This window comes from Rana temporaria, chromosome 7 (assembly GCF_905171775.1).
Source record: "Rana temporaria chromosome 7, aRanTem1.1, whole genome shotgun sequence".
Lineage (NCBI taxonomy): Eukaryota > Metazoa > Chordata > Amphibia > Anura > Ranidae > Rana > Rana temporaria.
The window spans coordinates 181,171,823-181,314,187 of record NC_053495.1 but is presented as its reverse complement, the minus strand read 5'-3'; the positions used below and the strand labels follow the sequence as shown (position 1 = coordinate 181,314,187).

The following is a 142,365-nucleotide window of genomic DNA, read 5'->3' as shown; positions in this document are numbered from 1 at the left end:
AACAAAAAAAGTCAGATGGAGGCTACACACGGCCGGACTTTCCGAAAAGGTGATCAAATACCACCAAAAGAAAGCTCTATTTATGTGAAAAAAGGACATACATTTTATTTGGGTACAGCGTCACACGACTGCGCAATTGTCAGTTAAAGTGACTTTGTGCCGTATTGCAAAAAAGGTCCTGGTCATGAAGGAGGGTAAATCTTCCAGAGGTCAAGTGGTTAAGGGCTTGACTTCAATGAGTGCGTCAGTAGCTAGTAACGGTTCTCTTATTGACTTACTTGGCTTTTGCGCCAAGCTCCACCAGAGATGAGTAGAGCTTTGCTCTAAGGTCAGGGAAGTCAAGACAAAAATAAAACAGAAAAATTCCCTAAATGCATCAGAGATCATCACATAAATTGTAATACTTGTCTACTTACTAATAAATAAGGTCTTCATCAAACATTTATTATTTTATATACAACAGGGCTGTGGACATGGGTATAAGTACATCATTTAGTATGTTAAGACTGTGGATGTCTTGAACCAGAACCAAAAAAGAAAAAAAAAATAGTATATTTACATTTTACAATTTTACAATTTATATTCATAAAAAGTACATCACAGGTCTATATACAGTTATATGTCATCCAGTCAATACGTTCCTTACATTGACATAAATAAAATGTATGTATCATTTTTTATCTTCCTCTAATGCCGCGTACACACGATCGTAAATTTCTGACAACAAATGTTTGAGAGCTGGTTCTCTATTTTTCCGACGGCAAAAGTTTCTGTCTGAAATTCTGATCGTCTGTATGCAATTCAAACTCACAAAAAAACACGCATGCTCTGAATCAATTTGACGCATCCTCGGAATCATTGAACTTGGCTCGTCGTAGTGTTTTACGTCACCGCGTTCTTGACGTTTGGAACTTCAGACAACATTTGTGTGACCGTGTGTATGCAACACAAGTTTAAGCCAACATTCCGTCGCTCCAAAAATGCCCAACAAGACTAAGACCTCGTACACCCGACCGTTTTCCTCGACAGAATCCACCAAGAAACTTGGTGGCAGAGCTTTTTTTGCCGAGGAAAGCAGTCGTGTGTATGTTTTTCATCGAGAAAACTGTTAAGGAACTCGACGAGAAAAAAAGAGAACAAGTTCTCTTCTTCTTCTTCGACGGGAGTCTCAATTTCCTCGTCGTGTTCCTCGTCGGGCTGGTTTTCGACGAGAAACACGTTCATGTGTATGCTTAGAAACCCGCGCATGCTCAGAATAAAGTATGAGACGGGAGCGCACCTTCGGTAAAAGTAGCGTTTGTAATGGAGATAGCACATTTGTCACGCTGTAACAGACTGAAAAGTGCAAACCGTCTCCTCCAAACTTTTACTAACACGCAGTAACATGAGATTAGCAAAAGCAGCCCCCAGGGTTGTGCCAGTGTAATCGAACTTCCCCTCCCGTCGTATGTGTTGTACGTCACCGCGTTTGAGAACGACGAGATTTGGTCTTGACAGTGTGTACGCAAAGAAAGCTTGTCAAGTTTCTCCACAAGCCTAACAAGGAACTCGTCGAGGAAAACAATGTTTATTTTACGACGAGTTCCTCGGTCGTGTGTACAAGGCCTAATCCTATTCATTTCAATGGCCCCTGTTCACATATGAGTGTTCTGTCGCCAAAAGCAAAATTCCCGTCGCTCGAAAAAGTACAGAGCTTATTTTTTTGGCAGATTACAGGCATTGTAATTCTTTTAGCTTGGTGATCTTTTGAACTTCAAAACGCCTGTACAATAACGCTGCAAAAACGCCCCAAAAAAATGTCTGTAAAATAGCAACGCCTAGATGTGAACAGAGCCTTAGTCAGTGTGCATCATTGCATTCATTCTCTTTCGGTCACTTGGCATTTACTGTCGGTGACTGGCTGCCAATTTCCTCCAGGTAATGGCTGGTAGTGGTGTCGTTACTCCGCGTGCTGTTCACCGTAGATGGAAACCGCGAGCTGCGCCGGTTTCCCCAGTAAAAGCTGCAACGCATTATTCCTTTAAATGTCCTCCACATCTCCTCGTCCTTGTATGAGTAGATAATGGGGTTTATGACAGAGTTCGTCAGGGCGAGCAGAAGAAACCACCTTTTCACCTGCTGAAGTCCACATTGGGTGCAGTTGAGGCCATCCAACAACAGGACCACCATCCCTGGAGTCCAGCAAATTACAAATGCACCTGCAAATACAAAGTCAGAGGTTTCACGGTCAATGAAAGCAAAGCACTATTACAAATCTTTGTAAAAGAAAGCAAAGCACTATTACATACTACAAACTGTCAGTTAACTTCAACAAAACCAAACTCAAGAAAAATGTTTACTTTTGGATAAAATGGACAAGGGATAGAACCAGGTTGGAAGTCAGCCTGGAGACCCATCATTTCTCCACTGAAGTCAAAGTTTAAGTTAGCTATGGCAATTTTTACATGACTACAGTGGTCCAGCTTGGACCAATGAGAGTATGTATGTGCCATACCAGTGGGATACCTATGGAACCTGGAAATCACTGTAGTAATCACTGCTACTACAGTGATCTCCACTAGCTTCCTGGTCCCATGCTGAACAACTGTGCTGCTGCATTGTGAACACAGGAGGTTTCCTGCTCAGCACTGGAACCATTCAGGGAACACTTTGCATGACTGCTGAGAAGCTTAGGCTTATCTTAACTTCTACGGGCCAGATTCACGTAGATCTGCGGTGGCGTAACGTATCTCATTTACGTTACGCCGCCGCAAGTTTTACGGGCAAGTGCTTGATTCACAAAGCACTTGCCTGTAAAGTTGCGGCGGCGTAGCGTAAATCCCCCGGCGCAAGCCCGCGTAATTCAAATCAGTCGGGTAGGGGGCGTAGAGCATTTAAATTAGGCGCGTTCCCGCACCGAACCTAATGCGCATGCGCCATCCCTAAAATTTCCCGACGTGCATTGCGCTAAATGACGTCGACCTGAACGTAATTGACGTCCAGCCCTATTCACGGACGAGTTACCCAAACGACGTTAAATTTCAAAATTTCGACGCAGGAACGGCGGCCATACTTAACATAGGATACGCCACCTAGGGGGCATGTTTATCTTTACGCCGCGTATCTCTTACGGAAACGACGTATCTTTACTGCGACGGGCAAGCGTACGTTCGTGAATCGGCGTAACTACTCATTAGCATATTCTACGCCGACCTCAATGGACGTGCCACCTAGCGGCCAGCGTAAATATTGCACCCTAAGATACGACGGCGCAGGCCGGCGCATCTTAGGCATGTTTAAGTGTATCTCAGTTTGAGAATACATTTAGACATACGACGGGCTTAGATTCGGAGTTACGTCGGCGTATCTACTGATACGCCGGCGTAACTCTTTGTGAATCTGTCCCCATGTTTTTAAACCATAACAAAACCTTGCCCCTTAAAAAATTACACATAGACCATTTTAAGTTGGAAGTAGGGTGTCACATGACACCGGGGAGGGAAAATGGCTAATTGGGCCTAATTTGGACATTTTCATGTTCTCACTTTTGTTGCCAGCGGTTTAGGCATACAAGCTGTACACTCACTACTTTACATTGTAGCAAAGTGTAATTTCTTCAGTGTTGTCATATGAAAAGATATAATAAAATAGTGACAAAATGTGAGGGTCGTACTCACTTTTGTGAGATACTGTACATAATTATAGTAGGTTGGTCCAAGCTGTAAGACATTCCATGATTAAACTTCAGCTTTAGGTAACTAACTAAACTAAGGCAGGTCAATCATGATGTAACCTCAGGTTGCAGAAAAGAAAATCGCTAGATTGTCCCATCAACACAGTCAGTCAGCAGGGGGAGCTGTTCCCGCTAGGAGAATAGGGATTATACTATACAGTGGAACCTTGGATTACGAGCATAATCCATTCCAGGAGAATGCTTGTAATCCAAAGCACTCGCATATCAAAGCAAGCTTCCCCATAGGAGTCAATGGAAACAAAGATAATTCGATCCGCATTGACTTCTATTGCATGCAATACCACATGTGGCCAGAGGTGAGGGGGCACTGGAGAGCCTCGGAAATACTTGGGGACAGCTCGGTTGAACTCGGAAAGGCTGACTATTCATCATTGCTTCTACAAAATCTACATGGGGACAGAAGTGGAATCGCTGAATAATCTTGGCTCAGATTCTACGTGGCATACAACCCTCAATCTTTGATAATGACATTGCTAACAACTGACTGAAATTCAAAAGAGAATGGGACGTGTACAGCAATGCAGGACCCTCAGACAAGTCAAAAAAGATACAAGCTTACACGCTTCTCAATTTTTCTGGTTCGGATGCACTAGATAAATATGAGTCATTCCATTTTCAAGATAATGAGGACAGAGAGGACCCTGATGTCGTTGCCTCCCTGGCGGTATGATTATGTCTGATTTTTTAATCTCAAAGGAGTACAATTGTTTTGCATAAAAATGTGGTGTTTTATATTGTAGGCCTGTAATTCGTAAGAATAACTCACTTAAATCTGTCCAAACAAGAGTCTAGTAGACATCCTGGGTATGATAAAGTTTGAAATACAAAATCATGTATGATAATGTAATAAATAAGTATAAATAATTCTAAAACATAATAATAATAATAATAATAATAATAATAATAATAATAAAATTCCCCACGAATCCCTATTGCTCAGTTCTAATTTACTATCGTTGTTTTCTAGCTGGTCTAAAACCACTTTTGACGTAAAGGGACACTTTTTGGTTGCCATGAACAATCTACAGTTTTCAGGCAGAAAGAACAGTATGGGCCAGATCCACAAAGAACTGCCTATCTTTAGGCAGGCGTCGCGTAGCGTATCTCAGATACACTACACCGCCGTAACTTAGAGCGGAGGTTCCTTATCCAGAAAGAACTTGCTCCGTAAGTTACGGCGGCGTAGTGTAAATGTTTCGGCTTAAAGGGCGTGAAATTCAAATGACTAAGATGTGGGCGTTTTTTATGTTAATTCATCTTGACCCCACGTAAATTACGTTTTTTTTTAACGGCACATGCGCCGTCCGTGGGGGTATCCCAGTGCGCATGCTCGAAATCACGGCGTAAATAGTCAATGCTTCAACGTGAACGTAATTTACGCAAAGCCCTTTTCGCGAACGTTTTACGCAAACGACGGAAAATTCAACGCTGTCCCGACGTCCATACCTAACATTGCGTACACCTCATAGAGGCAGGGGTAACGTTACACAGAAAAAAAGAAAAACCACGTAAAAAAATGCGCCGGGCGGACGTACGTTTGAGAATCGGCGTATCTAGCTAATTTGCATACTCTACGCGGAAATCAACGGAAGCGCCACCTAGCGGCCAGCGTAAATATGCACCTAAGATCCGACGGCGTACTAAGACGTACGTCAGTCGGATCTAGCCCACATTCAGGCGTATCTTGTTTTGTGGATACAAAACAAAGATACGACGGCGCATCGTAGAACTTACGCGGCGTATCAATAGATACGCCGCCGTAAGTTCTTTATGGATCTGGCCCTATATATTTAACATAAAACTGCATGCTGGGCACTGGACAAAGCACTAGGGACAAAAGGGAGGTGAAATGATTTGATACAGTAATGTAATTTGTAAGAGTACAGTGTACTGCAGTGGTCATCAACCCTCGGGGCCCGCTAACAGGGCAGGTTTTATGTATTACCTTGGGGAGATGCAGACTAGAATGCTGCAATCACTGAGCAGCAAATTATATCACCTGTGATGTATTTCAGTTATCTTGCAAACCTGGCCTGTTAGTGGGCCCTGAAGACAGGGTTGATAACCACTGGTGTACTGTATGTGTTATGTATTTCTTACTTTTTGAATTTGATGCCAGGCTCCGCCCCATTCGTTGTGATGCTCGCAGGGAACAAAGCCTGGCACACAGAGCATCGGGTGGAGGAACCGGCAAGGGGACATCATAGGATCCTGGTGACGAGGTAAGTAACCTGGACCAGGATTTTGCAATGCAATCCCGAGTGTGGCTCAGGGTTACCACTAATGGTGCTGAAATGTAACCCCGAGCCACACCCGGGATTACCGCCAGGAGGGTTAATCAAGAAATTTGATGAGATATGCTTACCACAAAGTAATGTGACAGACATGCATTTAACATGATGGCTCAGAACCCTGATGAAGGAATACAATCCTATGGAGCCACACTGAGACTGCTGGCTAAAAAAAAATGATTTTGATGCACTAACAGTAACAGATGAACCGATAAGTGACAGGATTGTATGTGGGATCTACAATGATGCAGTTTGTGTTTAGTTGTTCATGGAGAAAGATTTAACACTCCAAACAGCCATCAGAATATGTATGTTTTTTGAACATTCTGAAAGGGCCACTAAGGAACTAAAAAGAGAGGCAGAACTGTTTGTGGTGCAAGAGAACAAAGGGCAATGCAGCAACTGTGGTAGTGAACACGCTACTGAGCCAATGATGTATCTTGGCCTAGGCCAACAAGGTCCAGGCCTAGGGCAGCACTTTGCAGGGGGCAGCACGAAAAGAGTCCCCGCCGGCTTGCACTACACTTTTAGCGCAGCGCGAGTCTTATGAGGTGGACTGGGCTACAAGACACATTGGTCTGGTGCCCCCATAGAGTAAGGGGTGGTTATAGCCCCTGTTATTACATTTTTTTGCCATCCGTTAATTTCCCTTCATTTCCTGCCCCATAGCCAAACTGCAGATGAAGGGAATCCCCCCCCCCCCCCGCAAGGCCCTCAGAACTAGTATCCCCACTGGAAAATTTCAGGGCAGGTCTTAAACAGGAAGGGGTGTGACCTTGACAGGAAGGGGTGGATCATATTTATATTAGGGGTTGCATGAGTTTAGTCAGGTCTAGGGCAGCACAAAACCTAAATACACCACTGTACTGAGCGCAACAAGTGTCCGATGTGTAATGCCTCGTACACACGGTCAGACTTTTGACTGTCTATCTAAGGTCCATCAGACATCCGACAAAAAAAGTCCAATGGAGGCTACACACGGCCGGACTTTCCAAAAAAACAAAACCCGTTGGACTTTTTTTCTTGGAAAGTCCTTCCATGTGTACGAGGCATTACTCTTGCAACAAGTCGAATAATTTTGCAAAATTTTGTAGGTCCAAGCCTCAAAATAGAGGTGCGTGGATGACACTATCTAGTCATACTAAACAACAAAATGTGCACAGAATTAATGAAGTGGAAAGTGATGATCACCATAATTCTATTCATTGTGAAAGTGTGGACCTAATTGGAAATAAGGGATAAATATTCACCACCCTTTCAACAGCATGCAACAAACATGTCAAGTTAAAAAATTGACACTGGTGCCAAATACAATTTCATGTCCTTATCCACATTGCACAACATGCAATTCCCAACCCCAAAGAACCCCAAAGAAAATTAATCAGTCAAATAACGTAAACCTGATTATGGCGGTCAAACAATTTAGACACTGGGCACTTCTACCTTGAATCTATCAGGGGACAAGCTGCTATTCCACATTGTGGATAGAACTATTAAGAGCCTGCTAGGCTTACCAGACAGCGTGCGTTTAAATCTAATACAACACAGTCCAGAAGTACATGCAGTAAAATAACAGGCTCCTGAGATGACCGCTTATAAAGACTTATTTCGAACTGACACTGTTGGAAAGCTTCCAGTCAATAGTCATGTATCACATGTGCTTAGGTGAAACGGTACAGCCTACCATGTGTGCCCCTTGAAGGATCCCACTGGCTATAAAAGACAAAGTCTTGCAAGAGTTGGAAAGGATGACTAGACTGGGCGTCATTGAACCAGTGCAGGAGGCTACCCCCTGGGTGTCTGCCATGGCAGCAGTAGTCAATAAAGATGGCACTGTCCACATATGCATTGATCCTGTTCACCTCAATAAGGCTCTCCTGAGGCCCTATCACCCATTAAAAATTGTAGAGCAAGTGATCGCTGACCTGCCATAGGCAAAGGCCTTCAGCATTCTAGATGTGGATTCTGGCAAATCCCTCTGGATGAGCAATCATCACAACATTTATGACCCCATATGGGAGATACAAATGCTTACCAATGCCATATAGAATTTCAACTGGAAGCAAAGTCTTTCAGAAATGTATGGAACTGCTCTTTGCTGAACAGCCATGTGAAATAGTCGTGGATGAGATCTTGATTTGGGGATCCTCCATTAAAGAACTTGACAAATGACTTAAATGCGTACTAGACCGTGTCAGAACCATCGATATGCAGCTCAAACCTACCAAATTTCTCTTCAGGGTCTCAGAGGTGCCATATGTTCTACACCTTCTCACAGATAATGGTGTCAAGCCTGACCCAGAAAAAAACCAAAGCCATCCATCAAATGCCTGCTCCAGAGGACAAACATGGATTTCAAAGGTTTCTTGGCATGACCAATTATCTCTCAAAGTTCATTCATCACCTAAGTGAGATAACATCTCCTCTCAGTTAGCTTCTGCGCCAAGATGCCAACTGGTGTTCGACTGAACACCATGCTGTTGCTGTGGACACATTGAAAGCACAATTAACTAGTCCACCTGTCATACAGTTGTAGCACAGGTCTACTACCAAAGTTATCATTTAAGAAATGTATTGTTCTTTAGAAAGGGTTTGGCTCCCTCTAGTGGCCATTGAAATGTTATCAGGATATTTCCTTCTGGTTAAGAAAAACAGCTATGCATTGTGGGATATTTAGGACAATGAGAAAGTACTCATGTTGTTAAATCAGCCTGGGAACTACAAACCCACAATGCCAAGCTACAAACCCACAATTCCAAGTCACAGCACAACCTCTCTCTCTCTCTCTCTCTCTGGACGCCATTCAACAACCAGCAAGAGGCCTGTGTGTGTGTGCCCAGGGCTGGGAGAGCCTGTGGCCTATAGCAGAGAGCGGATCGCCTTCCCCAGAAGGATCCTTGTGAGCAGCCCTTCTGATCGAGCAGGAGAACCAGCCAGTGCTTCAGAGCTTTTGAAGCCACCTGCCTTCCAGCACACCGGGAGGAGCAGCACAGCGCGGAGGTGCCATCTACACAGACGGAGTCCACAGCCAGCTGGGATCCAGAGTGGTGAGAAGGCATTTGCCTATCCATGTAATGACTGTACTATTGCTAAGTGATTGCCTGCTATACAGACTGCAACTGAGACCTGTAGTTCTACGGCTGTGGATCTATTGCACCTGAGTATTCTATAGCTGGATCCTGGGGTTGAGGAATTACAAGTGGGGATAGTTTGCAGCTAAGTAATCAATCTCACCATATTCTACAGTTACTGTTTCCCTTGCTATTTTGGATTACAAATACATGCACCACCTCACACTGCAGTACAATTAAGCTAGCTGAAGACAAGAAAACTGGAACTGGAGGAACTTTTCATACTTTATTCTTTCACAAGGCTTTACTAATATAAAATTATGTATCACTCTGAACTGCACTCTAGGGGGAGCAATTTAGCAACATACAGTTAGAACTTGTACTTTTATTACTGTGTTCACTGTTGTGTATTCTGCGTGCAGTGGTCTGTGTGCTGAGGCCTCAGTGGGGAGGTGCTTCAATACAGGTATTAAAGTATTGAGGATCTATTCCACTGTGCACCTGTTTACATATACCCTTATCAGGCTACTATTGGATACAGCGGTGTGACGTTATTGCTTTGAACAAATATCTCTGCCAATCAATACTTATATTATTCATCTGTTATTCACACCATTTCTTTATGTTATTCTTCACCATTTTTCATCATACTGTAGTAAACTTTTACAAGTTGTTCATTGATATCTTGTGTGAGTCTCTTTTTGCTAGACATGTGCACTGCCAAAAAAAAATAGTTTTTGTCGGAAATTTCTTATTTTCGAACTTTAGATTTTCGAACTTTAGATTTTTATTTTCAAATTTCTTAAATTCCGAATTTAAAAAATTTAGAATTTTCAAAATTTGTCACGCTCCATGACTGTGCCCGCGGGATCTGCAGACTCGATGTTCGTTGGTGTTCTGCGATCGTGTCATGGAGCGGCAGAACGGGGGGGATGTCGTTGTAAACAAGGCATCTCCCTGTTCTGCCTAGTGACAGGACACTGATCATCTGCTCCCTGTCATCAGGAGCAGCAATCAGTGTCGTGTCACAGGTAGCCCAGCCCCCGAACAGTTAGAATCACTCCCTAGGACACACTTAACCCCTCCCTTGCCCAAAAAGGACGTAAATTTTGTTTCTGAGCCACGTTACTTGACCGCGCAATTGTCAGTTAAAGCGACACTGTATATATTTTTGCACATGTTCACAAAATTGTGGCAACACAAATTTTCATATATTAAATATTTTTTTTGATGACACAAAGTATTTGATATTAAAGCGGTGGTTCATCCACACTAACAACATTTTAACATTAAATTAGGCATAGTAGCGCGGAGCTACAGTATGCCTGTATAGATTTTTTTAGCCCGGTACTCACTGTGCAATCCTATATAGAAGATTCCGACTCCCCGCGGGGAATGGGCGTTCCTATCAAGAGGGAGGATGATTGACGGCCGGCTATGGCACGTCACGCTCCCCGAAGATAGCCGGAACAGGTCTCGGCTCTTCACGGCGCTATACGGCGCCTGCGCACAGACTATGCGCAGGCGCCGTAAAGCGCCAAGTCCTATTTCGGCTATTTCCGGAGAAGCGTGACGCGCCATAGCCGGCCGTCAATCATCCTCCCTCTTGATAGGAACGCCCATTCCCCGCGGGGAGTCGGAATCTTCTATATACAGTTGTGTTCAAAATTATTCAACCCCCCAATGCTGTAAAGGGTTTTAGGGAATTTAGTGTACATTTGTAATTGTATTCAGAATGAAATCCTACAAGGACTTCTTAAAGAACCATATGCAACTAAAATGACATCAATTGGTTTTGTAATACAGTAGTAAATGTTTATTTTGTGAATTCTTTATTTACACAATTACTCAACCCCTTAAAGACTACCACTCTGAAGAACAGAGGTTCATTGAAGTGTTTTCAATCAGGTATTGAAAACACATGTGGATGTCAGGGAGCAGCAATAAAGCCTAATAAGCACCAATCAGGCAGGTTTAAAATGACTGTGATACTCAGCTCCTTCTAGACATTTACTGGTGTGGTTACAAACATGGTGAAGTCAAGAGAATGGTCCAGGAAGACAAGAGAAGAGGTGATTACTCTTCACAGGAAGGGCAATGGCTATAAGAAGATTGCAAAGATGTTAAACATACCCATAGGAAGACACCATAGGAAGCATTATTCGCAAATTCAAGGCAAAGGGCACTGTTGAAACGCTACCTGGTCGTGGCAGAAAGAAGATGCTGACTTTGACTGCTGAGCGCTACCTGAAGCGTAGAGTGGAGAAAAGTCCCCTTGTGACTGCTGAGGAACTGAGAAAAGATTTGTCAGATGTGGGTACTGAAGTTTCTGCTCAGACAATACGGCGCACACTGCGTAATGAAGGCCTCCATGCCAGAACTCCCAGGCGCACCCCCTTGCTGTCTCCAAAGAATAAGAAGAGTCGACTGCAGTATGCCAAAAGTCATGTGGACAAACCACAGAAGTTTTGGGATTGTGTTCTGTGAACTGATGAAACAAAATTAGAAGTGTTTGGGCCCATGGATCAACGCTATGTTTGGAGGAGGAAGAACAAGGCCTATGATGAAAAGAACACCTTGCCTACTGTGAAGCATGGCGGGGGGTCAATCATGCTTTGGGGCTGTTTTGCTTCTGCAGGTACAGGGAAGCTTCAGCGTGTGCAAGGTACCATGAATTCTCTTCAGTACCAGGAGATAGTGGATGACAATGTGATGCAGTCCGTCACAAACCTGAGGCTTGGGAGACGTTGGACCTTTCAACAGGACAATGATCCCAAGCATACCTCCAAGTCCACTAGAGCATGGTTGCAGATTAAAGGCTGGAACATTTTGGAGTGGCCATCGCAGTCACCAGACTTAAATCCGATTAAGAACCTCTGGTGGGACTTAAAGAAAACAGTTGCAGTGCGCAACCCTAAGAATGTGACTGAACTGGAGGCTTTTGCCCATGACGAATGGGCGAAGATACCCGTAGATTGCCGCAAGACACTTGTGTCAAGCTATGCTTCAAGTTTAAAAGCTGTTATAACTGTAAAAGGATGTTGTACTAAGTACTAAGATTGAATGTCAATTGGGGGTTGAATAAAACTGATAATGGTGTGAGCACAGAAAATACATTTGTGGTTATTTCATTATAAATGTTATGTTATATTTGTCTGACCTACACGTGCCTCTTTGATTTAATTGTAAGCAGGATGACTCAATGATCAAAATCAATGTCAAACTGGGCAAAACAATCAATTTCAGTGGGAGTTGAATAATTTTGAATACAACTGTAGGATTGCACAGTGAGTACGGGGCTAAAAAAATCAATACAGGCATACTGTAGCTCGTGCTACTATGCCTAATTTAATGCTATAAAAAAAAAAATGTTTTATTAGGGTGAACCACAGCTTTAAGTGTATGTATAGTTTATAACAGAAAGACTTGTAGAGAAATAGCACCAACCTTGAGGCTCGGTTCACACCTATGTGCATTGAACGCGTGTTTCCCCGAATGTGACAGTCTCTTTATGGAGCCGCTTCACATATCTCCGCAGCGGGTCCGGTGCGCAGTGCAGGAAAAATGCATGCCTTTTTTGGTGCGTTTCAGGTTCGATTTCAGACCACAATTTGGGCTAAAATCGGACCTGAACTGGTGAACCAGCACACACCAGACCCCTGCTGTGCGACGGATGTGAACCGAGCCTGAATGTTTGCTTGTTACTTTATAGTGATTATTGCTAGTGGCTTTAGCAGCCACTAGCAATAATCGCAAGATAATTCATCAGGCTGGTCGATTTAACCTGATTAGGTCAGCCATACATGGGTTCGAATCTATACCAGTTAAGCATAGGCCGAGATTCGAATCGTTAATGGGCAGGCTGAATGTACCACGTTGATCAATATTAGTTCATTCAGCCTGCCCATTAACGGTTCGAATCACAGCCAGTTCCTGCTTAACCACTTAAGGACCCCTTCACGCCGATATACGTCGGAAGAATGGCACCGCTGGGCACAATCACGTACCTGTACGTGTCTCTTTAAGCCCAGCCATGGGGTCGCGAGCGTGCCAACCGGTCCTAAGATCCTTGACTGCGCCCGCGGGACCCGCGGACCCGATCGGTCACCGGAGCTGAAGAACAGGGAGAGGTGTGTGTAAACACACCTTCCCCGTTCTTCACTGTGGCAGTGTCATTGATCGTCTGTTCCCTGATATAGGGAAAGACCATCAATGACGTCACATGTCCAGCCCCGCCCCCCCTACAGTTAGAAACACATATGAGGTCACACTTAACCCCTACAGTGCCCCCTAGTGGTTAACTCCTAAACGGCAATTGTCATTTTCACAGTAAACAATGCATTTTTATAGCACTTTTTGCTGTGAAAACGACAATGGTCCCAAAAATGTGTCAAAATTGTCTGATGTGTCCGCCATAATGTCGCAGTCATGAAAAAAATCGCTGATCGCCGCCATTAGTGGTAAAAAAAAATGATTAATAAAAATACAATAAAACTATCCCCTATTTTGTAAACGCTATAAATTTAGCGCAAACCAATGGATAAACGCTTATTGCGATTTTTTTACCAGAAATATGTAGAAGAATACGTATCGGCCTAAACTGAGGAAAAAAAGCGTTTTTTTATATATTTTTGGGGGATATTTATTATAGCAAAAAGTTAAAAATGTTGAATTTTTCTTCAAAATTTTCGCTCTATTTTTGTTTATAGCGTAAAAAATTTAAACCGCAGAGGTGATCAAATACCACCAAAAGAAATCTCTATTTGTGGGGAAAAAACGGATGCCAATTTTGTTTGGAAGCCACGTAGCATGACCGCGCAATTGTCAGTTAAAGCGACGCAGTGCTAAATCGTAAAAAGGGGCAAGGTCCCTGCAAAATGGTCCGGGTCTTAAGTGGTAAACCGGCTGAGATTTGAACTGTGATGGGCCGGCCTAATCGGGACAAACCGACTATTGTTTTTGATCACACATATTTCTAACTGTAAATTAGTTTTTTGTTTAGGAAATACTATGTTCAATCATCATCATGGCAACCGAACAAAAGTTTTCATGCTAAAAGTTTGAGTCTATAATGGTACTATTAAATGCTCTGACTAACAATTTTTCTGACTTTTTGTACAAATGGTTGACCAGCTTTAGTCTGTGATCTCCCATACTCAAAGGTATGGTGCATTTTCTTTCCTCTTGGTGGCTGAACAGCGCTGTAGCGCAGTGAAGGGAAGGTTAATTATATGTCCCCAGTAGGACTGCCATTAAAGGGTTTGTAAAGGATTTTTTTTTTTATCTTAATAGCTTCCTTTACATTAATGCAGTGCTGTTTTCATGTCCTCGTTGTTCGTTTTTGCTCTCAATTTGCTGTAATTCTTCTCTGATCTCCACACTTCCTGGTTGTCTGTTTCCTGATGACCACAGTACTGAGAGCTTTCTCTCTGTGGTCACTAATCAAGGAGGTGTGATTACTGTGTGTCTAAAACCCCACAGCACCAATCAGTTTCGTTTTCCAAACCATCACTGCCCTGTATTGGCTCTGTGGCTCTGTACATCACAGAAGCAGGAAACAGCATGCAAAAACGAAACTAGAAACTGCAGGTACATTATATGATTGATTTTTATCTATTTTTAATCATTTTTAAAAGGAATCAGTTAACTATTATGGCCCAAATTCTGAAAGGACTTACGACGGCGCAGCGCCATGTACGCCGTCGTAAGTCCTAATCCGACCCGTCGTATCTATGCGTCTGATTCTTAGAATCAGTTACGCATAGATATCCATTAGATCCGACAGGCGTAAGTCTCTTACGCCGTTGGATCTGAACTGCATTTTTTTTTGACAGCTAGGTGTCGCTTCCGTCAAATTCCACGTTGAGTATGCAAATTAGCTAGATACGCAAATTCCCGAACGTACGCGCGTCCGACGCAGTAAAGTTACAACGTTTACGTTAGGCTTTTCCCGGCAGATAGTTGCCCCTGCTATATGAGGCGCAGCCAATGTTAAGTATGGCCGTCGTTCCCGCGTCAAAATTTGAAAAAGTTACGTCGTTTGCGTAAGTTGTCTGTGAATGGGGCTGGATGTCATTTACGTTCACGTCGAAACCAATAACGTCCTTGCGGCGTACTTTGGAGCAATGCACACTGGGAAATTCCACGGACGGCGCATGCGCCGTTCCGCAAAAACGTCAATCACGTCGGGTCACAGTGGTTTTACATAAAACACGCCCCCCTGATCCAAATTTGAATTAGGCGGGCTTACGCCTATCAATACGATTATCAATGTACATGTCCCTTTTACACAAGTCGGTTATCGGCTCTCTTCTCCTCTCCTCATGCTGTCCGATAACGGACTTCTGTTTACACCCATGATCAGCTGTGATTGGATACAGCTGATCACGTGATAAAAAGCTGCTGATCGGGACTTTACCTCAATCTGTGATTAGCAGGACCCTGTGATCACAGGGCGCACTACCCGCACCCAGCAGCGGGCGCGATCACAGGAGACTGTCATATGACAGCCTCCCAAAACTAGCCAGCCGCGCGGTTGGCAAGTGGTAATGCATGGACACATAGGCTAACACGGAGGTACAGAAAAAAATAAACACCCCTAAGAGCAGCGGCAAAAAATTTCAGTGTGCATGTCCACCTCCATCAAACCAACGTTTTTCTTTTAACTATTAAGATCAGCAAGGAACAGGTTAATAGCTATTCCCAGACAGTTATTAGGTTCTCTTTTATGTTATGTTAGGAGGACAGTCACGCCGTTTCCAGCGACTGAAAAGCCTTACATTGATCCAGCTAATCAAACCATCTCTCCTTTCATCTACACAGCAGTTTCAAAGGTGCTCATGAAAAGGGAGTTTTTCCAGTTTCAGGTCTTTTGTATAATTACTGTGATGAAGAAAGGTGGTAAAGCTCCCTTGCAAGTCCCAGCACGAGCTACGATAGAAGAGCAGGATGTGACAAAACATAAACACCCAGCCCACGACAGCTTACAGTCTACGTAAACTCTCCAGAGGAACCAGGAGCCATTGGAAAATACAAATAATAACATCTGATATTCACCGTAATAATCGCAAGCTTTATGGTGGGCTAAATCCATTCATGGAGCAGAGCAACTTTACCCAAAGTGGAATTCTCCATTGTGTGTGAAGAAAACACGTTCCACCACTAATCAGGTTCCCACGGTAGGGATTTCCCCCCAGCTGTGGCGTGGTCGTGGTGGTGGGCCAGGTTCAGTATTCCATCTAAGCTACTGTTGTCACTGGTCTGAGTGAGTCTTCTGTGTCTATGAAGAATCCTCTACCGCTGCCTTTCTCAACCTTTTTACCATGCAGGAACCCTTTATGAAGCTTTCTGTTTTAACTACTTAACCCCCGGACCATATTGCTGCCCAAAGACCAGAGTACTTTTTGCGATTCGGGACTGCGTCGCTTTAACAGACAATTGCGCGGTCGTGCGACGTGGCTCCCAAACAAAATTGGCGTCCTTTTTTTCCCACAAATAGAGCTTTCTTTTGGTGGTATTTGATCACCTCTGCGGTTTTTATTTTTTGCGCTATAAACAAAAATAGAGAGACAATTTTGAAAAAAATGAATATTTTTTACATTTTGCTATAATAAATATGCCCCAAAAATATATAAAAAAACATTTTTTTTCCTCAGTTTAGGCCGATACGTTTTCTTCTACATATTTTTCGTAAAAAAAAAACGCAATAAGCGTTTATTGATTGGTTTGCGCAAAAGTTATAGCGTTTACAAAATAGGGGGTATTTTTATGTCATTTTTATTATATTTTTTTTACTAGTAATGGCGGCGATCAGCAATTTTTTTTTCGGTATTGCGACATTATGGCGGACACTTCGGACACTTTTGACACATTTTTGGGACCATTGGCATTTTTATAGCGATCAGTGCTATAAAAATGCATTGGATTACTATAAAAATGCCACTGGCAGTGAAGGGGTTAACACTAGGGGGCGGGGAAGGGGTTAAGTATGTCCCTGGGTGTGTTCTTACTGTGGGGGGGGTGGCCTCACTAGGGGTTTACACACACAGCTCCCGGTCCCCGCTCTGTACCGAGCGATCGCGTGTGCCCGGCGGCGATCGCGCCCGCCGGGCACACGCACGGGAGTCGGGGGCGAGCGGGGGGCGCGTGTGCGCCCCTAGTGGCGGCTGGGAGAGAGGACGTTATACTACGTGCTCTCGCCCAGCCGAGCCAACTTGCCGACGTAGAACGGCGGTGGGCGGTCGGCTAGTGGTTAAGAGAACCCCTTTTAACCACTTGAGATCCGCACTATAGACAAAAGACGTCCACAGCGCGGCTCTCAAGTGCCGAGTGGACGTCTTCGGACGTCTTTTTCTGTGCATTACCCACGCACGCCGCTGGGGGGCGCGCAGCGGGTAAACACTGTGCCGGCACATCGCTGGGAAGCCGATGCGTGTACCTGGCGGCCGCGATGTCCGCCGGGAACACGCGATCGGCGGTGACAGCAGAAACGTGGAGCTCTGTGTGTAAACACAGAGCTCCACGTCCTGTCAGGGAGAGAGGAGACCGATCTGTGTCCCTTGTACATAGGGACACAGCATCGGTCACCTCCCCCAGTCACCCCCCTCCCCCCACACAGTTAGAACACACCCAGGGAATACATTTAACCCCTTCCTCACCCCCTAGTGTTAACCCCTTCCCTGCCAGTCACATTTATACAGTAATTAGTGCATTTTTATAGCACTGATCGCTGTATAAATGTGAATGGTCCCAAATTTGTGTCAAAAGTGTCCGATATGTCCGTCGCAATATCGCAGGCCTGACAAAAAAAAAAATCGCAGATCGCCGCCATTACTAATAAAAAATAAATTATAAATCTATCCCCTATTTTGTAGGTGCTATAACTTTTGCGCAAACCGATCAAATACGCTTATTGCGATTTGTTTTTAACTAAAATATGTAGAAGAATACGTATCGGCCTAAACCGAGGAAAAAAATATAAAAAAAAAAAAAATGGGATATTATTAAAAACAAAAAGTAAAAAATATTGTGTTTTTTTTCCAAATTTTCGGTCTTTTTTTGTTTATAGCGCAAAAAATAAAAATCGCAGAGATGATCAAATACCACCAAAAGAAAGCTCTATTTGTGGGAAAAAAATGATAAAAATATAATTCGGGTACAGTGTTGTATGACCGCGCAATTGTCATTCAAAATGCGTCAGCGCTGAAAGCTGAAAATTGGTCTGGGCACGAAGGGGGTTTAAGTGCCCAGTAATGAAGTGGTTAATAATTAAATATATCTACAGCTCACGGTACATTAAGGTGATGGTCAGGGAAGAATATTGCTTATTTAGAAGAATCCCCTTGTTAAAGCTAAAAAAAATGACTGTATATACTCGAATATAAGCAGAGTTTTCCAGCACATTTTGTGTGCTTAAAAAAGCCCCCCTCGGCTTATACTCGAGTCTCCCTGCCTCACTGTGCCCATCTGCAGCCTTATGATCTCCCGGCGCTGTGATATGAATTCTAGTTGGCAGCCGTGCAGTGTAACAAAGCCCCGCCTTCTCCTCATCCTCGATAAGCTGAACACTGACTCACTGCTGGGAAACGGAGTCAGTTTTTCGTCACGGACGAGACGAAGGAGGAGGCGAGGCTTTGTTACACTGCACGGCCGCCGACTAGACTGAATATCACAGCGACGGGAGATCAGGTACATGAGGCAGGGAGATGGGCACGGTGAGGCAGAGAAATGGTCACAGTGAGGCTGAGGCATGCAGATGGACACAGTGGGCCAGATTCATGAACGAGTTACGCTGGCGTATCTATTGACACGCTGTGTAATTTAAAAGTTGCGCCGTCGTATCTCTGCGCGGTATTCTGGGAACAAGATATGCCTGAAATATGGCTTCAGCCGACCGACGTAAGTCTTAGTACGCCGTCGTATCTAGGGTGCATATTTACGCTGGCCGCTTACGCGTCGAATATGTAAATGAGCTAGATACGCCGATTCATGAACGTACTTGCGGTTGTGAAAAGAGCTGCGCTGCAAAATGTGAAACAATATCAACGTGATGTTCAAATATAAATAGGTGCTACATGCACAAAACACTAGTGAAATCTGAGGGAAACCAATGAATAGTGCAAAGTCCATATGAGTGGAGAAATCGCAGAGAAAATCAAAAAGAAGGCAGAAAATTCTCCAAATGAGTGAAAAGTATCCTGGCAGTATCCCGTGAATCTGTAAGACAGATGATAGTGTCCTCCACCAGTATATCCTAGCTGCTTACCAGATAAATGAAATAATCAAGCAGGATAGACAGCGCAAATCGTGGTGAAGAGCGGCGTGCTGACGTCACCACGATTTGCGCTGTCTATCCGGAAGGACGAGCGGACAGTACAGCCGGCCGGCTAAACACACGACACGCACGATTTCCCTCAGATTTCACTAGTGTTTTGTGCATGTAGCACCTATTTATATTTGAACATCACGTTGATATTGTTTCACATTTTGCAGCGCAGCTCTTTTCACAACCATTTGTATTTATGTCCATCTAACATATGAGTTGCAGCAGCTTGTTTTTTTGTTTTTCATCTGGTTATTTTTATTTTGTTATTTTTATGTTTTTTATTCATTCGTGGCTGGTCTCATACCATTTATGTTTGAATTGACCAGCGCAGTATTTATTCCTATGAACGTACTTGTGCCCGCTATGCCGTTTACGTTAGGCTTACGTCCAGCGTAAAGTGTCCCCTGCTATATGAGGCGCAGCCAGTGCAAAGTATGGATGTCGGCAAGCGTATCTTTTTACGTAAGTCATACGTGAATGGGGCTGTGCGTAGGTTACGTTCACATCACAGGCATTGAGTCTGGCGTATCTTATGGCGTAAATTCGACGTGATACTGAGCATGCGCCGTACGATCGGCGCTTCATTTGCATTGGGGCCACGGCTCATTTTATTAAAACACGCCCACCTCTTCCACATTTGAATTAGGCGGGCTTACGCCGTCCGATTAACGCTACGCCGCCGCAACTTACGGAGCAAGTGCTTTGTGAATACTGCACTTGCCTGTCTAAGTTGCGGCGGCGTAGCGTAAATAGGATACGCTACGGCCAACTAAAGATACACCCAGGTACGTGAATCTAGCCCAGTAAGTCTGCAAATGGGCACAGTGAGGCTGCAAAAGGGCACAGTGAAGCTGCAAATGGGCACACAGTGAGGCTGCAGATGGGCACAGTGAGGCTGCAAATGGGCACAGTGAGGCTGCAAATGGGCATTGTTGACCCTCTTTTCCACTTACAGTAGCTGCTGCATTTCTCACCCTAGGCTTATACTCGAGTCAATACGTTTTCCCAGTTTTTTGTGGTAAAATTAGGTGCCTCGGCTTATATTCGGGTCAGCTTCTACTCGAGTATATACGGTATCTTATCTGAAAGGCAGAAATTTCTCATTGCTCAAGGAACTCCATAGCAGCCTTTGGAGGCATTTGAGGGTTTCCACTGATAATTAGTCGGATGGTTAGAGGGAAAAATGTTCCTTACATTTGTGGTCATTGGGAGAAATCTTACAGTCACTGGTGTGTGACAATAAAAGCTTGGCTGAAAAACAGAGCTTTCATCCTTCCGAAGTCGGTGGAGGGGGGGGGGGGTCCTCATCTCTATGAGAAAAAATTAGAGGAACTACATTTATCCAGATACAGATACATAAGTGGTCCATAAACTGAACTTGGTGTTACGTTATTCACTTTAAGGTCATCACAGAGGACAAGGGGGCACTCTTTACGTCTAGAGGAAAAGAGATTTAAAGCGGGGTTCCGGGCATAATTTTTATTTTTTTGGAAAGTTAAAATTAACCACTTGAGATCCGCGCTATAGACAAAATACATCTACAGCGCGGCTCTCAAGTGCCGAGTGGACGTCTTTGGACGTCTTTTTCTGTGCATTACCCGCGCGCGCCACTAGGGGGCGCGCAGCGGGTAAACACTGTGCCCGCGCATCACTGGGAAGCCGATGCGTGTACCTGGCGGCCGCGATGTCCGCCGGGTACACGCGATCGTCTGTGACAGCAGGGACATGGAGCTCTGTGTGTAAACACAGAGCTCCACGCCCTGTCAAGGAGAGGAGACCGATCTGTGTCTATTGTACATAGGGACACAGCATCGATTACCTCCCCCCGTCAGTCCCCTCCCCCCACACAGTTAGAACACACCCAGGTAATACATTTAACCCCTTCCTCACCCCCTAGTGGTTAACCCCTTCCCTGCCAGTCACATTTATACAGTAATTAGTGCATTTTTATAGCACTGATTGCTGTATAAATTTGAATGGTCCCAAATTTGTGTCAAAAGTGTTCGTGCAGGCCTGACAAAAAAAATAAAAAATCGCAGATCGCCGCCATTACTAGTAAAAAATAAAAAAATAAATCATAAATCTATCCCCTATTTTGTAGGTGCTATAACTTTTGCGCAAACCGATCAAAAACGCTTATTGCGATTTTTTTTTTTAAACAAAAATATGTAGAAGAATACGTATCGGCCTAAGTCTAAAAAAAATTGGGATATTATTATAACAAAAAGTAAAAAATATTGTGGTTTTTTTTCAAATTTTCTGTCTTTTTTTGTTTATAGCGCAAAAAATAAAAATCGCAGAGATGATCAAATACCACCAAAAGAAAGCTCTGTTTCATTTCCCAGGAGGCCATTCGGCTTAGGAAAGGGAGAAGACACACCGCTGTCCAGGAACTAGGCAGATTAGCAAATCAGCCTAGTAACAACAAATTAGAGGCAAGAAATTATTTTATTTTTTTACATAATATTTTAGTGTATATTACAGGGAAGCTATTGTGATGGAGATAAATTTTAGGTTGTGCACATGTCTAGAAACCTTCTGGGTTTCATATTGGACACCATCGATCCATGTCTCTTACCATGCTGTTTTTGATCTCTTATAATTTTGAGATCACCTCCATTCGGTAAGAGGCTTTATTTGACTGTGGTGGAGGTCCTTTCCTTTCAAGCACTTTCTTGTTATAGACACTTGGGAGACTGTTTACACAGAATTTTCCTTATTTGGCGGACTTATCAATTTGTGTTTTTTTCTGAACATTCATGTGTTTTTTTCACTCAATATTTTTACATTTTAGCACGATCTTTTCTCTTTTTTTTGCATATTGTTGGTGTGGTATAACACTTTTTTGATCGCTGCTTCTCTAACATTTAAATAAGCGCAATATTTTTTTTCCTTACTATTTTCAGCTCTGTTCGGCTTCTGCGCCCCCATAACTCAGGCCAAATGCGGTACTGCAGGCCTATTTAGCTTGAATTCTGCTCGTCATGCGAGTCAACACTAGCAAACCGAGTCAGAATTAAAAAAAAAAAAAGTTGCTTGCAAATCAAAATGCTCTAACCACTGTATTCTATTCTTTTACAGGTAACATTTTGAGATCTTATTTATTGCAGTCCTTTAAATCAAGGCCAGCCAACAGTTACTTCTTGTGTACTGCCTTAAAACATTTAAGAAGTAGAAATAAAAATCTGTTTTAAATGAATACTAAAAGATAACTATGGGCTAAATCAGTGACCACAAGGAATTATTAAAGGTACAAAGAAAATACATTTATATCCAGACCCAGAAAATATCCTGAGAAATTGCCAATCATTGACTCCGTCTGGTCTGCTCAATTAAGCTTTGGCACAGCAGTAAGGGTGTATTGCAGGGTAATGTACTCTTCTTACTATGACAGTCAGTAATAAAATTAAGCATTTCAGGCTGTTTTTGTAGCAGGATCTGCCAAACTGTGTAATTAAAATTAACGTTTATGCAACTAAGAAAGAGCAGGATGTCTGAGAGCAGAATATGGGACTCTGTTCCCAGTATCATTTTAAAAAGATAAGTCAACTTTGTGGCATAAGCAAGTCAGGACAAAACAGGAACTGTATAATGTTTTAAAAGACATTTATTGTAACAAACCTGATTCTTAATTTCCCTTCTGCTACTCCAAATGAAGGCCTTGTTCCCATGTGTGCGTTGGTGGAAGTTATCAATATCTGTCAAGGGAAACCGCCCTCAACCATTGGGCTTGGTGGAAATGTATGGTAATTGCCTCGCACTGAGCTGGTACCATCAGGGCTGCTGAAAAAGACGTACAACTGGTCCTGTTGTACTGGGCCCGGGCCTTATCAGCTAAACAGGGGGGCCCAAAGCAACTTTATTGTTAATTTCTGCCTAAATCAGGGGTCTCAACCTGGTGGCGGCCCTCCAGCTGTTGCAGAACTACTATTCCCATGAGGCATTGCAAGGCCGACAGTTACAAGCATAATTCCCATAGGCAGAAGCATGATGGCACCCCTGGCCTAAATGAATAACAGTGGCACTGGCTTTACATCCCCCTCCCCACACCCCAAAAATGAAAAAAGTCCCACCTGATGGGCACAGGGAATGTAAATTAAGCCCTGCTAAGTAAGCAGGAGTGGGGGTGTGGTCTAGTAAAATTTTACTAGACCACATCCCCACTCCTGCTTGCTTACCAGGGCTTAATTTACATTCCCTGTGCCCATCAGGTGGGACTTTTTTCATTTTTGGGGTGTAGGGGGGTTTAAAGCCAGTGCCACTGTTTTGCTGCACCCCCTGGGGGTAGGTGGGGTGTAGGCAGGGTTTGGGAAGGCCCCATCAGGAAGGCTGTACAGGGCCCCACAATTTCTAACAGGGTACCATGCTAACCTACATTTCTTTCCCTAGTTGGCAACCTATGGAGATCTAGAGCAGTGGTGACCAACTTAGTTCACATAGGGGGCCTCAAGTGCAGCCCCTGACATCACTAAAGGACCGCACATAATATTCAGTGAATATACGTAATCCATGAGTAGAAGGTCAGGACTGCATATACTTTATGTGAAGGATCATATGAGATCATGTAAGACCAAACATGCTCTAGGACAGGGGTCTCCAAACTTTTCAATCAAAGGGCCAGTTTATTGTTCTTCAGCCTTTAGGAGGGCCGGACTGAGGCCAGCGGGGGGCAGAAAAAGCCCCGGGCCAAACATTGGTGGGAATAAATATGGCCTCATAGTTTGCGATCAGTAGGATAAGGAGTAGTGCCCCTATTAGTAGGAGTAATTGTATTTCATTATTGGTAGAAATTGGAAGAAAAAGTGCCCCCTTGTTGGAGTCAGTGGGAAGAATAGTGCCTCATATCAATGGGAGGAAAAAAAAGCCGTACACCTGACCCTTCCAGCACAGAGACCGGGCCCTGTGGCTCCTGCCCCCCCAGCTGTCTTGTGTGGTGGACTGTTCCTGACATCATTGCGCCCATAGGCCTGCTCTGGATAAGAGGGCATCAGGTACAGTCCACCGCTGGATCTTAGGGGGAACGCCATTTGCAGGTGAAGCGCAGGATGGGGTGAGTATAAGCTTTCTCCAATCCCCTAGACAACAACGAGCAGTTGACCTGTGCAACGCGGGCACAGCCCCAGTTCTTTGGAAGACTTTTTTTCCCCCAGAGTTGGGCTTTAAATACTAGAATCTCATCAAAAGAATAGTTTTCCTTCACTGGCTTGAGTAAGCACCAAGGTAGGGAAAATACTGACTACACAATAATTATGAAAGGGCTGCGTGTGGCCCTGGACCACAGGTTGGCCACCAGGTGAAACACAGCATGACAAAAGCTTAAAAACTATGGGCCAGATTCACCAAAGAGATACGACGGCGTATCTCCTGATACGCCGTCGTATCTCCTGATACGCCGTCGTATCTCCTGATACGCCGTCGTATCTCCTGATACGCCGTCGTATCTCTGTTTCTATCTATGCGACTGATTCATAGAATCAGTTACGCATAGATATCCATAAGATCCGACAGGTGTAATTGTTTTACACTGTCGGATCTTAGGATGCAGTACCGCGGCCGCCGCTGGGGGGAGTTTGCGTCGTAAACCAGCGTCGGGTATGCAAATTAGGAGTTACGGCGATTCCCGACGGATTTTCGCGTTCGCTACGTCGCTGCTAGTCTAGTTTTCCGTCGCAAAGTTAGTCGTTGTTTGACCTGCCCTAACTTTACTCAGCAAACGTATTGCTGTTTAAAGTATGGCCGTCGTTCCCGCGTCGAAATTAAAAATTTAACGTTGTTTGCGTAACACGTCCGGGAATACGGAAGTACGCTACGTGCGTCGCCGTTCGAAAAAATGACGTCACTGCGTGCAAAGCACAACGGGAATTGCGAAACTGAGCATGCGCAGTAGGTCCGGCGCGGGAGCGCGCCTAATTTAAATGGCACACGCCCATTTGAATTGGCCCGCCTTGCGCCGGAGGCCGTCGGCGTAGATTTTCATTGCAAGTGCTCTGTGAATCAGGCACTTGCGATGAAAACTTGCGGCGGTGTAACGTATCTACGATACGTTACGCCGCCGCTCACCTACGTGAATCTGGCCCTATGGGCTCTAGGTGCTCTTCTGCAATCACCACCTTTATGAACTAATCTTAAAACTGGTCCTGGACCACGTCTTAGGTGTCCACATGTTGTTTTTTATTCTTTTTTTTTTTTTTTTCTTTTTTTTATTCTTTTGGTTGTTTTTTTATCCTAAAATATAACCCAGCACGATAAAGCAAATACACCTGTTATAGAAGTAATCTCCTGTGATGCTGTCCCTGCTGGGGACACGGGGTTAACCAAATGTCCCCATGGGACATGTCACCTCCTACAACCAACCTCTACTTTCCCTTCTTGTATTGTCTTCATGGTTAACATCTTTAATTGAATCAGCAGGTATAATGCTTCGTACACACGACCAGTTTTCCCGTCGGGAAAACCGCAGAGGTGATCAAATACCACCAAAAGAAAGCTCTATTTGTGGGAAAAGAAGGACCTCAATTTTGTTTGGGAGCCACGTCGCACGACCGCACAATTGTCCGTTAAAAAGTGGCCCGGTCATTTGGTTGCCAAATCCTCCGGAGCTCAAATAGTTAAACATGAAAAAAATTGTGATTACTTGTTGTAAGAGCAGGGCAAAGCAATGAAGTAAATCAACTCTCAGCTGTGTGATGGATGAAGGGCCGGTCTGCTCCACCCCAACCTCAGCTCGCTAGCAATGATGTAATTCTTGCTTCTGCAGAACAGCCAAGATTTCTGAATCACACAGTCTTCTTGTGTCATATACATTAAAGGGTGTGAATGTAGTTCAGGAGAGCAGTATTTTCAATATGTAGCTAAGATCAAGAACATGGGGGGTGTGACCTCTAACTATCAGGAGGAAAGTTCAAAACTAATCTTAGGCCAGACATAGACGGTGCAAATTTCTTTCCTGCAGCCACCGGGTTGCAGGAAAGAAATTTGCACAATTCCCCCATCAAGACAGACAATGTTGACAGGGGAATCCCTCCTGCCAAGCCATTGTCCTCTCCCTAAAGCAGCCCGCAAAATCATTCTATCCGGCCCCCCAGGTGCCGCTGAGTGTGTGTCTGCGGAGCTGTCAGAAGGAGCCGATGTTTACCTTGTAGTTCCGGCTCCTTCTGACTAGGGGTGCAACGGATCGTCACCGATCCGTGATCCGAACGGGTCACCCGTTTGGATCGGCACACCCCGCGATCTGCGGAGCGCTCCGGAGCCTCGGCCTAGGAAAGTCCCCGGTTTCGGCCTAGCTCCGGAGCGGTGGCCTTCTTGGTACACCCAGCAGCGACCCTCCTCTCTGTTCACACCCACAGAGGAGGAGGAGCCCGCGCTCGAGGGAAACACACGCCGCTGTCTGAGGTTTGCACTACTGTGGGGGTTACTGTCTGAGGTCTGCACTACTGTGGGGGTTACTGTCTGAGGTCTGCACTACTGTGGGGGTTACTGTCTGAGGTCTGCACTATTGGGGGGGTTACTGTCTGAGGTCTGCACTACTGTGGGGGTTACTGTCTGAGGTCTGCACTATTGGGGGGGTTACTGTCTGAGGTCTGCACTACTGTGGGGGTTACTGTCTGAGGTCTGCACTATTGGGGGGGGTTACTGTCTGAGGTCTGCACTACTGTGGGGGTTACTGTCTGAGGTCTGCACTATTGTGAGGGTTACTGTCTGAGGTCTGCACTATTGTGGGGGTTACTGTCTGAGGTCTGCACTACTGTGGGGGTTACTGTCTGAGGTCTGCACTATTGTGGGGGTTACTGTCTGAGGTCTGCACTACTGTGGGGGTTACTGTCTGAGGTCTGCACTACTGTGGGGGTTACTGTCTGAGGTTATACAAAAAAAATGTTTGACCAAATATAACAGGCTAATTTTTAAGTTGATCATTTTGTACGGCCCCCGAATGATGTTACAAAAATCCAAATGACCCTTGGCAGAAAAAAGGTTCCCCACCCCTGCCCTACAGGGAGGGGTGGGGGCAGGGAAAGTGATATTCGCTAACGGCTATAGAACCCGCTTGCAATAATCGGAAGTGAATACGGAAGGGTAGAAGTATCCAAGTTGATCCATCGAACAACTTGGTACATTCAGCCTGCCCATAAATGGTTTGACTCTCGGCTGGTTCCTGCTGAACTGGCCGAGATTGGAACTGTGCATGGTAGGCCTGAAAAAATATTTTACCCAAACAGTTGATTACTCGGAGTGGACTTCCAGTAGTCAGTCAACGGAACAAAACGAAACAAAAAGAAACACGAAAAAAATGGGGCAGAGTTGATGGACCACTTGGTCTTTGTTTTGCCGTCACTATTCTTAGTTTCTATATAGTCACGGCCTCTGCTGTCACTTATACTATACAGATTAATCAGACCGATTGAAAACATTTCAACAGTTATATATCTGAGCTCCTTTAACCTGCTGAGCTGTATTCCCGAGTTTGGCTCGGGGTTAATTTTTCATACCAAAAGCGTTAACCCCAAGCCACACTCGGGATTGCATTGCAGGATCCATGTACAGGTTACTTTCCTTGTCTATAGCTATGATTAAGCATTGACACTCAATGCGAAACGCGTCAGCTGTTTATCCCACTGTGTGCTGATACCTGTAGTGCATTTTTTCCTGTACCCAATAAAGGGCACGTCTTTTTTCAAGTTACTGGAGTGCGGCTGTCCATATCCTTATTGTTTTTGCACATCCTGTGCATTGCCAGCACCCATCTGCTTCTGAGTGGACATCAATTACCTTAGTGAGCTCACCTGGAGCGGCAGCTCTCTTACTTACTTTCCTTGTCCCCTGGATCCTGCGATGTCTCCCCGCTGTGATCTGCAAGCCGCCATGTCTCGCTCGATTCACAAATTTCAGTGTTTTTGATTTAATTACATTATTGAATAATTTTTATTATTATTATATTATTATTTGTTATAATTATTTATAGTTATTTATTATATTATAATTTATGATTTTGTGTTTCAAACTTTATCATCCCCGGGATGTCCCGGGATGTCTACTAGACTCTTGTTTGGACAGATTTAAGTGAGGCCTACAATATAAAACGCCAAATTTCCATGCAAAATAATGGTACCGCTTTCAGCATCAAAAACCTGACATAATAATACCGCCAGGGAGGTTAAATGTATCTCCAGCCCAAGCTGTCTTTTACATTTTGCATAGAGCCAATAATAGTGGAGGGGGGGTGGTAAATGGAGGGGGGGAGGGGAGGTGTTTTGCGGTTTGTGGCCTTGTTAAAGGGTCACTCTTCTTATCCCGAGTGATACATTAAGTTAAAGTTATGCTCTTAACAGGGGAAGAAAACTTCTCTTAGACAATTGTCATCGGGAACAGGTGTCCCTATTGTAAAATGTTCCCTTAAAGCAGTGTTTCTCAATTCCAGTCCTCAGGCCCCCCCAACAGGTCAGGTTTTCAGGATTTCCCTCAGATGAAAAGGCTGTGGTGATTACTAAGGCAGTGAAACTGATCAAATCACCTGTGCAAAATAATGGAAATCCTGAAAACCTGACCTGTTGGGGGGGCCTGAGGACTGGAGTTGAGAAACACTGCCTTAAAGGGTTGTTCCAGCCAATTTTTATGTTTATTAAAAGTCAGCAGCTACAAAAAGTGTAGCTGCTATCTTTTAATAAACATACACTTACCTGCTCCAGCGACGCGACGGCTCCGCTCCTCTCCCCCCTCCCCGGCCGGCGTCTTCATTTCAACTGTGGGCACCCGGCCGTGACAGCTTTCGGCTTCACGGCCGGGCACCCACTGCGCATGCGCATGCGCGAGCGGCGCTGCGCCGTCTGATTGGACAGGAGATCACCTAGGACCTGTGACGTGTCCTAGGCGATCGCCTACAGGGAGGGGCTGCTGTAGGTGATTAAGCTTAATTGCCTAACCAGCCTCTCGGCGGAAGGAGGAAGTGGGACAGGAAGTCCCACTCCTCCTGAAGCCCCTACCCCCTCCCCCAAAAAAAACATTACATGCCAAATGTGGCATGTAAGGGGGTGAGGAGTGGGATAAGCAGAAGTTCCAATTTTGGGTGGAACTCTGCTTTAAGTTGGCTGTACACTGTTAGAACTTGAGCCAATTCATAGGATTCCGCTGACATTCACATTCTATCAGTGGGTGGCCCTTCTGGTTTGACAAAAATCGATTGCTCAATTGGTTTTTGGTTTAGAAGTCGGGATGAATATTGACAGCCGAACAGCGTCTGCCGCTAATCAGTAGAAGGGACTGTTTGGGTATTCCGTCAGAATACAATAGAAGAGATTTGTGAATCCAAACCATTTGTATGGATAGAGAAATTGGTTAGATAACTTTAAAATTAGCAAAAGTTAACACAAATCACTCTGTTCTGGTTGGCTTTCAGACCCGTACTCCTATGTACGTTGTATATATCAGAAAGCCGATTATATTTTACATTAAAGTGGTTTTGAAGGCTGATGGTTTTTTAATTTCTTGAATTCTCTGCATTTAGGTTAAAGACCTTCTCCCCCCCCCCCCTTATACTTACTTGAGCCCAGTCTCGATCCAGCGATGTGCACAAGAGCAGCTGCTCTCCTGACTCTCTCCCTCTTCATGGGTTCAGCCCCACCGCTCCCTCAATCACAGCCAGTGAGGAGGGAGTGGGGGGTGTGGCTGAACCCTGTTCTGTGTGTTAAAGAACACATAGGGCCAGATTCACGTATAATCGCGTAAATCTGCGGCGGCGTAACGTATCACATTTACGTTACGCCGCTGCAAGTTTTACGGGGAAGTGCTTGATTCACAAAGCACTTGCCTGTAAAGTTGCGGCGGCGTAACGTAAATCCTCCGGCGCAAGCCCGCCTAATTCAAATGATCCGGCTAGGGAGCGTGGATCATTTAAATTAGGCGCGTTTCCACGCCGAACGTACTGCGCATGCGCTGTCCCTAAAATTTCCCGACGTGCATTGCGCTAAATGACGTTGCAAGGACGTCATTGGTTTCGACGTTAACGTAAATGACGTCCAGCGCCATTCACGGACGACTTACGCAAACGACGTCAATTTTCAAATTTCGACGCGGGAACGACGGCCATACTTAACATTGACTGCGCCTCATATACCCAGGGGCAACATTACACGTCGCAAATCTTACATAAACGTCGTAACTTCACTGCGTCGGTCGGGCGTACATTCGGGAATTTGCGTATTTTGCTAATGTGCATACTCGATCGGGAAAACGACGTCGGCGACACCTAGCGGCGAAAAAAAAATTGCATTTAAGATCCGGCAGCGTAAGAGCCTTACGCCTGTCGGATCTAATGCTTATCTATGCGTAACTGATTATTTAAATCAGGCGCATCGATACGACGGGCAGACTCAGAGATACGACGGCGTATCAGGCGATACGCCGGCGTATCTCTTTTGAGAATCTGGCCTATAGAGCGGGGCTCAAGAGTGAGCCTGCATGAGTGACCCCATAGGTGTGTGTGTATCTACCTTTTCAGGAGAAAGGAGGTAGCAAATCCATAGAATTTCATAACCCTAATTATCAATATGTACAGAGCATCTATTATTACACTGATGTTTCATATTGATAATAGGTTCTTACACACTATCTACAATTTTCTCTAATGTGCTTGGCCAACAAGGCATATACAATCCAACCAACCATCCCATAATGATCATCATGGGACCACAATTATCTTCTGTGTGCTGTAGATGTATTATATGGCTATAAAAATATATTATATGACCATATATCAATAAAGAGAGGGACTTAAAAGGTATATATCTACAAATGTATGTACCAAATATAAAAATGCACACTACAGATGTAAGAACATTCCTTACTATAACATAGAATTTCAATAATCATCTATGGAAGATTATACTTTAACTGTTCGACAGACTGCAGATTGGTTAAATATGATCCCAGATGACCCATGATACAGACAGAGGAGAACATATGAACAGAGGAAATGTTATGAGACAGGAGAGAAAAGATACAGGACAGGGGAGAAGATACGGGACAGGGGACAAGATACGGGGCAGAGGAGAAGATACGGGACAGGGGAGAAGATACGGGACAGGGGAGAAGATACGGACAGGGGAGAAGATACGCGACAGGGGAGAAGATACGGGACAGAGCAGAAGATACGGGACAGAGCAGAAGATACGGGACAGAGCAGAAGATACGGGACAGAGCAGAAGATACGGGACAGGGGAGAAGATACGGGACAGAGGAGAAGATACAGGACAGAGGAGAAGATACGGGACAGAGGAGAATATACGGGACAGAAGAGAAGATACGGGACAGTGGAGAAGATACGAGACAGGGGTGAAGATATGGGACAGAGGAGATGATACAGGACAGGGGAGAAGATACGGGACAGGGGAGAAGATACAGGACAGAGGAGAAGATACGGGACAGAGGATAAGATACGGGACAGAGGAGAAGATATGGGACAGGGGAGAAGATACAGGACAGGGGAGAGAATATACAGGACATGGGGAGAAGATATGGATAGGGGAGAAGATATTGGACAGAAGAGAAGATACGGGACAGAGGAGAAGATACGGGACAGATGAGAAGATACGAGACAGGGGAGAAGATAAAGAACAGAGGAAAAGATACGGGACAGGGGAGAAGGTACGGGACAGGGGAGAAGGTACGGGACAGGGGAGAAGATGCAGGACAGGGGAGAAGATATGGACAGCGGAGAAGATACAGGACAGGGGAGAAGATACGGGACAGGGGAGAACGAGAAGATACGGACAGGGGAGAAGATACGGGTAGGTGAGAAGATACGGACAGGGGAGAAGATACGGGTAGGTGAGAAGATACAGACAGGGGAGAAGATACGGGTAGGGGAGAAGATACGGGTAGGTGAGAAGATACGGACAGGGGAGAAGATACGGGTAGGGGAGAAGATACGGACAGGGGAGAAGATACGTGCAGGGGAGAAGATACAGATAGGGGAGAAGATACGGGACAGGGGAGAAGATACGGACAGGGGAGAAGATACGGGACAGGGGAGAAGATACGGGACAGGGGAGAAGATACGGGTAGGGGAGAAGATACGGGACAGGGGAGAAGATACGGGTAGGTGAGAAGATACGGACAGGGGAGAAGATACGGGTAGGTGAGAAGATACGGACAGGGGAGAAGATACGGGTAGGGGAGAAGATACGGACATGGGAGAAGATACGGGATAGGGGAGACAATATGAGACAGAGGAGAAGATAAAGTGTCTGTATAAGAAAGCTACCATAGTCCATACTGAATATAAATCGCAATATATAATCCCATTTTATATATACAGCCCACCATTTCCATCATCTCAAAAAAAGTTTACCCAATAAATGGACCCAAGAAGCACCACTCAGCTTTCCTCAAGTAGAGTTGGACAAGAAATTCTTATCAAACTAGTTAAGGAGTCGGAGCTCCACCTACATTCCCCACCATGTGTGTAACAACCACCAATAGAGGGTCTGCAGGGGAAGTTACATGCGGAGAGAATTTTGGGGTCTGGAGCGCATTATGTAAAAACTTTCACCTGTTTCGGTGGGTTGTGTTATGAGAAAACATCCCCTCCCCAAACAGTGTTTTCCCTGAACATTCTACGTTCTGCCTGGTATAACAGAAGACCCTTCCACTCTTTCTTACCTAATACAGTCATGACTGTCTTCATCAACTTAATTGGAGTCCGTCTTCGGCTGATTGAACCAGTGGTGTGTGAAGACAAGACGTTGGTCTTCCTCTGGACATACATGTAAATCCTCAGGTAGACCACCACCATGATTAGAAAAACGACCAAATTAGAGACAGTCCAAAAAGTAAGATAACTCCGGCTGTAAAGGGGTGCAAGGGAGGAGCATGTGGTGATATCACAAATACAGTTCCAGCCCAACGTGGGCACAGCACCCATAAAAATAGCAATACCCCAGATAAGCAGAATGAGACAGGTCACCCTCCTTTTGGTGAGGTTGGTATGGATTCTCATTCGTACAATAGATATGTGCCTCTCAACGGCGATGACCAGGAGATTCGCCAGCGATGCAGTCATGCTAGTATCCAAGAGGCCCTGCCGCAGGAACCATCGATGAACAGTGAGCGTTTTGGACACTGGTCCCGTGTGAAACATCATGAAAATATAGGCAATCCCAGAGAACAAGTCCGCAGCCGCTAAGTTGGCCAATAAATAATAGAACGGGTAATGGAACCTTTTGTTTATCACGACGGCTGCGATCACTAACAAATTTGACATGAATATGAACAAACTGCAGAAAGCACCAAAACAAAACAACATGATTAGCTTGGTGCCGCTCCAATCATCCTCTGTTTGAGATTTGCTCTGATTGTAGAAAAAGTCCATCCGCTTATCGTAATGACAGGCGTTCATTCTGAATGGGGCTCTCATCCTGAAGGTGAAAAACAAAACAGGAGGTTACATTTTTTGCAATATCTATGCCCTTATTTATTAAAAAGTGAAAACAAGTGGCGTTCTCCACATGTAACCAGTGACATTATTTTTTGAATTCACAGATTTTAAGGGCTCATGCACACAGCCATTGGGGTCATACAAGATGTATTTCCTAGCTCAGAAGTCTTAGGCAGGGCCGCCATCAGGATTTATGGGGCCCCTTACACAGCTTCAGGCATGGGCCCTCCTGGAGCAGAGAACCGGGGGGGGGTGCTGCCGCCTGAAATTGAGAAGCGGGGGGGAGTGCCGCAAATTGTGAAGCGGGGGGGCCCCTTTACAAAAGAAAGAAGAAATAAAGAAAAATATATATTAAAAAAGGGGGTAGCCATCTGGCCCTTTAATAAAAAGAAATAAAAAATATATATATATTTTTTTTAAAAAGGGTGGTTGCCATCTGGGGCCCTGGGGACCTCTGGGCCCTTTAAAAAAAAAAATATATATATATATATATATATATATACACAAATTTTTTTTTTTTGTTTATAAAAAGAAATTACAAAAAAGAGGGGTTGCCATCCGGGACCTCGGGGCCCTTTAAAAAAAGGACGCCTGCGCATAGTCTGTGCGCAAGCGCCGTATAGCGCCGTGAAGAGCCGAGACCTGTTCCGGCTGTCTTCGGGGAGCGTGACGTGCCAGAGCCGGCCGTCAATCACCTTCCCTCTCCATAGGAACGCCCATTCCCCGTGGGGAGTCGAAATCTTGTGTCTACGATTACACTGTGAGTACGGGGATAAAAAAATAAAGACAGGCATACTGTAGCTCGCGCTACTATGCCGAATTTTATGCTAAAAACATGTTAATAAGGGTGAACCACCGCTTTAAGATCCAATAATGTAAAATATGATTTTTTGCCATTTTTCAAGTGGTTTTAAACTTTTGATCAGGACTGTATTATCACCCAATCATGTACAAGCAAAAATGCTGTTTTTTTATTTTCCTTGCATATCCCCCTCGGATCTACAGCAAATGCACTTCCAAGTGCACTTTTAGTGCACTTGTAGTGCAAAGTGGATTTGCCTTTAGTAAATAACCCCCACAGTGTATAGCAATGCATGTACTGCACTGATGGACCCCCTTATCCTTTTGGGTCCATGAGCATCAGAATGAACGGGCAGTATGTCTATCTGTAACATCAGAGCTCTGTGAATCAAGGCAGAGTAGTAAGAATACGTCATAGCAACAAATGCGTTATTGGAGAATACTCAACCAAGTAATTCACGCTTTGTATATGTACTAAGAAACCTCAAAGTGACATATTTTGGGCACACAGTGGCTGACTCTCTCTGCTTATATCATCAGCTGGTGCTCTTCATAAAATCTCATTTTAAATGTAGAAAACCAATACTGTACACTCTAAAGGCTGTATTTTTTTATCTACAGAGGGAGAGGGTTAAAAAAAAATTAAAACATTTAAAAGCTGTCAATGCATTTAATCTCTACCATATAAATATATAAATCATTGGCATTGGATTTCTTATTAAAATCGGCTCTTGCGTGGTCAGCCTCAATTGCTATGGGCACCACGGGGGCACACAAATTTTCCCAGCAATTTATTTGCACCATATTCAGAATCAGGAAACGTATTTTCACAGTCACGTTTTATCCAGTCAGGGTAATAGAAGTGCATTTCCAGTAATTACATATTCTCCTGGCTGTACCAAAGGGTGTGTAGTGACACAGTTCCCACGGTGTCAGCCGAGTGCCCACAGTGGGTGAGATGGCAACAGCACTAACCCTTCCAGTGTAGGGAAGAAAAGTGTGGTACAGGGTAATGCAGAGTTCAGATAAGACGCATAAACCATGAGGGGGGGGGGGGGGGATTGTCCCTCAAGTCCTTGAAAAGGGAACTGGCCTCACGCAGTCTATTACAGAAACATTGTTACAGAACCACCAACAGGGTCGCCATCAGGGGGGTACAGACATTACACCTGAAGGGGCCTGGCTGTCCCCCCTCCCGTTATTTTTTGCATTACACCTGTAAGGGGGCCGATGGTCCCCAGGGCCCCTTACAGGCCTGACTGGCCCTCCTTTTTATTTATTTTTTATTTTATTTTTAATTTTATTTTTTGCATTGCACCTATAAAGGGGCCCAATGGTCCCCAGGGTCCCTTACAGGCCCAACCAGCGCCCTTCATTTTTTTATTTTTTTATTTTGCATTACACCTGTAAGGTGCCCGATGATGCGCCCCCCCCCCCCCGGCTTATTATCCTAGGTCAGGAGAGATTACACTTCTTTTTTTTTCATCAGCACCCCCCCCCCCCTCACGGTTCTCTGCCCCAGGGGGGCCCTGCCAAAAGCTGTGTAAGGGGCCCCAAAACTTGTGAAGGCTGCCCTGACCACCAATAGTACCAAGTCTAGCTTTAAATGTGCACAGATGGTTATTGCAGCCACCTGCAGACCCGGACAATCAACAGGTCTTTGAGGGTGACAGAGCATGCAAGGATTTAAAGGGAACACATGAGGACAGAAATATGGGGCAGCCATTGTTAAATGAATTTTTAAAGGTGCAGGCGCTGATCCTGGCACCAATACTGTACATCAGGGGTCCTCAAATTTTTTAAACAGGGGGCCAGTTCACTGTCCCTCAGACTGTTGGAGGGCCGGACTATAGTTTAAAAAACAGGAAAAAAACAATACAATATTTAAAATAAAGAACAGTTTTATTCAACATAAAAACTTATTAGTATTTCACAGACTCTCCTCATCACAGAACCCCTCCACAACACAGACCCCCCTCATCACGGAACCACCCCATCACAGATTCCTCCCCCCATCAAAGATTCCCCCATATTAGGCCCCCCATCACAAGCCCTCCCAACACAAATTTCTCTCCATCACAAAGCCCCCCAACACAAACTCCTCTATATCACAAAGCCCCCAATAACAGACCCCACCACAAACTCCTCTCCATCAAAAAAAAAAAACATAACAGATCCTCCCCATCATAAAGCCCCCCAACACAAACACCTCTGCATCACAAAGCCCTCAATAACAGACCACCCCATCATAGACCCCCCATAACAGGTCCGCCATCACAGACTCCTCTCCATTCACAGATTTCCCCCATCAAAAAGCCCCCATATCAGGTCCCCCCCATATCAGATCCTTCCCATCACAGACTTCCCCCCATCACAACGCCCACCCAACACAAACTCCTCTCCTCACATAGCCCCCCATAACAGGCCTCCCCATCACAAATCCCCCACCCTATCACAGATCCCCCCATCGATATTACACTGCTGCCCCTTCTATAACATCCCAGCACTCCGCCTCTCTGCTACCTCAATCACACAAGACGCAAAGCATGGCAAATCCAGACAAAGGGCGGGGCTTTGCTAGTGAAAGGCAGGAGTTTGATTGCTGAAACCGCCCCGCTGCTTAACTCAAAAGACTCGCCTTTTGTCTGGACCTGTCATGTTTCTCATCTTGTGTGATAAAAAGGTAGCAGAGGGAAGGGGGATTGCTGCGATAGTCCGCGGCCGGGTAAATCACACTGGCGGGCCGGATCCGGCCCGCGGGCCTTAGTTTTGAGGACCCCTGCTGTACATAGTGAGTCACTGACTTGTGGTCACATAAAATTAAAAAAATGGTGCTACTACCCTGAAATCTAAGAAAATCTTCAAGAGCTGTCGGGTGCAGGATGAGCAGTCACACAGCTGCCATCACAAGTAATAGAAGGAGATGATCCGCAACTCCATACATGCTCCTAAATATCTTCAAATTTATTAATAATCCATAAAAGACACTTGTGGTACAGCAGAGGTTAAGCAAGCATGTGGTACACTCGTTCACGTGCCAATTTCATACTGGTTCCAGTTAAATGACTCACTCATAGAGATAAGCGAAGTCGAAAGTTTTTTTTCTTGAAATTTTGGCACAAAATTGGGAGAATTTCACCACATTGGAGTCAATTAAGAAGGGGAAATTAAGGTGTTTTTTTGGTATTTTTTTAAAGCAGAACTAAATGCTCTCAATCAACATTAACTATTTTTAATCCTTATGCTGCTTGCATTAGTAAATAGATATACTTTCTTATCATATTTACATGTTTTAAACATTTTTTTTTACATTTCTTGAGTTGCTTCCTGATTTCTGGCCTAGGCCAAACTGATGTCCGACATCCCAGGATTAAGGATGAGCTCTGGCGTGTTCGCATGCTACACGTGCAGAGCCCGCCAGGAAGTGTGCACGGCGCTGCGCTAATCACAGCCAGGGAGACATTTCCCTATCTCTGCAGCCGAGCATCGGGACAATGTCTCCCTGGCTGTGATTAGCGCAGCGCCGTGCACACTTCCTGGCGGGCTCTGCACGTGTAGCATGCAAACACGCCAGAGCTCATCCTTACCCAGGAGGAGTCTTCATGGTCATTTTTTTTCTTTTATCCGGAGGAGGGGAGAAGAAGGGTCTTTCTCAGCTAAGCACACTCTCCTGCCTGCATGCCTGAGGAAAGGGCAGATGACGTCTAGGTAGTGAATCATCTGCCCTTATGCAAGATGGCTGTGACCGAAATGCTAGGGGGGACTTTTCAAAGCGATATCTCAACAAAATAAAGAACGAAAACATAGATAGATGGGCAAATTTGCTTTGAATGCTATAAATTGATTAAATAGCATGTTTCTGGTGCTCAGATACAGTTAACGTGATACCAAAGGTTCCTTTTTTTTTTTTTTTTAAATAACAAACATGTTATACTTACTGTGCAGCTCGTTTTGCACAGAGTGGCCCCCGAACATCCTCTCCTGGGGTCCCTCGGCGGCTCTCGCGGCTCCTCCCTGCATTAGATAACCCCTTTGGAGAAGTCCTCTCCTGAGGGGGCTACCTTGCGGGCACGCTCCTAAATCATACACTCAGCGTCCATAGACGCCAAGTTTATGACTCGGCTCCGCCCCCCGGCGCCCCCCCGCGTCATTGGATTTGATACACAGCAGCGCTATCAATCTATCCAATCAAAGCTGGGACTCCATGGAGAGGAAGACGGCAGGCACGCAGAGTAGACAAACAGGCTCAGGTAAGTAAAACGGGGAGCTGGGGGACCAGTGATAGGTTTGTGTTTTTTCACCTTAATGCATAGGATGCATAAGGTGTAAAACACAAACCTTTACAATCCCTTTAAGTTCCACTTTAAGAGTGTAATGGGCTGTAAATGGCTCCTGAGGGTTATGGAAGTTACTTTCAACTATTCTGGGCCTTTTTGTATTCTAAAAAACAGCCCCTCCTGAGCCTAATTATTTTACGTTCGGACAACCCTTGCTGGCCCTTTTTAAAATTATCATAGAGCTGTCACCTCTCGGCATTGTGTCTACCCATCAGGAGTAAATGATGGCACATTGGAGCTATATATCTGTATAGGCATTGTCACCTTGGAAAAAATATCAGCAAATCCTAGTGCAGTTTATGGCATACACCTCCTCCTCCTCTCCCACCCTTGCTTCAGTTTCCTGTTATGATGTCATTAGAACCTGCCCACTAAGAACACATTCATATTAAGTTCATACACTTCTTGGTGCACCTCCCAGATTGTGTTTCATTTTTCTATTTGATTCAAAAAAGCTTTATTGGTAGGAGCAAATGCGTTGCCAACTCAACTATTTACCTATAGTGGATTGGATAGGGAGGAAGTTGGTGAAAAAGAAGTATTAGGACATTATCAAGGTAAGGGAAAAATAAAGGGGGTAGGAAGGGAGTCCAGGGATGTTATTAGGAAATGTGGAAGCTGCAGTTTGACATCTTACATGGAGGAAGGTATGCAATAATATAGAACACCTTTTACTAAATTTAAAAGAAGAAATTTAATATATTGCAGCTTACCAATTTTAAATGTTATGGCTGTATTCGTTTTCTTTTTTTTAGGCTTTTTCCCCTTTATTTTTACCTGGTGGCAGGGCCATCTTAATACCATCATGGGCCCCTGGGCAAATTAATGCTCTGGGGCCCCTACAAGCCTGCCCCAATTTCTTTTATAAACACAGAACTCTGTGCTGTGATTGGACACAGCAGATCAGCAGGTTTCTGCCAAAACCATCAACGGGTTGGCAGGGGTCATGCGTGTGCACCCCAAAAACCCAGAAGACAGGTAGCAACATACGGGTATGTTGTCTGGCCTGCCTGTGCCGCCCGTCCACCATAAAACGACTGCGAGTGGGTGGCAAGTGGTTAAGGTATATTCACACCAGATGCAGTGGGTAGCTATTCCAGCAAAATGCCTTGTTTCTGGTATGTTCACTTCAGACTACTGAGTTGCAGTGGTGCACGCTGAAAAAAAAAAAGTACTTTTTTCAGCACAACACAGTGTGAAACAATCTACCACCTTGTACCGCACAGCGGGCAAATTGAACGCTATGAAATGTCAGTGTGATATTTCAAAAAAGTTTGGTTAAAAAAAAAACCTTTGTTGTAATGCAGCAGCTGGAGTGAATAAACCATTAGCTGACAAGGCAGCACCTGAGGGTGTACATATGCTGCAGGGACGATGCTTTGCTTTGTGACTGCATCAAGAAATATATCCCCAGTTGCATTTGGCGGGCACTACCGCTCATCGAAACGCAACCCATTCAAATAAAAGGGCCCAAGCTTCAACTTCCCCACAACCGCGTGCAATGCATGTGTTTGTGGTGGGGGTAATGCAGCATTTAGGGGTTTAAAACTTGTGGTAAGGAGGCGTCATATCGCCTTCTCACCGCCAGTCAAAACCCATGTGTGGATTGCTTTTCAGAGAAGTGGCGAACTTTTGAAATCAGAGACTTGCAGCAGCAGAGGCCAGAGAGGAGCATATGCAATTGTCAAGGTTGGGGGGTGGTGTTTGGACAGTAGACTCACTCACCAATTTTGCAGTGTGTGCGTGTCTCCTCCAATTTGTGGCCCCCTGCACACACACACCTCTCAAACTTCTAGCACAGCGCTGTGTGTGTGTATTTCCACCTCAGGGGGTGGAGTATGGGTGGGGCTGCTAGCGCCGGCACAGCAGGGATTGTCTAAATCAAAAGGAGGTAGGCCAAAAATGATGGGTCTTTTCAGCATCCTGCGCTGTTCATCCTGAATCCTCTCTCTCAATGTCACTCACAGCATTTTGGATTGAGTAATGGGATCGGCACAGACGGCACAGTGCACTGTGCACCTGCTCCCAGCCACGGACTACCAGTTTTCTGTCAAAAGAGCCAACTTGTCAAAATCTCCAATCACGTCGCTTCCAATGACTCTTCAGCCTCTGTAATTGGAGATTTCCACGAGTTACCCATTTTCACAAAACACCGACAGCGTATACACTACGGCAGTGGTCATCAACCCTGCCCTACAGGGCCCACTAACAGGCCAGGTTTGCAAGATAACTGAAATACATCACAGGTGATATCATTTGCTGCTCAGTGATTGCAGTATTCTAGACTGCATCTCCCCATGGTAATACATAAAACCTGGCCTGTTAGTGGGCCCTGTAGGGCAGGGTTGATGACCACTGCACTACGGTACACAAAGAGTTGGCCATTTTGATTTAACACTGGGTAAGGAGGAAAAAAGCTGTTACCGCCTTGGAGGCGGCCATTTTGTTGGTTATAAGCGGCCGGGACTAACAATGTTTACTCATTATATGTATCGCAGTGTATTCGCTGCCAATGTTTTGTGAAAACAGGTAACTCGTCCAAATCTCCAATTACAGCTGCGGGAGAGTCACTGAAAGTGACCTGTTTGGAGATTTTGATGAGTTGGCTCTTTTGACAGAACATCAGCTGGGAGGAGGCAGAGCCATCAAGACTGGCAATCGGCAATGGTCAGAGGCTCAGGTGACAGCTTGAAAATGGCAGGCAGAGGTTGCCGCCGGACCAGTGCCCGCTTAGCCCGAGCCCCACTGTTAACAAAGCAAAAGTTACTTGTATGCAGTGCAGTTACCATGCCACCTGATCTCAGCATTGCCGCATCTCCCTAGATTGGAACCGGCCCTGATGGGGCACCATGTACACCTGGGGCCCATGGGCAGTACCCAGGGGTGCCCGCTCTATAAGATGGTCCTGCCTGGTGATCCAGCCAAAAGCGCACACATTGGGGCAAATCCTCAAAAGAGATACTCCGGCGTAAGCCGTCGTATCTCTGGTTCTAACTTTGGAACTGATCCTCAGAAGCAGTTTTCCTAAGTTAGGCAGAAGATCCGACATCTGTAATAGACTTACACTGCCGGATCTTAGGATGCAGTACCGCATCCGCCACTGGGGGCATTTCGAGTCGAAATGCCTCTTCTGGTATGCAAATTAGCACTTAGGGCGATCCACAAAGCTTTTCTGCTTCGTTTTTTCGCCGTAAGTTTTAGTTTGCCAAGTGTAAAACTAGGGCTGCTTTTACAAAGTGTAAAGTTAGTAACACCATGTAAAAGCACATTCAAGCGACGGCATTTGGTATGCATTCCCGAGGGAGAACTCCACGGCAATTTGTAAAATCCAAACCGGCATGGGTTCCCCCCCAGGAGCTTAGGTCTGGTATGGGTTGTAAGGAGACCCCCCCTCCGCCGAAAAATCGACGTAGGGGGTCCCCCTACAATCCATACCAGACCCGTATCCAATTGTACACGCCCCCCGGAGAGGAGGACCGCCTTGCGACGGCGGCACTTAAGTTACACGGCCTGAAATTTCTAGGTAAGTGCTTTGTGGATCAGGCACTTAGGTAGAAACTTTAAGTCAGTGTAACTTAACTGCTGAAAGTTAAGTTACGCCGCCTGGCTGAGGATTTGGCCCATTGTCCTATGGTTCCTACACTCTATGTAGTAGCAATGACTAGGACTGCCACTTGACTAACAAATTTAAGCTGAACTCCGGCTAACATTTTAAGCAGTTATCCCTAACATTTATTTATTTTATTCCTTTTCGGAAAAAGGACTCTTGCACACCGACACCTAAAAGCAACATTTTTTAGGCATTTTGTTTACTGATCTAAATGTACCCCATTGCTTTGAATGGCCCTGTACACACGTAAACGTGTTCTGCGAATGGATCAGTGGGCCAGATTCACAGAAGAGATACAACGGCGTATCTCCTGATACACCGTCGTATCTCTTGTCGTATCTATGCGGCTGATTCATAGAACCAGTTCCGCATAGATAGCCCTAAGATCCGACAGGTGTAATTGACTTACACCGTCGGATCTTAGGATGCAATACTTCGTCCGCCGCTGGGTGGAGTTTGCGTCGTTTTCCAGCGTCGGGTATGCGAATGAGGTTTTACGGCGATCCACAAAGGTTTTCGCGTTCGTTACGTCGTCGCAAGTATTTTTTTCCCGTCGCAAAGTTAGTCATGTTTTTTCATGCCTTAACTTTACACAGCCCATGTTAAAGTATGGCCGTCGTTCCCGCGTCTAATTTGAATTTTTTTTTTGCGGCGTAAGTACGTTACGCACGTCGCGATTCACAAACACGTTGGGCCGCCGTAATTTCGCGCAAAGCACGTCGGGAAAATTGCGAACGGAGCATGCGCAGAACGTCCGGCGCGGGAGCGTGCCTAATTGAAATGGTACATGCCCCATTTGAATTGGGCGAGCTTGCGCCGGACGGCTTTATGTTACACCGCCGCAAGTTTACAGGTAAGTGCTTTGAGGATCAGGCACTTACGCTGAAAACTTGCGGCGGTGTAACGTAAAGACGATACGTTACGCCACCGGAGTTTTTTGTGAATCTGGCTCTGTATTCTTGCACACATACGCCACACACCCTTGATTAAAATAAAGCTAGAAGAATGTTTACATGTGTGTATATGTGCATGTAAAATTGCACAAGCGCCTATCCTTGTGTTTTTCTGCCAGGAATATCAGATTTTCATACATCAGTACTGTGTGCAAGTACCCAAAGATTTTACATACATTAATAAAAAACATTTTAAGCACCCTATAAGCGTTAAATGGTTTGTCTCAACCCTCCAACTGCCATTTTTGCTGGATAGCTTTGTTTGTTAAAGGAAGCTGAACAATAACAGACTAAAGCTGGCCATTCATGGGTCAAATACCTAACGCATTTTCCTTCCAAGCCTTCAATGTTGCTACAAAAAATTATTGTCGTGGCCGGGAATCTTCTTTTCTTTCTAGGTCACAGCTCATGCACATTTTTTTTTCGATTGTATTTCTCGCACGATTTTCCCATCATTGATTAGAAATTTGTTAGTTTTTTCCAAAAATTTCCAACATGCCCATTCACTTAAATTTGATGGTCGCACGAAAATTGCCTGTTGCTGCAGCCCACTAATGGTGCAAAATTTATAAAGAAAGATTTTAGTTATGATTTCCCTAAGAAATTCTTTCGGAATTCAACCCATGTTTCTTTACTTAACAGATCTCCAGGTGAAAATTAAGGGGAAAAAAACAAACACTTAAAGAAAACCAATGTAACCACCGCATGTTAGGACTGGTAAGCAGAAATATAATACATGTTTGCTTTTGAGTTTAAAAACGCTTTAAGTCCCCTCAGTCAAGTCTCCCTTCTTGCAGCTAACAAGTGCATCATCCAAACGCGCCAATGCAAAGTTAGCTTTCATTCCACCCTGCCCTTCGAACGTAACACTGCAAGACCCTATATACACTAGGGTTGTCCAGATACCGATACCAGTATCGGTATCGGGACCGATACCGAGTATTTGCGGGAGTACTCGTACTCGCGCAAATACCCCCGATACCTAAATAGAATACTTTCCCACCCCTTTCCCCCCCCGCCGCTGCCGCCGCATCGCGCCGCCGCATCGAGGGACATGGCTAGAGGGACATTGCTGCATTTGTGAGGGACATGGCTAGAGGGACATGGCTGCATATGTGAGGGACATGGCTGCATATGTGAGGGACATGGCTAGAGGGACATGGCTGCATATGTGAGGGACATGGCTACATATGTGAGGGACATGGCTGCATATGTGAGGGACATGGCTAGAGGGACATGGCTGCATATGTGAGGGACATGGCTAGAGGGACATGGCTGCATATGTGAGGGACATGGCTAGAGGGACATGGCTGCATATGTGGGGGACATGGCTGCATTTGGGGACACATTTAAAAAAAGTATCGGTATTCGGTATCGGCGACTACTTGAAAAAAAGTATCGGTACTCGTACTCGGTCCTAAAAAAGTGGTATCGGGACAACCCTAATATACACGATACAACTTTTGTTGTCTGATTTTCTTTAGAGTTACCAAAACCAAAAAAGTGGATTTGCCTTTAGTAAATGACCCCCATAGGGATTTTCTGTAGATTTGTTTTCCTTCAGATTTACCAAAACCATTTAATACGAGGTCAAACCTTAAGACCCCATACACACTAGGAGATTTTCTGCAGATTTTTGTCTTCAGTATTACCAAAACCATGTAGTGCCTGATTGCATACAAATTAAAACTCTAAGACCCCGTACACACTATTAGAATTTCTGCAGATTTTTGTCTTCGGTTTTACCAAAACCATATAACAGCCCTCAAAATTTACACTCGCCTCTCGCATTTTGCGAGTAAATTTTGAGGGCTGGCGAGTGTCTGGCTGGCTGGCTGGCTGCTTCGGAGCAGGGGGGGGGGCGAGCGAGGAGAGGAGAGCAGAAGCGCCGCCGCCACGTTCAAACCGCGGGGAAGATTACGCTTTCAATTCAATAGCTGTAATGTTGATGTTCCCCGCAGCGCGCGTGTTCTACAGCCCCTCCCCTCTTGTCCGGGAAACTTTGATAGTCACCCATCCCAGGATTGGATGGGTGATCTGTCTATCAATGGTTCCCGGACAAGAGGGGAGGGGCTGTAGAACACGCGCGCTGCGGGGAACATCAACACACTTACAGCTATTGAATTGAAAGCCTAATCTTCCCTGCGGTTTGAACGCGGCGGCGGCTCCTCCTCCTCCTCTCCTACCCAGCACAGGTAGGATGCGGGGGGCTACAGTGTGTGTGTGGGGGGGGGAGACGGAGAGGACCCTGGCTGCAATGTGGGGGGGACTCTGCAATGTGGGGGGGAGAGGCCTCTGGCTGCAATGTGGGGGGTGTGTGGACTCTGGCTGCAATGTGGGGGGTGTGTGGACTCTGGCTGCAATGTGGGGGGTGTGTGGACTCTGGCTGCAATGTGGGGGGTGTGTGGACTCTAGCTGTAATGTGGGGGGTGTGTGGACTCTGGCTGCAATGTGGGGGGTGTGTGGACTCTGGCTGCAATGTGGGGGTGTGTGGACTCTGGCTGTAATGTGGGGGGTGTGTGGACTCTGGCTGTAATGTGGGGGGTGTGTGGACTCTGGCTGTAATGTGGGGGGTGTGTGGACTCTGGCTGCAATGTGGGGGGGGGGGGAGAGGACTCTGGCTGCAATGTGGGGGGGAGAGGACTCTGGCTGCAATGTGGGGGGTGTGTGGACTCTGGCTGTAATGTGGGGGGTGTGTGGACTCTGGCTGCAATGTGGGGGGGGGGAGGACTCTGGCTGCAATGTGGGGGGTGTGTAGACTCTGGCTGCAATGTGGGGGGTGTGTGGACTCTGGCTGCAATGTGAGGGGTGTGTAGACTCTGGCTGCAATGTGGGGGGGGAAGAGGACTCTGGATGCAATGTGGGGGGTGTGTGGACTCTGGCTGCAATGTGAGGGGTGTGTGGACTCTGGCTGCAATGTGGGGGGTGTGTGGACTCTGGCTGCAATGTGGGGGGTGTGTGGACTCTGGCTGAAATGTGGGGGGTGTGTGGAATCTGGCTGCAATGTGGGGGGTGTGTGAACTCTGGCTGCAATGTGGGGGGTGTGTGGACTCTGGCTGCAATGTGGGGGGTGTGTGGACTCTGGCTGCAATGTGGGGGGTGTGTGGACTCTGGCTGCAATGTGGGGGGTGTGTGGACTCTGGCTGCAATGTGGGGGGTGTGTGGACTCTGGCTGCAATGTGGGGGGTGTGTGAACTCTGGCTGCAATGTGGGGGGTGTGTGGACTCTGGCTGCAATGTGGGGGGTGTGTGGACTCTGGCTGCAATGTGGGGGGGAGAGGACTCTGGCTGCAATGTGGGGGATGTGTGGACTCTGGCTGCAATGTGGGGGGTGAGGGGACTCTGGCTGCAATTGTGGGTGAGGGGACTCTGGCTGGAAAATGGGGACATTTTGCTGTATTGGTAGACATGGGCAGGCTGCATTTTTGGGCACGGATAAAGTTGTTGTTAATATTTGTTTTATAACTTAATTCTGCATAAAACATTTAAGTGTAATTTCATGAGATTTATGAGGGGCGTGTCTAGGGGGCGGGTTTAGGGGGCGGGACATGGTAGGAGTTGGGCGGGGCAACTGGTGGCGAGTGGCCTTGAGGCCTGGCTAGTAGCTCAGAACTTTTTGAGCCCTGCCATATAATATGGGGTCAAACCTTAATAGTTTCAATTTGTATGCAAACAGGAAGGCCCTTGCACTACATGGTTTCGGTAAATCTGAAGACAAAAATCTGCAGAAAATCTAATAGTGTGTATGGGGTCTTAAGGTTTGACCTCATATTATATGGTTTTGGTAAATCTGAAGGAAAACAAATCGACAAAAAATCCCTATGGGGTTATTTACTAAAGGCAAATCCACTTTGCACTACAAGTGCAAAGTGCACTTGAAATTGCACTAAAAGTGCACTTAGAAGTGCAGTCGCTGTAATTCCGAGGGGGACATGCAAGGAAAATAAAAAACAGCATTTTAGCTTGCGCATGATTGGATGATAAAATCGGCAGAGCTTCCCCACGTTCAGTGCAATTTCAAGTGCACTTTGCACTTGTAGTTTTCACTCATAGGGCCAGCTTCAGGTAGAATAGCGGCGGCGTAACGTATCGCATTTACGTTACACCGCCGCAAGTTTTATGGGCAAGTGCTTGATTCACAAAGCACTTGCCTGTAAAGTTGCGGCGGTGTAGCGTAAATCCCTCCGGCACAAGCCCGCCTAATTCAAATGGGGCGTGGATCATTTAAATTAGGCGCGTTCCCACGCCGAACGTACTGCGCATGCTCCGCTTTGAAATTTCCTGCCGTGCTTTGCGCGAAATGACGTCGCACCGAGTTACGTCCATTCCTTTTCACGGACGACTTACGCAAAAAAAAAAAAAATTTAATTCGACGCGGGAACGACGGCCATACTTTAACATGGCAAGTCTATCTATACGCCACAAAATAGCAGCTTTAACTATACGCCGGGAAAAGCCGGCTAGCGACAACGTAAGAGAATGCGACGGCCACGCGTACCTTCGTGAATCGACGTAAAAAGCTAATTAGCATACCCGACGCGGAAAACGACGCAAACTCCACCCAGCAGGCGCCGAAGTATTACACCTACGATCCGAAGGCGTACGCCTGTCGGATCGAAGCCAAAAGCCGTCGTATCTTGGTTTGAGGATTCAAACTAAAGATACGACGTGGCAAATTTGAAAATACGCCGGAGTATCAGTAGATACTCCGGCGTATTTCTTCTGTGAATCTGGCCCATAGTTTGCACTTGTAGTGCAAAGTGGATTTGCCTTTCGTAAATACAGTAAAACCTTGGTTTGCAAGCATAATTTGTTCCAGAAACATGGTTGTAATCCAAAGCACTTGTATATCAAAGCATTTTTTTTTACAGGGTATAAAAGAGAAGAGAGGCGCCTCTAAGTGTAGCAATAAGTTGCTAAATGTTGTACCTTCATTCAATGTAACCATATTGCTACACTTAGAGGCTCCTCTCTTCTTTTTTATACTCAGTTGTGACATGACGCTACTCTTATATCAAGACATCGCTTGTATATCAAGGCAAAATGTATCAAAATGTCTTGCAAAATGCTCTCAAACCAAGTTACTCTCAAACCAAGGTTTTACTTTAATCCCCATTGTGTTTATTCAGCTTTAATCCTTCCTCCGGTTATACACCAGTCTTTGTAAGAAGTAAATAGTAATAATTTGTTTGCACTTGCTAAAAGTTTTTTTTTAAATTTAAATACGGTTAAAAGCTGCAAAAATTCTCTTAATTACAAACTTGTAATATAGCCGTGCTACAAAAGCATATTAAAAATGAACATGCAAAAGAAGACAAAAAATATATGAACTCATTGTAAAATGAGGTTTAGCAGAATCAGTAGATTTCTAGATCGCCCGTACTTACCAGGCTAGATCTTCTCCCAATCAGACCCCTTTGTGGTTTGTACAGGTGACCGGCGCTGGTCGATGCAGCAGAAGCATCTGGCCTGTTTGGTGGAGATCTGTGGGCATGTTGTTGGCCGGTCACAGTTAATATCCTCCCTGTGTGTGAGAGGCAGCAGATGACAGCAGTGTGGGGAGAGATGCTGGTTACAACTTGCAAGCAGTCTGAATGCATTCAGCTTGTCCCACCCCACGCAAGACACAGCATAGTGCTCCCTCCCAGATTAACTCATCAATCGCCCCATGTACAGCACTTCGCCTAATTCCAAGCCCCATCGGTGAGCGAGATCATCGCCTCCACAAACCAACACAGCCCGGCTCTTCCGTACTTCTGAGACTCGTCACCGTGATCTCCAAATGTGCGAAAATAAGAGGAAATAATGAATACGCAAAGCTGATCTAAAAACAAAACAAAAAAAATATATTGCAGTTTACCAAATCTAATGCCGCGTACACACGATCATTTTTCGGCTTGTAAAAAACAACGTTTTTCAGCCTCTAGAAAAAAAAAAACATTTTTTTCCCAACTTCATCATTAACCACTTAAGACCCGGACCTTTAGGCAGCTAAAGGACCTGGCCAGTTTTTGCGATTCGGCACTGCGTCGCTTTAACTGGCAATTGCACGGTCGTGCGACATGGCTCCCAAACAAAATTGGCGTCCTTTTTTTCCCACAAATAGAGCTTTCTTTTGGTGGTATTTGATCACCTCTGCGGTTTTTATTTTTTTGCGCTATGAACAAAAATAGAGCGACAATTTTGAAAAAAAAATGCAATATTTTTTACTTTTTGCTATAATAAATATCCCCCAAAAATATATAAAAAAAAAATGTTTTCCCCAGTTTAGGCCGATACGTATTCTTCTACCCATTTTTGGATAAAAAAAAAATCGCAAATTGGTTTGCGCAAAATTTATAGCGTTTACAAAATAGGGGAAAGTTTTATTGCATTTTTTTTTTTTTACTACTAATGGCGGCGACCAGCGATTTTTTTTCGTGACTGCGACATTATGGCGGACACTTCGGACAATTTTGACACATTTTTGGGACCATTGTCATTTTCACAGCAAAAAATGCATTTAAATTGCATTGTTTATTGTGAAAATGACAGTTGCAGTTTGGGAGTTAACCACAGGGGGCGCTGAAGGAGTTATGCTTCACCTAGTGTGTGTTTACAACTGTAGGGGGGTGTGGCTGTAGGTCTGACGTCATTGATTGTGTCTCTCTATAAAAGGGATGACAGGATCGATGCAGCCGCCACAGTGAAGCACGGGGAAGCCGTGTTTACATACGGCTCTCCCTGTTCTTCAGCTCCGGGGAGCGATCGTGAGGGGGCGGCTAGAAACGAATAGCCGCGCCCTCGTCCCGGATCGCTCCCTGAGGCTTAGCGACCGCCGCATGTCCCGATCGGACCCCCGACCCGCAGAAAGGCAGCGACGTGCGGGCACGTCGTTCTGCCTGCCCGTGCCATTTTGCCGACGTATATGTACATGCGGCGGTCGTTAAGCGGTTAAATGCATTTTTTGATGTGAAAATGACAATGGTCCCAAAAATGTGTCAAAATTGTTCGAAGTGTCCGCCATAATGTCGCAGTCACGAAAAAAATTGATGATCGCCGCCATTAGTAGTAAAAAAAAATAATAATAATAATAAAAATGCAATAAAACTATCCCCTATTTTGTAAACGCTATAAATTTTGCGCAAACCAATGGATAAACGCTTATTGCAATTTTTTTTTACAAAAATAGGTAGAATAATACGTATCGGCCTAAACTGAGGAAAACATTTTTTATATATATATATATATATTTTTTTTTTTGGGGGGGGGGATATTTATTACAGCAAAAAGTTAAAAATATTGATTTTTTTTCAAAATTGTCACTCTATTTTTGTTTATAGCGCAAAAAATAAAAACCGCAGAGGTGATCAAATACCACCAAATGAATGGTTTATTTGTGGGAAAAAAAGGACGCCAATTTTGTTTGGGAGCCACGTCGCACGACCGCGCAATTGTCAGTTAAAGCGACGCAGTGCCGAATCGCAGAAAGGGGCCTGGTCTTTTACCTGCATTTTGGTCCGGGTCTTAAGTGGTTAAAGTAGAACTATAGGCAACACTTTTTTTTTTTCAATTTTGGATAGAGTAAGGGAGGGTTATAGCCCCTGTCAGTTTATTTTTTACCATCCCTGACCCATTGCAGAGATTTCCCTTCACTTCCTGCCCCATAGCCAAACAGGACGTGAGAGGAAATCTATGCAAATTAAGGGAATCCATTGCAACCCCCCCCCCCCAGGCCCTAAGGACTAGTGTCCCCACTCAAACATTTCAGGGCGGGTCTTAAACAGAAAGGGGTGTGGTCTTGACAGGAAGGGGTGGTTCATTTTTAAATTAGGGGTTGCACAAGTTTAGTCAGGCCTAGGGCCGCACAAAACCTAAATACACTACTGCTCCAGACACAATAGTCCACATAAAGGGTCAGAACAAGCTTGTCTTCTATCTGTGGATACATAAAAACGTACCCACCAATGACACCCTCAATGTCACATACTGGAATGGACTTGCTGCTTTCTTCACTTCGAGGAAAACCAATACTAGGATACAAACGTAGGAAGAAAACGCACCAGCCCAGTACATTACTATACCGTGTTTCCCCGAAAATAAGCCTGGGTCTTATATTAATTATGCCAACAAAAGACACAGTAGGGCTTATTTTCGAGGTAGGTCTTACCATATAATGTGCTGTCTTCTCTCCCCCTCTCCCTCCCTGCCTGCCAGGAATTCCCAGTGTGATCTGAGTTAAAATGATTGTAAAAACCTACAATCCACTCTATTACAGTATTATATAATGTACAATGTGTGTGTTCCTGTAATATAATTGTGCCAAATACCTTTGTTATAGAGCCGCTCTGTGCTTCTGTTACCCGCCAGAGCTCTCTTTCCCGCATTTATATTTCAGAAACACACACATTGTACATCATATACTACTGTAATAGAGTGGATTACAGGATTTTACAAGCATTTTAAACTAGGGCTTATTTTCGGGGTAGGGCTTATATTGCATCCCTCCTGGAAAATAACACTAGGTCTTATTTTCAGGGTAGGTCCTATTTTTGGGGAAACAGTAGACTCTTAAATAAATAAAACAAAAATAAATGCCTATATACTCACAAAGGCACACAATAAATAGCATGCAACGCTTTCCAACAAGCCACTGGGAGCGTGCCCAACCACCAGGGGGCAGCCAACAAATTTTAAGGGCAATGCCCTCTTCTTCAGAACTCAAGGAAGCTCAGAGGAAGAGGGCATCGTTGCCCTTCCCAGTGGTTGAACATGCTTCTGGTGGCTTGTAGGGAAGTATTACATGCTATTTATTATGTACCTTTGTGAGTATATTGCCATTTATTTTCATTTTATTTATTAGTCATACAGTAATGCACTGGGCTGTTGCACTTTCTTCCTATGTTTGTATTCAAGAAAAAACCATGGCATAATTGGGGAACGTGGACAGATCCTCTGCAAGACAGGATTGTAAGCAAGTTTAAGAGATTCATGGAATTTCAACTATTAAATAAATTAAAAAAATACAACTTTTCATCCTGTGTTTATGCCACTTCCAGAAGAGATGATGAAAAGAATGCATGCAGCGCTCAGGCATCTGTGACAGATTAGTTACTATGAAATTACTGTGGAGCAGAGTTACTGATTTAGAATGTCAGCTCTGAGTAGGATCCTTTTAACAAGCATCTCCAATCACACAGCTAAATGCACACACATACACTGTTAAAACCGGGGGCCTGGGAAAATGTTGGTATGCAGAATTGGCACTCGGGGGGGGGGGGGCGGAGGCTGGCACTGCGTCTGTGATGTTTGACCCCAGTTAAGCTGTGCCCCTTCCTCAAGTCAACTGGGATGCGCTGTGACAACAGCACAGCTGCTGGAGGATTAATTGTTGCTGCTGGGTATATATTGATACTGCTGGGGGATTTATTGTTGCTGCTGGGGGATTTGTGAATGGAGACAAAAAGGAAGTGGTGGTGCTGTGAGGTGGGTAGAGGTCAGAGATAAGGGTGACCTGGAATTTACTGGGGGATGGGAGTACTTGCAGGTATTCTCTGAAAAAAAAAAATGGTTTGATGCATACCTCCCAACTGTCCCTGATTTGGAGGGACTGTCCCTGATTTGGAGCAATGTCCCTCTGTCCCCCATTCTCCTCATTTGTCCCTCATTTTGGTCTGATCTATATAGATGTATATAAAATGCACTTTTTATCTATCAAAAAGTGTTTTCCAGTGCTAAACCTTTCATCTGATTTCTAAATTGCTGCATTTTTTAATTCCAAGAGCCAATATAAAGGAATAGTAGTGGTAAAAAAGCACTTGTGGGTTTAACCAATCGTATGTTTTTGTACAATTCTCCTTTAAGGGGGCGTGGCAAGGGGTGTGTCCTATGCCTGCATACTTTTGCCGATAGGTGTCCCTCATTTCCATCTCAGAAAGTTGGGAGGTATGGTGATGCCCTCCTCTAGTTATGCTGTTGTCAAATTTAGTTTTGCTTAATGGAACAGTGATTGATTGTTTTAGTCTGCTCAGGATTTCTGAAGCTGGGTGTTTGATTTCTTCCACCTTCTTCTGGAAAAAGCTTCTAGAATATAGGGTAGGGAGAATCAGATATCCGGTATGAATATTTATCATGCCCCAGCCAATCCCTGGAGGGAGGCATCCAGAAGGTGACTGGGGAGGTGATAAATGTTTAGGTGGCCTGAGCAGAGTGTTATTTCTTTGTCAGGGAGGGTTCTAGTCCTCCTGGGGCTGTTGCCCCTAGGAGAAGAGACACAGACAAGGGGCTGCAGTCCGGGCTTCAGTATCTGAGGAGCAGAAGACCTGTAGAAGAATGCAAAAGGAATTATACAGGTGGGAGGGCATTGTCTTTAAGTCTTGGTCTGAAGAGAAATCTTTATCTCCCTTACTGAGGATTTACCTATGGATGTTGGGTGTCAGACAGCTCCTGGGATACTGCAGTCTGGCTGGACGCCATTTACGTTAACGTCGAAACCAATGACGTCCTTGCGTCATTTAGCGCAATGCACGTCGGGAAATTTTAGGGACGGCGCATGCGCAGTACGTTCGGCGTAGGAACGCGCCTAATTTAAATGATCCACGCCCCCTACCCGGATCATTTGAATTAGGCGGGCTTGCGCCGGAGGATTTACGATACGCCGCCGCAACTTTACAGGCAAGTGCTTTGTGAATCAAGCACTTGCCCGTAAAACTTGCGGCGGTGTAACGTAAATGAGATATGTTACGCCGCCGCAAAGATGCGGCGATCTACAAGAATCTGGCCCATTGTGACCCAACCACCACTGTTGGGCTTTACAGCAAAAGAAGATAAAATCTGCAAAATCTGTGCCACTGCCCTGCCTCCTAGTGGTAAACATCGCTAGTGTGGGGGCTGCTTATCCGCTTATACAACAGCCACCCCCACTATAAGCCTGATTTTTAACTTGTAGCTGGTGTGTGGCAACAGTAAGAAATTCAATTCCAAGCTATTAGTCTAGCGGACTTGAGAATGTTTCTTAATTTTTCTCCACTTGTCACAAGAGAAATACAGGGGCTAGCATTGCCAACCTAATTAAGAGAATGCTAGTTGACTGTCCACTGGCCAAAGCAAAACAAATTTGTGATCAGGAAGGTATGAGTAAAGTCTGATACCTTAACCTCCCTATCTACTCCAGGTTAGAAGCTCATAGTTACTAGTATTGATGTCAGAGGATCCCAATGGTCTTTGTAGGGTTGTCCCGATACCACTTTTTTGAGACCGAGTACAAGTACCGATACTTTTTTTCAAGTATTTGCTGCTACCGCATACCAATACTTTTTTTTTAATGTCATGTGACAATGGCGGTATTTTTTATAAAATGTTTTTTTTTTTACACAATTTTTATTTTTTACAGTGATTTATTTATTTATTTTAGGGGGAGGGGGTAGTGGATTGTCAGTGTGTTTTTTTTATTATTATTATTATTATTATTATTATTATTATTATTATTATTATTTACATTTTATTTTTTAAATTATTTATTGCAATTTTTTTTTCTTTTCTTTAACCAGTCATGTTGGGGGTGCTTTGGTGAGATATCAGGGGTCTTAACAGACCTCTGACATCTCCCCTTTAAGACAGAGAAAGGGACTAAGGACACAGATTCCCCAGTCCCTTTCTCTGCAGCCTCAGCTGAAATGAATGGAGAGAAGCTTCTCTCCATTCATAAACTGAAGCATCGTAAACACAGGTTACGATGCTCAGTTATGTGAATGGACAGAGTCAGTGATCACTGACTCTGTCCATTCGGAAAAGGTAGGAACCGGGTTTAGCTGCTCCTACCTCCGTTCTCCATCCTGACAAATTAAGGGGGAGAGCGGCACGGAGGGGGGAGAAGACGGCACGGGGGGAGAGCGGCACGGAGGGGGAGAAGACTGCACGAGGGAGAGCGGCACGGAGGGGGAGAAGACTGCACAGGGGAGAGCGGCACGGAGGGGGAGAAGTCGGCACGGGGGAGAGGTGCACGAAGAGGGGAGAAGACTGCACGGGGGGAGAGCGGCACGGAGGGGGGAGAAGACTGCACGGGGGAGAGCGGCACGGAGGGGGGAGAAGACTGTACAGGGGAGAGCGGCACGGAGGGGGAGAAGACTGCACAGGGGGAGAGCGGCACGGAGGGGGAGAAGACATCACGGGAGGACAAGACATCACGGGGGGGACAAGACATCACGGGGGGACAAGACAGCACGGGGGGACAAGACAGCACGGGGGGACAAGACAGCACAGGGGAGAGCGGCACGGAGGGGGAGAAGACGGCACGGGGGAGAACACAACATGGGGGAGAAGACAGCATGGAGAAGACTTGTAACTCCCCCCACCACCCGATACCTGACTGCCCAGGTATCGGGTGAAGCATCGGAGCATTTCCCCTGAGTACAAGTACTCAGGAAATGCTCGGTATCGGTACCGATACTAGTATCGGTATCGGGACATCCCTAGTCTTTAGACAACTAGAATTTTTGGCATTGGTAGCCGCCATTTTTCTTTCATGACAGATTCACTTTAAAGTGCAGTTTTATCATCCCTCATTACATGTTAAGTCCCTGAGCTGGAACAAGCAAGGTCATATCAGGTGTCCATTATGGCCGCACACTTATCCCAGGTCAAAAACCAACACCACTAAGTAGCAATTTGGATTTCCAAGGCCTTCTGTATCTCTCGCCCAGGTATGGTAACTTGCTGTTTTCCACCAGCAATGCCACTACAAATCTCAGCAGGCTCCTCGAGAATTCAGGGATGTAATGTTGCACAGCTGCAAAGAGATCAGATGTATCCTGTGCTTTGCTCAATGGTAACACAATAACCGATATATGAAGTGATTCAGACCAAAACAGGTCTGCACATGTCACCCGTTTAACATGATTCTCCAGTTTTCATTTCAGGAAGCTTAGTCTTCCTTTAAATGAAATTTAACGATGATGAAATCAGAACAACGCGCCTCATACATCCAATCTAGACAACTCCAGACAACACAGCTAATTCTGCAGTTTAAAAAAAATTAAAGGCGATGCACCCAAACTGATATTTCAGTTTTTGGATAAAACTGGTGTTAAAGGTCGATTCCTACTCAGGCCAAATATAAAAACATGTAGGTAGGGTTTACTCAGGGTGTGCCGAGGAGGACACAAATCAAATCAGAAGTTATTTTTTTAACATTAAACAACTGGCTCCCGCTGCTGTCAATCATAGTCAGGGAGGAGAGAACAGGGGTGGGACCGAGATGCACTCTGTGTGTCTATGGATGCACAGAATCGGCTCATTAGCGAGCCTACATGAGTGGCTTACTATGGTAGGCACTCGGCGAAAGAGAAGGAGCCAGGAACGCTGGTGGGGGGACCCCATTACACAGAGTAGATAGATAGATAGATAGATAGATAGATAGATAGATAGATAGATAGATAGATAGATAGATAGATAGATAGATAGATAGATAGATAGATAGATAAACGATTGTGATAGATGCATAAGTGGAGAAAACTTTTTTGTGTTTGTTTTTCTCCGGATATTGGTATTCCTAGATTTGATTCTGAAGTTTGGGGATTTCCAAGAGTTTTGGGAAGGAAGATATATCCCATCCAGTGTCCAGGTCTTGCAGGAGATTGTCAGGCTGTGAGTGCAGGTTCACACAGCACTTATAATGAAGGACTTCAACGTAGCTCTGGGCTCCCTTCAGGCATGCTTCCGTCAGGGGATGGCTGTGGGCTCCCTTCAGGCATGATTCCGTCAGGGGACGGTTGTGTGCTCCCTTCAGGCATGATTCCGTCAGGGGACGGTTGTGTGCTCCCTTCAGGCATGATTCCGTCAGGGGACGGTTGTGTGCTCCCTTCAGGCATGATTCTGTCAGGGGACAGTTGTGTGCTCCCCTCAGGCATGATTCCGTCAGGCGACGGTTGTGTGCTCCCTTCAGGCATGATTCCGTCAGGGGACGGTTGTGTGCTCCCTTCAGGCAGGATTCTGTCAGGGGACGGTTGTGTGCTCCCTTCAGGCGTGATTCCGTCAGTGGACGGTTGTGTGCCCCCTTCAGGCATGATTCCGTCAGGGGACGGTTGTGTGTGCTCCCTTCATGCATGATGTCGTCAGGGGACGGTTGTGTGCTCCCTTCAGGCATGATTCCGTCAGGGGATGGTTGTGGGCTTCTGTTAGTAGTGCTCCATTCAAGAGACAGCGCTACATGCTGGAGAAGAGATTCCTTACCCATAGGACTAAGAGGGTCGAGGTGGCTGGTCGAGGAGTACAGGAGCCTGGGAAAGCCAGGATGGCTATTTGAGTCTAGGGGACTGCAGGAATTTGGAAGTTTCAGAGAAGTGAGAGAGCCTGGGGTGCCAAGAGACCCCCTATTAGGAAGACAGGGAGTGGGCTCGTGTAGCAGGGTGCTATAACTACAGGCTGAGTGAGCCAGGAGAGCTGGGCAAGATGGTCTGAGGGACCAGTGAAAAGCACAAAGGTGAGCTAAGTGAAGAGGGAGTCGGGTGGCTTGGCATTATTTTGTGCCACTTGCTTCGGTTTTGGAAACCTAATGTAAGAACTTTTGTTGCATTGTTTAATAGAAGTGGATCAACAAGCCCTAAAACTACAGTTGGGACTGGCATGTCCTAATAAAATTGCTACTGACACTGATTTGAATTCCCCATCACAATAGATAATTATTTTACAATTTCTGTGGACTTAAAGGAGTTCTCTGACCTAAAACTTTTAACCCCCGCTGTGCCCGGGCTGTAAAAAAATAGAAAATAAACTTTCACTTACCTGCCTACGATCCCCCGTTGTTCCGATATCGCCGTCCCGTTCTCCGGTCCCGGTCTCTTCCGCTTCCTGTGTGTCGGTGACTCATAGTGCGCTCAGCCTATCAGTGGCCGCGACGGGACATTGCTGCGGGCGCTGATAGGCTGAGCGCACTATGAGTCACCGACACACAGGAAGCGGAAGGGGCCCGGGACCGGAGAACGGGACGGCGATATCGGAACAACGGGGGATCGTAGGCAGGTAAGTGAAAGTTTATTTTCTATTTTTTTACAGCCCGGGCACAGCGGGGGTTAAAAGTTTTAGGTCAGAGAACTCCTTTAAATGGATAACAGAAGCACTCATTGACTACATACTGTGGAGCTTCTTATACCTTGTGTAGCGCCTGTGTACTTTTCAGTACAGGTGCTATGTCAAATTTAGTTGGGGGATGAGAGAGTTACCTTGCTCTCATCCGTGTTGATCTATTATTAAATTGGGTTTCTGTCAGCCCTGGGCTGTCCTGTGGTGTCAGAGTGTGTTCCAAAGATACCTTCCCATCTTTGGATAGCAGGTGGCGCCAGAGGGGTCCAGGCGAAGCGCCTTTCTCCAGCAGCCAATGAGAGGAGTGTTTCCCTTACGGGGCATGCTGGGGGAGGGTATTTCTGTGACAGACGCCATTGCGTGGGGTTCTTCGCTCGTTCCTGGTTCAAGGTGCGGCACCCACCTTTAGGGTGTGCGCACATCACGGGCCCCGGCAAGATGGCCTACAAGGCCGGGGCGCATGTGCTACGCGGAGTTCCTGACTCTGGGCTCTCATGGCCCGGAGTGACTGATGCTGCCAAGGGGCCCCAGTGACTTACTGGGTCCCCATCTCCTATTGAGAAGATCCCAAGCGAGTTGTGCTGTTCGGTGGGCAGTCGGACTGAGGTGAAACCGCAGGCAGGTGATCCAATAGGGCTTAGACAATCCATCGGGGATCTGGGTGACCAGACACTGACAGGTTGTATGCCGCAAACTGTCAGTCGGTGACCCCAAGCTAACAAGTCTACCTGAGGAAGATTCAGGCGAATCGTGTTCACTGGGAGGATCTGCTCTAATATCCATGTTCCTGAGTACTAGGCCTGTGGCAGAGGTCTCATTACTAATCCTAAACTTACTAGAGCCAAGTCAGTGGCAGAGACTTGTTCCTTCCCAGAAGTTCTAAGTGACACTCTGGCTGCCAGGCCTGTGAGAGGGTCCTGTCCAGGGGCACTACACCCACTCCGGCTGGACTGGCGACGAAGCAAGAGCTATTATCCTGAAGCAGGACTGCTTTGCTTATCTAGAGGCCTGAATCTGCAAGTTCTCTCCTTTCACCAATCTATTCTATCTACCTCGAGTTGACTGTTTGGTCATGTTGGACCAGTAATAAAAGCACAGGAAACGTCACCCTGTTGTCTGGACATTTCGTCATTTGCTCTCATCACCATCCTATCCATCATCGTCATCCCTAGACACATCACAGAGGTAACATAATTATGCCGTCCCAAATCTAACCAGCGGCTCCTTCGGGGGTAGCGCTACACTTGTAAGCATTACTGTTGCGCACAATGATAGTTCATTTACAAGGAGAGAGGAAATGTATTATATAATAGACCGTGGATCAGATTACTAATCGTTATGTACTTAGCGGGCCTGAACCGCGTTCACACGTTCCCATATGATTTCAGACAAAATATCAGAGCTGGTTTGGATTCCATAACTTCAGAATAGCACTCTGTACATGGTATTCATTCTTCTCCAGATTGACGATAAGAGGGGAGCAAAGGGAGCCATTAAGGCATTAGCAAACAAACAAGTTGCATCATGTATGAAGCTAGCCTAGTGGTAACATTCACAGATGTACACTTCCAAATAGCTGTACAGACACTGATTTGACTTTGGGCAGCAAATTATCTTATCCATTATCTAGAATAACTCTTCCTGCTCCAATAAAGGAAGTCTTGCACTTTCCGCTGCAGTCTTCAATTTAAAATTTTTCTTTATTAAGTTTTAGTTTTAAGAAATTACATTTTCAGAGCAAAACAATAATAAAATGTAATGTAAAAAAATAGGGGGATTAAAGTGATAAAGGTTCCCGTCTTTTTTTTTTTTTAAATAAACAAACATGTCATACTTACCTCCACTGTGCAGTTCGTTTTGCACAGAGTGGCCCCGATCCACCTGTTCTGGGGTCCCACGGCAGCTCTTACAGCTCCTTCCCCGCATTAGATAACCCCCTTGGGAGAGCGCTTTCCAGAGAGGGTTATCTAATGCGGGGAAGGAGCTGTGAGAGCCGCTGTGGACGCCGAGTGTATGACTCGGCCCCGCCCCCGCATCATTGGATTTGATTGACAGCAGTGGGAGCCAATGGCTGCGCTGCCATCCATCTATCCAATGAAGAGGCGAGAACCCGCGGAATTGCTCCCATGGAAATTCGGGGATAGAATGCATTAAGGTGAAAAAACACAAGGGTTTACAACCCCTTTAAGGACCAAACAGGGAAAAGAGAAGGAAAAGAAGAAGGGGAAGGAATCAGAAATGGATACGAGAAGGGGGATGATGGGGCAATAGTCAAACTTCAATATATCAAGTAATCCCAGAAATAACATTAGTAAGGTTTTTGGTAAGGTCTCTACTATAAATGTCAAAGCCACAGAGAATAGGGAACTAGGTGAAAATGCCTTTCCTATATAAGGGATTAATGCCCTGTACACAGGTTGTCTTTGGGAAATGGACATATGAGTGCTGCCAGCATTGCTGCAAAGGTTGAAGTGGTTAGGCGGGTGGTCAGCCTGTCAGTGCTTAGACCATATACCGCACACTGCATCAAATTGGTCTGCATGGCTGTCGTCCCAGAAGGAGGCTTCTTCTAAAGATGATGCACAAGAAAGCCTGCAAAAAGTTTGCCGAAGACAAGCAGACTAAGGACATGGATTACTGGAACCATGTCTTTTGGTCTGATGAGACCAAGATAAATGTATTCGGCGCATATGTGTCAAGCGTGTGTGGCGGCAACCAGGTGAGAATTACAAAAAGACAAGTGTGTCTTGCCTACAAGTCAAACATAGTGGTGGGAGTGTCATGGTCTGGGGCTGCATGAGTGCTGCTGGCACTGGGGAGCTACAGATCATTGAGGGAACCGTGAATGCCAACATGTACTGTGACATACTGAAGCAGAGCATGATCCCCTCCCTTCGGAGACTGAGCTGCAGGGCAGTATTCCAACATGATCATGACCCCAAACACACCTCCAAGACAGTCGCTGCTTTGCTAAAGAAGATGAGGGTAAAGGTGATGGACTGGCCAAGCATGTCTCCAGACCTAAACCCTATTAAGCATCTGTGGGACATACTCAAATGGAAGGTGGAGGAGCAAAAGGTCTCTAACATCCACCAGCTCTGTGATGTCATCATGAAGGAGTGGAAAAAGGACTGCAGTGGCAACCTGTGAAGCTCTGGTGATCTCTATTCCCAAGAGAGTTAGGGCAGAGAAAATAATAGCGGCCACAAAAAAATATTGACACTTTGGCCCCAAATTGGACATGCTCACTTTTGTTAGCATTGGTTTAGACATGAATTGTTTGATTGGAGTGCCAAGAATTTAAAGCGGTGGTTCACCCTTAGAGGGCACTTTTCCCCCTTAGATTCCTGCTCGTTTTCTCTAGGGGAATCGGCTATTTATTTTAAAATATGTGCAGTACTTACCCGTTTACGAGATGCATCCTCTCCGTCGCTTCCGGGTATGGGCTTCGGGAATGGGCGTTCCTTCTTGATTGACAGGCTTCCGAGAGGCTTCCGACGGTCGCATCCATCGCGTCACGATTTTCCGAAAGAAGCCGAACGTCGGTGCGCAGGCGCAGTATAGAGCCGCACCGACGTTCGGCTTCTTTCGGCTACGAGTGACGCGATGGATGCGACCGTCGGAAGCCTCTCGGAAGGCTGTCAATCAAGAAGGAACGCCCGCTCCCGAAGACCCATACCCGGAAGCAACGGAAGAAGATGCATCTCGAAAACGGGTAAGTACTGCTCATATTTTAATACAAATAGCCGATTCCCCTAGACCAAACGAGCAGGAATCTAAGGGGAGAAAATTTTTTTTTTTACAAATGGGTGAACTCCCGCTTTAAGCATAGTAAAATCAATTGAAGAAATCCTATCAATTGAAGAAATTTTGTGTTTGAGGCTAGTGGATTTTAATGGTACGTATCAATTTAAGATACACAAAAGGTATAAAACAAGTAAAGTTTATTGATTTAACATCAACATGTTAAAAACATACATATGTGTTTAAAATACATTTCTGTCTATTTGTTCAGGGGAGGGTACAACTAATAAAAATTCTCAGTACCAGTTCACCCTGTGTCAGTTAAGTTAGCATGCTCAACATGTTTCGCGGGTATTCACTGCTTCTTCAGGAGCTTTTATTTGCATACTAAAGAACAGTGCATAATACTACAGAGATGAGAGAGAGAAGAAAGGGTTAATCATCATATATATAATAAAATGTCACATACATGACTAGTAATAACAACAGCATAGTGGCGGCAAGCACGATGCCCCTCCCAAATAGATGATCATAACCCTTACCCAAGGCAGCAACATAAGCCGCAGTCCAGAAAGACTGGGCCCACCACGGCGGACACGTGAACTCCCCGCAGACCAGAGACGTAAACAGCCAGGGATCTATTAAAAGATGTTATAGCCAATTCCCAGATTATTTACCAGTAAAGTCTATAACAGTGGCCAGAAGCCTACGATATTTAAATCCTCATACCGAGAGTATACTTTCAGTAGAAAATCGAAAAAAAATTGCTCTTGGGTTATGTATCCTCAGCAGGCCCGTTTGAAGGAATTTGGGGGCCCCAAGCAAAATGGGGGCCCCTAAGCACCCCCCCGCATGCAAAGCCTACGTTAACGCTACACAATTTTTTTGTTCTATTCTTACCTCCCCTTCTTCCCTGTAGGCTGCCGCTGTAGCGTGGCCGAGCTCCTCTTCCCCCTGCCTCTTCCCCAGTCCCCTATCAGATAGTGCCCGGGCCGGGCCGGGTACCGTGCGGTACAGGAGAATCAGTTTCCTGTCTTCCAGGCCAGACTGAAAGGAAGTGAGCACTCAGTGTGCACTTCCTGTCAGTCCGGCCAGGAACAGGAAACTGAATCTCCTGCACCACGTGCGGTACCCGGCCGGACTGACAGGACTCCAGGTGGAAGGAAGAGGAGCTTGGCCACCCTACATCCTGGGAAGGGGAAGTTGGGGGCCCCAGGCCAGCTCGGGGCCCCAAGCAATTGTATGTTTTGCCTGTCCTGTAGCAACGGGCCTGATCCTCAGTATCGAGTCAAGAGTTGCTCTAATATTGGAGCGAACAAATACTATAGAGAGAGGAGATAAAAAATTATATATGTATATATATATATATATATATATATATATATATAAATATGCAAAATTTGCATTAGCAACTAGGTGTCACTCTTTTATTCTCCACCCTGGATGGACTTGCCCTCATCCATCATGGCCGCCACGTATCTCTGTAGTATTATGCTCTGTCTCTGTTCCTTTAGTATGCAAATGAAGAAGCAGTGAATACATGTCGAGCTTGCTAACTTAACTGACACAGGGTGAACTGGTACTGACGACCATTTTTGTTAGTTGTACCCTCCCCTGAACGAATAGACAGAAATGTATTTTAACCACTTCAGCCCCAGACCATTTGGCTGCCCAAAGACCAGAGCACTTTTTGCGATTCGGCACTGTTTTGCTTTAACTGACAATTGCGCGGTCGTGTGACGTGGCTCCTAAACAAAATTGACGTCCTTTTTTCCCCACAAATAGAGCTTTCTTTTTTACTTTTTGCTATAATAAAATATCCCCAAAAAATATATAAGAAACCCTTTTTTTTCCCTCAGTTTAGGCCGATATGTATTCTTCTACATATTTTTGGGAAAAAATAAAATCGCAATAAGCGTTTATTGACTGGTTTACGCAAAAGTTATAGCGTCTACAAAATAGGGGATAGTTTTATGGCATTTTTATTAATATTTTTTTTTACCAGTAATGGCGGCGATCAAGCGATTTTTATTGTGACTGCGACATTATGGCGGACACATCGGACACTTTTGGCGCTATTTTGGGACCATTCACATTTATACAGCGAGCAGTGCTATAAAAATGCACTGATTATTGTGTAAATGTGACTAGCAGTGAAGGGGTTAACCACTAGGGGGCTAGGAAGGGGTTAAGTGTGTCCTAGGGAGTGATTCTAACAGTTAGGGGGCGTGACTTACTGTGACACGACACTGATCGCTGCTCCGGATTAGAGGGAGCAGACGATCGGTGTCCTATCACTAGGCAGAACAGGAAGATGCTCGTTTACACAGGCATAACCCATTCTGCAGCTCCCACGCCCACACGGCGGCAAATTTAAAGTGACGTATATTTACGTCGATTTGCCTGTTCGTGACATTCTGCCGACGTAAAAGTGCGTGAGCCGGTCCTTAAGGCCGCATTCACACCTGAGCGTAGCGTTTTCGGTCGTTTTGTCGCACGTTTTGTCGCGCGTATTAACACGTATTCGTGCGTTTGCATACAGCGTTGTCCAACGTTTTTGAACCAATAGGAAAAATGCTCATCTCTTTCATCATTTGTTGCTATGTTTGTAGATTTTTTTTAATCTTCTTCCTGGGTGAATATTCTATTTCACAGAACAGATTAAAGCGACAAAACGCCCGTAGAAACGCTCATTGTCGCGCTAGACGCTTGAATCGAGCGTTTCCATTAGTTTCTATGGGAATACAAACGTTCAAAAACGCCCAAATCAGCCCAATTTGAGCGACAAAAAAAGGGTCCAGAACTTGTTTGAGCTTCAGGCGTTTTGGAGTGGAGATGTGAACCATCTCCATTGAGAATAATGGATTTTTTCCCCTCTAGCGTTTTATAGCTTCAGGCTACAAAACGGTCAGGTGTGAATGCAGCCTTAGCGGTTAAATAAATACCGTATTTATCTTCCTATAGCGCGCATCGGCGTATAGCGCGCACCCATACTTTAGAAGGGAAATTCCTGGAAAAAAAATTACTTGCAGTTTGTCGGTGTCTTGCCCGGCGTCCATCGGCAGCCTTGTCCGGTCCAGCGTCCGTCTGCGGCCTCGGTGGTGTCCTCCCCGCTTCTCCAGCGCTGTCTCTGAGCACCGCCGCCGACATATACCGAGCGCAGTACACTCGGCTATGCTCGGCCACGCTCAGCTCCTCTCGCATAAAGGCTAGGAGGTGGCACAGGGCGTGACCCCGAGCGGAGCCAAGCGCGCCAGCGAGCATAGCCAAGTGTACTGTGCTCGGTATATGTCGGCGGCGGTGCTCAGAGACAGCGGATCGGCGTATAACGCGCACCCACAATTTTCCCCTGATTTTAAGGGGAAAAAAGTGAGCGTTATACGCCGATAAATACGGTATGTATGTTTTAACATGTACATTCAATAAACTTTACTTGTTTTATACTTTTGTGTTTATTAATTGCTGTGTGTTGTAAATGTGTTGCCCGTCTGGCACTAACAACCATGCCACATTCAAAGTCGCTTAAATCCCCTTTTTTCCCCATTCTGATGCTCGGTTTGAACTCCAGCAAGTCGTCTTCCCCACATCTAGATGCCTCAATGCATTGAATTCCTGCCATGTGATTGGCTGATTATCAATTTGTGTTACCAGGCAATTGAACAGGTGTACCCAATAAAGTGGCGGGTGAGTGTGTATCTGGGAGGGATCCAGGGAGGGAGAGGTGCTGGTGTAGGATTCAAGGGATCTGGAGTTCATTCTTAGAACATGCCTTTGGAGGCAGCATGTGGTCTACTTTATATGAAGAACTACTTTTCTGCAAGACTGAACACTAAACATGAGAAAGAAGAAATGGTTTTATGTTTCCTGAACAAGCCGTCTGGCTCTGATCTCCACATTGTGTTCAGACTTCCCCTTATAGCTCTCTTGCGGAATGTGGCCACAAATGTCTGAAGGTTGCCGATAGGGGAAAAAATACCAAAATAGGTAGAAAGGTACCACATTTTCAAGATTTTGTGCAGCCCTTTATAAGTGTGCAACAACTTTGCAGCTATTGTAGGAAAAATAATGTAGCCTGCCTGGGCTGTCGTAATGAGAGGGCATACCTGGGCACTGCCCAGGAGCCCCAGGTGCATGGGGGGCCCCTGCATTTTGCCCAAAGCAGCTGGTCCTTGAGCCCACGCTGCCCCGAAATTGCACCCTCCGTTAGCCATGAGGGTGCAATTGTCAGTTAAAGCGACACAGTGCTGAATCGCAATAAGTATCCCGGTCATTTAGCAACAAAATAGTCCGGGGCTGAAGTGGTTAACAAAAGTTGTAAACTATCACATCATGTCATCCAAATGAATATAAATTAATTTATTGTTTCTTTACAATTTATTTTGGATTTGTTGAAATCCGTCACTATTGTGATTTGGATACATCCGAATCACAGAAATTTCATCCCAATTTCGATTTGTAACAGAAGGAATCACACGTGTCCGTCTATGACCTGCTATATGACTAATGCCGCGTACACACGGCCGTTTTTTGTGATGAAAAAATACATTTTTAAAAACGTAATTTAAAATGACTGTGTGTGGGGAAAACGTAGTTTTATGTCTTCTGAAAGACAAAAAAAAATAATTCAAGCATGCTTCAATTTTTTATGCAGTTTTTCAAAACGTCGTCCTTTGTGTCATAAAAAATGACCGTGTGTAGGCTAAAACAACGTTTAAAACAACGTTTTTAAACCGGCGCATGCTCAGAAGCAAGTTATGACGCCAGCTTGAATGGAACAGAGTGCCGCCGTACGTGCTGAACGTAACTGCGCTTTGCTAGAGCATTTTAAAAAAACGATTGTGTGTAGGCAACGTCGTTTTTTAAAATGAAGTTTGAAAAACGTCGTTTTTTTTCATGAGAAAAAATGACTTTTTTCATCATAAAAAACGACCGTGTGTACGTGGCATAAGTGGTGCTCACCTTACTTTTGTACATGCATGTATTCTTTTTGGTTACAGATTGGAATTAGCAGGGGAGTAAATATCTATGCTGTATTATGCTTGTTGTGATATGACATACTTTGATATTTGTACCTATTGTAGCATTGTGTTTATATCGTGAATACATCTTTATTGCAAAAGCCTTTTTTATTTGGTGCGCTTACTCTGTATATTAAAAAAATATTTTACATACACTTTTAACCACTTAAGTCCCGGACCTTTATGCAGGTAAAAGGACCTGGCCAGTTTTTGCGATTCGGCACTGCGTCGCTTTAACTGACAATTGCGCGGTCGTGCGATGTGCCTCCCAAACAAAATTGGCGTCCTTTTTTCCCCACAAATAGAGCTTTCTTTTGGTGGTATTTGATCACCTCTGCGGTTTTTATTTTTTGCGCTATAAACAAAAATACAGCGACAATTTTGAAAAAGAAACAATATTTAATTTTTGCTATAATAAATATCCCCAAAAAAGATATAAAAAAAAAAATTCTCAGTTTAGGCCGATACGTATTCTACCTATTTTTGGTAAAAAAAAAAAAAAATGCAATAATCGTTTTATCGGTTGGTTTGCACAAAACTTATAGCGTTTACAAAATAGGAGATAGTTTTATTGCATTTTTATTAATATTTTTTTTTTACTACTAATGGCGGCGATCAGCGATTTTTTTCATGACCGCGACATTATGGCGGACACATCGGACAATTTTGACACATTTTTGGGACCATTGTCATTTTCACAGCAAAAAATGCTATAAAAATGCATTGTTTACTGTGAAAATTACAATTGCAGTTTGGGAGTTAACCACTAGGGGGCACTGATGGGGTTATGTGTTCCCTGAAGTGTGTTTACAACTGTAGGGGGTGTGGCTGTAGGAGTGACGTCATCGATTGTGTCTCCCTATAACAGGGATGACACGATCGATGCCACAGTGAAGAACGAGGAAGCCGTGTTTACACACGGCTCTCCCCGTTCTTCAGCTCCGGGGACCGATCGCCGCACTCCAGCGGCGATCGGGTCCGCAGGACCCGTGGTCCCGGAGCTGCGGACCGGGTCGCGGGCGACCCACGGCTGGGTACTAGTACAGGACGTACCTGTACGTACATGTGCCCAGCCGTGCCATTCTGCTGACGTACATATGCAGGAGGCGGTCCTTAAAGCGGAGGTAAACTCTAAAAAAAAACATTTTTTTTTCTAGCATGCCATCAAGCATACTAGCGCGATCTACAGTACACCTTTCTTTTATTTTTTGGCGCCGTACTCACTGTTTACTGCCGTAATGAAGTTTCAGACTCCCCGCGGGCAATGGGCGTTCCTATGCACAGGGAAGATGATTGACGGCCGGCTATGGCGCATCACGCTCCCCGAAGATAGCCGAAATAGGACTTGCCTCTTCACGGCGCCTGCGCAGTCAGCTCCGATTTTTTTTTAGGGTGAAACACCGCTTTAAGTGGTTAAGCAGGGCTCAGTGGCGGTGCGTCCATAGTGGGCGCAGAAGCACCACCCCCTCTCTCCCCTGCACTTGTCACTCAAGTCAACAATATATAGATTCATGCATTGAATTGCATTCACCGGCCATCTGAATAACAGCGGATGGTGTGTTTTAGAAGTGTCTATCAGAGCCAATGGCCTGTGGGCTCGAATCGGCTTCCAAATAGTTAACAAGAGGACGCACAGGCTGTGCGTTCCCTGGTTAACACTGACACGCGCCTCAGCCAATCAGGTTCACCGGGTCTGGTTACCGGTAACCTGATTGGCTAAAGCGACATAGAGGGAGGGAGAACACAGACATCGAGGGAGCATGGAGGGAGGAGGATGGCTGACCCGAGAAAGGTAAGTGCCGGGCGGGGGGGGGGGGGGCAAACTGGTGGTTTTTGAGGGGGCAAACTGGCGGCAATTGATAGGCACAGTGGCAACAGATGGCATGGCACAGTGGTGACAATTGATGGGCACAGTGGCAACAATTGGTGGCACAGATGGCATGGCACAGTGGTGACAATTGATGGTGGTTTTTGAGGGGGGCAAACGGGTGGCAATTGATGGGCACAGTGGTGACAATTGATGGCACAGATGGCATGGCACAGTGGTGACAATTGATGGGCATAGTGGCGACAATTGATGGGCACAGTGGCTGCGTTTGATGGCATGGCACAGTTGCGACAATTAATGGGCACAGTGGCAACAATTGATGGTACAGTGACGACAATTGATGGGCACAGTGGTGACAATTGATGGGCACAGTGGCGACAATTGATGGGCACAGTGGCGACAATTGATGGGCACAGTGGCTGCATTTGATGACACAGTGGCGACAATTGATGTGCAAAGTGGCGGCAATTGATGGCCACAGTGGCTTTATTTGATGGCACAATGTTTTTTTTTTATTTGCACCCCCCCCCCCCCAAATTTTGAGCACCAGCCGCCACTGGCTGAGCAGAAGCAGGGGTAGAACGCCCTTGGGTGTCATGTGTTCTTTCCATCACTTGCCCATGTCCTGCACAATGCAGGAGCGAGGTGTCACAGTGAGAATGCAGTCCTGCCGACTACACTACGAGTTTTCGCCTGTCCCAATGTAATCATCACAGCATTGTATAGGGAACACTAATACTGGTTCTGATACAAAGAGCCCAGAAGTTTTTCCTGGAAACAAAGGGCCAGATTCACAAAAGAGATACGACGGCGTATCTCCTGATACGCCGTCGTATCTCTGTGATCCGCCCGTCGTAACTATGCGGCTGATTCATACAATCAGTTACGCATAGATAGCCGTAAGATCCGACAGGTGTAATTGACTTACACCGTCGGATCTTAGGATGCAATTCTAGGCCGGCCGCTAGGTGGCGATTCCATTGCGGTCGGCGTAGAATATGCAAATGACTACTTACGGCGATCCACAAAGATACGCGCGGTCGTCGCAATCTCTTACGTCGTCGCTAGTCGTTTTTTCCCGTCGCAAACTTAGGCCTGCTTTATCATGGCTTATCTTTAGAACAGCCATGTTAAAGTATGGCCAACGTTCCCGCGTCGAATTTAAATTTTTTATTTTTTTGCGTAAGACGTCCAGGAATACGAAACGACGTAACGCACGTTGCAGTTCTAAAAAAACGTCGGGGCGCGGTAATTTCGCACAAAGCACGTCGGGAAATTTCCTAACGGAGCATTCGCAGAACGTTCGACACGGGAACACGCCTAATTTAAATGGTGCCCGCCCCATTTGAATTAGGCGGGCTTGCGCCGAGCGGATTTACGTTACACCGCCGCAAGTTTACAGGTAAGAGCTTTGTGAATCAGGCACTTACGCTGTAAACCTGCGGCGGTGTAACGTAAATGGGATACATTACGCCGCCGTGGCGTAACGTAATTCTACCTGAATCTGGCCCAAAGAACTTATTTTTTGAATGAATCCTTTATAAAAAATGTACTCTTTATAAAAAAGGGACAAAATCGAAGATTATATTTGCTCGTTTGATAATGTATAAACATCTTAGTTCCAGGATGGAAAAACAAATTCTCGGCAAAAAAAGTGTGCACAATTTTGAACCGTTACATGTTTGGTATCTATTTACTCAGCGTAACATCTTTCACAAGATACCAACAAATTGGGCCAACTTTTCTGTTTTCTTATTTTTTCCACAAAAATTGCTTTTAAAACACTGCTGCGCAAATATGTGACATAGAAAAATTGCAAAGACCGCCATTTTATTCTCCAGAGTCTTTGCTAAAAAAAAAAATAATAATACATGAGAGATAGAGATTATATATCTCTCCATCTATACACATACAGTATATACACACACGCACGTTTAGGGGTTCTAAGTAATTTTTTGATTTTAAACAACAAGTGTCTAAAATAGACTCGGTCCTTAAGTGGTTACATTTATTCCACTTGTACTTCCCACTGTTTTCTTTGTTAAAGCCTAATAAAATAACCGTATTGATTTATTATGTAGCAGGCAACCGCAAAGTTATTTCACAACAAGTTACAGGAAAAACATTTTGCTGGTATTTTTCACTGATGACCGGAAAATTTCCAATCTCTAACCAAAGTCAGGATATAAGTTCTAACCCAACAATATACTAAAAGCTTTGCCGTTTAAAGGCGTTTACAAGAGTGCGCTACTAATGCATGTTGTGTGGGTGTTTTTCTGCGACACTAGACACATTTATAATTGCCACCCTTTAGTCTTCTCTCTTTGGGAAATCGGTGGTTTGAAATGGGAGTCATGCAACTTGATAAACATCACAGAGGGTCATTAAATATTTACTAGCTGGTAAGATGCTTGTTTACTATTGAAATTCTTAAAGCAGACCTTACATGAAAAAAAAAAAAAGAAAATAAGGGCTTATTTACATTTATGAATTACATAAAACTTGTGTTACCTTGATATGCAATTGCGGTGCCAATTATAGTGGTGGCAGATAATGGTGTGACTTCTGGTGTGTTGGCAGCCCATTCATTTTGAATGGGATTGGCTTATAGACCAACTCCCATAAAAACAAATGTGGCACACCGCCGTAGGGACTGCTGATGAACTTGGGTCCCCCACTCCTGCACAGGGATGGACTGGCCATAGGGAGTTTCCCGGTGGGCCGATGGCTCAGTGGGCCGTTTTTTAAAACAGAGACTCTCTCAGACCCCCGTCTCTCAGCCCCTCCGTCTCTCAGCCCCCCCGTCTCTCAGACCCCCGTCTCTCAGCCCCCCCCTCTGTCTCTCAGCTCGCCCCCTCTGTCTCTCAGCTCCCCCCCCCCTCTGGCTCTCAGCTCCCCCCCCCCTCTGGCTCTCAGCTCCCCCCCCTCTGTCTCTCAGCTCGCCCCCCTCTGTCTCTCAGCTCGCCCCCCTCTGTCTCTCAGCTCCCCCCCTCTGTCTCTCAGCTCCCCCCCCCTCTGTCTCTCAGCTCCCCCCCCTCTGTCTCTCAGCTCCCCCCCCCTCTGTCTCTCAGCTCCCCCCCCCTCTGTCTCTCAGCTCCCCCCCCTCTGTCTCTCAGCTCCCCCCCCTCTGTCTCTCAGCTCCCCCCCCCTCTGTCTCTCAGCCCCCCCCCCTCTGTCTCTCAGCTCCCCCCCCCTCTGTCTCTCAGCCCCCCCCCCCCCCTCTGTCTCATTCACTCCCTGACTCTTAGGCTGCTTTCACACTAGTTTTAGCAGCACTTTACTGTCATTTTAGCTGCACTATTCGGCATCTAGCAGGCGCTTTTAACCCCGACTAGCAGCCGAATTCAAAGTTAAATGCGCCCGTGTAGCGCTGCTGCCGAAGTGCTTTGCAGGCGCTTCAGCTGCGGTGGCCATTAATTTCAATGGGCAGGAGCAGTTTGTACACCGCTCCTCCACCGCCCCAAAGATGCTGCTTGGAGGACTTCTTTTTTTTTTTAACGCCCTGGCAGCGCCCCAGTGGGCCGGTCTGGATGAAGTCCAGGGCCAAATTTGCGTCCCAGTCCAGCCCTGCTCCTGCACAGCCAGGCACACCAAATTTTCACAAGCACACAGAGTCAGACCAGTCCATGACTTTGTTTCTGTTATTTATTAGGGGTTAATAACTTGGCTAGGGATGGGAGATTATGGGATGCCCACTTGACTTCAGCAAAACATTAGGGACATCTTCCTATATACAGTATATACCGCCTCCTTTACTTGCTTCCTCCAGCTGAATCAACGTAGAATATTCTGACAGGCTCAGAGTCAGATTGTAGCAATAGCCCTTTACAGGCAGGAACTCGTAGGCCCTTGTTCTGTAGCAAAATACAGTGAAACAGCTTGTTACATCACCTGTGGCCACCAATCCCAGCACCACCAACCCACCTGGCTGCAGCTGCCCCTTTCACAAGCTCCCCAGCCCACCGGCTGACTCTCAGGAGATCGCTCAGGGAAGGATGAAGACTTAACACCGCTGTCTTCAGGGAGACTGGCTAGATGTGGCAGTCTCCCCGCCCCCTTGTCAGTCCCCAACAGTCTGTCCTCCCTTGCTCCCATCCATCCAGGAAGAGCTTCCTCGTGTGTTATGACAGGATCCTTCCAACACCCTAACCCCAGCCCAAGAAAGGACCCCCCCCCCCCAAAGACTAGGGGTCACTCCTGAGGGCCACGACAGCCTCCTCGGCACTGTATCTCCATCTTCCACCCGACTGCCCCTGCTGGCAAACCTTACTATTGGCGTCTTTGCATTTCATGTCCATTTTAAATGTCAGAACCCAGAGTGTCAGAGGTGTTGGGGAGGCCAGGGCAACCAATGGGGACCAGCATTTTCCAGCGGCCCTTGCAGGGTAGCGCTACATGTATATTTAACAGTTCATTTAATTCCTGCTAAGAACTTGAATCTCATCAAGTAAAATACAGTTGCATTGATTTAAGTGCACATAAACCCCAACAGTGAAATTCACTTTTTTTAGTTCCTTTTAGTCTGTTAAATATTCAGTTTAAAGCCTTTTATGATATCTGTTCAAAAAGTGCACAAAACACCTATTGGTCTTTCCATAAACCTTGTCAGCAAACCACTCCCTGTGATTTGTGTGATCAGTTACACGATTTCAAAAAAAATTCTGAGGACTACAGAAAACCTCCCCTCTATTATATGAAGATGAGGGTGAATGTTCCAAAGTCCCTTAATAGGGTGACAATCCTGATTCGAAAGATACAGTACAGTGAGCATTGTCACCCTAGGGCAGGGAGCACAACCAGAGTTCTATTGAACCCTAGGGTTCCTGCAGAGGTTTCTAGAGGTGCAATGAGTAATTTCTGCCTCTGACATAAGTTTCCACTGACACCATTGAGCCTTTAAGCCATCGGTCAGGGGGAATTCTTCCCAATAACCACAAGCGTAAGGAGCATTCTTCCCATTGACCATTTGTATGATGAGCTGTGGCTATAGTAATTTATAGCGGGGTTCCCCCAAGACCGGAAAGTTATTGCAAGGGTTTCTCCATGTTGAAAAGGCTGCCCTAGGGCATGAAGTGTGTTACTGGCACAATAGTCAGGTGAAAATAAAGAGGGGGGGGGGGGAACCCTAATGCAGCCACCAAATCTGACTGAAAAGCTGCAATACAGTACATCCGGTAGGTATTCACAGTGCTTCACTTTTTTCACATTTTGTTAGGTTACAACTAGACATGTGCAATTTGTTTAGTTTCTAATTTGTTTACAATTCGGAAATTTGTTAATTCCGAATTTTCGTATTTCAGGAAAAAAAAAATTTTAAATTTTCACATAATTTTAATTTTAGAAATTCTGAATTTTCCAAATTTTTGAATTTTCCAATTTCAAATTTTTTATTTTTCAAATTTTTTGAATTTACGAAAATGTGTTTTTTTCATTTACATTTCAGAATTTTCGAATTTCCCGAATTTACAAAAAAAAAAAGCGAAAAAACTATTTAAATTTTCAGAATTTCTGAAAAAAATGAAACAAAAATAAATATTTTTTTGAATTTCCCGAATTTTTTAGAAGTGTCTAGTTACAACCTTATTCCAAAATGGATTTAATTATTTTCCTCAAAATTCTGCAAAAAATACTCCATAATGACAACACAAAAGACGTTTGTTTGAAATCTTTGCAATTTTTTAAAAATATTATTATATATAATATCTATAAAACATGTACATATCTAGATCACATGTACATACGTATTCACAGCCTTTGCTCAATATTTTGTTAAAACACCTTTGGCACCAATTACAGCCTCAAGTCTTCTTGAGTATGATGCTACAAGCTCGGCACACCTATTTTTGGGCAGTTTCTCCCATTCTTCTTTGCAGGACCTCTCAATCAGGTTGGATGGGGAGCGTCGGTGCACAGCCATTTTCAGATCTCTCCAGAGATGTTCAATCGGGTTCAAGTCTGGGCCACTCAAGGACATTCACAGTGTTGTCCCATAGCCACTTCTTTGTTATGTTGGCTGTATGCTTAGGGTCGTTGTCCTGTTGGAAGATGAACCTTCACCCTAGGCTGGAGGTCCAAAGCCCTCTGGACAAGATTTTTATCAAGGATGTCTCTGTATACTGCTGCATTCATCTTTCCCTGAATCCTAGCAACTAGTCTTCTAGTTGCTGCCGCTAAAATACATCCTCACATCATGATTCTACCACCACCATGCTTCACTGTAGGGATGGTATTGACCAGGTGATGAGCGATGCCTTGTTTCCTCTAGACATGACGCTTGCCATTCAGGCCAAAGAGTTCAATCTTTGTTTCAGCAGGCCAGAAATGTATGTTTCTCATGGTCGGAGAGTCCTTCAGGTGCCTTTTGGCAAACTCCAGGTGGGCTGTCGTGTACCTATTACTGAGGAGTGGCTCCTGTCTGGCCACTCTACCATAAAGGCCTGATTGGTGGAGTGCTGCAGAGATGTTTTCTTCAGAAAGGTTCTTCTCTCTCTCTCTCTCTCTCCACAGAGAAATGCTGGAGCTCTGTCAGAGTGACCATCAGGTTCTTGGTCACCTCCCTAAGACTCTTCTCTCCCAGTTTGGCCGGACAGCCCGCTTTAGGAAGAGTCCTGGTGGTTCCAAACTTCTTCCATTTACAGATGATGGAGACCATTGCCCTTTGGGACCTTCAATTATGCAGACATTTTTCTGTACCCTTCCCCAGATCTGTCCCATCTCCAAGGTCTACAGACAATTCCTTGGACTTCATGGCTTGCTTTGTGCTCTGCCATGCACTGTTAACTGCGGAACCTTATATAGACCAGGGGTGTGCCTTTCCAAATCATGTCCAATCAACTGAACACAGGTGGACTCCAACAGAGTTGTAGAAACACCTCAACGATAATCAGTGGAAACAGAAATCACTTGAGCAAAGTTTTGAGTGTCATGGCAAACGCGTGGGATTTTTTTTTTATATAAAATTTGCAAAGGTTTCAAATCAAACTGCTTTTACATTGTATTGTTTGTAGAATTTTGAGAAAAATAATGAATTTAATCAATTTTGGAATAAGGCTGAAACATAAAAATGTGGAAAAAGTGAAGGGCTGTGAATACTTTCCAGATGGACTGTATACTATGGGCCAGATCCACGTAGGATATACGACGGCGTATCTCCAGATACGCCATCGTATCTCTGAGTCTGAGGCGTTGTATCTTGGCGCCTGATTCAAAGAATCAGATACGCCAGAATTTTGCCAAGATACGACCAGTGTAAGTCGCCTACGCCGTCGCATCTTAACTGCATATTTACGCTGGCCGCTAGGGGCGTGTATGCTGATTTACGCCTAGAATATGTAAATCAGCTAGATACACCAATTCACGAACGTACGCCTGACCGTCACAGTACAGATACGCCGTTTACGTTAGGCTTTTTCTGGCGTAAAGTTACCCCTGCTATATGAGGCGCAGCCAATGTTAAGTATGGACGTCGGGCCAGCGTCGAATTTTCCATCGATTACGTGGTTTGCGTAAGTCGTTCGCGAATAGGGCTGTGCGTCATTTATGTTCACGTCGAAAGCATTGGCTTTTTGCGGGTAAATTTGGAGAATGCGCACTGGGATACTTTCACGGACGGCGCATGCGCCATTCGTAAAAAGCGTCATTTACGTGGGGTCACAATACATTAACATGAAACACGCCCACATGTTCCATATTTGAATTAGGCGAGCTTACGCCGGCCTATTTACGATACGCCGCCACAAATTTGCTTTGAGAATACTGCACTTGCCTGTCAAAGTAGCGGCGGCATAGCGCAACTACGATACGCTACGCCTGCTTAAAATTACGCCGTTCTACGTGGATCTGGCCTTATGTGTTTGTTCTTGGGTTTAGATACCATTCATTGTCTAAAACTTTACTGTATGTATATTTTTTTGTCCTGATGGCAACTTCCATAGGTAGAAACTCTCCAGATGTTCAGTATTGTAATCAATTCTCATTTCTTATCCACATATTGCCACAAATAAATGTTAGCTGCCCAGGTATTGTCACAATTGCCCATATGTAGCCCCTGTATTGTCAGGACTGCCAGTTTTTTGCCTACAAATGTTCAATGGTTTGGTACAGAGGACCAAATAAGTAAAGCCAAATTATCTGGCCTGGGCCTGTCATTATCAACCCACCCTTCCTAATTCTATTTAACTTAGAAGAGATCCCACAAATGGGCACATATAAAAGCTTTTCTCATGTAACCGCCATCCCATTGGTCCCATACAGACAACTATTAAAAAAAAAAAAAAAAAAAAAAAAAGAGAAAAGAAGATAGATGTTCGAAGTCTTCCCAATTCTAGCCAAAAAAAAAGTTTTGGTTAGGTTTTCGGCTTTAAACATTGACCAGATTAATAACAAAGAACTTTCATTTTCATTTATAACCATCCTCTAATAATCATTTTTCAATTCAGGAAAATAAACCACATTTATAAATTATTCAGTGTCATAAAAATAAAGATTTCTCTGTAAACAGCAGAAAAACAACAGTGCAGAAAACACGAAAAAGAATACAGGGCACTGGGGTCAACTAACTAACAAAAGTTAGAGGAAAAAAATACAAAAAAGGACAATATGGCAATGTTGAGCGTCGCATACATATCCAGGATTTAATTCTCCAGTGCAGATCGGAAAACAAAAGCCAACAGTAGCTTAGGCAGACCTATTTTTTTTTTTTTTTGCTCCACTTTCCAAGGACCCCATTGATTATAAAACAAGAGCAACCATTTAAAACTCTGTATTAGTAAAGGGACACTGTCACTTTGTACAATTAGGGAAAGTGACACTGTTTATTGACAGCCCAACTCCCTAGAAAGGTATACCAGCCTGACAGTGCTTCTTCATCTTCTCCTCACTCCATTGCAGCCCATACTTCATTGCGCCAACATAGTACGTTTTTCAGTGTTTTTTATAGCAGGCTTTCATGGAGAAATGTGACTGCGCTCGGGCTGGAGCAGCCCATCGTCAGGCTCCAACATGGTCATGCGAGTAGGAAGTGACATCATCCACCTGGGTAAGCTCCGACATCAGAGCTTGGCCAGGGAGGACTCCTGTACCCAGGCACCAATCTTTACTCTCCACTGCAGAAGATAATGGAGGGGACATAGACTCATCATCATGCACCGATTGTCTGAAGATGTCCCCGGCAGTACTCAGTGACAAGTCCACCTACCACAACCGTATTGTGAAAATAAATTAAATTACAAATTTCATTCTTTCTTAAGAAGGCAATTGAGAACACAACAGACCATGCCAATCCATTCAATTGTAGTGTTCCACCCGGTGCAATATAAGAGAGCCCAGTAATGTCCTTTGTGAAAATAAGTTAATTGTCAATACTGGATCCTTCATCAGTTTATAAGCATAAAGTCGTTTTCATCATGTTGTCTGAAAAAAAAAAAGAAAAAGAAAAAAAAGAAAGTTTTTTTTAATCAATTGCATACATTTCTTTTCATCGTTGAGCTACAATGGAGCTGGTGGCAGATGCACATGCAGTATGGAAGACACCTATAGGTGGGCACAGCCTATTCCACCAGAATGTGCGCCCCTAAGCTCAAACACGTGTGTGTGATACAGAGATCATATATATATATATATACTGGCAGGCGATTTTGCTAGCTGCAGTATTCTCCATGTGGTGTATTGCCTTTGTCCTCTGCAGTGTACACCATAAAGCTAAGTGGTGTGTGTACTGCCCATGTCCTCTGCAGTTTGCACCTAAATCTACGTGGTGTGTGTACCGTCTGTGTCTGTGCTATTTTTCTCAATGATTTTCATCCATATTGCAGGGACCAGGCATTACATTAAAGCCGCAAGCAGTTTTACATTATTTTTCTTATAGAAATCTCATTTTGTGAAGGGACAGTTCTAAACATGTGCCACTTCACAGGCATACTATAGACACACAGCAGGTACAATATTTAAAGGAATTTTTCATTTATTTTTTATTTAAGCATCATTAAAATCACTGCTCCAGAAAAAAAAGACAATTTTTAAACCTTTTTTCCATTGATACATGTTCCCTGGGGCAAGACCCGGGTTCTCAAATACATTTTATGACAATAACTTTCATAATAGGCTTTAAAATGAGCACTTTTGAATTCGAACGTTCGAGTCCCATAGACGTCAATGGGGTTCTAAATGTTCGCGCGAACAGTCGGTCCGTTCAAAGGTTCTGGTGCGAACCGAACGGGGGGGTGTTCGGCTCATCCCTACTCTTCAGAGAGATCCAAATGCTTGACTGCTCTTCAGAGAGCAAAGCATACTTAAATGAGTCCTTCATTTTATTCAAATAATTTTTTAGAATTTTAATTTTATTTAACTTTTTTCAAATTGTATTTTTTGATTATAATTTTTTTACATTTTTTATTTTTTTTAACTGCTCTGTTGGGGGCCTTTTTTGAATCATCAGGGGTCCAAAACAGGTCTCACATCTGAGACAGGGAAAGAATGAGGATGTAAGTTCACCAGTCCTTTTCTCTGCAGCCTCGTCTGCACTGGACGGTGGATGAATAGGAAGTGCTCTGAGGCTTCCTGTTCATTCACAAACTAAAGCAGTTTACACTGCTTCAGTGATAAAATAGACACAGGAGCGACCAGTATCGATCACTCACTGTGTTCATCAAGGAAAGGAAGGAGCTGGTAAAAAGGACATATTTACCAGCCTCCCCCGCTCTCCATCCTGAAACAATCCCTGTGTTCCCACAGGAGAGAAGAGGATGGAAGCAGTCGGCACTGTAGGTTAAAGTGGGCACACAGTGGAGGCCCAGACTGCAGGGGGGGGTGGGGCGCAGATACCATTCCCCCTGCAGCACAGTAAGATGGAGAAAAAGGAGAAACCAGCAGCTCTGCAGGGGGAACCACAATAGTCGGCAATAGGGCAGTACAGCCGGTTGCACTGCCTTATCAGTGGTCCTGGCAGTAATCATTGGCAATCCACTGGCAGAACACAATAGCACTGCGAGAGTGATTCTGCCATTGTCACAGTAAGCGATTTTTATCATCGACTGAGCGAAATTGCATCAACTATGGCTTGCTAAAAGCACACGGGGTGATTACAGTGTGCCCAGACACACCCCGTGCGCACACCTATGGAGGCACTCCTTTTAGAGGCCTACAACAACAACCACCATGTCCCTGCATGCCCCCCCATCAATGGAAACATTTTATTAAAAGGGTAGCTGAGGGCTCTAGAAAATCTCATATTTGCCAATACACACTCTTCTGGCCTGTCAATGCTTTTTAGACTCCTGCTTTACCAAACCAAACACCAGGGAACATAATACAATCAGAGCTGCGTATTTTTCTTTTTTTTTGCAAATACACCCCGAGGACTGACCTTGGAAAGCAGCAATTAAAGGGAAAGGTGTGCGCTCGTCTCTTCTCTGGCTCCTTCCCATATTCCAATATGCCATCCCCACTGTGCAGAAATTCATGCAGGTCTGTTGACGGGAAACCAGTCTGCTGATATTTCTAAGAAGAATGCAAGATCAGACAAAACATTATCATTTTCGTGACTATTCAGTTTAACCTAGAAGTGCGTACGTTTTTTTTTAGGAAAACAAAGCGATTAGCACAGTAATGGCAATGGAATCTGAGATCCAGAGTCTAAAAAACGAATGAAGATGTACACAGCTGGTTCTGCTGTCCCCAATAGCAAAAAAAATCCCAGGTGGTCTACAGAAGCCATCTCCATTCTTTCATGCATCGCCCTCCCATGTGCTTCTAGCTGGTAAGGCCAGTTATAGGTTGCCGGGGAAGTTGCCGTTTGTACTGTTGGTTATTTGTTGGCAAGGGGAGGTGCACTGGACACCTTTGCAGGCATTGCACCATTTTTCTTGGTGTCCAGTGCACCCGTGCCATTGAGGTGTGGGCTCCCGCCAGATATACTTGTCCTCAATCTATCCATTGTTTATAAATGTTTAGAGCCTCCATATATAATAGAGTCAGGACTGCAGATAATACTGGGGTGCCTGGTTGCGGCCTCTGCAGGTTATGCATGCATTTGCAAATGTGTGCAAATTAAACCCCTTTTAAAAAAAAAAAAAAAGGACAACTCTGTTTGTTGTAGGCTGGCTGGTAAGTCGAGCTGGGAACTTTTCTTTGTTGTGACAGAACTTAATCCCCCATTGAACAAGAATGAATAAATGTAGCAATATACATTTTGGCCTACATTTATGAAGACTTTAATATATCCGAGATAGATATATATATATAATCTATCTATCTCTCAGAAAGTAGAAAATATGGGCCAGATTCACAAATAATTACGGCGGCGCAACGTATCCCCTTTACGTTAGGCCGCCGCAAGTTTTCCTCGTAAGTGCTTCATTCACAAAGCACTTACGTGTAAACTTGCGGTGTAGCGTAAAGCCGTCCGGCGCAAGCCCGCCTAATTCAAATGGGGCGTGTACCATTTAAATTAGGTGCGTTCCCGTGCCGAACGTTCTGCGCATGCTCCATTAGGAAATTTCCCGCTGTGCTTTGCACGAAATTACGGCGCCCCGACGTGTTTTTTGAACGGCGACGTGTGTAACGTAATTTCGTATTCCCGGACGTCTTACGCAAAAAAAATAAAAAAATTTAATTCGATGCAGGAATGACGGCCATACTTTAACATGGCTGTTCTAAATGTAAGCCATGAAAAAGCAGCCTTAGTTTTGCGACGGGAAAAACCGACTAGCGACGACGTAAGAGATTGCGACGAACGCGCGTATCTTCGTGGATCGCCGTAATCAGCTAATTTGCATACCCGACGCTGGAAATCGACGCGAACTCCACCCAGCGGCCGCCGGAGAATTACACCTACGATCCGAAGGCGTACGAAGCTGTACGGCTGTAGGATCTTAGCCAAAAGCCGTCGTATCTTTGTTTGTGAATTACAAATAAAGATACAACGCGGCAAATTTGAAAGTACGCCGGAGTATCAGTAGATACTCCGGCGTACTTTTTCTGTGAATCTGGCCCTATATTTTTTGTTTTCAAAATGTTTGTTGTTTTCGCTTATACAATAAAAAAATAAAAAAAACCCTAGTGGTGAATTGATACCACCAAAAGAAAGCTCCATTTGTGTGAAAACAAGAAAATTAATATAATTTGTGTACAGTGTAGCATGGCAGGGTAATTGCCATTTAAAGTAGCGCAGTGCTGAGTAGCAAAGAAATGCCCTGGTCATGAAGGGGGTAAAATCTTTCTGAGGTCAAGTGGTTAAACAGTTGCAAGTTATCCATTGACAAGCATGTCCACAAACGTTACTGTAGATCTGTTTGCTAAGGTGCAGTATTGTACACGGCTTTGTTGTTTGCCAGAGATACAAGGCAATTTTTTTGAAAATAGAATATCCATTCCAAAGCAATTCACAAATCGAGAATACAGCCGGTTTCAGAGGCGACTTAGGCCCCATGCACACGAGACACTGGTAAACTCGAGTTCAGAGGCATTTGGGCATTTTTTTCAACTGCCCCTGAACACATTTAATGTTATCCTATGTGTCCATGCACACATTTTGCGTTTTAAAGCAGTTGGGTTTAGGCTCGTTTTTTCAGACGCAAAATTTTGGGTTCAGACGCAAACGTTTTTGCGTTTCAAAGCTTTGGGAGGGTCCACAATGTCTTTGTTATGAACGCTGATAGCCGCAAAACGCGGCAAAACGCAGCGAAATTCGCTGCAAAAACGGGCGTTTTAAACGCCTTTGAAAACTTGAATTTACATGTGTTTGCTTCTCGTGTGCATGGGGCCTTAGAAAAAAAAGAATAAAAAATCTTCACTTCTGCCTATTTCTCTGCTTGGTTTGAACGTTTGACATAAAAATAAATGTACCGCTTCCCCAATCTCACCTTAATGGTTTCATAGGAGTCGGTGATGAGTGCAATGAACAGGCTTAGAATCATGTAGATGAACAGGCTGATGAAGGAGTAGAGGTACAGTCTACTAAACAGCCACACAAAGGTACTCTTCTGCTGGATCTGTGCAAACGTGGCGAACATGTCATCACCATTGAGCAACGAGAAGAGGCACTCGGCTACGGTGTTCAGATCTTCAAACTGTGGAAAAAAGTGCATTTGTGATAAGTGAAGGAATGCCACGTGGATTGGGTCCCTAGTTCTCTGCAAACACAAGACCACAGAGCACTACAGGGAAAGTACAATACATTTATAGTAAGTGTCAGTGCAGCGTTAAAAAGCGATTGTAAATTTAATAAAAAAACAAAGAAAAAAAACAAGTCATACATTCCAGCTATGTTCAATGATTTTGCACAGAGCAACCCCCCCCCCCCATCCTCCTCTTCTTGGGTCCCTTGCCATTGCTCTGGGCACCTCCTCTTCTGCATGTGCCCCCATAGGAAGCTACCTTCTATGATGGCACACGTACGGGCTCGATCCCCTTATCCACACACTTGTCACTTGATTTGATTGACAGCAGCAGAAGCCAATGGCTCCCGCTGCCCTCACTGTGCCCAATGAGGAGGGAGAGAGCAGCACCGCAGCCCTCGGGCACAGAGCTGGATCATGATCGGGCTCATGTAATTATTTGGAGGGAGCTGATAATAGAAGTTTTTTTACCCTAATGCAGGGATATGCAATTAGCGGACCTCCAGCTGTTGCAGAACTACAATTCCCATTAAGCATACCAAGACTCTGACAGCCACAAGCATGACACCCAGAGGCATGATGGGACTTGTAGTTTTGCAACAGCTGGAGGTCCGCTAATTGCATATCCCTGCCCTAATGCATTGAGAGAACTATGGGAATCCATCTTTTTCCCCCAATCATACTTACCTAGCAGTCTGGTGCTGCATCTGTCTCCAACATTGAGAACCGAGCGATCCAATGTCCAACCCAATCAAACTCGGTTCTCAGAGGTCCCTGAACAGAGAGGTGGTCGCTGCCAGTCTCTGGCTCTCTGCTCTGCCTGCCTCCCCCCCCCCCACTACACTCACTGGAGCGCTGGGCTGCTCAGGTTCTCATCAGCTTGCTGAGAGGCCAAGTCAGGTGCCAGTCCAGGCATGCAAGCAGCTCGCCACTTCATTGTTGTGATTAGACATGTGCACTGCCAAAAAATTAGTTTTTTTCGTTTGTTATCTTCGTGGGTTTTTTTTCGGAAATTCGGGAAAAATTGAAAAAAAATCTGTCTTATTGTTTTTTTAGGAAATTCGTAAATTCGGAATTCTGAAATTCGGAATTTTCGAATTTCCGAAAAAGCAAAAAATGAAAAATGTTTTTTTTTTTAAATTCAAAAAATTCGGAAATTTCCCCATTTTCTAATTTTTCATTTTCGAAAATGAAAAATTCGAATTTTCGAAAATTAAAAAATAAATAAAAAAAAAAAATTAAAAAATTCCGCAATTTCAAAAAAACTTAGATTTTTGTTTTTCAAATTTGATTTTCGAAAAATTCGAAATTGAAAAATAAAAATTTAGATTTTCGAACTTTAGATTTTTGAATGTTACAATTTTGAAATTTCGAATTTTTTCGAATTTCTTAAATTCCGAATTTCAAAAATTCAGGTTTTTATAATTTTCGAATATTCAAATTTTTTGTTTTTCGAATTTGTCGTCATTTTCAAATTTTCTATTCGAAAATTCCGAATTTCCATAAATGAAATTAATAAAAAAAAAAAAAAAAAAAAATCGGAAATTTTAAATTCGAAAATTTGAAAAATAAAAAATTCGAAATTTCAAAAATTCAGAATTTCTAAAATTAAAATTAAAAAAAATAAAAAAAAATTAGTTTTTTTAGCCATTTATTTCCCCCCCCCCCCCCCTTTATGCTCATGGCAGGGGGGGGGGTATCTGCCTCATTTGCCTCCCCTGACTGCACATCCCTGAACAGGTCTGTGTAATGTAGAATACAGTTTTAGTCAGAAATGCAAGGGTGGTGGAATAGGGAACCTAGACTTTGATTACATTTACTTAGGACCTACAGACACATTTGCACAACTTTATTAGGTTTCTGTGCCAATTTTCAGTTGAACTTTATTATTGTGTATGATAATGTGATAACTTGTGTCTTGTATTGCATTATGGGATTTCCTTGATCTGTCTGCATTTTATTTCCCCAAAAAGCAGTTTTGCCATTTCTTTTGCTTAAAATATGTCAGCAATAAAGATTTTTTTTTTTTTGCATATTACTGAACTGAATGAGTACAATAATACAGAAAAAAAACAAACAAAAAGCACCTCCATGACTTCTGCTAAAAGACATGGCACTAGGGCTGCACGATTCTGGTCAAAATGAGAATCATGATTCTTTTGCTTAGACAAAAGATCACTATTCTCAAAAATGTTATGCCAGAACCCCCCCAAAATTATTTTTTATAAATAAACCTGTGATTTATCTGAAAATATGAATATATAAAAAAAGAGACCAGTGATATGTCTATAATGTTAAAGATCATATAACTCCTATGAAAAAAGCAGAATCAAACTTTGATTCAGATTTTTTCATAGGAGTTTTTTGATCTTTAACATTATAGACATATCACTGGTCTCTTTTTTTATACATCAGAAGCAGTACTGCCATCAACCATTGGGTGGCGCATGGATACACACAGTTGTACAGAACTGTGAGAAGGTTTAATACATCAGAAGCAGTACCGCCGGCAACCACTGGGTGACGCATGGATACAAACTACTGTTGTGAGAGAAGCTCAGGCATCTATCCAGCGGTGCAGGCTGCTGACGTCGGTTTCGATATCGGCGGCATTTGCGTTCCACGCTGGTTACGTGGAACCAGCGGTGAACACAGAAGAATCGCGGTCATCCCACGGGGAGATCGCAGGCAGGGAGAATCGAGATCGCGATTAATCGTGCAGCTCTACATGGCACTGGAAATAAAACTGGTGTCATACATGTTGAACTGTTGTATGGATTTATTTTGTTGCTAAAACCTACAAGTACAAACATGGTTGTATCTTTAACCATTACATGTGGTCAGAAAACCCCCAAAGGGGAGCTCTTCCCTCAACCCGACAAACCATAGAATGACTTTCTTTAATATTGCACTGTGGCTCCAATGCTGAATTAATGATCATTCTCCATCCCCAAATCATCCATGTGAGATGGCTCTTAGCACAAATCTATATACTGGGTGGGCTGAGGAAATGTATAGATAATTAGATGTCAAGAGATTGGATTAGAAGAAGAGTTAGACACTCAAAGTGCAGAATCCTCCAATTAAGAACTAATGGCCAGGAGATCTAATGTATTGCACCATTTACTGGTGTACAGGGAATACAGGGAATGAGGATTTGGGTGCATCACACATCTTCCTTCCTTTAATTACAGACCATTTGATACTTGGATACTATTATCTTCTGTGAGAAGCACAGGGGGCAATTCACAAAGAAATATTCACTTGCCATCTGACATAGTGGGCACAATGAGGTATAGTCAGGGGCGGAATGACAACTCATGGGGCCCCCGGGCAATAGGAGATTATGGGGCTCCTGGGCTTACAGATGGCCACCATGCCAGGAGGCAGTGCAGAGGCGGGGCAGCTAAAAATCTTGGGATTTTCACATCAAAAGCATGTCGGTTTCGGACATATCAGGGACAGATGTAAAAAAAACAAAAACAAAACATAGATTTTTACATACTGTCCCTGGTTTTATAGAGCCTGACATCCCTGATGGGGCCCCATAATGGCATGGGGCAGTGCCCGAGTGACTCAATGGTCAGTCCGCCCCTGGGTATAGTATGGTCTATAACAAAGATTCCTGTGGGATCTAGACTCAGTGGGGCAGATCCTCAAAGAAATTACGCCGGCGTATCTGTTGATACGCCGCGTAATTTCAAATTTTGCGCGTCGTATCTTTGTTTTGGTATCCACCAAACAAGATACGACTGCATCTGTGTTAGGCTCCATTCACACCTAGGCAGACAAATTCGCGGTACAAATAGCGGCGTTTTGTACCACGATTTGCGGCGACAAAACGCTGGTATTGTCCGCCTAGATGTGCCCCAGATTGACCCCCTCTATGGAGATGGTTCCCATCTCCTAGCCGAACGCCGAAAGCCGCCTGAAAAAAAGGTCCGGGACCTTTTTTCAGGCGGCAGGCGTCCGGCGTTCAGCGTGGAGATGTGAACCATCTCCATAGAGGGACATGCGTTTTCATCCCTCTGGCGGCAGCGGCGTAGCACTACAGGCGTTAAAACGCCTAGATGTGAATGGGGGCTTAGATCCGACAGGCGTACGCCTTAGTACGCCGTCGGATCTAAGATGCAATTTTTCGGCGGCCGCTGGGTGGCGTTCACGTCGTAATCCGCGTCGAGTATGCAAATTAGCTATTTCCGACGATCCACGAACGTACGAGCGGCCGTCGCATTCTTTTACGCCGTTTGCGTTCGGCTTTTTCCGGCGTATAGTTAAAGCTGCCATCTGGTGGCGTACTCAATGTTAAGTATGGCCGTCGTTCCCGCGTCCAATTTTGAAAATTTTACGTCGTTTGCGCAAGTCGACCGTGAATGGACGCCATTTACATTCACGTCAAAACCAATGACGTCCTTGCGACGTCATTTAGCGCAATGCACGTCGGGAAATTTTAGGGACGGCGCATGCGCAGTTCATTCGGCGCGGGGACGCGCTTCATTTAAATGAAACACGCCCCCTACCCGGCGCATTTGAATTCCGCGCCCTTACGCCGCAAGAGATACACGCTTACGGCGTGAATTCGTTGTGGATTTAAAATAAAGCCAAGTAAGTTACGGCGGCGTAGTGTATCTTAGATACGCTGCGCAGATGCAGCATAACCTTCTCTACTCATATAATTCAATTAAAATTTAAAAATGGCGTGATTCGCTTAGGATGGAGGTCAAAAGTTGGTCTGAAGTCAACTGCAGATCAAATGCATATGTAAAACATTAGATGGGTTGTAAAGGTTTGTTTTTTATTTTCTAAATTGGTTCCTTTAAGCTAGTGCATTGTTGGTTCACTTACCCTTTCCTTCAATTTCCCTTCTAAATGTTTTTTTTCCTTTGTCTGAATTTCTCACTTCCTGTTCCTCCTCAAGAGCTTGCCCGCATCATCCAAGCCATTCTGTCTGGGGGTTAATCAGCGTATTGCCCCCTCCCTTGGGACCACATCCCTGCAGGGAGACGCAGAGTCAGGACGCCCTCTATGTTGCAGATAGAGAAAGGAGCTGTGTGTTAGTGGGCATCCTGACTCTCCTGTAGTCCAAGGGAGAAGGCGAGCACGACACTCCACACCAGGGAGAAAGCCTTGCCTTACTGTATGGAGTTACTGTATGGAGTTACAGACAGAAGAACAGGAAGTGAGGATTTCTCAGAAGAAATAAGGACATTTAACCACTTTAGCCCCGGGCCTGTTTTTCAGATTCGGTGTTTACGAGACTAAAACATTTTTTTTTGCTAGAAAATTACTTAAAACCCCCAAACATTATATATTTTGTTTTCTAACACCCTAGAGAATAAAATGGCAGTCATTGCAATACTTTTTGTCACACCGTATTTGCGCAGCGGTCTTACAAGCGCACTTTTTTTGGAAAAAAATCACTTTTTTAAATAAAAAATAAGACAACAATAAATGTGGCCCAATTTTTTTATATATTGTGAAAGATAATGTTACGCCGAGTAAAATGATACCCAACATGTCACGCTTAAAAATTGCGCCCGCTCGTGGCATGGCGTCAAACTTTTACCCATAAAAATCTCGATAGGCGACGTTTAAAAAATTCTACAGGTTGCATTTTTTGAGTTACAGAGTAGGCCTAAGGCTAAAATTATTGCTCTCGCTCTAACGATCGCGGCGATACCTCACTTGTGTGGTTTGAACACCGTTTTCATATGCGGGCGCTACTCGCGTATACGTTCGCTTCTACGCGCGAGCTCGACGGGGCGCTTTAAAAAAAATTGGTTTTGTGTTTTCGCATTTATTTTTATTTATTTTACAATTTTTAACACTGAAATAAAAAAAAAAATGATCACTTTTATTCCTATTACAAGGAATGTAAACATCCCTTGTAATAGAAAAAAGCATGACAGGTCCTCTTAAATATGAGATCTGGGGTCAAAAAGACCTCAGATCTCATATTTAGGCTTAAATGCAAAAAAAAAAAAAAAAAATGTTGCTTTAAGACGCTGGGCGGGACTGACGTTTTGACGTCACTTCCGCCCAGCAAAGCTATGGGGACGGGTGAAGGAGATTTTTCCTTCAGCCTCGTCCCCAGTCACCAGCCGAACGGTCCCGATCGACCTCCGCCGCTACGGTAAGCGGCGGAGGGCGCGGGAGAGCGGCGGGAGGGGGGGGCCCCCTCTTCCGCCACCGATAACGGCGATCTCGCGGCGGAGACCGCCGTTATCGTGTACCGGACCGCCCACTGAAGAGATGAATATCTCGATTGTGGCAGCAGCTGCTGCCGTTACCGAGATATTCATCTTTAAAGTGATAACGTATAATGACGGTGGGCGGTCGGTAACTAGTTAAAAGCAAAATGGAAGGATGAGGTAAGTGAAGGAGGATTGCACTAAGGTAAAGGAAGCTATTTAGGGGGAAAAAAAAAGTGTACCTTTACAACCCCTTTAAGACCAATATAAGAATATGACCAGGAAGATGAAAAAGCAGGGTTAGCCAAGGAGGTCATGGACCTCCTCCAGCCCTAAAGGAGAACCTCGTCTATGGGACAGCACTGAAATTAATTGAAGGGTCAACACTGGAGGACAAACACTGAGCTACATCTGTCAAAACCTCCATCAGCAGATGTTAGTACAGTGCCTCTTTAAGAGCTGTCCATGAGCAAAAGTCCTGAAGTCTAAAGAGATTACAGAATTTTGAGAAGGCGACATTTTATTTCTTGAAATACATGTTTCTTTGAATCGGGCATATCAAACTAAAACAGTGGGCCACAATGTGGGTGGGTGGGGGTAATAATCTTATAGTGGGCCACATAATGTCTGAGGGCTTTGCCAAGCTACCAAAGGACAAAAAAAGTGTGTGTGTGTGTGTGTGTGTGTGTGTGTGGGGGGGGGGGGGAGAATTTTGGCACATTGGTACTTTATATTATGGCAACAATTGCAAATCTTCATCCCAGGAGAAAGGGGTCTTAAAGCGTTCTTTACCCCAACATTTCATATTCCTGCTGTACCATGTACTTGTATAAGAAAGTATCTTTTCTCTTTGTATCACTTCCTTTGTGTAAAATCCCTGGTCTTCCTGCCAGTTCCTCTGCTTTCCTTTTAAAAAATTGACCACGTTAAGCAGGAGAACACAACGTGGTCAGGATTCTAGCTATGCTGGGAACCCAGCCTGCTGTCCTCCAATGATGGGATTTGTCCTAACCCCCGCCCCCCCTGCACAGCCTTTCACTGGAAAGCTCAGTGTACTGCCTTTTCTCCTCCCCCCAGCTCTTCTACAGCTGAGAACAATGTATCATGATCACTAAAAAAAAAGGTTTACCTTTAATTTCCATTTTAAAACTGAATATCTTGCCTTACATAGTGTTTTTTTTACAAAATCACTTTAAAGTAGAACCTTGGGGAAATTAAAACTAACCTTTCATTGGATCTCCCCAAATAATTGTACTGCTGGTTGACTGCTGATTTCACAATAATGCAATTTAGAGCTGCACGATTCTGGCCAAAATGAGAATCACGATTTTTTTTGCTTAGAATGAAGATCGCGATTCTCACGGCGTAAAATCTTTTACATTTATACAAAAAAAAAAAAATGGGCCAACTTTACTGGCTAGTTTTTTTTTAAATTCATTAAAGTAATTTTTTCCCAAAAAATTGCATTTAAAAAGACTGCTGCACAAATACAGTGCAACATAAAATATTGCAACAACCGCTAGGGTCTCTACTAAAAAAATGATATAATGTTTGGGGGTTCTAAGTAATTTTCTAGCAAAAAAAATAATGATTTTAACTTGAAAAGAGCTGTCAGAAAAAGGTTTGATGTTTAAGTGGTTAAACGTTCCTAATTTACATACAGAAGTTCCTTTGATGTACAAGTCAATGTGATACAATGTTTAGACTTAACTTTTCACTGATAAAGAATGTTTTCAAAACTTGGCATATTGCCCAGACTTTGACTTTTGGCTGAGAGCAAAGAGGAAATTCTTTGCATACCAAAGTGCAGAGAGAAAATTATTTTCATGTCAAAGATCGTGAAACCCTGTGTCAAGAATCGCAACGGGAAAAAGATCGCGATAACGATTCTTGACGATTAATCGTGCAGCTCCAATGCAATTAACATTAAAAACTTAACAAATCATTTTGAATGCCATACAAGATTTCCATGCTACAATATCACATTCAATTGTAGAGTAAAAAAAAGAAAACTCCTATACCTTCTCATGGTATGGTCCTAGCACAATCCAGCCACAGAAGGTGTACCCGAGGTAGATCATTCCTGCACAGCAGCAAAATCTTAAGACTTTGGGTAAGGACGCCTGCATGGTCAATATGAGAACCTGAAGAGAAGACATATTGAAGAAATTAAGCATGCACTGCAGTAACATGTGATGACCTAATAATTTGTCACCAAAGTCTATCAGTATCTAGACAAGACACACTCACGTTATATTTTTGGAAGTAGCCCAGATACCGAATAACGCCAACCCAAACCAACAAGGTGGACGATCCGAGGAGCAGGCTGCACACATCATAGGAGGTCAAGTTCTAGGAAGGAACAAGAGCTTGTGAGAGACACCAGGGAAAAAAGTAAATACCCATGTAGCCCAAAATGCCAAAACATTTGTATTAGTCAGGGCCGATCCTAGGCAGGGTGCTTTGCACCCAGGCACCTGCAGAGGTGGGGGCCCCGAAGTGGCAGAGTTCTCCCCTCCCTCCTTCTCTTCTTGTTTGTGTCCATCCAAACTAGTGTTCTGAGCATAGGTGTGTGTCCATCCAGAACCGATGCGTGTCTGAACGTCTCCTGTACCAGGTCTGCAGTCTCTGACCGTCTCTCTTGTACCAGGTCTGCAGTCTCTGACCGTCTCTCCTGTACCGGGTCTGCAGTCTCTGACCGTCTCTCCTGTACCGGGTCTGCAGTCTCTGACCGTCTCTCCTGTACCGGGTCTGCAGTCTCTGACCGTCTCTCCTGTACCGGGTCTGCAGTCTCTGACCGTCTCTCCTGTACCGGGTCTGCAGTCTCTGACCGTCTCTCCTGTACCAGGTCTGCAGTCTCTGACCGTCTCCTGTATCATGTCTGTAGTATGACTGGGGGCTCTTTCTAACAGACTCTCTAACAGAAGCCCTCTCTGTGTCCATCAGAGAGGGCCCCCCCTCCAGGTCCCAATAACGTACTCCACTTCTCTTCCTGTATTTTGTTTATTGTTAACAGATCATGTAAGGATCCCAGGGTAACAAAGACTTTGTGGGGGAGCATCTCTGTGGTTAAGTCATTGCCATAGAAACATCTGTAAAGGGGAAGAGTTAGTAAAATGACCACGCCCATGTGGGGGCGCCAGAAATATTTTTGCACCTGTGACCCTAGGATCGACCCCGAGTCAACCCCCAGCATTGCAGGACAACCTCACCCCAAAACTGACATCCATATCTCTTCTAGCTCTTTATACATTTATATATTCATGTGTTGAGGTCTTGTCACCAAAACTCTAATTAGCTGCTCTACTGGTCATTAGAAAGTTAACCAATAGCATCATACCCTCACTGAAACATTCTTTATTGCATTAAAAAAAAAAAAATCCAGCTGCCATGGCGCTGGAGATGGAAACCCAATAATGCAGAAGAAAAAAAAAAACTTTCCCCACAGAGATCTTTGACAGATATAAAAGTATAGTGGGCAGGGTGGCCAAGATAGTATTCATGCTGTCACATTTAATGCAGCTCTGTAATCTTCAATACATCAGGATATGTATTTAGTAAATGTAAGCTGTATACCTACCTGAATTGACCCAGAAACAGCAGTCTCTTGCAGCCCTTGTATTTCAGAGCTCAGAATGGGACAGCGAGAATCAGCACAAAGTTCTGCTGCAGTGCTTATAAGGGACATGCCGACAAGGAGAGAGCAAAGTTACAGATGAGCCCTTTTTTCACTGTTGAGAGGTTGAGAGTTCTTTGACGGGCAGGTTGCGGCACCATTAATTGATAAGGTGTCAGAATGATTGAAGCGCATATTTCTGTTGCATTGCAATAGTTCAACTCACCATAGTGCAGAATCAGGGGAGCCCTAAGCTTGTCACTTGCCCACTATTACCTGCCACTAGATGCAGCATGCCACTTGCCACCAGGGCTGCTGTTAGAAATCACGGGGCCCCGTACAGCCTACCTGACAGGGCCCCAACAAAATATATCAAAACAATATTTTCACAAACAAATACACTGAAATCCTTATTAGCAGACACAAACATAACAGAGAACCTGTGTGAATTAGCCATTTTTAAAAATCTTTAAACTTTTTTTTTTTATATAATTTTTTAAAGAATGTTAAAACGTATTAAAATGTATTTTATTTTACAATTTGTTAATTTTTTTACGAGACAGGTAAGCCAGCAGTGCCGTGGGGGGCAGCACAGTGACAGGGGGCACAGAGGGGGATCAGAAGCAGGCACAACAGGGAGGGGGATCGGTGCAGGGGAAGCAATTATGTAATTGCCCCTCCATCCGACCACAATGATTCCCTCTGCTGTCCGGGCCCCTCTGTTTGCCTGGGCCCCCTACAGGAGGGCTGGTGGTCCCCCCCTATCAGCGGCCCTGCTTGCCACCATTACCTGCCTCTAGATATTAGTACACCACTTGCCACCATTACCTGCCATTAGATGCAGCGTAACACTTGCCACCATTGTTTGCCACCAGATGCAGCTTCCCACTGTAGCCTGCCACCACAGCCACCAGCAGATGCAGCGTGCCACTTTTTAGGAATCTAAGGCCGTTTCAAATCCGTTTTCTGACAGCAGTGAAAGAACTTACTGGCACATGTGCATTGAATATTACCAGGATTCCAACCAATGAGATGCGAGAAGGCGGACCCAGCAGCAGTGATGCAAGGCAGTCAGTGGGAGGCGATGATGTAATTTCTGTGCTCGGCTCCTTCAGTGCAGCCTGTGCGGCCCGGCTGCATAGAGGACACGTTCCGTCACCGGTCCATGGCCCAGGGGTTGGGGACCCCTGGTCAAGAGAATGCACAGGACCTGTATGTGTTCCTTATCTGCAATATTGGTGCTATATAAAAATCTTTATCGTTGCCTTCTCAGAAGATATATACTAGTCTTTGATGGAGTCCTTTAAATTCCTATCACCTGCTGCCTCCCAACTTAAATTTCATATGAAGCCGACGGGGGTAGGGGAGGGGGCACTAAGTGCTAGAAGAAGTACTCCAGTTATAATAAAAAATTAGCTCAAGGGACTGGGCTTCTGGCTAAAATGCTCTGATTTTCATTCCGGAATTTATCTTCAACTTCTGCTAATGCCTGCTTGAATTCCCCATTTGCAATATACATCAGTGATGGGAAAACCATCTTATTCTGAGTTACAGACAATCCCAAAAGTGATGTCAACCAGTTAAAGTGTATGTAAATCCCAACAATGAACTTCTCCAATTTGGTTTCTTTTGGTCTGTTAATATAAAGTTGAATGTGTTGTATCTGTTTGATCAAGCGCAAAAAACAAAACAAAAAAATACTGATCCCGCTAGAATTATGGTCAGCTGAACCTCCTGTGTTCGCTGTTACATCCTTCCCAGCTATCTCTGAGGACTACAGAACTTCCCCCTTTATTCGATTGTAGCAAGGTGTCACTTTGCAATGTGGCCGATAGACTACAGTTTGTAATAAAAAGGAACTCCGCTCCCTCCGGTGGTCAATTGTTATACTGCCACCACTTGTTCTGTTTTATTTCATCACAACAATGGATTATGGAACTTGGAGTACAGGGAGATAGAGACTCTATTGCCTTGGGTGTTGGACAGACTACGATACCCAAGGTGCATTGCTTCATGCACGGCCTTCTGGGAGAAACTACTTAAAAAGGAAGGGGAGGCCTGCATCGGCCTCTTGGGATGGCGACTTCTAGCAATCAGGAAGCCTGTGCTGAGGCCTGTTTCAAGAAGCCTAGGCCTCAGATGCCTGGGCCTACAGTCGTCAGCGCGGGTCGCCTATCCTGAAGGGGGATCCTTGACACAGCGTTTGGCCTACGTTCCACGGCAACCAGGGTCGCCTGTCCACCAGCACTTTGTGACAGCTGCGCGGAGGACCAGAGACTACCAGTTGCGGGGGGGCCAAGAACCGGGACACTGCAGACGGAGCATAGCGGAGAGGCGAAGCCTCGTTGGGTGAGAAGGGCACCTGCCCAACAATATAACAACAACAACTGTTTCGCAGGAAGGTAGATCGTATAGACTCACCATGGTTGTTTGGAGGTTAACACGCCACGTGCAGGGATACATTGCACCCGGCAGTGACTGTGCATTAAAGGAATTGTGTCGCCAACACACCATATTTACTTTTGAGTGTTTGTTTCCATTTTCTTTACACCTATTGGATTACAAAATTGTTAACGTACACAAACTAATGCTAGCGAAGACTTCAGTTAACCACAAGGAATGATTACAGGATTCAGTCTGACTAACTGAGCTATCGAAGTTGGACACGTGTCCAAGATTATTTTATACTCATTTGTACAGTATTGTTGGGTGAGGCCGATCGAAGTTGTTGGGCGGAGGGGCGGCCAATCGAAGTTGTTGAGCAGGGGGGGGGGGGGGGGCGGACAATCGAAGTTGTGGACCGGGGGGGTGATCCAAGCTGTTGAGCGGGGGGGGGGGGGGGAACGTTCCGAATTGTTGAGCGGGGGGGGGGCGGACGATCACGGTGGGGGGGACGATGATCGCGGGTGAGCGGGGGGGGGGGGGGTTGCCGTGGATGGATGTGATGTTCTTGCCACTCACCACTGCACAGCCTGTCAGTTCTCCTCGCATGTCTCCCGTCAGAACTTTTTCTTCTCCTTCATGTGCGGAAAAGTTAACCCCTTCGCGGGACTGCGGGAGGATGCAGTCTGTGCGTGAAGTTCCTGCAGAATCCGGGCGGGTTGGGAGGTATGGAGAGGCTCTCCAGTGCTGGTAGTATTGTATTGGGGAGGCCCCACCACTGCGTTGTTTCACAGGTCTGTATTGTTGGTCTGTGTTATTTAAACCGCTTAACCTTTATTATTGGCACTTGCAGGGCCCTGTAAGGAGTCAACTTAATCTGCATTTTGTGTGGAACCTGATCTATTACCGTTTGAACAGGTGGTCAGCACAAGGTAATAACATTCAATTGCATTTTTATCACCGTTTGATATCATTGTGGTTCCCAACTGCCAGTGGGTTCCACAATTATTGTGTAGTCCAGTTGTGCCAAGTGAGAGTTCGAGCCAAACTTCTGGCGTTGAGAGGCAGAGCATAGACCCAAAATCTAAAACCAGCAGCTCCTACGGGGGTAGTGCTACAAGATATTGAGGATAGGAAAGAGGTGTTTTTAGTTCTGTCCTACAGCAACATGTTTACTGTAGATACTATAGTGAGCGAGTCATGCTTTTCTGACAGGATGGACCGGAAGTGTTACTGGCAGGATCACAAGATGAAAATGGAGACAAGTTAAAACAAATGCAGCTACCATACCCAAGAACTGTTAAGCTGCAATATATAATTAATAACAATTAAAATAGATTGGGGGAGTTCTTAGAAGCTTCTACACGTATACATTAGTGTGTCTCCATTGGAGAAATACACATGAGAGAGTAAGCGCTAGCACCAGCAGCAGTGGAAATGCAGCTAAAACAAATAAAAACAGGTGAGCTCATGGGAGCCAATTAAAACTTTAGACTTTTGATATAGTCCTTTGGAGCTCGTAATAAAACACTTGCAGGCAGCCTAGTGAAGATTGGAAGCGAATCTGAAGGCAGAAGAGGAAAACACAATGGCGCCACTCTAAGTGTAATAAGTAGTGTAGCATTTATTGGATAAAAACAGCAGCAAGCTTACTCACAAGCGTTGGTGAGATTAGGCATGTATCACCAAAGAAACGTCCCCGGCTGTCGCTGTATGCGGCTGTGTTGTGAAGCGGTTGGCGGCGGTGGATACCGTCGCTTCCTATGTCTCTGACACACTGGGAGCCGAGCTGTGACTTCCATTCCGGGTGGACGCTGGGTCAGATGTACAAACACATCTAAAGTAACGTGTATATATTTTTATCTCCTTATTGCCCCTTCCCCCACACGTTCTGCACATAAGTTTTACATATTGTTTTGCCCTTACATGCATTTGTTCATTGTTAGTTTTTATACAATTGTATATTTGTTTGCTTTGTAATTTGCCATATTGCTGTATTTGTAATTTGTGCGACCCCCCTCACGCTAACAGTGAGGACTTTAGGACCCAGGAGCACTGGTGCTTATACTACAAAAGCCCAGAGCAAACATGGCCCCCCCGTCAGGCTTGAGAAAGGAGCGCATGCTCTGCAAACGCGTAGCCTACTGGCTCCCCCACATCACCCGGAAGTATTGCCATCAATCTGACCCAGCGTCCACCCAGAATTGACGTCACAGCTCGGCTCCCAGTGTGTCAGAGACAGAGGAAGCGACAGCATCCACCGCCGCCAACCGCTTCACAACACAGCCGCATACAGTGACAACCGGGGACGTTTCTTTGGTGATACATGCCTAATCTCACCAACGCTTGTGAGTAAGTTTGCTGCTGTTTTTATCCAATAAATGCTACTTATTACACTTAGAGTGGCGCTATTGTGTTTTCCTCTTCTCCATTGGAGAAATGGCTGACTTCCTCTCTAAATGAAAAAGAATGACAGGGAACAGGAAGTGATCGCTGCTCTCTCCAATTTTCTCAACAACAGAACCAAAAAGCATTTTTGATCAGCTGATTGTGCCCTGTCTTCATATCCCAATGACCCCCTCTTTCTCTCCAATATCCTCTTTCTGTAATATCTTTTACTAGTGTTATACAGATGGAGGAAGTGAGAGAAGAATATATATCCAATGAGGTCACCAACAGCCATAGGCGTGTTCAGCATATGGCATTAGGGTGTGCACCTCAAAAAAAAAAAATATGTGGACGGCGTCAGTAGGGCAGCGGACGGCGTCAGTAGGGCAGCGGACGGCGTCAGTAGGGCAAAAATAATTTTTTACAATTACATTTATTTTCTTATTTAGTCTTTTACACATTTTTAGGGGGCTTTATTAAAAATTTAGGGGTCTAAACAGGGGGAATCTGTGCAACACAGTGTGATAACGGTGTGCCCAGGTACACCCTGTGCGCACGCCTATGCTAACAGAAATAAAAACCATCAAAAAACTTCCAACCCCTTCACAGTCTATAGAAAAGTTCTAAAGCATTTTGGCTGGAGTTGGGCAGGTGGAGCCCCTGAGGGTACTAGATATGCCCAATCAATTTTACAGTTACACCTGATTTTAGACAAATATCAATGCAGAGACCAATCTAGACCTACCTTGGCTTTGATCTCCATCTTCATTACTGATCCAATGATTGTCATCAGATCGCTGATGATGACCATGACATACCAGCCATTGATAAATTCCAGCCGGTCAGCTGAACATACGCGTCTGTTATATTTATGCAGGAAAAAACGCACAAATCTCTGCAACAAAAAGCAAAGTACAGGTTGAAAAAAAATTAGGACTTGCTGCCCTCTAGTGTAGAAAGTTGTATCTGCCATTCTGACAATTCGGCAAGTACAAAAAGGATCACTAAAAAAAATGTATCTTCATCATCATAATAATAATAATAATAATAATACAGTATTTATATAGCGCCGACAATCTGCAAATCCCCCCCCCCCCCCCCCCCATAGCCAAAACAGAAAGTGAGAGGAAATCTGGCTAAAGCAAGAAAGTCTCAGCATGTCACAACGGTCACTAAACTTGGTGTCCCCATTTGAGGATTTGAAGCATGGATTTTATGTAATTAAAACTGCAATCAAGAGTATTTTACAGCTTGACTGTACAGATTTCAGCCCTACTTAGATTCTTCCTCTCCATTTGTCCTGGAAGAACCAGCCCTTTCCCGCTGTGATTGGACACAGCGGGAGCCAAATCAGCGGAACCGATGTCCGCTGGGACCCACCGATCGTTCCCGACAAGGCAGATCGTCATCCTGTTAGTAGGGAAGACAGAGATCCTGCGTTTCTGCCAAGCAGGAACACGGATCTTTGTCTTCCCACAGCTAAAGCACCCCCCCCCCACACACACACACATACACACACACACACAGTTAGTAAGCACTCCCAGAGAACACATACAACCCTTCGATCACCCCCGATGTTAACCCCTCCCCTGCCAGTGTCATTAGTACAGCAACAGTGTATATTTTTTTAGCACTGATCACTGTATTGGTGTCACTGGTTCCCAAAAAAAGTGTCACTTCGTGTTTGATGTGTCAGCCACAGTCCTGCTATAAGTCGCTAATATTACTATAAAAAAAGTAAATAAAAAAAAATCCCCAAAAATATGCCATAGTTTTAGACGCAACAACTTTTGCACAAACCAAACATACGCTTTTTTGAATTTGTTTTTATCAAAAATATGTAGCAGGATACATATTGTCCTAAATTTATGAAGAAATTCGATTTTATGTAATTTTTTTATTGGATGCGTTTTATAGCAGAAGATAAAGTTACTTTTTTTTCCCCAAAATTGCCGGACTTTTTTTGTTTAAAAATAAAAACCGCAGAGGTTATCAAATATAAACAAAAGAAAGCTCTATTTGTGTGTGTGTGGGGGGAGGACATCAATTTTATTTGGGTACATCGGACAACCGTGCAATTGCCAGTTAAAGTGACGCAGTTCCGTTTTGCAAAAAATTACCTGGTCTATAAAAAGAAATAAATTATTATAAAAAAAAAAAAAAATAATAATTATAAAAAATAGAGGGGGTTGCCATCCGGGGCAATTTGCCATCTGGGAATGAATAAAATAAAATATAGGGGTCCGGAGACCCCCATGGCCCCAGATGACAACCCCCCCCCTTTTTTTTTTTTTTTTAATAAAAACAAGGGGGGTTGTCATCCGGGGCCCTGGGGATCTCCGGACCCCTAAAAAAAATAAAAAAAAAAATAAATAAAAATTGTCCCTTTAATAGAAAATAAAATAAAAATATATATTAAAATATATATATATTTTTTATAAAAAATAAATAAAAAAAGGGGGGGTTGCCATCCGGGGTCCTGGGGGCCTCTGGCCCCTGGGGACCTCCAACAAAAAAAAAAATGGCCCCTTAATAAAAAATAAAATAAAAATATATAAAAAAAAATGTTTTCTTTAATTAAAAAAAAAAAAAAAAAGGGGGGTTGCCATCTGGGTGGCCTCCTGGCCCCTGGGGACCTCCGGAGCCCTAAAAAACAAAAGGGGGTTGGCATCCGGGCCCCTTACAGGTGTACTGCCTGTACCCCCCCCCCCCCCAAAGGCGGCCCTGGGGGGAGGTAAGTGGTTAAGGGAATACTGCATCTTTAATGCCACAAAATTGAAACTATGGAGCAATTCAGAAGATTTGAAAAGTGCAGCCAAAATAATTCTCATTCATTGATCAAAAACTTTGGTCCTGAAACCATCGCATCAGCCTGACGGTCAGGATTTTTGGGAAGAGCCTTTTAAATCAAGGCAGGAATATTAGAACTCAGGCTAATCACAGAAAAAAAGATCACAGAGTAAAAACTTTATGGGGTTGATTTACTAAAACTGTAGGAGTGCAAAATCTGTTTAAGCTCTGCATAGAAACCATTTATTTATTTTTCGGCCCAAAGTGTAATTGAACAAGCTGAAGTTAGAAGCCAATTGGCTACTATGCACAGCTTCATCATATTTTGCACTCCCCTATGACTCAGAATTTATTAGTACTTACTCTTTGTAGTTTTATAGCCAGGACAATGGAACGCGTACACAGAATAAGAGATGTCAAGCAGGTCAGGATAACAAAACCATCGAACACCAGGATGTAGTGAGTGTTCTTCTGAGCTGCAAGAGACTCAAAATGAAGATCTGTATTCCACAATATATGCAAAAACAAGTTGATAAGAAAAATAATAAAAATGTACCTTCGTCCAATTACTAGATGGAGAATTTGGACGTTGTGGAGGCAATATGGACTTTTATGGTACGTTAAGTCAATACTGTACCATGAAAAATCGGAAATTGAAAAATTCGGAAATACGAAATTTTCAGAAGTCCGAAAATTCGGAAATAAAAAGTTCGCCAATACGAAAATTCGGAATTAACGAATTTCTGAATTTTTGTTAAAAAACAAATTAGAAACTAAACGAATTGCATATGTCTACTTGTAACAGAACACAGTTATTTCATGACCCTACTCACTGGAACCAGATATATGCCAGTCCTTGCATTCCTGAATAGTAGCATCGCTGTCAAAGAAGATCTTCACCTTTCCACTATGAGCCTGGTTATCAAACGTTATCTATAAATAAAAAGAGAAGAATGGTAAAAAATAAAAAAATAAAAATCTGGTCACAATACATATGTACATTCAGAGCACCAAGTTAGTTAATCATCTGCAAAAGTGGTTTTCTGCTCTACAGCCATGGCCAAAAAAGTTTTGAGAATGACACAAATAAGAATTTTCACAAAGTCCTCGGTCTCAGTTTTTATTATGGCAATTTGCATATACTCCACAATGTTATGAAGAGTGATCAAATGAATTGCAATTAATTGCAAAGTCCCTCTTTGCCATGAAAATGTGGCGCCTCGCGGGGCGGCGGACCGCCTAGAAGGTGGCGCCTCTCACCCCCCCACTGAAAAACGTACGTGTGACGTTGGGGGCTGATTTGCGGCAGCGTCCATATAGACCTCCTCCCGCTTTGGAATTGGGCATTTGGGGCGCCCCACATACATGTCACTGTGTGGACTCCTGTCCCCTTTACTTTGCCTCACATCAGGCAACTCCCTCATGACCTAGGAGACCAATATTGGTTGTGTCTCGTTCCTTTACTTTTGGTGTTGGTTTCTGTGCTGTGGACACCCTTTCCACCATCCTCTCACACACAGCTTTATTCCATTCACTACTGTTAGTATAATGTAATGATGATGTACTATCATATTATATTTCTCTTTCACATATTTTCACACAGATTATTTTTGGCTCAATATCCCCACGTCACACACCCAAGCCCTGTAGGCCCGTACTCTGTGGGAGTGGTCTTTTTTGGCTGCCGCCGCGGGATCGGCCGCCACTGCTCCCATCCAGGACAATCCTTGGATGGCTCGCGACTGTCGGCACTATGCCTCCATTGCATAGACCCATGTAAGTCACCATCCTGGTGGAGTGCCTGCACTTTACCAGTTCTGTTGTCGATATGGACATCCATATGGCATACAAATATATATCCCCATAATCTTGCATTTCTAATTTCAGATACATGAACGTGCTTGCTCCTGAGGATTGGTCCAATAGCCATGAAACGCATAGAGCCAACATACACCGCGTTCTCTCAATCAACCCCTTGAGTCCATAAAGCTTTACATTTTTATATACTCTGATTCATGAGGCCATGGCCTAATAGGCTCAGCTTATAATAATTGTGTGTGCATATATGATTAACTTTGAATTATGAAAATTATCTTGTGATTTCTATACTTAGCCGTGTTAGTATCATGACCAATTGTTGTTCATACTTGATATTAAGATCATGTTTGTATATTGTTTTATATGAATTAAATTATGTGAATTAACCGATTACATTCATCAATGCTTTTTTCATCACGTGCTTCGCTCAAAGTCCCAACCTTTTTGGTCTTTGTTTTGTTTCTACATATTGCCAGGGATGGAGGCACCAGGTCACCAGGTCATGGCCTCATTTAAAGTCCCAATTTTCCCCTCCCCCCCAATATATTCTTGGGTGCACAGTGGCTTTGAGGAAAAAAACAAAAAACAAAACAGGAAATCAAACCCCTTTCCGCCCTCTTCAAATTCTAGGGATAAAGGTTGTGTTGGTCGTATTTTACTTAGAAAACCATCTGAATGCATAATTCTACTAGGATGCTCAAACCTTTAAATACCAGAGCATACAACCATTTTATATACACAGCAAAGCACCAAGTAAGGGTATATTTATATTAGACCAAATGGGTTCCAAGCCAAATTACACTCAAGACTTGCCTTGTTGTGAAACATGTAGCAATCTGGCAGCTCACGGACCTGTATGGTTTGAAGGTCAATGCCATTCAGCCTGAAGGAGATGTCCACTTTAATAAGTCTGCAATAAAAATAAATTATAGACTTTATACGACCGATATAAAAGCGATTCGATATGAAGAGGCAAAAGATTTATTACCTGTAGAACTCTATGCTGAAGAAGGACGAATTGGCCCGCAGCAGGTCATAGGCGTGGTTGGTCATTAGCATTTCCTGCGATATGTGTAGACATTCTAAAAAAAATCACAGAGGATCATCAGAACACAGACAGGTGCACACACAATGTACAAAGGGGGAGACAGCCTGCACTTGGCAGGTACACAGCGTGTATTGTTGTAGCATTTGAACTTGGCTTTAGCCAGGTTATAGGACTGGAAGTGGTTATGGCCTTGTTCACTCAGCTTCTCCAGCTCGGAAAAATTCAATAAACAAATCTGTGGACGTGTGAGATGTCAATTATGGTATTAAGCAAGGAAAATCTTGAGATTTCCCCATACCCAGCCAATTTGTTATTGGTAAGAGACCATAGTAGTTCACAGGGGTTTGGGTGCCAAGAGGGTTACATAAAATGGTTTGGCTGCCAATTATGAGTGATAGGTCATATGGTAAACAGCTTCCTTGCATACAACAAAAATGATATAAATATAGCTCTGAAATGTAGCACACTCTTCTGTTAAGTGGCCTTCAATGAACTTGAATTATACCCCCCCCCCCTTACCACCACCACCACAAGATAGCGTTCTGGGTTCTTCTACAATAGTATATGTATGAATGTTTGTTTGTAGGTGCTTCAAAGGTTAGGCTGCAGTAAACAATGGATTGCATCAGCATTAAAGAAAAACCAAGCATCTTGGAGTTGTGCCAGTTTTACTGAACCATAGCAGTGCTCCAGGAGATCTACATGGCCATGAATAAGCACTAAGTGTGAAACGCGTCGGCTGTTTTTGATTTCTGCTGTGTTTTTGCGGTGTTTGCTCATGTTCCTTCAATAAGAGAGTACAAGAGTTCTTTGGTGTGCGGCCGTCCATCCGTCCTTTGCTACTTTCCATTGCCTAGTGCATTGCCAGCACCCACATCCACCTGGACTTATCCACAATTGCACTTGGGATTTCCCTGGAGCGGTGAACCCCACCTCGCTCCAGGAGATCTACAGCCAATTTTTTTTCTAGATTTGGGTTTGAATGTGGGTCTCCATTTGGGCAAGTCCTTCTCACCATTTGCCCTGTTAGACATTTTCAATGGATAAGAAAGTAAGAAAGAATAGTAAATAGTACAGTTGTCACTGGAACTTGAAAAGAGATAATATCTTCCTTTGAGGACACCTGTTCCGACTGTCAAGGTGGGATGTCCCTTAGTACAGGAAGATTTCCACTACTTATTTTATATTTAAGGACAGAAGTGCCAAGAACGGTCACCAATGGTGACATATAGCAATTAAGCATGAGCTCCGGCGTGTTCGTACACTCTACGTGCAGAGCCCGCCAGGAAGTCGGCCCCGCGCTGCTCTAATCACAGGCAGCGAGACATTTCCCGATCTCTACAGCCGAGCATTGGGACAATGTCTCTCTGCCTGTGATTAGCGCAGGGCTGTGCCAACTTCCTGGCGGGCTCTGCACGTGGACTGTGCGAATACACCACCTTAATAGCAATGAAAACAGAGATGCTCAAATACATCCCCATTCCATCCAAAATAGTTTTTTTTTTTTATTGCTGGAGTGGGAAGGCATATGGACGCCAGTAAACCAACATATAATACCTGTCTCCACAGTGGGGTCTATATAGAAGGTGTCATTGGAAGGATGTATGGACCCTTTGCGATAATGCTGCTTACAGATCTTCAGCCCTTTCCTCTTTTCATTATTGTCATAGCTGACCGTACCAAGTGAAAGATTGTCTATGCGACGGTACTGTAAAAAAAAAAAAAAGCAAACAGACAGGGATCAAAGACCAAACCCTAACAAACTCATTCATTCTCATTTTTAAAATTCAACTTTGTACAAGAAAATTAAATAAATAAGAAGGACTTAAACTTGGTCCCACACAAAACTGATAAATCATTTGGAGTAGGTTTTCACAGGATAGCAAATATGCAGCCAGATAGCAGACAAATAACCAGAATATACCTTTACTGCTACAAAATACCAGCACAGTTCCCTGAAAAATTCCAAATTCTGGGTGCAGGCATACCCACCTGTAGCTCCCACCCCAAATTATGGGGCGCCATTTCAAATTTAAGGGATGTCTGGGTCAATACCTAGACCCAGACCTGTCTAATACAAATTTGCCTCTGTTCTGGCTGTGGTACTATCTGGTAGTTTTCCCTTGTTGCCTGCAGGTGGCGTTACCATCTTGGGCTTATGTTGGAACGCAGGTGTACCATGGTGTGTTGGGTGTTCCTTCTCGGGAGTGGGAGTGGTGACTCCGCTGTGCGTGCTGGAGAGGGGTATTTAAGGGGCAGACACCATTTTTCAGGGTCCTTAGCCTCGTGGCCTTCCTGGCGTGAGGTGCGTGTGAACCCAACTCCGGGGCCACGTTGACCCGGGGTCACTTCACTTTCAAGTAGGCCCAGCTATGCTGACTGAGGCCTACAATTCTAAAAAGGGGATCCCAAGCTGTCTGTCCACAAGGGAGGAAGCCAACTTAATAAAGGAGACCAGGGGAGGAGCTGCACTGGAGGAGAACGGCAAGATGCTGATGTCTCAGGTGAGGCCTGGTGACTTGATTAGGGAGGGATCCACTACATTGAAAGCCCTGCAGTTCGCAGGTTTTGTTTGAAGGCTCTTCTACTGCACGGCTGGAGGTTCTGGACTTTGAAATCCTGTGGCAGAGGATTCCTGGACGCATCAAAGAGGTCTGTGGCAGAGACCAAGTTCATCCAAAAGGTCTGTGGCAGAGACCAAGTTCATTCCACGACAGTCTGTGGCAGAGAACGTCTAGACATTGGTTTGTGCATCATCCCTGCTGCTGGGCCATGTGAGGGGACTATCCGGGTGAGCAATACCCACTCAATAGTTGAGAGTGGAGACTGATTGACTGTTTTTGAGCATTCTGTACCACGTGCCTGAACCTTTCCCATCCCTTCTACTTTCTCTTGTTGAAGTTATCCTGCAGTGAAAATAAAACCAAACTGTTGAAGATTTTACATCTGTCTTGACATTGCATTTACTATGGACCTTCCTACCCCAACAACGAAGCTTAAAGCGGAGGGGTTCACCCTAAAAAAAAAATTTTTTTTGTCTACCATGCCATCCAGCATACTAGCGTTAGCAACAGTATGCCTTTATTTTTTATGCTGTACTTACAGTTTAATCCATTAGTTAAGTTTCAGACTCCCGCGGGGAGTAGGCGTTCCTATGAAGAGGGGAACATGATTGACGGCCGGCTATGGCGCTTCCCGAAAATAGCCAAAATAGGACTTGGCTCTTCACAGCGCCTGCGCAGTCAGCTCCTAGTCTGTGCGCAGGCGCCGTATAGCGCCGTGAAGAGCCCGATTCCTACTCTGTCTATTTTCGGGAAGCGTGACGCGCCATAGCCGGCAATCCTGTTCCCCTCTTCATAGGTACGCCTACTCCCCGCGGGAGTCAGAAACGAAACTAATGGATTAAACTGAGTACAGCGCAAAAAAAATAAGTAAAGGCATACTTTAGCTGACGCTAGTATGCTGGATGGCATGGTAGAAAGTTGTTTTTTAGGGTAAACCTCCTCTTTAAGAGGGAATGTGCAAACCCAAAATTCAACCAGCAGCTTCTCCGGGGGAAGTGCTACACACCCTTCAATGAATTGCTTGGCATCAGCAAAACATGACTGAGCAGAAACTTGTGGGAGGCAGGAGGAGAGGACTATGCAAAAATACACTTTCAAAAAGTTCCAGTAAAGGTACATTCTAGTTTATTGAACAATTTTTTTATAATGCTTCAATGATCATTTCTTCTTTATTTTTAATCGCCTTTATAGATTTGTACTCAGAACTTTGTTCTAAATAAAAGACTTACATATTTTACAAAATGTATTATCCAATAAGATAATATAACCCCTTTGCCACACCAACTACAGTATATGCATATCATGGGCCAGATCCACAGCCCCGCAGCGCAACGTAACTTAACAGATTTAAGTTACACTGCCGCAAATTTCCTAAGTTAGGTATCGATCCACAACACACTTACCTGGAAATTTGCGGCGGTGTAACTCAAATCCGTCCGGCGCAAGGCGTTCCTAATCTAATGGGGCGAGTCCCATTTAAATTAGGCGCGCTCCCGCGCCGGACGTACTGCGCATGCTTGTGACGCAAATTTCCCCAACGTGCTTTGCGTGACGTGACGTCATTTTTTGATTGGCGCGTAGCGTATTTCCGTATTCCAGTACGGCTTACGCAATCGACGTAAAACTAACGTAGCGGCGACGTATCGAACGCGAAAAAGCTTTGAGGATCGACGCAACTCCTCATTAGCATACCCGACGCGTAATTTCGACGATGAATGCCCCCAGCGGCGGTCGCGGTACTGCATCTTAAGATCCGGCAGTGTAAAACTATTACACCTGCCGGATCTTCTGTCTATCTCTTGGAAACGGATTCTGTGGATCAGTTCCAAAGATAGAAACAGGGATACGACGGCGGAACAGCAGATCCGCCTGCGTATCTCTTTTGAGGATCTGGCCCTATATTCTTACAATCCAAACAAAAAAAAATAATGTATATTTTAATGTTGTCTTCTTGTAACCCTGATCAAGAAAACACTTTGAACCCTGAGTCACGTTTGCTTTATTAAATGCAACAGCTTGACGTTAAATATGTCTGGTACTATCCTCCTTCCACACCAGTGTACCACAGACACGTGCTATGCTACCGGCCAATACTTCATGGAGAGCAGCCCAAAATAGAAATCTTTTTCTAGACCAGACCTACAATTTCATTGGAATTATTAGAACAAAATGATCCAGCACCTTTGATGCAATGCGTGACTGAGGTCTGCTGCTTCTTCTGGATGAGGTCTGGTGTGTCTACTAAGGGATAGGATGATTAGCAATAGAAGTAAAGCTGCCCATACACCAGTAGAAGTTTGTTATAAAATTTTCAGGGACATTAAAATTCCATTTCTAATCAGTAGTGGGATCAAATCGAAAATCATTTTCAAACCTAGTGGTGTGAAAATGAAAGAGCAGCATGGAAAATTATTCCTGGAGGCCGGGTTCACACCTATGCAAATTGAACGCGCGTTTCTCCGCATTCAATTCGTAAAGCAGGAGAATGTGATCGGCTCTCTATGGAGCCGCGTCACATATCTCCGCAGCGGGTCTGGTGCGGTGTGTCGGAAAAAACGTGTGCTTTTTTGGTGCGTTTCAGGTTCGATTTTAGCCCAAAATTCGGGCTGAAATCTGACCTGAACCGGTGAACCAGTACGCACCGGACCCCTGCTGTGAGCCACATGCAGCTACAGTGTGAACCTGGCCTGAATGTAAGGTGACCAGATTTTTAAAATGAAATCCGGGGACATCTTTTTTTCTTTACTAGTAATGGCGGCAATCAGCGACTCTCTGCCCGTTGCCGCCCGCCTCACAGTCACTCAAGTCTTACTCTTCGGCCCCGGCTACTACTGGATGGGGAGCGGAGAAAAATCACTCCGCCAAGGAAGGCAAAGAGTTAGGCAGGCGGCTGGCCAGGATTTGAGCCAAGGCAGAAGAACATGTGAGCGAAGCTGAATGGGCATGCGCCCGAAACTGAAGAAATATTCCCTCCGCTCCGACCAGCACATGATCATCAGAAAAGGGCACAGATAATGGGAAAAATACAACCCCCCTATGCTAGTAGGAACGGCGGAGCGGGTGTGTGTAATTCTATTTTTTTTATTTTAATTCTGCACTGATTGTCTTTGAAATTGCCCCTGCCCCCTATTAAATCCAATCTGGGGACAAAACCAGGGACAGACTTGGTCCGGGGACAGTGTCCTCAATCAGGGGACTGTCCCCTGAAACTGGGGATGTCTGGTCACCCTACCTGAATGTATGAATCTCTAATAAACCAATCGTGTACGGTGTATAGGATTTTCATTCGGGAAATTTCATACATACCAAAATTGAATGTTAAAAGCAAATTAGATTTTAAAAAAGTACTTTCAAAATTATTAGCAGGTTATTGCATCATGCGCTGGAAGCTTGTTGTATGCAGCTGGACACCTTCACTTTCGTGGAGAAATACATTACATGCCTTTTATCATAGAACAGGTAGAGAACAAACAAGTGCACACACTTCCTCTTATTACATTGCCATAGAATACACACAACACTGCAGTGCCACCTGCTGGATAGAAAATTATAATGCATACAGTATTGTTTAGTTTATATAAGAGCAGATTGCTGTTCTTGCAACATAAATGACATTGGGTCAAGTCTTTGGTCAATGTACTGTTGAGATTTTTCGTGTGAACTTCTGTTTGTAGCCCTCACCTCAGCTCAGAGGGACCGATGAGAATGACCCAGGTTTCCCTTACCAGTTCAGAAGCTACCAGGCCCAGAAACCAGCTCTAAGCATACCGACAAAAGAAGAGATTCAGTCTATGGATGTCTTTTTGTAGATTTGTTTCAGTGCTTTAAACATGAGGGTGCAGGATGTTTCAAAAACGCAAAACAGATACAGGACAGATTCTTGATCAAAAACCCTTTAACATAGGGTGACCAGACATCCCCAGTTTCAGGGGACAGTCCCCCGATTGAGGACACTGTCCCCGGACCAAGTCTGTCCCTGGTTTTGTCCCCAGATTGGATTTAATAGGGGGCAGGGGCAATTTCAAAGACAATCAGTGCAGAATTAAATAAAAAAAAATTAGAATTACACCCCCCCCCCGCTAAGCCCCCGTATTTTTCCCATTATCTGTGCCCCTTTCTGATGATCATGTGCTGGTCGGAGCGGAGGGAATATTTCTTCAGTTTCGGGCGCATGCCCATTCAGCTTCACTCGCATGTTCTTCTGTCTTGGCTCAAATCCTGGCCAGCCACCTGCCTATCTCCTTGCCTTCCCTGGCGGAGAGATCTTCCTCTGCTCCCCACCCAGTAGTAGCCGGGGCCCAGAGAGTGAGACTTGAGAGGCTGTGAGGCCGGCAGCGACGGGCAGAGAGTCGCTGATTGCTGCCATTACTAGTAAAGAAAAAATATGTCCCCGGATTTCATTTTAAAAATCTGGTCACCTTACTTTAACAGTAACGTTTGTGGGATATAGAGGGGGTATTCATAGAATTTAAGCTTTGTATGTGCAGTCCCAGTTCTTACAGCAACCTCTGGCAGCACATGCGCACCTGAGGTCCTACTCACATATGCCCTCCAGCAAATGTCTTGAAATCCAAGTTCTTCAAGGCTCTTATACTAAGGTGACCAGATTTTTTAAATGAAATCCGGGGACGTTTTTTTTTACTAGTAATGGCGGCAATCAGCGACTCTGACCATCGCCGCTGCCCGCCTCACAGCCTGTCAAGTCTAACTCTCCGGGCCCCGGCTACTACTGGGAGAGGAGCGGTGGAAGATCACTCCGCCAGGGAAGGCAAAAAGATAATCAGGCAGGCGGCTGGCCGGGACTGAGCCAAGGCAGAAGAACATGCGAGCGGTGTGGAATGGGCATGCACCCGAAACTAAAGAAATATTTCCTCCGCTTCGACCAGCACATGATCATCAGAAAGGGGGACAGATAATGGAGAGAAAAAAACACCCCCCTAAGCTAGTAGGAGCACTGACTGTCTATGAAATTGCCCCAGTCCCTGTTCAAATCCAATCCGGGGACAAACTTGTTTCGGGGACTGTCCCCTGAAATCGGGGATGTCTGGTCACCCTATCTTATACCCCGTACACATGGTCAGACTTTTGACGGAAATTCCGATGTGAACTTTTGGTCGGAAATTCCGACCGTGTGTAGTCTCCATCGGACTTTTCCTGTTGGAATTTCCGCCAACAAAAATTTGAGTGTTGGTTTTCTAACAGAAATAATTCCAATTGGAAATTCCGACGCATGCTCGGAAACAATTCTACGCATGCTCGGAAGCAGTGAACTTAATTTTCTCGGCTCGTCGTAGTGTTGTACGTTACCGCGTTCTTGACAGTCGAAAGTTCAGAGAACTTTTGTGTGACCGTGTGTATGCGAGCTAAGCTTGAGTGGATTTCCATCGGCAAAACCATCCAAGGTTTTTCGATGGAAAATGCAATCGTGTGTACGCGGCATTAGTCATGTACATGCTGAGGCCTAGCAGAAGCTCTAAAGCGGAGTTCCACCTAAAAATGGAACTTCCGCTTAACCCACTCCTCGCCCCCTTACATGCCACATTTGGCATGTAATTTTTTTTTTGGGGGGGGGGGGGATTGGGGGCTTCAGGAGAAGGGGACTTCCTGTCCCACTTCCTCCTTCCGCCAAGGGGCTGGAAAGGCGATTAGCTTAATCGCTTTCTTGCAGCCCCTCCCTGTAGGCGAGCGCCTGTCCAATCGGACTGCGCAGTGGGTGCCCGGCCGTGAAGCCGAAAGCTGTCACTGCCGGGTGCCCACACTAGGAATGAAGATGCCGGCCGGCGAGGGGGGGGGCGAGGAGCGGAGCCCCGGCCGGCTCGTCACTGGAGCCGTGGAGCAGGTAAGTGTCTGTTTATTAAAAGCCAGCAGCTACACTTTTTGTAGCTGCTGACTTTTAATAATCTTAAAAAAAGGCTGGAACTCCCCTTTAATACACTGGCTACCTCCCAGCAGCCCATGGAGAACAACAATCTTTGAACAAGCTCCCACAACAGGTTAGATAAAGATTTACAACTTCATTGGTTGACCTTCCTATTCTACTGTATCTCTGGAAGCTTTTTACAGAGGCAGACAGGAGCGATCAACTACCAAGCTTAGGGAAACCTGGCCAGACCTAGAAATTAGATTGTTGGTCCAATGAGTGCAGCAGAGCCAAAACTACATTTAGCCTGAGTAGGAGAGGGTAGTAACACTCTACCAGTGTATTGCCAGCTTATGGGTCTGCTTTTATTGGTATGGCTTGCCTTGCCCCTTCATACAGCCCTTCCTTTCCAGCCCTGATGAGAACCCTCGCTCTTTTTAACCCTATTTCTTTTGGGCCCCAGACAGGAATTTCTGACATGGTCAAGAATTTCTAGCATGGATCCCACAGGACTTGTCCATACCTTGTGCAGAATAGAAGCCTATACCGGCCTTACCCAGCCATTCTTTTATTTCTGATCTTTCTAGGGTTGCCACCTCATCCCTTTAAAACCGAAAAGGTATTACACAGGTTCTCTGGCTGATTAAGGTGCCAATTAAACTCACTTGGTGCCTTATCGACATTTAAATTAGCCCCAGAACCTGTGTAATTACTCTGTGTTTGGGTTTAAAGGGATGAGGTGGCAACCCTAGATCTTTCTCACTCTTTTGGGGTGTACCCCAATTTAAAAAATCAATTAAAAACAAAAACCTGCTGTGTTGGCTACCTCGTCCTCCTCCACCGCCGCTTCCACCGCCACCTTAACCTCCTACTCCATATGGACCTCGTCCTCCTAGGTCAAGATTATTTTTATTTATTTTTTGTTTTATGGTATTTTAAGTTATTTCCCGATCCACGTGTATTTGCAGAGTACTTGCCATGCTCTTACTGTCATTTTGCTGCCATTTGCAGCCCTCTAGCCCTTTCCATTAGTTTTTTTAGAGACATTTTAGTAGTCAAAAGTCCGGGTCCCCATCGACTTCAATGGGGTTGGGGTTCAAGTTCGGGTCCCGAACCCAGACTTTTTTCCGACGTTTGGTCGAACATCTAGGTGTCCGCTCAACTCTAGTCAGGAGCCTTCTTATTGAACCATGAATGTCAGTAATATATCCTATTTATCGGCGTATACCGCGCACTTTTTTCCCCTTTAAATAAGGGGAAAATCGTGGGTGCGCGATATACGCCGATACCCGCGCTCAGTTTGAATGCCTGCGCCGACATATACCGAGTGCAGTACACTCGGCTACATTCGGCCAGGCTCGGCTTCGCTCGTGCTCACGCATAAACGTCACAGAGCGTGAGCGAAGCCGAGCCTGGCCGAATGTAGCCGAGTGTACTGCACTTGGTATATGTCGGCGCAGGCATTCAAACTGAGCGCGGGAAGCGGCGATTCGACGGGGAGACAGCGTGGGAGAAGCCGGGAGGACACCACTGAAGCCGCAGACGGACGCCGGACCCGACGAGGTGCCGATGGACGCCGCGCAAGACACAAAACTGTAAGTACTAAAAAAAAAATATTTACAGGAATTGCGGGTCCACATTAGGGGTGCGCGCTATACGCCGGAGCGCGCAATACCCCGATAAATACGGTACATGCACCTCAAATAGCAAGTATTTTACAGTACTGTACATCACACGTTATTTACCTGATCAACCACATAAAACATACTGGTGTAGAAATCTTCCTGAGTGTAAACTGTGAGGCTGTAGTCATCTTCATCTATGCCAGTATATCCTTTGAGAAACAAGTGTTTGAAGGCCATTGTGTTCTCTTCCTTGAAGGAAACCACTAGTTGGTTGCTCAACCCAAACAGAACCAGCTGAAAAAAATAAGAAAACAAATAATTCAGAGGAATGACAATGCATTCGGAGGTGTACACTCATTTTAAGACCACAATGTTCTCAGGCTTTTAGTCCCAAAGAGCAAATGGGATCCCTTACTATTGGCTGCAGAAATTCCTATATTACATGTTGGAAGCTGGGATAAAAGTGGACCAGTTGCGGAAAAGTTGAGGTTTTTAAAAAATTGTATAGCAATATTCAGAGAGCTTCACAGGTATCACAATATGCTCTGGCTGCTTTTATTATAGCATCAGCGGACACTTATGATCAGATTTATTTGTCTACAGTTCATTTAATAGGTTTGGGAATACAACACAGTTACCTGTATATACTCGAGTATAAGGCGACCCTAATCTAAGCCGAGGCATCTAATTTTACCACAAAAAAAAAAAAAAAAATGGGAAAACGTATTGACTCGAGTATAAGCATAGGGTGTCTATTTGCATGCCTCACTGTGCCCATGACTAGACTGACATTTAACATGGGAGTCTATGGAAGGGGTGCCCAGCTTGGATTAAAAAAAAAAAAACACGGTGCTCCACGGCCGCAGATCCCTTGGACAACAAACTTGACATACATGTAGCCCCACTCTTCCTCTACAATTGTGCAAAGTACCGGGAGCCCAAAATGCCGGGAGATCAGGCGCAAAAAGGTGACTCGAGTATAAGCCGAGGGGGGAATTTTCAGCACAAAAAAAATGTGCTGAAAAACTCGGCTTATACGCGAGTATATACGGTACTTTAAAATTAAACAAAAGTATTTTTAAGTTGTGGAGAACATCCACATAGGCAGTGTATTGCTTGCAGTGGGCCTACAAAAGGAATAGTCTTGCATTGCAAGAATGAGAAAAAGGCACCAACAACTATATAGCGCCTCAAAGCAGGAAGCAGAGCCTACTGCGAGTAAGCTCGAGCAAGTACCAGACCAGTCTTCGGATAGTGAAGAAGTGGGAAAGCTTCAGTGAGCGTCAAGCCAGGGACCCAGGGGGCTAGCAGGGGTGGGGCTTGAGGAGTATGCAGTGGGATAGCGGTGGAAGAGCTCAGGAGATCCAGATCCCAGCCATCACGGAAGTCTAGTGAGAGACCGGGAGCTCAGTGAGTGAAAACAGAGTGGGATACTGTGAGAGAAGAGAAGAACTATTCTGTATTACCAAGAGTTACCTTTAGTGACTGTTACAAGTTCAGTTGTCATATGAGACAGCAGTCCCACCTATACAGACGTGGCATCTGGCTGGAGGCCTTTCCCTATATAGTGTATCGGAGTCTGCCAATTACCATTGCATCTACACAAGGGTGTGCTGGCCCTAACCCTCTCTCCCCCAGTTCTTGTTAAGAGACAATAAATCTCTTGTTCGCATTCATAAAGTGACTGGCGCCCACCATTTCATCTTGCATTCCCGCCATCATGCCCGTTAACCCACTCTACAAGGAAGGAGGACAGCTCTCCTTGACTCTGGAGGTCATCATTAGGCCTCTAGAGGTCGCTACAGAACGATGGGCAAAGATGTCACTCTAGATCAGTGTTTCTCAACTCCAGTCCTCGAGGTGCCCCAACAGGTCATGTTTTCAGGATTTCCCTCAGATAAAATGGCTGTGGTAATTACCAAGGCAGTGAAACTGATCAAATCACCTGTGCAAAATAATGGAAAGCCTGAAAACATGACCTGTTGGGGCGCCTTGAGGACTGGAGTTGAGAAACACTGCTCTAGATGTACAAAGTTGGTGGAGATATACCCAAAAATACTTGCAGCTGCAGAAGCAGCGAAAGGCGGTTCTACAAAGTATTGACTAAGGGGAGCTGAATACAAATGTACCCCCCACTTTTCACATATTTGTAAAAAAATAAAAAATTAAAACCATTTATCATTTTCCTTCCACTTCACAATTATGTGCCACTTTGTGTTGGTTTATTACTTAAAATCCAAATAACATATACCGGTATTTACGTTTTTGCTTGTAACATGACTAAAATGTGGAAAATTTTAACCACTTCAGCCCGGAAGAATTTACCCCCTTCCTGACCAGAGCACTTGTTTGCAATATAGCACTGCGTCGATTTAACTGACAATTGCACCCAAAACAAAATGGACATCCTTTTTTCCCCACAAATAGAGCTTTCTTATTGTGGCATTTGATCACCTCTGCGTTTTTTATTTTTTGCGGGGAAAATAGCGGGGATCGGTTTGGCTTGGAACTGTGCATGGAGATTGGAGGCAAGGGGTGATGGTGGCTGCAATGGCACCACAGAGGGGGAGTTTGGAGACGGGGTGATTGGAGGCAGGGGGTGATTGGAGGCACCGCAGAGGGGGATGGTGGCACCTCAGAGGGGAGGGGGATGGAGACAGGGGTTCTTGGTGGCACCGCAGAGGGGGATGGAGGCAGGGGACGATGGAGGCAGGGGGTGATTGGAGGCAGAGGGAGATCGGAGGCAGGGGTAGATTGTGGCACCACCAAGGGGGGATGGAGGCAGGGGGTGATGTGACTAAATAATTTGCCCTCATGTCATAAATAACAAAAATATGTTTTTTTACCTTAATATCTACCTTAACCACTTAAGCCCCGGACCAAAATGCAGATAAAGGCCCAGGCCAGGTTTTGCGATTCGGCACTGCATCGCTTTAACAGACAATTGCGCGGTCGTGCGACGTGGCTCCCAAACAAAATTGACGTCCTTTTTTTCCCCACAAACAGAGCTTTCTTTTGGTACTATTTGATCACCTCTGCGGTTTTTATTTTTTGTGCTATAAACAAAAATAGGAGCGACAGCTTGGAAAAAAATTCAATATTTTTTACTTTTTTCTATAATAAATATCCCCCAAAAATATATAAAAAAAACATTTTTTTTTCCTCAGTTTAGGTTGATAAGTATTCTTCTACCTATTTTTGGTATAAAAAAAATAAAAAAATTGCAATATGCGTTTATCGATTGGTTTGTGCAAAATTTATAGCGTTTACAAAATGGGGGATAGTTTTATTGCATTTTTATTTTATTTTTTTTATTTTTTTACTACTAATGGCGGCGATCATCGATTTTTTTCGTGACTGCGACATTATGGCGGACGCTTTGCACAATTTTGACACATTTTTGGGACCATTGTCATTTTCACAGCAAAAAATGCATTTAAAATGCATTCTTTATTGTGGAAATGACAGTTGCAGTTTGGGAGTTAACCACAGGGGGCGCTGAAGGGGTTAGGTTTCACCTAGTGTGTGTTTACAACTGTAGGGGGGTGTGGCTGTAGGACTGACGTCATCGATTGTGTCTCCCTAAAAACGGGATGACACGATTGATGCAGCCGCCACAGTGAAGCACGGGGAAGCCGTGTTTACACACGACTCTCCCCGTTCTTTAGTTCCGCGACCCACGGCTGGGTGGACGTGCATGTACGTCCATCTGCCCAGCCGTGCCATTCTGTGGACTTATATATACAGTGGGCGGTCCTTAAGTGGTTAAATCACATTGCTATTTGCCTAGCGTACTTGTTTGTAGCCTAAATACTAAAATTTGCACCTTAAAATGTAGTTTCGTAACTTTTTGAAATGGCAATAAAAAAGTGGCTGCGCCAGTAAATTTTGGGCGTCGTGCCAGTAAATTTCAATCTGGTAGGATGGAAACACTGGACAGGCGTGCCATTTTGCCAACGTATATCGTCGGCAAGCGTTTAAGGGATATGAATACTTTTGCAAACGCACTGTATACTCTTGGCTGAATAGGCACAAATTCCTACATACACACTCCCAACATCTTAAAGCTGAGGTTTAGATATGGCAATTTTTACATAATTACATTGGTTCAGCTTGGATCGATGTGCCATACCTGAGGGATCCAAGTGGAACCTGGAAATCACGATAGTGGTCTCCACTAGCTTCAGGATGCAATGTAGAACACCATTCAGAGAACACTTTGGATAAGGTGGAGATCGTGATGTCACCACCACACCCCCTCTCCCTCGTCCAGTCAGAGAACACTTTGGATAGGGTGGAGATCATGAGGTCACCACCACACCCCCTCTCCCTCGTCCAGTCAGAGAACACTTTGGATAGGGTGGAGATGATGTCACCACCACACCCCCTCTCCCTCATCCAGTCAGAGAACACTTTGAATTAATTGAATAACTGCAAAGTGTTCCCAGAATGGAGCAGGGGAGTGTTCATAATGTACAGGGCAGCCACTCGGCACAGGATGGGAAACTAGTGGCGGTTACAAACTACAGTGATTTCCATTTTCCATGGGGATCCCACAGGTATGCCCATGTTCATTGAGAAGACCAATTCCCTTTTATCAATTAGCCAGAGATCAGCATTTGACACAAACATCAATTTTTTATTTTGCAAAGAATCCTGCACATACCAGCAGAATATGCACCATTTTGGAACACCCCCAAAGCAGGAGTCTGCTGGTCATAAGTAATAAAATTTTAATTAAAATTAGAAGTCATAAAGAAGTCATAATTTATCACCTGTGTTGTTACCATAACAATTTTGAGAACCTGCAAGGCGAGTTTCCAGGGTATTTGGCGCCGAGCCCTGTACTTGTCACATGGGCTCATAAAATAGAACTTCAGATCTTCCTTTAACTTTATACCTTCCCTCTCCAACTCCTCCTGTTCCATAGAAGAAACTCTGCAAAAAAATATAGCAATAGTTAAAAACCTTTAATAAAACCTTTTCTTTTAGAATTTTACCAATTTTGTCACATGTAAACTTACAATTTACAGCACTCTACAGCACTGAAATCACATGCGTGTTTACAACTAATGCCAACAGTCACATACAGCGTCTTCCACAGTGAGGATCGGTAGGTTTTTGACTCCCTAAAGCAGAACTGAAGTCAAATATGGCACTTACAGCTTATAGTTCAAAGGGTGAGCAATATCAGGCAAATTCGGCGATCGCGAGGCCCCTGTGATCACGAGGCCTAAGGCCATCGCCTAATTGGAGAGCTGCCTCTGCATGGTACGATCATCGGAGAGGGACAAGAACCCATACATTACACAAAGCAGAAGTGGCCAAGGAGACGGTGTTGGATTGGCATGGCATGTAGACTTTGCAAGCAAAAAAAAGGCAAGAATTAAAGTCTCTAAGCCAGGCGGAGGCAACCTGGGGCCCTCCAGCTGTTGCAGAACTACAAGTACCACCATGCCTCTGGGAGTAACTGTAACTGCCAGCCTTACAATGCCTTGTGGGAAATGTAGTTCCACAACAGCTGGAGGGCTACTGGTTGCCTACCCCTGCTCTAAACCCTCTATTTCAGCTTACCAGACCTTAGACCTCTTTTTGTCCCTGTTCACCTGGTGATCTCTTCACAATGCTGAACACTAGGGATGAGCCGAACACCCTCCTGTTCGGTTCGCACCAGAACCTTTGAACGGATCGAACATTTAGAACCCCATTGATGTCTATGGGACTTGAACGTTCGAATTCAAAAGTGCCAATTTTAAAGCCTAATATGCAAGTTATTGTCATAAAACGTGTTTGAGAACCCGGGTCTTGCCCCAGGGAACATGTATCAATGGAAAAACAAGTTTTAAAAACGGTTGTTTTTTCTGGAGCAATGATTTTAATGATGCTTAAATATCGTACCTGCTGGGTGTCTATAGTATGCCTGTGAATTGGCACGTGTTTAGAACTGTCCCTGCACAAAATGTGATTACTATAAGAAAAAAGTAATTTAAAACTGCTTGCGGCTTTAATGTAATGTCTGGTCCCTGCAATATGGATGAAAATCATTGAGAAAAATAGCACAGACACAGACAGTACACACACCACGTAGCTTTAGGTGCACACTGCAGAGGACACAGGCAGTACACCACGTGAGAATACTGCAGCTAGCACAATCACCTGCCTACCTGTCAGTAAATTAGGAAGAGCGGATCTAGCTAAACTATACAGTGTATAAATATATGTACAACACCTGGGATGCATATATATCCTCTACACACTAACTTTAACAGACTAGCCTGCCTGCCTGCTCTATCTACCTACAAAAAATGTCTCTCTCTCTCTCTTAACCACCGCAACACACTACACAAGGCCGACCTGCAGGCGGCCTTTAATAGTGTGGGGCGTGTACTAAACCCCCTGAGCCATAATTGGCCAAAGCCACCCTGGCTTTGGCCAATTATGGCTCTCCGTTTTTTGCAAGCTGTGATTGGCCAAGCATGCGGGTCATAGTGCATGCTTGGCCAATCATCAGCCAGCAATGTACTGCGATGCTGCAGTGAATTATGGGCCGTGACACGCCACTCGAATTTGGCGCGAACAGCCCATAACGTTTGTAATTTGACTCGAATACGAAGCTCATCCCTACTCAACACACTTGGCTATAGAGACTCAATACTCCCCTAACACAATACATCCAATAAAAAGTCCTTCACAATATTTATTATGTATGGCATTTAAAAACCACGATAATATTATTATAAATACTCCTCGCTCATATGGAATATCTCCTCAGCAAATAAAATTTGGTTTTTAGTGGGTTTCCAGTCTACATGTGTATATACAGAGTGTTCTATCCTATAACACTTGGACCAAGTAAAGTGTCTATTAGGTATAAATGGAAATGAGAATAGGATTCTCCATAGGTTCACACCATTTTCTGCATCTTTAAACCACTTGCCGACCGCCGCACGAACATTTACATCGTCAGAATGGCACGACTGTGCAAAGGGACGTACCTTTGAATTTGCCACCGTGCGGGTGCGCGCCCCTGCAGCGTGCTCCGTGACCATTCCCACAAGACCCGTGGACTCGATGTCCGCCGGTATCCCGTGATCGTGTCACGGAGCTGCAGAACAGGGAGATGCCTGTGTAAACAAGGCATTTACCGGTTCTGCCTTGTGACAGGACACTGATCTACTGCTCCCTGTTATCATGGGCAGTGATCAATGTTGTGTCACAGGTAGCCCAGCCCCCACACAGTTAGAATCACTCCCTAGGACACCCTTAACCCCTTCCTCGCCCCCTAGTGGTTTATTCCTTCCCTGCCAGTGTCATTTACACAGTAATCAGTGCATTTTTATTTTTATTTATGATCACTGTATAAATGACAATGGTCCCAAAATAACACCAAAAGTGTCCGATGTGTCCGCCCATGTCGCAGTCTGGATAAAAAGAAAAAAGAATCACCCAGATTACTGCCATTACTAGTGAAAAATAATAATAATAATAATAGCACCTGTGTACTTTCGTACAGGTGCTATGCTTTCATTTAGTGGGAGAATGGGAGAGTTATGTTGCTTCCATTCCTTGATTTTGTTAAATTTGGCTGTCGCCAAATCTGTATTGTTCTGTGGGTCAGTCTGTGCCCCAGAGATGCAGTCTCATCTCTGGACGGCAGGTGGCGCCAGAGCCGCTTATTCCCAGCAGCCAATTGGAGGGGTTTTCCCTCGCGGGGCATGCTGGGGAGGAGTATTTATGTGGCGGAGGCTGTTCGGGATTCTTCGCGGGTTCCAGGTGCGGCACCCACCTTAAGGGTGTGCGCACATCACGGGCCCCACCACTATGGCCTACAAGGCCGGGGTCACGTGCTACGCGGAGTTCCTGACTCTGGGCTCTCATAGCCCGGAGCAACCGATGCTGCAAAGGGGCCCCAGTGACTTACTGGGTCCCCACTTCACCGACTGACATTCAAGCTGTCAGTCGGTGACCCCCAAAGACACACTGGGAGGATTTGCTCTACCGTCCTAACTTCCAAGCACTAGGCCTGTGGCAGAGGTCTCATCTGGACATCCAAATCTAAATTAGAGCCAAGTCTGTGGCAGAGACTTGTTTCCTTTCCCAGAAGCTTTAAGTGGCGCTCTGGCTGCCAGGCCTGTGAGGTCTGTCCAGGGGCATTTCACCCACTCCGGCGGGAGTGGCGACGCATACAAATATTATTGCTAAAGGGCAGGATTGCCTTTACTATCCATAGCCTGATACTATGAAGTTGCTCTACCTTCACCAACCTATCCTGTCTACCTCAAGTTACATGTTGGTCGTGTTTGACTGGGAAAATAAAGCATTCGAAAATGTCAACCAACGGTCCTGGACATTCTGTTATTGCTCTCAACACCACCATCACCCCTAGACACAGTGAAGAGTTAACTTAAATACGCCAATCCCAAATCGAATCAGCGGCTCCTCTGGGGGTAGCACTACATAATAATAATAATAATAATGCCATAAATCTATCCCCTATTTTGTAGACAATATAACTTTTGCGCAAACCAATCAATACACGGTTATTGCGGTTTTTTACCAAAAATACATAGAGGAATAAATATCAGCCTAAACCGAGAAAGTGGTGATAAAATACCACCAAAAGAAAGCTCGATTTGTGTTAAGAACTGCATGATTGCCAAAGTGCAAAGATTGTCCTGGGCAGGAAGGAGGGGGGAGTGCCCTGTATTGAAGTGGTTAAGGACCAATGCACTTTCGCCAATCACGTTAGTAAAAAATCAACAGTGGCAGGATCGAAGAGACCACTGATCTGCTGCTATAGCATGGAAATCTTACAGGCTGAAACGCTACAGAATCTCTTGCCAACAAGGAAGCTGCCGGTGCAACATTGCCATTGCCCTGCAAGTTGGCAGACAAGACCTTTAAACTATGATTAGATCTAATGGTGATCATACATGTATCCATAGGCGTGCGCACATAGGGTGTAAGGTGTGCCTGGGCACACCCTAATCACCCTGTACTGTGCAGATTCCCCCTGCTGCCTGGCTGCAGAGAAAGGGACTGGGGAATCTCTGTCCTCAGTCCCTTTCTCTGTCTCAAAAGTTGGACATCAGGGGTCTGTTTAGACCACTGATATTTCACCAAAGCCCCCCAACAGGACTCCTAAAAATATATATATATATATATATATATATATATATATATATATATATATATATATATATATATATATATATATATATATATATATATATATATATATATATATATATATATATATATATATATATATATATATATATATATATATATATATATAAAAAATAATAAAAATAAAATTGTAAAAGAATAATAATAATAATACAAATAAAGACACTGACACCAATCTCTGCCCTGCTGACAAAGCCCTACTGACTTGCCCACTGCCATATACGGTATATTACACACATGTGTGTGCTTGAGATTTGGTGTGCACACCCTAATGCCATAGGCTGCGCACACCTATGCATGTATCTATTTGTGATCACAAACAACGAGATTCATTATGAAATAAAATCAAAACACTGCACGCATATAGTATCAACTGACAATACAATCACAAAAAAAAAAAAAAAAAAGGATCATCTATATATTTGTTTTCTGACACATTATTATATTCATTAGACCGAGAAAATTAGGCCAAAGCCAATCAACTTGCCAAAAAAAAGCGATCAAAAAAAAAAAAAAAAAAAAAAAAAAGTTCAGTGGTTTACGATTCTTATTCGATTCAATTATTTTAATCATGTTTAATAATTGATTGAAAGACCATATCAATAGGTATGCGGACACTTTTACACTTACTCCACAAACAGCATATCCATCTTCAGGATCGGGAACTGGGGAGAGGATCATTGGGAGGAAAACTTGTCGTGTTCTCCGTCTGTGAGAGTCCAGGTGTTTGTACAGCAGATTTCACCCATAGCCAGGATATGAGACTGGGAAGGAACAAACAGCCTCACGAGGCCAAAGGGTTGGCAGAAGGACTTGAAAGATTACATTCTGTGCAAAGGTAAACTACAGTGTACATAAATACACCAACCCGGATATTCCGCAGAGACAAGCCGTCTGCCATTTCTGTTTGTCTTTCTAGCAATCATTGCACACGTCCATTGTTTTGCCGGTCAGCTCACTCACATATAAAATGTAAATAAATAAATAAATAAATTTTTTTTTTTACGTTCTGCTATATATATATATATATATATATATATATATATACACACACACACACACACCTCAAAAAAAGTCTTTATAAATTTAGGCCAATATGTATTATGCTACATGTTTTTGGTTAAAAAAAGTTTTCATATCCCATGGGGGGCATTATTAACCCTGACCACTACATACCCCACTAACCACTACATACCCCACTAACCACTACATACCCCACTAACCACTACATACCCCACTAACCACTACATACCCCACTAACCACTACATACCCCACTAACCACTACATACCCCACTAACCACTACACACTAACCACTACACACTAACCACTACACACTAACCACTCACCATCAGGGCACAGCACATCAGGTCACAGAGCCAGCACATTAGGGTACAGGGCACAGCACACATCAGGGTACAAAGCCCAGCACATCAGGGTACAGGGCACAGCACATCAGGCCACATCAGGGTACAGAGCCCAGTACAGCAGGGTACATGGGGCACAATCGGGGCACATTAGGGTACATGCGGCACATCAGCCACATCAGGGTACATGGGGCACATCAGAGCACATGGGGCACATCAGGGTACATGGGGCGCATCAGAGCACATGGGGGCACAATCAGGGTACATGGGGGCACAATCAGGGCACATGGGGGCACAATCAGGGCACATGGGGCACAATCAGGGCACAATCAGGGCACATGGGGCACAATCAGGGCACATGGGGCACAATCAGGGCACATGGGGCACAATCAGGGCACATGGGGCACAATCAGGGCACATGGGGCACAATCAGGGCACATGGGGCACATGGGGTACAGGTCAGCGTTTACTTGTTGTCTTTTTTCTTCACATGCAGAGTAGCGCAGGAAGCGTCTCTGTCATAAGTTCACTTCTCGGTCTCACGCTGCGGCTGCTACCCGCCCCCCCCCCCCCTCTCTTCTCGTCCATCCCAGGTGATATCAAAGGGCAAATGGGGATGGACGAGAAGAGAGTGGGGGGGGCCGCCGGGGGGCAGGGAGCAGCCGCAGCGTGAGACAGAGAAGTGAACTTATGACAGAGACGCTTCCTGCGCTACTCTGCATGTGAAGGAAATCTACTCCCCCCCCACTTCCGCAACACCCTCCGCCCTGCCTGCAGGCCATTTATAACCGGTTCCCGGCCGCAAATGGCCCGCGGGCGAGTACTTTGAGACCACTGCAATAAGCTTATATATGTGTTTGTCCAACATAGACCAGCAGAGCAGCTTTGGCCTATTTTTAAACTACTTTACTCTGCAGACGTTTTGTATTCATATTCCTTGACACAACCAGCTAAAAAAAAAAAAAAAAAAAGTTTAAAAGTGGTGGTAGGCAACATAAGGGAGTGGAGGGGCTTTAACAGTGTCCCCTGACAACTGCCAGCTTTATATAAAAAGGGGCAATTTCCCCAGGTCCCCCCCTCTTTACAAAAATATAAAAATGTAACAACTTCAGACCCGCTTCCTGAACAGGCCATTTTTTGCGATATGGCACTGCGTTACTTTTACGACGCTGTACCCAAATAAAATCCAGGTATTTTGCTCCCACTTCCGGGCATAGACACTCGAGCAACCCGATGATTCCCTTATTGAAGATGGTGGTGGTAGCACCCGAGAGCTAGATCGGATTCGGGTGCCGACATTGTGAGCGCCCTGGACAGGTAAGTGTTCTTATTTTAAAAGCCAGCAGTATTTTTTTTTTTTTTAATAAATCAGCGGACCTCCGCTTCAATGAAGCTTCAGAAATTTTTGTGACAGTATCACGTTAAGGTTTATATGTGATTTTACTGAATGGGCTTAAATCTACTTCAAAGGCAGGCACACTTTAAAGAGTAACTCATCTAAACTGATCATACAACAGACCCTTATGTGTCCCCACATTTTCCAAAAAAATAATAAAAGGCAAAAAAATAAGTAGAGGAAAAAAAAAAATGTGGACAGGGAATTGAGTCGGTGGGCTGTGCCGTCACTTGTGATTTAGTGGACAGAATTGGCACAGACATCATTTTCTAGGATGACAAGTCATTGACTACACAGAGCAAATGACCCCCACTGCAAGGAAATAAAATTAAAAAGGGCATTAATGGGTTTTATTTAGGGATTTATATATAGACAGTAATCTGCCATGTTTTGTAATTGTAGGCCTCACAGTGAGCCTCTAATAGAAGGGATTCTGTTGGGAATAGCTGGGCTCCCAGGTATGTGTGGTTGTGATTTATAGATACTCGGGCAGATGAAAGGCACCAGTATGCCCACCGTGTTCTGATGTGGCTCCTCTTCTCCTCGCCGCCCTCTAATGCAAACAAAAAGGCGCTGCTCTGATGGCAAAGAATAAAGAGGCATCTTGTGTAAATGCAACGTAGATATTATAAATGCAGGTTGGAGAACTCACTGGAAACAGAAGATGACTGGCCAATGGAGTCTGAACAAAGTCTCTTCTGTATCTAAGGGACACCCACTTTACATTTTTAAAAAGAACAGATCTTCAGAAAGCCTTCCAATATAAGTGGTTACCCATGTCCCCTAATGCTTTAACCACTTCATTACTGGGCACTTAAACCCCCTTCGTGCCCAGACCAATTTTCAGCGCTGACGCATTTTGAACAACAATTGCGCGATCATACAACACTGTACCCAAATTATATTTTTATCATTTTTTTCACACAAATTTTCTTTTGGTGGTATTTGATCATCTCTGCGATTTTTATTTTTTGCGCTATAAACAAAAAAAGACAGAAAATTTTGGAAAAAAAAAAACACAATATTTTTTACTTTTTGTTATAATAATATCCCAATTTAATTTTTTTTTTTTATATATATTTTTATCCTCGGTTTAGGCCGATACGTATTCTTCCACATACTTTTTGTAAAAAAAAAAAAAAAAAAAGGGGGGGGGGGTAGGTTAAAGTGACACTAAGGCTCCATGCACACTGAAGCTAAAAAAAAATGCCAGTAGCTTTGCAGGGAGCTTTTCAACGTTTTTTCATGTTTTTGCAATAGCTTTAATCAGTGTAGCTTTTTTTTTTTTTTTTTTTTTAATGGATAAAAAATAAAAAAATTAAAGGCTAAAAAAAAGCTGGCACCAACGTTTGATCGTTTGTGTTTTTTCCCGCCCGAAAAACTGCACTTTGAATGCAAATTTCGGGCGTTCAGAAAAAAGCCAATAAAATCCAAAGCTCATTAACATTAAAAAACGCCCAGGTATGCATGGGCACATAGGTTAACAGAGTTCAGTTTATGGGCTTTAAAAAAAAAAAATGACAAAACGCCAATAAACTACAGTTTATCACCTTCAGTGTGCATGGAGCCTAAAGGTTCGATTTTTTTTTTTTTAATTACAAACATGTCATACTCACCTCCACTGTGCAGCCCGTTTTGCACAGAGTGGCCCCCGAACGCCTCTTTCTGGAGTCCCTAGGGCAGAGGCGTATCTAGTGAAAATGGCGCGCACTGAAACTGCGCCCCTGTCAAAACATTTGAAACCCATCTTTCAGATAACCTTAAAAAAAAAAAAACAGCTAACAAAACTACAAGTCAAGCACTTTAATTACCCCTTACACCAGAGTCCATAGCATTACATCTTATATCACAGCTCCCCCCTTAGGCCGCGTACACACGGTCGGACAAAACCGATGAGAATGGACCGAGGTTCAGTTTCATCGGTCCAAACCGACCGTGTGTATAGCCCATCGGTCTGTTGTCCTTCGGTCCAAAATTTTAAAACATGCTTCAAAACCAAACCGATGGACCGCTGCCCAATCGGTCCAAACCGATGGTTAGTACAGAAAGCATCAGTTCAAAACCCGCGCATGCTCAGAATCAAGTCGACGCATGCTTGGAAGCATTGAACTTCGTTTTATTCAGCACGTCGTGTGTTTGACGTCACTGCGTTTTGACCCGATCGTTTTTGGAACGATGGTGTGTACGCACATCAGACCATTAGGCCACTTCAGCGGTGAACCGATGGAAATGGCCCGTCGGACCATTCTCATCGGTTTGGAACGACCGTGTGTACGCGGCCTTAGAGTTCCCAGAGAGCCCTCCTTACATCGGAATCCACAGAGTTCCCCTTCACACTGGGAAATCTGATCTAAAGAACGCTGTGGACTCTGGCGTCATCTTTATATACACTGTAACGGGGGGGATGGGGACTCTGACACAGAGGGGATCTTTGCAGACTGGGATGTAGGGGGGCATCTGGTTATCACAGAGTCCAGAGATCCCACTTACATCAGCGTTCCCCTTTACCCCAGATTCTGCAGAGTTCCCCCTTAAATCAGTGTGCCAGACAATAAGTATTTCTAGACAGGGGTCAGGTCAGTCATGGCAGCCCTGTAACAGCACAGAGCCTTTTACTTTATATGACCAGCCCTCCCTACACAGTATGTGTGAGCATTTCCCCACCTCCATGGGACTACAAATTCCATTCCACTTGAGAGAAGGATGTACCCATATGAGATTTTGCCCAGGAGAGCCATTCTGACGCAGTTTATCTGCACGAGCCGGTCAGGAAACGGTTAATATAGCCTTACCTGTAGGTAAAAGCGGTTGTACAGGGTTTACAATAGACATGTGCAATTTGTTCAGTTCCGAATTCGTTTAACGAATTATGACAAAATTTGTTAATTTCGAATCTTCGAATTTCCGAAAAAAAAAAAAAAAAAAAAGCTAAAAAACGAATGAAACAAAACAACATTTTTCTGTAGTGCACATGTCTAGTTTACAACCACTTTAAATTATAGGAATTTCCTTTCAAATTTGTCTGTTAGTGAACATAATATGAATTTATCTGAACTTACGAATTATCCGAAATAGCCATTTTTTTTTTTTTTTTTTTATATATTGAAAGCCCATGGCGTGTGAAACACACTCAAACTTTACCCGCTGCCAAAAAAAATGTGCACACACATAAAGAGGCGACACAAAAACGTGCAACGGGTGTACATAAGGCCTTGCCCTGAATCCCCCGGGGCATTAAGCTCCAGACAGGGACAAGGGTACTTTACACTTGGTCCATCTGGCTCAAACCAGACGGACCCCTTTCTCTGGAGCAGGGGTGGGCAATTATTTTTTCGATGGGGCCACATGAGAAACTAAAAATATTTTGGAGGGCCGGGCCAAAAGGCTAAACTCAATACTGTATAAAATCAATTGTATTTCTTTATAAAAAGCAGTAAATATCATTGTTGGACAACTGGTACGAGTACTTGTTATAGACATGGCACAGGAGGGGGACAGAGGCTGGGGACATGGCACAGGAGGGGGACAGAGGCTGGGGACATGACACAGGAGGGGGACAGAGGCTGGGGACATGACACAGGAGGGGGACAGAGGCTGGGGACATGACACAGGAGGGGGACAGAGGCTGGGGACATGACACAGGAGGGGGACAGTGGCTGGGGACATGGCACAGGAGGGGGACAGTGGCTGGGGACATGGCACAGGAGGGGGACAGAGGCTGGGGACATGGCACAGGAGGGGGACAGAGGCTGGGGACATGACACAGGAGGGGGACAGAGGCTGGGGACATGACACAGGAGGGGGACAGAGGCTGGGGACATGACACAGGAGGGGGACAGAGGCTGGGGACATGACACAGGAGGGGGACAGAGGCTGGGGACATGACACAGGAGGGGGACAGAGGCTGGGGACATGACACAGGAGGGGGACAGAGGCTGGGGACATGACACAGGAGGGGGACAGACGCTGGGGACATGACACAGGAGGGGGGCAGACGCTGGGGACATGACACAGGAGGGGGACAGACGCTGGGGACATGACACAGGAGGGGGACAGACGCTGGGGACATGACACAGGAGGGGGACAGACACTGGGGGACATGGCACAGGAGGGGGACAGACGCTGGGGACATGGCACAGGAGGGGGACAGAGGCTGGGGACATGACACAGGAGGGGGACAGAGGCTGGGGACATGACACAGGAGGGGGACAGACGCTGGGGACATGGCACAGGAGGGGGACAGACGCTGGGGACATGGCACAGGAGGGGGACAGACGCTGGGGACATGGCACAGGAGGGGGACAGACGCTGGGGACATGGCACAGGAGGGGGACAGACGCTGGGGACATGGCACAGGAGGGGGACAGACGCTGGGGACATGGCACAGGAGGGGGACAGACGCTGGGGACATGGCACAGGAGGGGGACAGACGCTGGGGGACATGGCACAGGAGGGGGACAGACGCTGGGGACATGGCACAGGAGGGGGACAGAGGCTGGGGACATGGCACAGGAGGGGGACAGAGGCTGGGGACATGACACAGGAGGGGGAGAGACGCTGGGGACATGACACAGGAGGGGGACAGACGCTGGGGACATGACACAGGGGGGGGGGACAGACGCTGGGGACAGGCAGCCACTGTTTAATCAATAACAATTGATTAAACAGTGGCTGCATGTGATGGCACAGTGGCGACAATTGATGGCACAGTGGCTGCGTGTGATGGGCACAGTGGCAACAATTGATGGCACAGTGACTGCGTGTGTTGGCACAGTGGCTGTGTTTGGGAACAGTGGCAACAATTGATTGCACAGTGGCTGCGTGTGATTGGCACAGTGGCTGCGTTTGATGGGCACAGTGGCGACAATTTATGGTGGCACAGTGGCTGCGTTTGATGGGCACAGTGGCTGCGTGTGATTGGCACAGTGGCTGCGTTTGATGGGCACAGTGGCTGCGTTTGATGGGCACAGTGGCGACAATTTATGGTGGCACAGTGGCTGCGTGTGTTGGCACAAGTGGCTGCATGTGTTGGCACAAGTGGCTGTATGTGTTGGCACAAGTGGCTGCATGTGTTGGCACAAGTGGCTGCGTGTGATGGGCACAGTGACCCCTCCCGCCCCTGCCTTGTATCCAGGGCCGCTGTTAGAAATTTTGGGGCCCCGTACAGCCTACCTGACGGGGCCCCCTTCGACCACACCTTTGACCCCACCCCTAACCCCGTTATAAAACAAAAGGCAGGTTTGTTGCTGTTTACACGTGCGTGCGGGGGCCAACATGTGCGTTCGCAATTGCGCGTAAGCATTTTGTTAATAAAATTACATTGTAAGTTTCATTTGTTTTTGTTTTTTTGCTTTCACAAGAAATTAATAACATCCCTCGTGATAGCAGAGCCATGACAGGTCCTCTTTTTTACTTTCTGCCGAATCACTGGGGCTAAAAAAATTATATCTGATCATTGCTGCAGTGATGGGGGTAAAATGCAGCTCCACTGCACATGTTTACTGCTCCCCCCAACTGAAGTAGCATTACAATCATCATCACAGGCAGCACAGTAAGCAGGGGCTCTATCATGGTTGGATGTGACATGGCTGTTTGCTGACTTTGTTAACTTATGGCTGTACTGTATATAACAGACTGTAACACAGCACAGCCATAACAAAGTCAGCAGCTAGGAGACACAGAGCCATGATAGAGTCCCTACTTACATAACTGTGCTGCCTGTGAAGACTATTGTAATGCTAATGATAACCTGCTGAGTTCTATTCTAAGGACACAGTGAGGACTCTATGCTTTATTCTTTACTCACTGTGTCCACTGCAGCCAGGCTCTCCTTCATGTCAGCCTCCTTGCATCTCAGCACCTGAATCATAGTATCACTCCGCCGGCCGGAACTAATTCAGTGAGTAGTGAACTGCTGCATATACATCCGCTCCCGAAAATGAAGAAATAGTTTCTTCTCTGTGAGCACCTGGGCCCCTCTGTTGACCTGACATTGCCCAGGAAAATGGTATAACCCCGCTCCATAACACAAGGAGGAGCGGGGGAGAGGTTTACCAAGCTTTATTTTTTTGTTTTTATTTAATGCAGCAATGAGCTGTAATGCTGGCCGGGCCCCTCTATGCAGCTGATAGGGCCCTGCCTACTGTTATCACCGCGGCAGGGAACATTACAGACAGCGTTCGTTTGAACAGCTGTTTTCCCCGCTGCGCATAGACACTCCCCCTTGGATGGATCTGTCCAATCGCGAGCAAGGGGGAGTGTCTATGTGACTCCCCCTTGCTCGCGATTGGACAGATCCGTCCAAGGGGGAGTGTCTATACGCGGCGGGGAAAACAGCTGTTCAAACGAACGCTGTCTATAATGTTCCCCGCCGCGGCGGCGGCGATTTCGGCGGCGGCGGGTGGGGGCCGGATTAAAAGGTCCGCCGGGCCGTATACGGCCCGCGGGCCGTAGTTTGCCCAGGTCTGCTCTGGAGGGTCTGCCGAAACAGACCCACCCCAAGTACTAGGTGGGGCTCCCCCGAAATAGCGAATGCCACATCTAAACACAGGGAACCGAACGAATAATAAAAAGTTTTTATTATTGTTATTTATTATTAATTTGTTTTGTTCCATTCGTTATTTCAGATCATTTGTAACCTCGAATAAATTTGTATTCGTTAAGTTCATTAACCACTTAAGCCCCAAACCTTTAGGCAGCTAAATGCCCAGGCCAGGTTTTGCGATTCGGCACTGCGTCGCTTTAACAGACAATTGCGCGGTCGTGCGACGTGGCTCCCAAACAAAATTGGCGTCCTTTTTTCCCCACAAATAGAGCTTTCTTTTGGTGGTATTTGATCACCTCTGCGGTTTTTATTTTTTGCGTTATAAACAAAAATAGAGCGACAATTTTGAAAAAAATTCAATATTTTTTACTTTTTGCTATAATAAATATCCCCCAAAAACATATATAACAATTTTTTTTTCCTCAGTTTAGGCCGATACGTATTCTTCTACCTATTTTTGGTAAAAAAAAAAAAAAAAATCGCAATAGGCGTTTATCGATTGGTTTGCGCAAAATTTATAGTGTTTACAAAATAGGGGATAGTTTTATTGCATTTTTATAAAAAAAAAATTTTTTACTACCAATAGCGGCGATCAGCGATTTTTTTCGTGACTGCGACATTATGGCGGACACTTCGGACAATTTTGACACATTTTTGGGACCATTGTCATTTTCACAGCAAAAAATGCATTTAAATTGCATTGTGAAAATGACAGTTGCAGTTTGGGAGTTAACCACAGGGGGCGCTGAAGGAGTTAGGGTTCACCTAGTGTGTGTTTACAACTGTAGGGGGGGGGTGGCTGTAGGACTGACGTCATCGATCGATGTCTCCATATATATCGATCGCGACGGAGCGGCTATAAACGAATAGCCGCGCCGTCGTCCCGGATCGCTCCCCGCGGGTATCCGACCGCCGCATGTAGCGGGTGGGGGGGGTCCCGATCGGACCCTCGACAAGGCAAGGACGTACCTGTACACCCATTTGCCTGTACATGCCATTCTGTGGACGTACATATACATGCGGCGGTCGGGAAGTGGTTAAATGATAGGAATTTCCTTTCAAATTTGTCTGTTAGTGAACATAATATGAATGTATCTGAAGTTACGAATTATCCGAAATAGCCATTTTTTTTTTTTATATATTGAAAGCCCATGGCGTGTGAAACACACTCAAACTTTACCCGCTGCCAAAAAAAAAAAAAATGTGCACACACATAAAGAGGCGACACAAAAACGTGCAACGGGTGTACACAAGCCCTCTAAAATCATAAGGCCTTGCCCCGAATCCCCCGGGGCATTAAGCTCCAGACAGGGACAAGAGTACTTTACACTTGGTCCATCTGGCCGAAACCAGACGGACCCCTTTCTCTGGAGGGTCTGCCGAAACAGACCCACTTCAAGTACTAGGTGGGGCTCCCCCGAAATAGCGAATGCCACATCTAAACACAGGGAACGGAACGAATAATGAAAAGTTTTTATTATTGTTATTTATTATTAATTTGTTTTGTTGCATTCGTTATTTCAGATAATTTGTAACCTCGAATAAATTTGTATTCGTTAAGTTCAGTAACAGCCAATTTTGAAAGGAGATTCCAATAGGTTATTAGTTCAGATTTTCGAATAGTCGGAAAAATTTGTTAAAACGAGTTTGTTAATTCGGATGTTTCCGAATGAACTAATTTGTTGAAATTTGTTAAAAAAACAAATTCAGAACGAAACAAAATTGCACAGTTCTAGACGCAAACCACTTGAGTCCCCATTAGGCACTGCTGGTCCTACATCGTATGTGATGACTTCGGAGTGCGTTGCATCAGTAGGAGAGAAGAATATCAGAGTAGCCCACTAGCTAGAGCTGCACGTTTAATCGCGGGGAGAATTGCGATCTCGATTCTCCCCGCCCACGATCTCCCCGCGGGATGACCCACGATTTTTATGTGTCACCGCCATTCCACGTAACCAGCGTGGAACACAAATGCCGCAGAAGCAGTACCGCCGGCAACCACTGAGTGGCGCATTGATACACACAGTTGTATTAATCTTTCTCACAGTTCTGTACAACTGTGTGTATTCATGCGCCACCCAGTGGTTGCCGGGGGTACTGCTTCTGATGTACAGAACTGAGAAAGATTAAAGCGGAGGTTCACCCATAGAGAACACATTTTCCCCTTAGATGGATGCTCGTTTTGTCTAGGGGAATCGGCTAGTTGTTTTAAAATATGATCTGTACTTACCGTTTACGAGATGCATCTTCTCCGCCGCTTCCGGGTATGGGCTGCGGGACTGGGCGTTCCTTCTTGATTGACAGTCTTTCGACGGTCGCATCCATCGCGTCACGATTTTCCGAAAGAAGCCGAACGTCGGTGCGCAGGCTAGAGCCGCACAGACGTTCGGCTTCTTTCGGCTACGAGTGACGCGATGGATGCGACCGTCGGAAGCCTCTCGGAAGACTGTCAATCAAGAAGGAACGCCCGCTCCCGAAGACCCATACCCGGAAGCGTCAGAGAAGATGCATCTCGTATACGGTAAGTACAGCTCATATTTTAAAACAACTACATGATTCCCCTAGACAAAACGAGCATCCAGCTATGGGGAAAAGAGAAAAAAAAAACCTAATTGGGTGAACTCCCGCTTTAATACATCAGAAGCAGTACCGCCGGCAACCACTGGGTGGCGCATAAATACACAGTTGTACAGAACTGTGAGAAAGATTAATACAACTGTGTGTATCAATGCGCCACCCAGTGGTTGCCGGCGGTACTGCTTCTGATGTATAAAAAAACAGACCAGTGATATGTCTATATTGTTAAAGACCATATAACTCCTATGAAAAAAGCAGAATCAAAGTTTGATTCCGCTTTTTTCAATGGAGTTATATGGTCTTTAACATTATAGACATATCACTGGTCTGTTTTTTATATATTCAGATTTCCAAATAAATCACAGGTTTATTTATTTGGGGGGGTTCTAGCTATCAATTTTTGAGAATCGTGAGAGAATCGTGATCTTTAGTCTAAGCAAAAGAATCGCGATTCTCATTTTGACCAGAATCGTGCAGCCCTACCACTAGCCCAATCCTAGACTTCTATGTGTTTGCCATAATTATGACTGGTCACTGCTGCTCTCTCTCCTTGTGCAGGGTGACTGGTCTCATCTCCGCCCCCTCCTGTAGTTTTCTTCAGGCAGCTTGTAGTGGGTGGAGTCAGCTGGGTCCCTCCCACAGCTCCATTCAGGCTCTGTACACCACAATGATTATATCACCGCTCCTTTACAAGGTTATATCAGACTTTCCAAAGGCATTTGGCACACAAAGTGGGTTTATATCCTTTGCAGCTATTAAAAGGGGTTGTAAAGGTTTGTCTTTTATTTTCTAAATAGGTTCCTTTAAGCTAGTGCATTGTTGGTTCACTTACCTTTTCCTTCGATTTCCCTTCTAAATGTTTTTTTTCTTTGTCTGAATTTCTCACTTCCTGTAAGCTTGCCCCCATCATCTGGCTGGGGGTTAGTTAGCCAGAACAGCTTACCGAGGAGGAACAGGAAGTGAGAAATTCAGACAAAGAAAAAAAACATTTAGAAGGGAAATCGAAGGAAAAGGTAAGTGAACCAACAATGCACTTGCTTAAAGGAACATATTTTAGAAAATAAAAAAAACAAACCTTTACAACCCCTTACTGTGCCCCAAGTTCAGCTTTTAGTTTACAGACTTCTGCTTTATCCCAACTGCAAGCAAGCAGAAGCCAGAGCAATCTCTTACACCAGTACAATCGGACCCTTTCATTCTAAAAAACATCATTACAGTGCATACAAAGTGCTCTCATCAGTAAATGGGTGGCTAGAAGCTGGTAAAAACCAGTGGTTGAGCTGCAATTTTACTGCCTCCTGGCCACCCAGCTGGATTCCACTATTGGAGGCAGACAGGGCTCTACACATGTCATTGCATTGTTTGCTTCACAGCCATGGCATTTTTAACTCAGCTTGCAAAGTTTGACAGGTGGCACCGCCTGTCAAACGTACCCATTAAGGCAGGGCTCGACAAATCCTGGGCGCCAGGTCGCCATGGCGACTAGAAATAGGGTCCTGGCGACTTGGTTTGGAAGGGGGGCCATCTGGTGGTGAGCCGTTGGTATTACAAGTCATTACCACCAGATGTGTAAGCTGGCGCCATCTGGTGGTGGCCGTTGGTATTACAAGTTAAGCATTACAAGTTAAACAGCAATTCTAATGTAATTTTTCACTGCCATCTCCTTCCCTCTAATTAGAACCCCCAAACATTATATATATTTTTTATCCTAACACCCTAGAGAATAAAATGGCGATCATTGCAATACTTTCTGTCACGCCGTATTTGCGCAGCGGTCTTACAAGCACACTTTTTTGGGAAAAAAAAATTACACTTGTTTTAATTAAAAAATAAGACAACAGTAAAGTTATCCCCATTTTTTTTTAATATTATGAAAGATAATGTTACGCCGAGTAAATTGATACCCAACATGTCACGTTTCAAAATTACGTCCGCTCGTGGAATGGCGACAAACTTTTACCCTTTAAAATCTCCATAGGCGACGTTTAAAAAAAATTCTACAGGTTGCATGTTTTGAGTTACAGAGGAGGTCTAGGGCTAGAATTATTGCTCTCGCTCTAACAATCGCGGCGATACCTCACATGTGTGGTTTGAACACTGTTAACATATACGGTCGCTGCTCACGTATGTGTTCGCTTCTGCGCGCAAGCTTGTTGGGACGGGGCGCGTTTTCTGGCTCCTAACTTTTTTAGCTGGCTCCTAGATTCCAAGCAAATTTGTCAACCCCTGCATTAAGGTCAATGAAAGAGCATAATGCAAGAAACAATTAAAAATAAAAAAAAGATGACATGCAGCAATAGTGTCATGTGATATACATGTACTTCCTCAGCATTTCAACATATGAAACATTATTAAACCATCAGCACTTTACCCTCTCGGTGGCCCCAGTCTACAAGGGCGATGTCGGCTCCTCCCGATACCGGCTCCCGATGCTGCACTGAGCTCAGTTACTGAAATGCTGACACTTTACCCCAATCCAGAGCATGTGACACAGGATTTACTCATTACAAGACTATCGTCACTGCAAGGGTTAAAATTTAATAGGCATCCCTCAACCATCTGGGAAGTTGCACAACATCTCAGAGAAGCCACCAAATTTTAGACCGCACTGTAAAAAAACAAAAAAAACACACACCACACACACACACACACACACCACACACACACACACACACACCACACACACACACACACACACACATCACACCATACAGAATGTGGTAAAATAGATGAAGACACTCTAAGGCACTTTGTGCTGCCATTGCTGAGCCATTAGCAGTAGAAAATCAGTTTCTGGATTTCCCCGAACGAGATCTCACTCCGTTAACACTCTAGTGAGGTTGATTAAAAGACTTCAGCAATACTTTTTTTGTTAGGCCCCTTTCACACGGGGCGGATCAGTAATGATCCGCCTCCGTATGCTCCATGGGGATCGCTCCGTTGATCCCCGCTGAGCCGGCGGATAACAGGGTGGTCTCCGCACACTGTGCAGGGACCGCCCTGTCTTTTCTCCGCTCTCCCCTATGGGAAGATCGGATGAACACGGACCTTACGAGAAAAGAGGGGGGGTAAAGGGATCACCAAGATGAGAAAAGAGGGGGGGGGGGGGGGAGAACACCGAGACGAGAAAAGAGGGGAAGGGGGGGGCACCAAGACGAGAAAAGAGGGGAAGGGGGGGGGGCACCAAGACGAGAAAAGAGGGGAAGGGGGGGCACCAAGACGAGAAAAGAGGGGGGGCACCAAGACGAGAAAAGAGGGGAGGGGGGAGTTTTCCCCTGTTGCCTGTAGGTGGCGTCAGCGTTGCCAACCGTCCGTATTTTTTACGGACAGTTCGGAAAAACGGGCACTTTTTTCCCCCGTTCGTAAATGTCCGTGGTTGAGGAAATGTGCCAGTAAAAATAGATGAGATCAGTTCGGCTTGGAAGTGCGCAGGGAGATTGGAGGCAGGGAAGAGATTGTGGCACCGCAGAGGGGGATGGGTGACAGGGGGTGATTGGAGGCAGGGGGCCTGGGGGAGATTGGAGGCCAGGGGAGGGGGGTGAAGGCAGAGGGTGTTGGTGGCAAAGGTGGATGGAGGCAGGGGGTTATGTGACTAAATAATTTGCCCTTCTTATAGCATACTTGTTTGTAGCCTAAATACTGAAATTTGCACCTAGAAAATGTAATTTAGTAACTGTTGTGAAATGCCAGTAAATTACGGGTGTAAGCTGGTAGGTTGGCAACACTGGGTGGCGTTACCATCTCAGGCCCATGTTGGAACTCGGGCGAACCATGGTGTGTTGGGTGACCCTTCTCGGCAGCAGCCCAGTGGGAGTGGTGCCCTGCTGTGCATGCTGGGAGGGGATACTTAAGGGACAGACGCAGTTTTTCGGGGGCCTTCGCCTCGTGGTGAGTGTGCGTGATTCCAGCCCCGGGACCACGTTGGTCCGAGGCTGCATTCCTATCAGGTAGGCCCAGCTATGCTGGCTGGGGCCTATGGTTCTACACCGGATCCTAAGCTGTCCATCCAAGCAGGGGAAGCTTCTTAGCGAAGGAAACCAGGGAAGGACCTACCCTGGAGGTAAAAAGCAAGGCAAGCTAATGTCTCGGGATAGGCCTGGTGACCTTGTTAAGGAAAGAGATCCACTATGCAATTTGTCTTACAGTCCGCCGGATTGGCTTAAAGGCGCTTTTGCTGTAAGGCAGGAAGTTCAGGACTGAAATCCTGTGGCAGAGGATTCCTGACTATCCATCCTGTGTTCTCATACGGTCTGTGGCAGAGACGGTTTCCATACTGTCCATGTATCATTCCGGCTGCTAGGCCATGTGACAGCGGTCTATCCGTGTGAGCAATATCCACTCAGGAGTGAGTGGTGAATACTGGAACTTTAAATACTTTTTGTGCATTCTGTACCGCGTACCGGAACCCTCCCCTTCTCTCTATACTCTCCTTCCTTCACAAGTTTTATGCAGCAAAAATAAAACCTACAGTTGAAGGTTTTACATCTTGTGTGGACATTGCAATTTCTACAGACTTCCTTCCCTGGACAACGAACTTAGCGGTAACGTGCAAAACCACAAAATCTAAACCAGCCGCTCCTACAGGGGTAGTGCTACACATATATAGAACACGCATCGCGATTGTGGTGCCATTAATTGTTAAGGACACCATAAACGCAGCCAACAAACGTGCGGTAAAACACGCGCAAAGCTCTACGCCCAAAAAAGGTGCGTTTGTCAGGCATAGGACAGCCCATTCAAAATGTTTGTTCTGCCCTACGCACGTCACGTGTGAATGGGGCCTTGGGTACAAGGTGCGTGCATTTTCAGTGCCTTGCAGTAAGTTTTTATAGCAACATAAAAAAAATTGTAGTGCTTATGATAGAATAACTTTTCTCTCACCAAAATATTGTTCCAGAAGTCAAATTTGCATGTAGTGTCACACACAGTAATCTGTAATGCAACAAGATGAGTGAGACTCCTTGAAATGGCAAAACTTCCACCACCATGTGCTAGTCAAGGCTGACCAGTAGGATGGAAGGACAGTTTGTGAGGTTTGGTGTGAAAGGGGCCTTAGTGTCCAAACAGAGAGCCTTCTGCAGGGCCGCCATCAGGAATTATGGGGCCCCTTACACAGCTTCAGGCATGGGCCCCCTGGAGTAGAGAACCGGGGGGGGGGGGTGCTGCCTCCTGAAATTGAGAAGCAGGGAGGCTGCCACGAATTGAGAAGCCAGGGGGGGGGGGGGGGGGGCCACCTTTACAAAAAAATAAAGAAAAATATATATAAAAAAGGGGGGTAGCCATCCGGGGCCCTGGGGACCTCTGGCTGGGCCCTTTAATAAAAAGAAAATTATATTTTTTATATATATATATATATATATATATATATATATATATATATATATATATATATATATATATATATATATATATATAAAAAATATATATTTTTTTTATAATAAAGGGGTGTTGTCATCCAGGGCCCTGGGGATCTCCGGACCCCTAAAGAAAAATTGTCCCTTTAATAAATAAATAAAATAAAAATATATTAAAAAAAAAATATATAATTTTTTTAATAAAAAATAAATTAAAAAAAGGGAGGTTGCCATCCGGGCCCCTGGGGACCTCCGGGCCCCTTACAGGTGTACTGCCTGTACCCCCCTGATGGCGGCCCTGGCCTTCTGATGGAGAAAACAATCGCCAGTACCTTTCAATAACTTTGCTCCAAAACACATTTTCTACCTTTCAGTTTGCTCTATAAAGATGAGCTGGGACATCCTCCAAACTGCTCTGTTTTTTTCTTTTACTCCAGTGATCTCTGGGCCAAGTCATTCACTGCCCACAGCCCGCCTCTTCATTTACGTGGGCTGCTCCTTGGAGTAAAAAAAAAAAAAAAACACAGCACTGCAATCTTGTTTCACATGTGACAAACTCAATTCAGCTGCTTCCACTTGCGTCCAGTGCGTTCCAGGAAAAAAAAAAAAAAAGAAGAATATGCTGCATTTTTCCTGCACTGGAACACTAAAAAATGCATCAAAAAATGCACCAAAAACACACATGTCTCTATGTAGGGTTAGGAGAAAAAAAAAAAAAAAAAAGCACTGGATCGCATCAATAACGCACATGCAAAAAAGAACCAGGAACGCATCCGGACTGCATGTCTATGGTATTAACTGGCCCTAATAAAATTTTAAAACTGTAATAACAAAAACGTACCATCAATGAGGGCCAGTTCACAATTTTTTTTCCCCTAGAACTGGAACTGCAAGCACTGGTGTGTACTTTGCAATTCAAAACAATATAACATACTTTCCATGCATTTTTGATGCAGAAAAAAAAATGCACTGGACTGCATGTGGTGTGAACGGACCCAATTTTTTTTCCTTCAAAACTGTAATTACAAAACATACCAACAATGAGGGCCAGTTCACACCATGTGCAGTCCAGTGCTTTTTTTTTTCTGTGTAGAGCTTTGCCTGCGTTTTACTGCACGTTTGTTGGCTGCGTTTGTGGTGTCCTTTATTAATGGCACCACAAACGCCATGTCCACACAAGATATAAAACCTTCAACTGTAGGTTTTATTTTTGCTGCATAAAAGAAAGGAGATATATAGATGTAGTACCTGGCTACGTTCACACCACATGCAGTCCAGTGCGTTTTTGTTTTTTTTGTTGCATCAAAAATGCATGAAAAGTAGGCTATATGGTTTTTAATGGCATAGTACACACCAGTGCAGTCAGTTCTAAAAAAAAGAAAAAAAGATAATTTTTTTTTTTTAAATTCACCAATCATGCACTGGAACACGTGTTTTTTTTTTTCTTAATTTTAAATAAGAACACATGTGTTCCAGTGCATCATTGGTGCATTTTTTTATGCTTTCTTACAGCGTTCCATGCAGTGCAGGAAAAATGCAGCATGTCCTACTTCTCTCTTTTTTTTTCTTCTTAATTTTAAATGAGAGATGGGGGGGAGGGGGAGGCACTGGACTGTATAAAAAAAAATGCATCAAAAACACGCATGCAGAAAAGCATCTGCAACGCATCCGGACTGCATTGACAGTTGCCATAAACATATTACTGAACTGACACTTTTAAACAAACATTTCTAAGTTGGAAAGTTAGTACTCCATTCATTCATTCATTACTTTGGTGGAGCTGATTGATTATAAAATCCATCCACACTCACCTGGCAGGGACAGAGCCAACGCTCTTCATTGATATTTCCATAGGGGGATCAGGGGCGATCAGAGGAGGGGGGACCTGTGAACTGACATGGACTGAGCACCACACTGCCTAATAGGACAGTTATTATAACTTCAGCTTCCATGGAAGGGTGTAAATGTCGGTTTGTGGGAGGTTTCATTAGTGGTGAAGAGGAGGAGGAGGAGGATCTCTCATTGGGTTCCTGTGAGGTTTTAATTCTCTTAACCACTTCAGCCCCGGACCATTTTGGTGGTCAAAGACCAGGCCACATTTTGCGATTCGGCACTACGTTGCTTTAACTGACAATTGCGCGGTCGTGCGACGTGGCTCCCATTCAAAATTGGCATCCTTTTTTTTTACTTTTTGCTATAATAAATATTCCCCAAAAATATATAAATTAATTTTTTTCCCTCAGTTTAGGCCGATACGTATTCTTCTACATATTTTTGGTAAAAAAAAAAAAAAAAAATCGCAATAAGTGTTTATTCATTGGTTTGCACAAAAGTTATAGCGTTTAAAAA

General features: G+C 44.8%; 2 protein-coding genes across 4 annotated transcripts; both read right to left on the bottom strand.

Moving 5' to 3' along the window:
• Positions 1 to 1,565: 1,565 nt before the first annotated feature.
• On the bottom strand, positions 1,566 to 49,155 carry LPAR3 (lysophosphatidic acid receptor 3). The gene is made up of 3 exons (XM_040360574.1): positions 48,935 to 49,155; positions 33,073 to 33,827; positions 1,566 to 2,198 (listed from the first exon to the last, which is right to left on the bottom strand). Exons 2-3 carry the CDS (start codon positions 33,824 to 33,826, stop codon positions 1,873 to 1,875), a joined length of 1,080 nt encoding a protein of 359 aa, XP_040216508.1. The 5' UTR covers position 33,827; positions 48,935 to 49,155; the 3' UTR covers positions 1,566 to 1,872.
• Positions 49,156 to 77,627: 28,472 nt separating this feature from the next.
• MCOLN2 (mucolipin TRP cation channel 2) lies at positions 77,628 to 142,008 on the bottom strand. Of its 3 annotated transcripts, none has more exons than XM_040360570.1 (14): positions 141,828 to 142,008; positions 118,366 to 118,528; positions 113,711 to 113,884; positions 105,099 to 105,249; positions 103,482 to 103,575; positions 103,307 to 103,403; positions 101,509 to 101,608; positions 101,039 to 101,151; positions 98,631 to 98,780; positions 91,750 to 91,851; positions 91,521 to 91,643; positions 83,054 to 83,260; positions 80,557 to 80,690; positions 77,628 to 78,605 (listed from the first exon to the last, which is right to left on the bottom strand). In XM_040360570.1, the coding sequence occupies exons 1-14, from the start codon at positions 141,866 to 141,868 to the stop codon at positions 78,569 to 78,571; spliced, it is 1,686 nt and encodes a 561-aa protein (XP_040216504.1). In that variant the 5' UTR covers positions 141,869 to 142,008; the 3' UTR covers positions 77,628 to 78,568. The 3 variants fall into 3 exon arrangements, with proteins under 3 accessions (XP_040216504.1, XP_040216507.1, XP_040216506.1); XM_040360573.1 differs by lacking the exon at positions 141,828 to 142,008 and adding an exon at positions 137,034 to 137,181; XM_040360572.1 differs by lacking the exon at positions 141,828 to 142,008 and adding an exon at positions 123,410 to 123,521.
• Positions 142,009 to 142,365: the final 357 nt, after the last annotated feature.

What these genes read in the sequence shown, in the direction of transcription:
- LPAR3 (XM_040360574.1), bottom strand. Translation starts at nt 33,826, where the DNA reads ATGAGAGCCCCATTCAGAATGAACGCCTGTCATTACGATAAGCGGATG. An exon ending in GACAGTCATGACTGTATTAG is followed by an intron (nt 2,199 to 33,072) that starts GTAAGAAAGAGT and finishes TTGTATTTGCAG; the next exon opens with GTGCATTTGTAATTTGCTGG.
- MCOLN2 (XM_040360570.1), bottom strand. Translation starts at nt 141,868, where the DNA reads ATGGAAATATCAATGAAGAGCGTTGGCTCTGTCCCTGCCAG. An exon ending in GCTACATGTTTCACAACAAG is followed by an intron (nt 101,609 to 103,306) that starts GCAAGTCTTGAG and finishes TTTTATTTATAG; the next exon opens with ATAACGTTTGATAACCAGGC. An exon ending in TAGGACCATACCATGAGAAG is followed by an intron (nt 83,261 to 91,520) that starts GTATAGGAGTTT and finishes TTTTTTCCACAG; the next exon opens with TTTGAAGATCTGAACACCGT.